This window comes from Peromyscus eremicus, chromosome 8a (genome assembly GCF_949786415.1).
Source record: "Peromyscus eremicus chromosome 8a, PerEre_H2_v1, whole genome shotgun sequence".
Classification (NCBI taxonomy): domain Eukaryota; kingdom Metazoa; phylum Chordata; class Mammalia; order Rodentia; family Cricetidae; genus Peromyscus; species Peromyscus eremicus.
Window position 1 is genome coordinate 35,160,684 of NC_081423.1, and position 117,466 is coordinate 35,278,149.

Here is a 117,466-nt window from a genome sequence, read left to right on the forward strand (position 1 = left end):
AACATTTTAAAATTTTTTATTTTATGTGCATTGGTGTTTTGCCTGCATGTATGTCTGTGTCAGATCTTGGAGTTACAGAGTTGTGAGCTGCCATGTGGGTGCTGGGAATTGAACCCAGGTCCTCTGGAAGAGCAGTCAGTGCTCTTAACCCGTCTCTCCAGCCCCCAAATGAACATTTTTGTATGGTAAAAACTTATCAGCCAGGCCATGGCAGCACATGCCTTTGATCCCAGGACTCGGGAGGCAGAGGCAGGTGCATCTCTGTTGAGTTTGAGGCCAGCCTGGTCTACAGAGTAAGTTCCAGGACAGGCTCCACGGCTACACAGAGAAACCCTGTCTCAGAAAAATCAAAAACCGAAAGAGAATAAATCTGGTGCTGACAAACAGTATCCAGGATAGTCTTTAGCTAAATAGGAGTGCCTCACAGGTATTGCTTATTTACTGTCCAGGTCACTGGAGGGAAAGAATTTGTTTTAGAGCTAAGCAGAAGTATCACACATGGGTCTCACTATGTAGCCCTGAGTGGCCTGGAACTCACTATGTAGACCAGGCTCAAACCCATGATCCTCCCCAGCCTCCTGAGGATATGTGCCACCATGCTCTGCTTAATAGCTTGAACTTTTTTGTAGTAATTTTCATTAGGTGTGCATCTGTGTATATGAGTGCTAGTTTCTGAGGAGGCCGGAAGCTTTGGATCCTCCCAGAGCTGGAGTTACAGCAGCTGGAACTGTCTGAAGTGGGTGCAGAGACAAGATCGGGTTCTTGCAAAAACAGTACACGCTGTTAACCACTGAACCATCTCTTCAGCCCCTCGGAGTGTAACTTCTAAAGGGAAGTACCAGTTCTTATCCATCCCAGCTTTAAACTTTGCTCGTAAGCAGAAGCCATGGTCATTCTGCCACCCAACTTTCCAACAGCGAGGCTCCAGAGCATGTCTCTCGAAGGCTGGTATGGATGACAAGAGACTCAGGCTCACTGCAGTAGCTGTTCCAACTACCAGAGAGACTACACAAGTGGTTCAACAGAATTTACTGGTATATTTTCCATTTTCTATACTATTTGAAGGCATAGGATAGCTTTGTAGTAGCTTTCTACAATACTGTGTTTTAAATCTATCCAGTAAACTAAGATGCAGTACAACTGGTATACAACTGAGGAGGTGAGAAGCAACTCGGCAGGCCCTGGTGCTCAACAGTTCCAGAATAAACAGGTAGGCGCAGCTGCATTAAAAGGTAGTTTGCAAATATTCAAGTCACACCAAGATTCCTTCCAAATATCTGCCTTGCTCAAACCAACGCAACCGGCCATTGCTAACACTGTGGCTCGGCATTTAGTAAATGATGATGGTTTTACTTTCTTCTTAATCAAAAGCCTGTGAAGGTGCTGCCACGCAGCAGAGTAAATCAGCTCTGCTCGTGGTCGAGGTGCCAATTGTGAAGTCACAATAGGTACAGTTTAACATGAGAAACGCACGTTAACAAGTGGCCCAAATACAGAGCTGGACAGAATCAGACCAGTAAGTGGATAATTACTCAACTGAACTAACATAAGTACATTCAAAATAAAAGCCAGAGATCAGAATTGGTTTAGATTCAAATTTGCAGACTTTCTTGATAAACTAGAAGTATGCTCTTCTGCAGTTGGAAATGAAGCTCTCACCTGGCGGAGAGCTAGAGACTTCTCAGTCCCTCCTGCACAGATAAGGAAATAAGTGACAAAGTCTCTTGCACTGAAGTTATGTATTTTAACAGCTTTACATGTAATATTCATATATAAAAAACTTTAAGTGCTTTTCTCCAATTTAAAAATCTAAAGAATTCAAAAATAAGGCATTCAATATTTGAAAAAAGTACAGATTTACAAAATGTGTATATTCTGTCATGAAAACTCCACACCAACATTATACACTTGGAAAAAAATACAAACAGGATATATTACAAATTTATGCAGCAATAACTTAGTTCACACCATGCAATAAAAAGTACATTAATCAAGATACACAAGCTTTTGTAGGTTCTAAACTGAAGGACTTTTTCTTTTTTCTCTGCAGAATCCTTAAAACCCGTGGCACTTAAAACTTGCTAGCCTTTCTACTGGGAGGTAAATTATACACAACAACGATGAAAAGATGAACAGACCAGGTGTCTATTAGGAATCATTCCAGCTTTGCTCAACAATGGCCGAAACTCTCTTCTCATATTCCCGTTTGTTTTCCTGATAAAGCTGTGCTGCTTGGCTATTTGCTGGACTGTTTGGATTCGGTTCATCCAACAGAGACTAGAAGAGAGAAGAAAATGCTTTTCAGTTATGTGTTATACTATTAGGGCTCAGATAAGGACAAAAAAAATTACTCAAAACAACAGAATTATTTGGAAGTTCCTATGTCATCTTTTAGGTCTCAAAACCTTCAGAAATGGCATGAACAGGTTTCTGCTGCTAAAGAACTCCAGCTTCCAAAACAATTCCAAGCTGCCTTGAGACCTCCCATTTCAAGGAAATCAGTCAAGAACAATGTTCATTAGCAAATAAGAACTTCCTTACCAGGAAATAAACAGCTCCATTTGGTTAAACTATAATGCCTGTAAATACCTTAGTAATTGTTATTTTCATATATTTTTTTTTTTTTACTGCTCCTAACATTTTTTTGGTGGTGCTCAGGTCTCCAGCATGCTAGGTGAGTAATTTACTCCTAACCACACCCTAGACCTAAACATTACGGGTTAGGTTACTCAGCCAATCTGTAGGCAGGCTTGCTCCTTTGATAAATAAAACACGTATGTTCAACAGGGAGGGAATGAAATAGTAAAGGTGATCGGAGTGGGAAGGGAAGAGCAGAGAGTAACGAGTAACTTAGGGAACAGCTGCTCTTCTGTGGGGACTAGACCTTTAAATACATGGAACATGGGAACGGGAAGTGGAACGGCAGAGGGCTATGGGGGGAGGAGGACACAACATACAGGGATGGGTGGGACAGATGGACACAGTGAGCAGGACAGACAGGTAGTGGGGAAGCAGGTATGAATAAGGGTCAATAACACAGTATGAAACATCATAATGACGTTCTCTAGAGATGAGCAGAACTAACAGTAGAGTAAAAGACTCACAAAGATGGACATAAATCAAAACATTTTGTGCTATTCTCAAATCAGCACAGCTACTACAACAGTCTCCCAAGACTCACTGGCAAACAGTTCCTGCCCCTCTTTTATACACACACTTTCCTGGATGGGACAAAACAGGCCATGGCTCTTTGACTCGGCATTTCCTAAAGGTGCCTATGGTTTTCTAAGCAATCATCTTTATTTCTCCACAGATACCATGTGAACATGAGTAAGTCTGACCTGTGAGAATGTGTAGCACATGATCAGGGAACAGTTGTGACTGACTAGGCGTGGTAGCACACAGGCCTGTACCTGCAGCACTCGGGAAAGAGGCCGGAGGACCAGAGGTTATAAGTCATCCATGGGTCAGCCTAGGCAACAAGAGATACCACCCTGACCTCCAGAGGAAAGAGGTTGTGGATTAGACCTCAGATGTCAACTAACAAAGTGCAGACGAGTCCAGGGTTCTTGTCTGAGTGCTGCACTAGCTCCTGGATGCTGGCTGGTGGTTTGTTTCCTTGGTTGCCAGACGGCTCTAAGTAACTGGTTATGTCCTACAGAATACAGAGAAGTTGTGATTATTCTGAAGACACTCGTACCTGAATTGAAGTTAAGATGGAAGAGACATCGTATGTGGGACTCCATCGATTCTGCAGGATATCTAAACATATGCTACCATCAGCATACACTGCAAAGACAACAATGAATTAGTTACACCACCAACTCACATCCTAGTTAAGAGAACTTGTCAACACACACACTACCTGACCAAGTCACACATTCTAATCTCTTCCCTTCCGTCTTATGGGGAGACTTGTTCTTAAAAGTCATGTCTGGGGGCTGGAGAGATGGCTCAGAGGTTAAGAGCACTGACTGCTCTTCCAAAGGTCCTGAGTTCAATTCCCAGCAACCACATGGTGGCTCACAACCATCTGTAATGAGATCTGGTGCCCTCTTCTGGCCTTCAGTCATATATGCTGTATATGTAATAAATAAATCTTAAAAAAAAAAAAAAAAAAAAAAAAAAAGTCATGTCTGTCTCACTTCACAGGGAGAGACATTTTCAAGGGAGAGGGAGAGACTTTTTCAAAGCACAACATATATTAATCACTCCACTTCAGGTCCAAGGTTGTAGCTCAGTGGTAGAGTGACTCCCCAGCACCCACACAAAACTACGCCACGCTTAAGTCTCAAACAGAACTCTTAAAAACCCTACTCCTAGAGATTATTCTCAGGATATTATTAAGAATACATAACAGCCAGGCGGTGGTGGCGCACGCCTTTAATCCCAGCACTTGGGAGGCAGAGCCAGGCGGATCTCTGTGAGTTCGAGGCCAGCCTGGACTACCAAGTGAGTTCCAGGAAAGGCGCAAAGCTACACAGAGAAACCCTGTCTCGAAAAACCAAAAAAAAAAAAAAAAAAAAAAAAAAAACATAACAGATTTACTTGTAGGAACAATAAACTCCCTTATGGTCCAAAAAAAAGTGTCTGGCTAAAACACCAGCACAATCCTGCCTGGAGGTGGAGCATTTACACTCATGGACAAAGTCCTGGGTTAGGTTCCCAGCATCCTAAGAATAGTAGATGATGACACATTCAAGGAACACTACTAGTGTAAACATCATAAATGGCATCTATCTGCTGTGTTTGTCATGAAAACAAGGTTTTGTTTGTAGATAGGTTCTCACTAAGTAGCCCTGGCTGGCCTGGAACTCATAGAGACTGGCCTGCCTCTGCCTGAAAAGTCTAAAAATCATACCTAGTAATTCTGTATTTTGTTTTTTAAAAAAGTATATAAATACTCTTACTTTGAGTAAATGAAGTAACAAATATTTGTAAAATTATGTCAAAATATTAGCAGTTAAGACTGTCAGCTGACTTTAACCCATCCCCCAACCCCTGGCCACACACAAGTGGAAGAAAAAGACAGAAATTAACCACCTAGGACACACCTTCTACCTCTTAGGTCAAGGTTACAGGTACTGCCAATGTACGGGACTTCATTCTTTTAGAAGGAAGTCTCACGTAGCCCAGGCCTGCTATGGAGCCTAGGACAGCACTGAGCTTCTGCGCCTCCTGCCTCTCTCTACCACCCAAGTGCTGGAATTATAAGCATGCTCCATTACTCCTGGCAACATTGCCAAACCGAAAAACCCCAGAACCATGATATCCTCCATAGCAACAGGGTTAAGGAGTGTGTGCCTTTCCTCAGGGCTTCATCCTAGGGTTTCTCTTCTTTCCATCCCCATTGTTCATCTCCTGGCAATTGTATCTACCCTCTGGCCTCACCTTGTTCTCTATGTGCTCAGTATTACTAACGGTTAACCTCAGTCCAGATCTTTCGGCCTGAAAGTATAAGTCAGCCACTTCTCATCTGTCCTACATAATCAAATGTCACACCCCCCCAAGGCTCCCCCTCCCAAAGAAGCATTTGATAATTTTAAAGTTTTAAACTAGTTTTGATTTTTTGAGATGCCAAAAGGAAACTTGAATTCAAATGTCCATCCTTTGGTCAACAGGTAAACAGAATATATCTACATAGTAAAACATTATTCAAGCAACGGAGACAAAGTACAGTTATAAGGCTGGGTATGTAGTTCAACCACAACAGACAAACCAAAAGGTTTATGTAGGCAGAAAAGTCAGTAAAGAACCCATTAACACAAAATATCCAGACTGTTGTTATTTCACAAGAGAAAGGGAAATTGGCCATTTTAATGGTTTAACTGTGTCTGTGACTATATCAAAACTGACTTTGAAGCTGCTAAGTAGCTGAGGATGACCCTGAACTCCTTATTGCCTATCCTCTGGCTTGCATGTGTGGTTTTTAAGAGCCAAATTTCAGGTGAAATTTTTGTTCTTTAAGCAAATAGATGTCTATTACTTTTAATTCAGATGTTATTAAAATTACTTTACCTCACACATGGAACCTTGTTGGGACTCTAGCAACAAAACTGTGGCTAACACGGGTACGGAAGTGGTATCTGAAGACAGGCCTTAACTGTAAGAATAAGCTTTACCCAAGGGGAGGGACAAACCCTCCCACACCCTCATCCCATCACTGACAAAACTCTAAGAAGCTGCTACTTACCATTTGGATGAAACATTTTGGATAAAAACCTAACGGTTGGTGGTTTATTTGGATATTCTTCAGAAAATTCTATGACTAGTTTAAAAGTACCTAGGTAGAAAACAAACCAAATTACAGTAAGGACAAACATTACTTTTAAACATCTTCATCAAATAATTCTCAATTCCATATCAGATTTTGCACACCCACACGTTAGCCGGAGAACTCCGGTGTAGCATGTAAAACATCTAACACACTCTGTGTAGACTGTGCACAAGCAATGGTGGCAAGTACTTGGAGGACAAGCACTTTCATGGGCTACTACATAAGTGTGGAAGTGCTAACGGTCCTATCTAGCTAGCTGACTGACTGGGGGTGTGCAGATTTGTGTGTGCAGATGGGCATCGCACCAGGGTGTGTGTGTGGAGGTCAGAGGTCAACTTCATTCTGTAGTTCCTTCCTCCCATCTTTACCAAAGTCTGGGAGTCACTCAGGCTGTCAGAGTTTGTGGGGCAAGCTCCTTTACCCTCTGAGCCATCTCACCAGTCCCAACTGTCATTATTTTTGAAAGTACTGGACCCTAACTACTAAAATTTTAAAAACTCACACTTAAGGAACTAGAAAGTTTTTTACAGCTTAAATGGAGGATGCCAAAACCTGACAAAGGGCAGCTTAGGCCCGGGTGCTGATGGGAAAATAGTTCTGTCTCCTTCATTTGAACATGCTAAAAACAAATTGGACAGTTTATATCTTTACTCATCATAGATTTGGAACACAATCTCCATTTCTTTACTTTTTGTTGTTGCTGTTGGTTGGAAATTTGAGTGGGAAATTTGGCTAAAGATATAAGCCAAACAAACCTAAGTTCTATTTCCTATGTGCACATATAATAGAGGTAACTCAGACAGTTGATGAAGTTAGCCTTAACTACTATCCTGAGGATTAAGCCAAGGACCTCACATGTATCTCAAGCATACACTCTTTGCTGAAAGTTTACATTTTTATTTTTGCAATTATAAAAACAGCTGGACCAAATACAATTTCAAGTGAAAGTATGGGATGGTTAATCTCTAAACTTTTTGGTCTCAGGACCACTTAGCAATATTAATCCCACTATGGGCAAGAAGTGGATTCATGAAACTGAGGTTTAGAGAACACCCATACACTATGATAACTCACCATGGCAACAGACACAAGACCTCCAAGAGCCAGAGAGTATCGAGTGGCAGAACAATTAGAAAACAACTTTGTGGTTCAATTATTACCACTTTCTGATTTCTACAATGTTGGTTTTTCGAGACAGGGCTTCTCTGTGTAACAGCCCTGTCTGTCCTGGAACTCGCTCTGTAAATGCAGACCATGTCGGCCTTGAACTCACAGAGATCCACCTGCCTCTGCCTCCTGAGCGCTGGGATTGAAGGCATATGCCACCACCGTCCAGCTAAAATGTTGTTTTTAAATGCAGCATTTATTAAAATAGTGGCTGCAAAACTCTCTGAGATTTCAACAACTGGCCCTTGTGTTTCTGTATATACTGCCTCCAATAAGACACTGGTGCTATCTACTTGTACTAGAAATTGTCATTTGACAGCTGGGGACATAGTCTGTGGTAGAACACTTGCCTAGTGAGTGGGTACAAGGCCTGGGGTGGGGTGCATGGGAATTGTAACCCCAGCTATTCAGGCAGCTGAGACAAGAGGATCTCAAGTTCTAGGCCAGTGTGAGCAACTCTGCAATACCTTGTCTCAGAGTAGAAAGGGGTTGGAGCAATGTCAGCACGGTGAAGAGCTGGCCTGACACACTTGGGGTCATTCTCCAGCTATCGAAACAGAGTAACTGAGAAAACCCTAGAATTCATAAAAAAGTGACTGAGCCTTACTATATATTTACCTAAATTATAATATACTTAAGAGATGTGCTAAATAACCTACTTAAAGACATGCTAGTGATAGGTACATCATTATTCTTCATTTTACAATTCTCTTTAAAGTTTAGTTTAAAGAAGACAGCTGGGTTCTCTTATCTACACGCAATCTGTTGTTTGACTGAAGTATAGTACATGAAGAAAATCTGGCTTCACACAATATGTAACTGAAAATTTTCATAGCCCTTTTGGATAACTGGACTCGTTTGCTATTGCACAAGATCTGTTTAATTAAAGGTTTGTTGCAACGGAGCATCTACAATCTTATCAATAAACGTTCTGTGCTCAGTTATATTCAACCCTGCTGTACTCTGGATACAGTTCTGTTTTGCTTTTGTCCTCTGACAATGCTAGACTAGACCCAGGGCCATGCCAGGCGCACACTCCACCACCCAGCTACTTCCTGGGCCTGTCAGTCATTCTTCCAAGTAAAGATCTCCATGACAAACCAGCAGCCCACGCTGTAACCGACTCCCAAGTGCACAAGTGCGTTTGTCATGTCCCTTCGTCACACACAACACCAAGGAAGAGACTGAGAGTCCAAATTGAAGGACACTAGCAATTCCAACTGTCGCCAAGACATTTTAACACGCAGAGATGAGAGTCCAAATTGAAGGACACTAGCAATTCCAACTGTCGCCAAGACATTTTAACACGCAGAGAACACAGTGACTGTTAGTATAGTATAGTGTGGGTCAAGGTCTCAACTTGTTTGTAGATGCTCGATTACTTAGGTAGAGACCTAGCTTAGATTACTTCTGTACCTGCAAAGGTCAACAAGCACTGTTATCAAGACGGTCACATGGTCTCCTGAAAGGGGACTCAGACAGCCTGAAGGATTTGTGGATCGAACACAACTGAGAAGTCCTGAGATAGCCAAAAAAAAAAAAAAAATCTGCTATAGTCATTCAGTACCTCCTTGGATTCCTTATACCTATCTAGAAATGTGTGACGACAGTGTGGCATGTGTCTCTAACACATGCATACATGTTTAGTTAAAAAAGAGGATAATCCCAGCATTTAGAAGGCAGAAGCAGGATTTTCTGTGATCCAGGCCAACAGAAAGAGATCCACCTCAAACACAGATCTGGATTATTCTACAGGATTTCTGTCTAAGACTTATGCCCAGATCGGCCTCATTACTCCACAGGTAATATTTTCAAGTACAGTGCCACTTGCTCATTAGGCTCTGAGGTTCTCCCTTGACAGACAGCCCACAGTGGTTATTCTTGTCAAATATGTTAATAGATAAATAGAAGTCACGTGATAATTACAGCAAAGTTGTTTACTTTTTTAAAATCCACTGTAATTAGGAAAAATCTTGCAGCACCTGCTTAAAACCAATTTAATAAACTTAATTGTGATTACAGATTCGAACTATTCTCCCATTTCCCTGGCTCCCGTTAGAGAGACCCAACCTGAGATGCAAACGACTGTGCAGAATGCTCTGGGTGTTACATGCTAAGTAGGGAAGCTACTGGAGCTATGGACTCAGGACCCGGGGAGAGCTTCTTTAGAACACACAAAGCTCTGGGTCTGATTCCTAGCACTGGGGAAAAAAGACAAAAAGAAAAACTTTAATCCAAGACCATTATCATGTAGATAATAAGTAGAAAACTACAATTATCCTCTTGTTATTACCTCAAGAACACCTTCTGCTAGGCTGCCCAAACATAAACTACTCCTAACACAGACCCACTCCTACGAGCAAATCATGCTAGACAGGAAACTGGTGACAGAGGTGTTCAAGCTGATCTGCAAGAAAGGATCCTTGTCAACTACAAATTTTCATTCACTTGCTTAGTGTCCATGGAGTTTATTAAGAGTAAAACCTGACTTCAAATAGGTGTGCTGGTGTTTGAATGTGACTTAAAAGCACCTTTTAATATCATATAGAAAATAGTTAAGAATTACTCACCATCTTCAAAGGGTGTCCCTTCTGGTCTGAAAACAAGAAGATTTCCAATTAAAACAATTTTTTTTACTCTGCCTTTTCTGTCTTCAAGGAGGGAAGGATAAACTGGGAAACTAGAAAAGGGTGTAGTCATCCGGTTACCTGGAAAGCTATACAAACTGTCACTTAGGCCAAAGTACAGTCTTAGCTTTTCAGTGATAGAGCAGAAATGTGATAGAACTTTGAATGTTCAAGTCCGTCCATCCACCCCCACCCCGCCAAGGATAATTTTACTCAACGAAACTGTTTATGATTTTGCTCCAAAAAGAATAATACAGTGCAGCTAGGTCTCTGAGTTCAGGGTCAGCCTGGTCTACAGAATGAATTCCAGGACAATACAAAGAAACCGTCTCAAAAAACCAAAATCCAAAACTTAAAAACAACAACAACACCCAAAACAACAGTATACAAGTGGACATGGTGCCACACACTTGTAATCCCAGATACCAGGAGACTGAAGCAGGAGGATGTCAAGTTTGAGGCCTGCCTGGCATACATGAATAGTGAGTATGAGCCCAGCCTGAGCAACTTGGCAAGACCCTGTCTCAAACTAGAATTTAAAAAAGGGATGGTATAGCATACACAGGAAAAAAAAAAAAAAAAAAAAAAAACGAAAACTGGGTGTCACAGCCCAGGCTGGCTTGACCCTGCAGCAACCCCCCGGCCTCAGACTCCTGAGTGCTAGGATTAATAAGTATGAACCAGTACACCTAACTATTTTTGACTTTCTTGAGACAAGGTCTTGCTAAATAGCCTAGGTTGGCTTTTGTGATCCTTCTGCCTCATCCTTCCAAGGTGTATGATTACAGATGACCGAACCAAGGCCTCGAGGATGCTAGGCAAACACTCCACCAACTGAGCTACATTCCCAGTCTGCCAGGAGGCTTTAAATGTAGACTCTTCTGCCAAGTGGCGGTGGCGGTGCACACCTTTAATCCCAGCACTCGGGAGGCAGAGCCAGGCGGATCTCTGTGAGTTCGAGGCCAGCCTGGTCTACAGAGCGAGATCCAGGACAGGCACCAAAACTACATGGAGAAACCCTGTCTCGAAAAAGCAAAAAGTAGACTCTTCTAAGCTGGTTCAGTGATTGAAACTCTTACAGGAGTTCCCAGCACCCTCATCAGGCAGCACACAACTTTAACTATGGCTTCAGAGCTAACTCCCCACCTGCCTGTATTCCACAGCACCCCCTCTTAACCCGAGGGTTTTGGTTTTGGTTTTTTCGAGACAGGGTTTCTCTGTGTAGCCCTGGCTGGCCTTGAACTCACAGAAATCTGCCTGACTCTACCTCCTGAGTGCAGGGTTTAAAGGCATGAGCCACCACCGCCTGGCCCAAACCCTAGTTATTAACCAATTCCCTAGACTGACTGTAAAATACCACAGCCAGCTGTAGTGGCAAATTCCCACAACCTCATATATCAACAGACACACACAATCAAAAACAAACTTTTAAGTTTTAAATAAAAAAGGATATGCAGGTCTAGCAAGATGGTCCAGCAAGCATAAGTGCTTGCCACACTCTCCCTGGCACCCATGATGGAGGGGAGAAGCGACTTACGGTTGCCATCTTCCCTTTACACTGAGTACTGTAGGTTACAGGCACCTACACTCACTCACAGTCACACGCACAGTCACATACACCCTCACACAAAGAAACAATAATAAACAAGAATTTAAGGAAGTATTAACTATGGTGGTCCTTGCCTGTGATTCCAGCACTGGGGAGGTTGAAGCAAGAGGATCCGAAGTTTGAGGACAATTTGGGAAATTCACGGAGATCTTTTTGCATTTTCGTTTTGTTTTTGTGAGACAGGGCCCCATTAGGCAGCCTGGACCTTATTCTCCAAGTGCTTAATCAAAGGGTTGCACCCCAACCCTTGTCAACAGTCCACCTCAAAATAAAATTTTAAAGGGGCTGAGTGTGGCTTGGCGATGGAACACCTGCCTGCAATGTGGAACAAGCTCCGGCTCCATGCCACCATCACCCCAAGTAAACTACTTCCATTCAGTACACAGACGATTTTTAGCTGAAATTCTTATCACAGCAAAGTTCTCATTATTCTGGTCCCAAGCCTTTTTACAGCTCTGACAGGATGCACACAAGAACTTACTTGCATGGCACATTTTGCATGAGATAATTTATTTCATCTCCTTTATTTAACTTAAAATATTTACTTATTTTTGACTGCTGGGGATCAAACCCAGGGCCATATGCATGGTAGGCAAGCATTCTACCAATCAGCTTCAGTCAAAGCCTCCGAGCTCGAGTTTTTATCAATTACCTGGAGTGGCTGGAAAACCATAGTCCTACTCCCATAATCCCAAGTACTGGAGAGCCTAAAACAGGAGGATCCCTGCAGCCCAGTTCAAAATCACCCTGGGCAACATTTCAACATCCTGGCTCAAGTGAAAGAAAACCAAATAAAACTGTATGTAACAGCAAGGAGCAAATCAATTTTATATAACTGTCCTAGACTCAATAAAATGTTTCAGGGGTTGGGTGTGCAGCTTAGTGGTGCAGCACCAATGAGCAAGCACACATAGGGCCCTGGGTTCAATCCTCAGCTTCTCAAAAGTGGCACACCCCCACCCCTCCCCCCGCCCCGTCCAGGGAGCTTCAGATTCTAGCTCCACCTCTTTCCTCAGTGCTTATATACTTACTTTTCTGAAGGAGTCCCCACACACCTGTCACCCGGTAACTATTTCAACTCACCCAAATATAACTGCATTCCACTGCATGATGTTGTTTTCAGACGGTGCACCACTGACCCCCACAGGTGGGTCCTCCTGCAATCTAGAAATGCAGAGTGGTCATCTTCAGAGTTGAACATAAAGGTTAGTGAGGTCAAATTCTACTGACTATTCTGAGAGAATGACTAGATGGACTGTCTTGTTATTGTTGGAGCTGGAATGAACCACATTAAATCAACCAACCAGGTTAACACACTTAGTAATACTACAAGTGATCTCTAAGTCCAAAGGGCTGAGAGATCATCTCTCTTCAAACAGCAAAATTGAAGATACTGTCACTTGAAGAACTCATGTTTTCAGACTGCACTCTTAACCCATTAAAGGTTTACAATCTCATCAGTAAAAACGACTGCTAGAGAACCAGCAACTTCTCCTGGGCAGTGGTGGCGCAGGCCTTTAAACCCAGCGCTTGGGAGGCAGAGGCAGGTGGACATCTTGTGAGTTGGAGGCCAGCCTGGTCTACAGAGTGAATTCCAGGACAGGCAAGGCTACACAGAAAAACCATCTTGAAAAACAAAAACATAACAAAAGAGAGAACCTCCAACCTTCCTACCTTAATCATGCAAGGCTCACCAGTTCTAACCACAGACACTGCACAATACAAAAACGTAGGAAATCTTTGTACACTGTAAATGACTAAAACTCACATTCAATTTAATCAGAAAGCAAGTTTTACTTTATGCTCTGTGCTTCAGACAGTGGCTTTCCAAAGTGGCCAGAAGCTCCCGCTAGCTTTTCCGCAGCCTCTATTTTAAAAGCCATTCGAAGGCTAGATCTACCTCTCAGACCAGGAGACTTCAGACAGCTTCCAACAGATGCCATCACCAAATTCTTGTAACCTGAAGACCCTTGGAAACCCACCAAAGGCATTGTGTCTTCAACTCAGAAGCAAGTACAGGAATTGCCAAACCGAACAAGCGGTAACAATGGATGTAACTGGGAAGACTTATTTTCATTTCAGTCTCAGAGCTAATCAAATATAGTGACTTCAGGCCTTGGGTGACTTTTGCACCAAAAAAGGGCATCCTTGCCTGTCAGATTAAAACAACAGCAACCAAAAACCTCTCCATTTAACACACAGAAATATGTTATTTCCAGGTGGTAGGGCATTTGGCAATCAGTCCACATAAGAAGTGTACTGTTTGGTCAACATCAAGCATATTAGGCCACTGACAGGGCTGACAGGAACTACTTACTGCTTGTCTCCCCACTTTTTAGTGGCTAAAAGCCGCAACGAATGAATTAAACGATGAAGTTGTCCAGGGCGCAAGACAATGGCTTCCAAAGGCCTCGCACAGGGCTCTATTATGGCTAAGTTAAGAGGTTACTTCCTCAGCGGCAAGTCTAAGTTTTTCTATTACAGATTTGTCTCAATCACGGCAGGTCTGCCCCAGAAAAGAAAACTTAAGAATATCTCAACGCTGGACTTCAGGTACTATGCCTGCACTTGTACGTTTCCAAGGAAATAAAGAACTAGAAGAGGAGGGGAGAGGTCATTTTCTTCCTCCAAGCCCCGCATTTCCTAACAAACCCGTATTTTCCAAAAGGAGGCCCAGGTGGAGTATCAGATTAGCTCCCGGCTGAGGGAAGGCATTTTTCCAGGCTGGGGAGGCTATAGATAGGCCTTTATTCCGCGGCCAGATCTCAGTTCCAGAAGGCACTGGCAGCACGAGTGGCCATCTCCCGGTCCAGGTTTCCCGAGCCAGTTCTCAAGGTCCTTCCAGGTGGGCGGGGGCAGAGTCGGGTTTCGGGGGGATGGGCTAACTACCTCCGGACCTCGCGCAGCAGACCCCACCCTCATCACTGCAGAAAGGCAAGGGACGCGGGACAGGGTTCACCCTAACCCGGCTCCAAAGCGGAGGCGGCGGGGCGCTGTAACAAAGCTGGACGGCGAGGCCCAGCGAGGCCCGAGCCTCAGGCGGAGCTCCCTCGCACCGGCTGGGGAGGGGGACGCCGCAGGGTGCAGAGGCGGGAGAGGCGGCGTCGGCAGCTGGCCTAGGTGGGCCTGGGGACACCTAGGCCCAGCGATGGCCACCTTCCTACTTTTGGTGTGGGGGGGGGGCAGGAGGCAGTATGACCGACCATCTTTACTCAATGGGAGGTACCAGGCAAGGCAGTGGGAGCCGCCGGTGAGCCGGGGCTGCCGCGGATGCCGCAGGCCCACAGTCCGCCTCCTCGGGGTCACCAGGGGGAAGATGTCCCGGATCCCCTCCCTCCCTGCAGTCCCGCGGATTCGGGAAGGGGCCCTCATATTGGACCAAGGCGAGGGCCCTTACCGCTTGAAATCCCGCATGAGCCTCCTACGGGCCGGGGTCGACATGCTCCGCAGCTGCCCCGCGGTCAGTCTGAAAGAAAAGAGTCCCGTTCGGCCCCCCCACCCCCCGGCACAGCGGCCGAATCACTGTGGGTCGCCGCCGCCGCCGCCGCCGCCGAGACTGCACAAACAACCCTGCAATGACGTCTCCCTCCGCCGCCTCCGGATCCCTCCGCCCTCCGCCAGTACCACCGCGGGAGGAGGGGGGAAGGGGCGGGGCGAGCGGGCGCGCGCGCAGCCCCGGCCCGCGCAAGGGGCCGTCTTCCGGGCCGGTTTCCTGCGGGGCGTCGCGGACGGGCCGCTGCCTGCTCACGCCGGACGCGGCCGGCCCCAGGCCGCCGCAGGCCACGCTCTACCTTGCCTCGCCCCCCCCCTCCCTCCCCGCCCCCCACGCCCGTCGCTAGTTTCGGATTCGGCCGGACGGGGAGAGACGGGCGCATCCGGAGCCTGAGATTTCAGGGAAGGGGGGGGGTGACGTCAGGTCACGTGACCGCCAGCGGCGTTGTCAACAATCCACCCCCTGAGGGGGAGGGAGCGAAGCCTCTAGAACCACGTGTCCCTGTGACGCCAGCAGAGCAGGTCACGTGACACAGCGCCGCCTGGCTCTCGGCTTTGGGTCTAACGAGGCAGGTCGTTGAGTTTAAGGGCTTGACACCTCGAGTCATACCTTGTCCTTTTGGTCCCAAGTACAGGGATTTAGCCTAAGGAGACGTTGTGGAAGGAGCCGCTTGCGTTCTAAGTCTTTAAAACGGAACAAACAAACAAAAAAATCTGGATTTAATTCTCTGTTTCAAGGGACTTAGCAACTCTGGGACGTGGGGCAGGTACTGAAAAGGTCGCGTAGACTTGTAATAAACAGCTTTGAATGCTAAGGCGGGCGCCAATGAGGTGGGCTCGCGGGCATTGGGACCAGTAGCCTGTTCCTGCTGGTGGGATTTCTATACTTAGAGTCCATACGGAAATGGGAGTGGAATAAATTGTCCAAGCCTTAAAGACTGCACAGAACTAAGGAAATTGAAACCTGAATTTCCCTGCATTTGAGGCATAATTGTATTTCTAAAGAAATGTGGGGGTGTGATTTTAGAGCATATCAATGGGCTGCTGGTTGTCAAAGAAACCTACAAGATGATTCAGATCGGGGGGAAGGACCGTGCAGACATGAGTGGGAGGTATTTCTTGAGTCTGAGATAACTCTCGATAGGTTTTGGATAGTGGCAAGGACGGTGCAAAAGGACCAGAAGTGCCTGGTCGTTGGGTGGTGATGTGCAGCCGGTCCATAAGCCTAGACCCTGCAGGCTCCTCCTTTTCCGAGTCACAGAATACTCACCCTCAGCTTCTATCTCCAGTTGTGAGGATTTGTTAGTCTGGGGTACTGAACATTTTAGTAGACGCGGAATTCTTAGCTCTAGAAGGAGGAAGGGAATAGGAATCCACCTCTCCACTCCTGCCCATATATATTTCCTTGAAAACAGGAAGGGTTTACGTTTCCCACTGTCCTTATCCATCCTTCTTCAAACTCTGAATTCTCTTGATTTAAAAAGTAACCTCGAGGGGCTGGAGAGATGGCTCAGAGGTTAAGAGCACCGGCTGCTCTTCTAGAGGTTCTGAGTTCAATTCCCAGCAACCACATGGTGGCTCACAACCATCTGTAATGAGATCTGATGCCCTCTTCAGGCGGGCAGGCATACATGCAAGCAGAACACTGTATACATAGTAAGTAAATAAATCTTTAAAAAAAAAAAAAAAGTAACCTCGAGAACCCGATGTCTTGGTGCATTCTGCTAATCCCGCCATTCAGGTAGTGGAAAGGATCAGGAGTTTAAGAGAAGCCTTGGTGACGGTGAAATGGTGGCCATCCTGGGCAGCCTGAGGCAGTCTCATCCTTCCACCCCCCCACCCCCACCCCCTTACCCCTCCTAGCCCCCCACCCCCGGAAAAAAAGTAACCTTGAGGATTGTTAGGTAAGTCTAACTCCCTAGCTGTTGCTGTGCACTCACAATGCGACTAAGTTAAAAGTTAAATAGTGGCTGGAGAGATGGCTCAGTGGTTAGAGCACAGCCTGTTCTTCCAGAGGACCCAGGTTCAATTCCCAGCACCTACATGGCAGCTCACAGCTGTCTGTAAACTCTAGTTCTAGGGGATCTGACAACCTCATGCATACATGCAGGCAATACACCAATGTACATAAATTAAAAATAAAGAAAAAACTAAATAAATATTGAAGAAAAGTTAAATATTCTCACCTTTGAGTTTTTTCCCTCCTTGTTGAGGTATGCCATAGAACCCCAGGGCCTTTAAATTTTTATTAAGCGGAATGGATAGTACACAAGCAACTTCAGCACCAAATAGGCGGTGACAGCAGGATCGTAAATTCCACGCCACCTTGAGCTACATGGAGAGATACTGTCTCTGGAAAAATATAGTGAGATAGACCAACTCCTTAAGTTCCCCAGGCTGGCCTTAACTCCCTCTGAGTAGCTGGCATAGGTAACAAGTGTCTTGCCTTTTTAAAAATTTGCCATCCAGCCATACCAGTCCTAATCTTCCACATGGTTAAGAAGGAAGGCAAACGTGGGGTTATATGCAGTGAAATGCTAAAGAGACTGTGTTGTTGTTTTGTTTTTTCTTTTCTTAAATCTCACTCTGCTGCTTATCTAGTAATTTATAACTTAGAACTGGATGGGATAGTTTGATTTTTCCAAAATGAATTTTTTTTATTTATTTATTTTTTTTGGTTTTTCGAGACAGGGTTTCTCTGTGTAGCTTTGCACCTTTCCTGGAACTCACTTGGTAGTCCAGGCTGGCCTCGAACTCACAGAGATCCGCCTGGCTCTGCCTCCCGAGTGCTGGGATTAAAGGCGTGCGCCACCACCGCCCGGCCCAAAATGAAATATTTTGACATACTCCATGTACTTCTTAAAGCATTAGAGGGCAGAATGTTAACAAAGTCTACATCATTTCTTGATTAGGAGGCTCGCTGGAAACCTACAACCATAGTCTTATAACTTAATTTTTTTTTTTAAACAGGGTATGTGTAGCTCAGGCTGGCCTGGAACTTGCTATGTAGACCAGGCTGGCCTCAATCTCAAAGAGCTCTGTCTGCCTCTTTCCAAAGTACTGGGATTAAAATGGGCATCAGTGACTTTGTAGCTTTGTGAGTTAAGAGATGCCAGGAACTCAGTCTGGTTCATGCTTTGCTCCTTGCAAATATTTAGTTCATAACAAATAGTAAATGAACAGAGCATAGTATTGTAAGACTTAATTATGGCATTTCGTTTTTCAAGACAGTGTTTCTCTATGTAACTGTCCTGGCTGTCCTTGAACTTACTCTGCAGACCAGGCTGGCATTGATCTCAGAGATCCTCTTGCCTGCCTCCTGAGTGCTGGTACTAAAGGTATGCACTGCCACCACCTGGCTGACATTTTTTTGGGGGTGTGTGTGTGGGGGGGAGACCAGGATGGGACGGACCTGAGGACAATGACAGGGACACAAAACAAACCCAAACCAGGTACCCACCCCTCCTTACTCTCATGCTCCAAAATCCAAGCTCTAACAGGATAGACAGGATAGTAGTAAAATGAGATGCATCTAAACTGTTTTTTAAAAAAGCAAACTAGTTTCTCGTTTTTTACATACACTACTCAGCACACTTCTTTGTGCACATTCATTTATTTTTGTGTGTGGGTGAGAGGACAAGTTGGAGGAGTTGGTTCTCTTTCCACCAAGCAGACCCAAGGGATTGGTCTCAAGTCGTCAGGCTTTATAGCCTTTTCCTACTGAGCTATCTTGTTGACCTAGTTACTACTATCACGGTTAAATCGGATCTCTAGAAGTGGAGCCTTTTAAAAATCTCTTCGGGTTATTTAAATGTACATTCCGAAGTGCCTTTGTATATCACTCAGTCCAGTGAATTATTTGCTCTCCTAAAAAGTGTTGCGTTTCACATATATTGAGAAAATTTTTTTTAAAGGACTGCTAGGGCTGGGGGCATGGTGGCACATGCCTCAAAGCAGGCAGATGAACTCTTGGCCAGTCAGGGGACTAGTGAATGCTGAGTTTGTGGCTTACCACTGAGCTATGCCCTCTGCCTAAGAACCATCTTGTCCCTGTTTACAGATCAGTGTTGACTTTGAGGTCGAAATCAGGTGTATGGAATATTAATGTAGCGTTGGCAAACTGTAGTCACACGGGGCTTTTTGGATCAGTTGTCTCTACTGACAACCTCTTTAGGACGGGGCACAAGCAGGTGACCAGCAGTCACCCTGGCGACTAAACGCTCTTCTTTCCCACTGCGCACGAGCCCTTGAGGGCGTTCAATCTGCGACAGAAACCGCCTCCCCCACTCTGCAAACACGCGGGACTCCGGCACGTCCCCTCTCCACGCCCCGTCCCGTCCCCACTTACATCTAGCTTCCGCTTCGTGTCACTTTCCCTTCCGGGTCGGGACCCCAGCGATTTCCAGTCTTGCGTACCGCGGTTCGAACGCCCCCGGCCCCGCCCCTGCCCCGTTGCCAGGGCATCCGGCGGCCCAGAGCCGGCAAGGTCGGCCAGGAGAGGAGGCGTGGTGTCCCGTGGCCGGCTGGGACTTCGTGGAGCCGAGCCGCCGGGACTACAGGATGGGCTGAGGCGGCAGCGGCTCTCAGGACGAGGTTGACAGCGAGAGGCGCGACTCGGGTCGGGGTTGCTGAGACTGGGGGTTTGAGGAGTTGAGGAGAGGGAGGGATGCGTGGGCGTCAGCAGTACCCAGATGTTCCCACGCTTGATGGACCGGAGCCTGGAACAAGGGACCCGTAGTGTTTGTTAGTTTTTTGGTTTTTTTGTTTTGGTTTTTGGTTTTTCAAGACAGGGTTTCTCTGTGTAACCGTCCTGGCTGTCCTAGAACTCACAGAGATCCACCTGACTCTGCCTCCCAAGTGCTGGGATTGAAGGCGTGTGTCACCACTGCCCGGCGCTGGTGGGACTTTTTAAACCTGGCTTTCGTTGTAGTTGCTGTTCTCTGAAAGGGGACCTCATATTCTAAATCCCGTATTCTAAAAGGATTCCTGAATTAAGCGCGAATCAAATCTCCCTTTAATTTCTCAGTCCCCAAATGCCTGATTAATGCGGGACACTGTCCCCTGTGAAAGTTGGACAACCCAAGAGTTCCCGCAAACAGGCTGTGCTATAGCCAGCTCTCCTGGTTTCTGTTCTTATATCTGAAAGTAGGGGGTTATCGACTCTATACATTATCTAGCTTGAAAAATTTAAAGTATGAACTTTTAACATTTTCTTTATTTCTGTGAAGCAGAAGCCAGGCTTGAAAATGGAGATGTATGAAACTCTTGGAAAAGTGGGAGAGGGAAGTTACGGAACGGTCATGAAATGCAAACACAAGGATACTGGACGGATAGTGGCCATTAAGATATTCTATGAGAAACCAGAAAAATCTGTCAACAAAATTGCAACAAGAGAAATAAAGTTTCTAAAGGTTTGTTTCTTTTGCCTTTTATTATATATATATATATTTTTTATTTTTTTATTTTTTTTTCCACTGGTACTCCACTATGAAGCCCAGGCTAGCCTGGAACACTTATTTTTTTCCAGTGCTGAGATTACAGGCTACATGACAACCCTGGGCTTCTTTTGCCCTGATTGTGTAAGTCGAGAGAGAAATTGTTATAGAAGAGTAGAAACAAAATGTGTGAAAGAACATTTCCATTAACAGATATACTAAGACCTGCATAGAGAAATCCTCATTGTCAACAGTTCCTAATTTTTTTAGTGATAAAAGATCTGTGTGCTTGTGTATAACAGAATTATGATAATATTGTGAAGTCACTCAAAACTACTCAAGTTATAATAACTAAAGAGGTCCACTTTGTACAGGGGATTGTGGAAGAAAGTAAGACTAGAAAGAAGTAAAATTTGTTCCTTAATGACTTATAACTAGGCAGGAGGGTATATAAAAGTAATCCTGAATAAGAGTGACTCATGCTGGGCCAGAGAGATGGCTCTGTGGTTAAGAGCACTTACTGCTCTTGTAGAGGGCTCGAGTCAGTTCCCAGGACACACAGCAGGAGGCTCACAACTGCCTGTAATTCCAGCTCTCAGGGATCCTACACCCACTTCTGGCCTCCAGGGATACCTGCAAGTTTGTGTGCATAACCATATACCCACACAGTTTTTTTTTTCAATGATTAATATTAAATTCCACAAATTTCTGTTTGGCAGGGTAGGTTTTTTTGCAGAAAGTATGGTACATTCTTGTCCTTGAAGGATGTGTAGAATTTGGGTAAAGTGGAACTAATGCTGAGTTCCAGGTTAGTGGAACAGCATTAGCTCACAAAGACTAAAACAGACAGAGCAAGAGTGGAAAGGAAAAGTACAGATATTGCCTATGAGTTTTTTGTGTAGAATTAGAAAGAGGTGTGATTAGTGCAGTAAATTGGAAGTAGATTTTTAAAGCGTTTTAGGCTAAGAAGTCAAAACTTGGTTTGGGAGCTTGATTTGTAGTGGTTCAGTTGGTAGAGTGCTGGTTAAGCATGGATGAAGCCCTGGGTTTGATCCCCAGAACCACATAAAACTGAGTGTATGCAATCCTGTCACCATCCTCTGCCATGTATTGAGTTCCAAGCCAGCTTGGGATACATGACAGCCTGTCTCAAAAGCACAAACCTGATTGTAGAGGGAGGTTTTTCCGGTCCTGCCTGGCCTTTCAATCGGACGAATCTCTCCCACTTGCATCCCGCAGCTGCTTGGTCCCAAATAAACACACAGAGGCTTATATTACTTACAAATGTATGGCCTATGGGTCAGGCTTCTTGCTAGCTAGCTCCTATAACTTAACTCAACCCATTTCTATTAGTCTATATGTTGCAACGTGGCTGTGGCATTACCAGTCTGTGGGCAAATTGTTGCTCCTTGGGCAGCGAGCTGGCGTCTCCTCTGACTCCACCCTTCTTTGTCTCATCTTCAGTTGAGTGTACTCCTAACCTTATCCTGCCCTGCCACAGGCCAATGCAGCTTTATTCATCAACCAATCAGAGCAACACATATTCACAGCATACAAAAAGACATCCTGTAGCACCTGATTTTTTAAGAGCTGGAAAGTGAAGGTCGAGTTCATTGTAAAGAATTCCTGTTAAGTATTAATCTCCAGTGCTCTGTAGAATGTATCAGAAGACTGAAATCTAAAAGGGTCTGATGAGAATTTAATTCAGGAGTCCTGCTATGATATCATGAGTCCTCTTTTAGAATCCAGCAGTATAAATGGTATATAGAAAGGAGTCAGACGCCTTTGAAGTTCTGAGAATGCTGCAGTTGGTGTAAGTTGGAAGAGAAAATTGAGAACTCGTTCAGTTTTGGGATGTTGTCTTGGAGATGACTGGAATATTTAACTAGAGACTGTCAGGCTTCTGCAAACAGCGACAGTATCAGGAGAGACCAGGGCACTGCAGGTGTGGTAGACAAAGAACTGAGGAGGTGAAAGGGGTGTGAACATTCCTTGGGGATTGGGTCCAAAACTAGAGGCTGAAAACATTGCCTCCTAATACAGATGTTCTATTTTACTGGAATCTAGGTGCTGTAAGGGTTCTCTCCTTGACAGTGGAGTTCAGATGTTTTATATGTGATGAAGAATACAACTATTCTTGCGCATCTTTATCTGGTATAGAAGAAGCATTTTCTTTCGTTTTGGTTTTCAAAACAGGGTTTCTCTGTGTAGCCTTGGCTGTCCTGAATCTCTCTCTGTAGAACAGGCCAGCCTCAAACTCACAGAGATCCACCTACCTCTGCCTCCCTGGTGCTGGGATTACAGGCATGTATCACCACTGCCCAGCTATTGTGTGTTTTTTAAGACAGGGTCTCACTAGCTGCCCTGAAACTTCCTATGTAGAACAGACTAACCTCTAACTTACAGCGAGAGATCTGCCTACTTCTGCCTCCTGAATGTTGGAATTAAAGGCCTGTGACACCATTACCAAGACACTTTACTCTCACCGACTTAGTTGGGATGTCCCAGCTGCTTTCCCTCTCTCCCTGCCTTTCTTCCTTTAAAACATTTTTGTGGGGGGCAGGGAGCGGGCTTTCAAGACAGGGTTTCACTGTATAACATCCCTGACTGTCCTGATCTCGCTCTGTAGACCAGGCTGACTTTGAACTCACAGAGATCCACTTGCCTCTGCCCTCCCAGTGCTGGGATTAAAGGCGTGCCCACCACTGCACACCATCACTGTGCCCAGCTACAATGGTTTTCAGACTTAAAGATTTTCATTTCATGTCTATGGGTGTTTTGCCTGTGTGTGTTTGTGTTGTGTTGGTGCAGTGCCCACAGGGGACAGAAGAGGGTGTCATACTTCCTGGAACTGGAGTTACAGAGCTGTGAGCCTGAGGGTTCAGGACCAGAGCCCTAGGGGCTGGAGAGTTGACTCAGCAGTTAAGGGTACTTGTTGCTCTTCCAGAGGACCTGGGTTCAATTCCTAGAGCCCACATGGTGGGATTTGATTTTCTTTTGTGACCTCCCTGGGCACCTGCATGCATCTGTGTATAGACATTACATGCAGGTACACTCATACATAAAATAGTAAAATAAATCTAAAAGAACTAGAGTCCTCTGGAAGATCAGCCAGTTCTGTTAATTGCTATTTCATCTCACTGTATAGCTCAGGCTGGTCTCAAACTCCTCCTCATTCTGCTTCAGCCTCTGGAGTCCTGGGGTTACAGGCACATGCCACCACATACCACTTTTCAACTTAACATAATCTAATAGGAGATTTCTTGCATTTGCTAATATTCTTAACCTAAAATGATAACTCAATTTTAACTAAATTTTCATGGTAGACTCTGATTACCAACAGAGCAGTTAGAATATCTGTGGAAAGATTGTCTAGTAATAGAGAAAAATATAATTAAATACTTTTTTTTTTTTTTTTTTTTTGGTTTTTCGAGACAAGGTTTCTCTGTGTAGCTTTGCGCCTTTCCTGAAACTCACTTGGTAGCCCAGGCTGGCCTCGAACTCACAGAGATCCGCCTGGCTCTGCCTCCCGAGTGCTGGGATTAAAGGCGTGTGCCACCACCGCCCGGCATAATTAAATACTTTAAAAAAGAAGTTCCTGCTGTTTTTGTTGGCTCCTTACTGCCTCCTAAAGACTAAGGTCTGGAGAGATGGCTCAGCTGTTAAGAGCACTTCTTTCACAGATGGCTCAGAGCCATCTGTGACTCCAGTTCCAGGGGTGAGCACCAGGCACGCACATGTGTACAGACATGCCTGCAGATCAGACACCTGTACACATAAACAAACCTATCAAAACTATAAATGAAGACCAGACAAAGCCAGTCATGTTCCCTAGCTGGGACGATCTTTTGGTGTCCAAAGCACTTCACCCTTCACTGTCCCTTTGCGGCTGCCAGTGTTCTGTTGCTGCAGCACCGCACCAGGGCATCTGCGGATCAGGGAAGTTGAGAGCAAACAGAGGAAAGGAACCTGGCATTGCCTTTTGGCAAAAATTTCTACCAGTCATGTTTCAAGGATTTTAGTTTCCGTTAGTCACAGGAAAGTGGAAAACCTGACATTGCACCACTAGAATAAAAGCATTTAAAAAAAGTTGTAGTTTGCTAGTGAATCTAATAATGAAAATTCAACTCATTTTTATCCAAATTTAGAAATATTTTTGTTAATTTAAAAAAGCAGTTAAATATTTCAGAGTTGATTGTAGTAAGGACACTAGTAGCTTATTGTGCATAAAATGTTAAGCTTCATTTGTGTCCTACACTGATACATGGTAATTATTTAAAAGCATTTGTTTTGGGTATGTGTTTGTGTGAAGTGCACGTGTACCTGGATGTCAGAGGTCCATGTTGGGTGTCTGCCTCTTACCACTCTCTACCTTATTTTTTGAAACAGAATTTGTCATTGAATGTGAGGCCAACCATTGAGCTAGGAATGGCCAAGCAGTGAGCTGCCCCTCCATCCACCCATCTTCACCTCATTCAGTGCTAGTTACAGGCACTCACTGCTGTGTCTGGCTTATCTGTGGTTGCTGGGGATTGAACTCAGCCATCTTCCCAGCTCCTTAGAACTGTTTTTGACCATGGTTGTTGATAGGAGTACAAAAAGGATTTTTGTTTTCTTTTTAAATGACTTCTCTAATTTTTGTTTGGATGAAATAAAGAGCTCACTGTGTTGCCCAGGCTGGCCTCAGATTTATCTTCCTGTCTCAGCCTCCCAAGTAGCTGAGACAAAGGATGTTTTGTGGTTTAGTAGAATTGTAGAATAGACAATGAATAAAAATACCATAAATATTTGCATATTTATGTCATTTCTGTGGTTATAAATTACTTCACATATTTGAAGTTTTTAAAAACATTTTGATATTCTTTTGATTATCAAATGAATTAATAAATGACCTCTAGAACTTATGGTTTATTCTCTAGCATTTAAGACCAAAATTAGAGAGTATGTTGTGTAAATGTATAGCACATGCTTAAAATGATGTTTGAAATATATGCTTGGGCTGGAGACATGGCTCAATGGTTAAGAGCAATTGTTCTTACAGAAAACCCAGGTTTGCTTCCTAGCACCCACATGGTGGTTCACAGCCATCCTTAACTCCAGTTCCAGGGTATCCGACATCATCCTCCTCTGACCTCTGGGTGCAAGGTATGCACATGGTGCACATATATACATGTAGACCAACACTCATACATACATTTTTAAAAAATGTGAAAATTCATGCTCATTTGAAAACATGAGGACCTTAGGGGCTAGATATCTTCAGCTCAGCCTGTAAGAAGATCTCAAGTTCAGTTTCCAGAAAACAAAACAAAGTGCAAATTGAATATGGTGGCTTATATCTTTAATCTCAGCACCCAGTACTCCAGAAACTGAGACAGAAAGGTTATGAGTTCTGGTCTAGCCTGGGATACTATAGCAAGCCTTTGTCTCTGAAAATCGAAGTAAGAACAACAGCTACAAAAATAACAAGCATGAAACAAGGTCCATTTTATTTTATTGATTGAGTTTTATTTGTTTTGTTTTGAGACTCTGCCTAGCCTGGAACTCCCTATGTAGACATTGAACTCAGGGATTGGCCTGCCTCTGCCTTCCAGGTACTGGGATTAAAGGCTCATGCCATTTATGCCTGGCCCATGAAGTCCTCTTAAATTGTTAAGTACAAACCAAATTAAAAGATAGCAAAAACATTTCTTATTGCATTGTGGTACATTAGTTCTAAATTATTTTAATAAACAATCATGCCAACATGTCTCACCTTTACAGAGAGCAGGAAATCATTTACAGTAATTTGTACACATTAAGAGTGTGACAGATCATTTGAGACATTTCTGTTGAAAGAAAAGAAGTTGAAACTTCCTTCAAATTATATAGGTGTTTGAATGAATTACTGTTTGAAACAGTTTTATTTAAAACTCTGTTTCTTTTGTTAATAGCAATTTCGGCATGAAAACCTGGTCAATCTGATTGAAGTTTTTAGACAAAAAAAGAAAATTCATTTGGTATTTGAATTTATTGACCACACAGTCTTAGATGAGTTACAGCATTACTGTCACGGACTAGAGAGTAAGCGACTGAGAAAGTACCTGTTCCAAATTCTTCGAGCAATTGAGTATCTTCACAATAATAATGTAAGTGCTTCAGAGAGAGCCCAGCTGGGACGGGTGTGACTCACAAGTGCCATTTGAATAGTTCTATTTTTATGAAGCTTGTTAAGATTTTTCTCTGTATAATACTAGTAGACTTTCTGAAAATGAAAAGGGGGAGATTGCCTTTCAGTTTATTTGCAGAACCCCAAAGCTTTTATTTAGTACTTAGTAATTGTAATGACAAGGTAGACTGAGTCTGAGGTACTGTTAGTTTTCCATAAGCTGTGACCAAAACTACTGCGAGGACAACTTAAAGGGAGGACTTACTGTTTTGCCTCATGATTTCAGAGGTTTCAGCTCAATTCTCTTTGAGCATCATGGCTGCAGGGGCATGAGACTGTGCTTGTCTCGTGGTAGACAAGGAACAGAAAGAGAAAGGGTCCCAGACAAGGTATATTCCCTCAAGGGCATGCCCTGGTGACCCACTTCTAGCTAGACACCCTCCTGAAATTTCCCGAGCCACCTCCAACAGCAGCAGCAGCGGGGATATACCCTCCCATGAGCCTTTTCGAAGGGGACACTTCACATCTAGTGAGTGGCAGATGCTAAAAGCAGCGTCAATGAAGAACTTGAGAAATGCCTCAGAATGTTGAAAGTCAGAGGTTTGGGGTCTGGGTGGATATTAGGAAAGAGAATGGCAAGTCAGTGGATGCCTTTAGGAGAAGAAGGCAGAGTAAAGTGTCCATCACTCAGTCTGTAAATATAGATGGATAGATAGATAGATAGATAGATAGATAGAGATATAGAAAAAACCCAGCTCTTCTGATTACTGTTTTAGTACTGACTTCAGTAGTATTTAAGTAGTAATGTAGCACATCAGTTTTTTTTGAGACACAACTTCTATGTAGTCCTGCCTGTCCTGAAACCTGCTGTGTAGACCAGGCTGGCCTTGAACTCACAGAGATCCTCCTGCCTCTGCCTCCTGAATGCTGGGATCAAAGACATATGCCACCAAAGCTCAGCCTAGCTCAGCAGTATTTTTGTGGCACTTTATTTTTTTTTTTCAGATGGCTGTGCTTTCTGGAAAGTACATATAGTCAGGAAATAGCAATAAATTAAATATCTAGGAAAAAGTCATAAAATCCTCAAAAAATAGTTTTGTTTTGTTTTTTGAAACAAGGTTCTCAGTGGGTAGTCCAGGCTAATGCCAAACTCACTATGTATTCCAGCCTAGCCCTAAGTTCTAGGTCTTTCTGCCTTAGACTTTAGCATACAGGGATCATAGTGTGAGCTGCTGGCTTGCATTTCAGAGATCATTTTGTTATGTAGTTGATACTGGTAGAGCTGATTTCTCAGATGGTTTCTACTGCTTCGATTGGCTAATAATGCTGCATATTTCATGGCTTTAAAAAATATTGTGATAGCAATTGGAGTTCACATGGTGATGTCCTTGCTAGCTAGATCTGAGAGGAGGCAGTTATGAGGTCATCAGGAGCATATAGAGCTGGGCCTGTGGTGCACACTTGCACTCATCTGGCCAAGGCAGGAGGATCACTGCAAGTGCAGGCCAGCAGACTCCGTAACAAGACCCTGTCTCATGAAACAGCATGTACAGTCTTAAATCACGCTAACCAATGTTTTCACCACACGTTATCTCTGAAAAACTACATGATTTGTGGAACCCGAGCTAACAGCTTCATAATTCCACACCCTGGAGATTTAATGTTCTTTGTTCCACTTGTTTGTTTTGAGAAAATGTCTCTCACATAGTTCTGACTGTCCTAGAACTCACTCTGCAGACCAGGCTGGCCTCAGACTCACAGACCTGCCAGCCTCTGCTTCCTGAGTGCTGGGACTGAAGGCCAGCACCAGAACACTTGTCAAGACTTAACCTTTTAAGCTTCCCTTTCTTGTTTGTAAAGTAACACGACTTTACCTCACCGACTTTAAAATACCAAATAACCAGCCAGGTGGTGCTCGTGCACGCCTTTAATCCCAGCACTCAGGAGGCAGAGGCAGGTGAATCTCTGAGTTCAAGGCCAGCCTGGTCTACAGAGTAAGTTGCAGGACAGCCAGGACTACACAGAGAAAACCTTGTCTTGAAAAACCCAAAATAAATAAATAAATAAATAAAAATAAAAAATAAAATAATAATAATAATAATAATAAACAAAATAGTCTGTAGCTAGAATGTGCGCACCCCCCTTCACACACACACTCCAGGCAAACTGAAAGTGTAATGCATGGTGTCTCCAGGGAGTGTGGGACAAACAAACAGTAAAAGTTTGAGGATGAGGTAAAGTAAGTTGGATTGAAATGTAGCTAGGAATTCATTAGAGAAGTGTACACAGGTTGCTACTGAAAGATGGAAGTCGACCTGAGTAGGGGACTTAAGACTTGAGTGGCGATAAATCAGGGAGGAGGAGACATGATTGCACAGTTGCCCTGGACAGGGTTTGCTCCAGAGCGCACACACGTGCACACAAAACAAATGAAAATAGATAAACATTTTCAAAGTCACGAGGGACAGTGAAGATGGCCCAGTGGGTAGCAGCACTTGCTGCCAAGGCTGGCACACAACTCCTGATGTCCTCTCACACACTGGCACACATGCATCCTTCCACACACACAGACTCACTGAAAAAGGAGTGTCATGGTGCTCTCCTTTAATCCCAGTGCTCTGGAGGCAGAGGCAGGCGGACCTCAGACTGGTCTGTATAGTTTCAGGACAGCCAGCACTTCAAGTGAGACCCTGTCTCAGAAAACAAAAGAACGTCATAATGAGACCCACTATTTCATACAAGTGCTATATGCTCACAAAAAGGAATAAATGAGTAAGCTGATTTAAAGGCTGTTCAGCAAGTACAGTGTTGGCATCTTGGAAATACATCTACTGAGTTACTGTGTGCTGTTTCCTGATTTTTTTTTTTTGCATGCCCTTAAGTTTTTGTTGAAAACAGGATATTTAAAATAATGTGGCAATTACAGAAACCAGAGTTTTCCATCCCTCTCTGGGCTTAACCCCCCACCCTACACACATCCCTGCTAAGTAGATGTGGCTGGTCTGGAACTCATTATGATGATCAGGTGGCCTCTCATTTGCTGAGATTCTCCTGCCTTTGTGTTTCCAAGTGCTGGCATGATAGGAAGGTGTGAGTCACCAGACCCACTCTGCCTGGGGTTTTTTCAGGTTAATTTTCCTGCACTTTAAAGATCTTTTTAAAAAAAATTTTATTTATATTTTAGGTATGAGTGTACTGCATGTATACCTTTATGCTGGAAGGGGACATCAGATCCTATTACAGATGGTTGTGAAGCACCATATAGGTGCTGGGAATTGAACCCAGGTCCTCTGGAGGAGCACCAGCGCTCTTAACCTCTGAGCCATCTCTCCAGACCCCACTTTAAAGTCCTGAGTCTGCAGTCTTCGTCATGTCTACTCAGTTCAGTGGTCAGCTAATGAGAGGACGGGGTTTTTAAGTTAGCTTGCTTCCTTTTACTTAGTCCCAGTGTCTACTCTCAGCTCCAGGAAGCTGATAACCAGTTTTGTGCTTATAGATAGGCTTTTGCTGAAAATTTCTTATAAATAAAACCACACAGTGAACAGTCTTCACCTTAGTGCAGAGTCCAGAGTCATCTTTGTTGGGACGTGTATTGGTGCTTTGTTCTGTTTAGATGCTGAGTGCTACTCTGCTGTGTGGATACAGCACACACCAGCTGGTGGTCTTTTAGCTTGTTTCTAGCTCAGGCTTTCTGAATAATATTGCCGTCAACAGCTTTGTTTTATTTATTTTGGTGGTGGTGGTGGTTTTAAAGAAACTGCCACTGGGCGGTGTTGGCGCATGTCATACCATCAACACTCAGCGCTCGGGAGGCAGAGGCAGGCAGATCTCTGTGAGTTTGAGGCCAGCCTGGTCCACAAAGAATTCTAAAGAAACTCTGTCTTGAGGGGGAGAAGAAAAGAAAGAAAGAAACTGCCCAGCTGGTTTCCAAAGTGACGGTATCATTTTGGTTTTTTGGTGCTGGAGCTCTGACCCATGGTCTTATGCATGCTGAGCGGGGGCTGTACCCAGCCCTGTGATTGTCACTTTTATTGTAGCTAGTGTAGTAGCTACAATGGCAAAGTATACTGTCTCTATTCACAGATAACATGTTCATTTACATAGAATATTCCCACAACAAAATTTTCTGGATTGTAGGATACAAGATGAACATTCCTATATTTCTAAATCCGTTGTTTTACTTCCTCCTCTCCCCTCCCCTCCCCTGCCCTCCCCTCTCCTTCCCTTCCTTCCTTTTTTTTTTTCCCCCCCCAAGACATGATTTCTCTGTGTAGCCCTGGCTGTCTTGGAACTTGCTCTGTAGACCAGGCTGGCCTCAAACTCAGAGACTCTGCTGCCTCTGCCTCCCAGGTACTGGAATTAAAGATATGTGCCACCACTGCCTGGCTGTTTCTCTATACATTAGCGGCAAATAATCAGAAACTAGAATTTTTAGGGTACAATTATGGCCTGGTAATATCGATTAATTGGTGGAATGCTTGCATGTGCTTGGTTTGATTTCCCCCCCAACACCATATAAAACTTAGTGTGGTGGCACACTCCTGAAATGCTAGCACTTGGGAGGTGGAGACTGGGGAATCAGAAATTCAACGTAACCTTGACTGCATAGTGGATGGAATACCCTGCCTGAAATAAAATAAAATGCCATTTATAACATCAAAATATTATATAACCTAAGAAACACTTGACAAAAGATGTGTGAGATCTGAACATTGAAAAGTAAACCTTGGGATTAGCCTATAGAAATATGTCTGCCGTAAATCAAACAGTGAAGGGGAAGATGAATAGGAATCCGACTTACGCAACTGAAGTAAAACATAGCTCTCTGAACAGGTGAAGATAGGTTTCTTCTGTATCCCAGAATCTAATCAATATTTATATGTATAATTCAGCTATCATTTGGCTTAAAAGGGCTTATTGGGAAATGTTACCATTTTTACTATTTTCTTTTTTTTTTTTTTTTAAAGATTTATTTATTTATTATGTATACAACATTCTGCCTCCATGTATGGCTGCACACCAGGAGAGGGCACCAGATTTCATTATAGATGGTTGTGAGCCATCATGTGGTTGCTGGGAATTGAACTCAGGACCTCCTGAAGAACAGCCAGTGTTCTTAACCTCTGAGCCATCTCTCCAGCCCCCATTTTTACTATTTTCTACAGAGAAAATATTTTACTGTTTAAAATAACCCTGGACTTTTGAATTATAACCTGTTTTTATGTTCAAAAAGAAAAAAGAAAAGTAAACATTGTAGAGAAATACTAAAGATAGTCTAACCAAACGGAAAGAGACAATTTTTAAAGGACTGTCAATGTGACAATGACAGACCAAAGTTTCTAAAGTCCATGAACCACGTTCAAAGTCAACTCAAGATAGACTGAAGACTTAAAGGTGAGGCTAATGCTGAAACAGTTCTGTGACACTATGGGGCAAAGATTCTCTCTCTCTCCCTCCCTCCCTCCCTCTCCCCTCCCTCCCCCTCCCTTTTCTCCTTTCCTTCTCTCCCTTTCTTTCCCCTCACTTCCTCTCTTTCCTCCCCACTTCTTTCTTTCTTTGTGAGATAAACTCAAAGCAAATGTAGTGAAAGCAAAAATAGACAATGAAAGAAGATGAGACCAAGCTGAAAAGCTTGTTTGTAGCGAAGGGAAAAATGTACTGCATGAAGAAACAGCTTCCAGAATGGGAGAAAAATGGGAACCAATAAAGAACTCAAATAACTCAGTGTAAGTAAACAGAATGATTAAAAATGAGCAAAGGAAAGCTGCATTTTGAAGTAGACCAGGTATGTGAAGGTGGACAGGTATATGAAGGTGGACAGGAATATGAAGGTGGACAGGAATATGAAGGTGGACAGGTACATGAAGGTAGACAGGTATATGAAGGTGGACAGGAATATGAAGGTGGACAGGTATATGAAGGTGGACAGGAATATGAAGGTAGATAGGTATGTGAAGGTAGACAGGAATATGAAGGTGGACAGGTACATGAAGGTGGACAGGAATATGAAGGTGGACAGGAATATGAAGGTAGACAGGAATATGAAGGTGGACAGGTATATGAAGGTGGACAGGAATATGAAGGTGGACAGGAATATGAAGGTGGACAGGAATATGAAGGTGGACAGGTATATGAAGGTGGACAGGAATATGAAGGTGGACAGGAATATGAAGGTGGACAGGTATGTGAAGGTAGACAGGTATATGAAGGTGGACAGGAATATGAAGGTGGACAGGAATATGAAGGTGGACAGGAATATGAAGGTGGACAGGTATATGAAGGTGGACAGGAATATGAAGGTAGATAGGTATGTGAAGGTAGACAGGTATATGAAGGTGGACAGGAATATGAAGGTAGATAGGTATGTGAAGGTAGACAGGAATATGAAGGTGGACAGGTACATGAAGGTGGACAGGTACATGAAGGTGGACAGGTACATGAAGGTGGACAGGAATATGAAGGTGGACAGGTACATGAAGGTGGACAGGAATATGAAGGTGGACAGGAATATGAAGGTGGACAGGAATATGAAGGTGGACAGGTACATGAAGGTAGACAGGTACATGAAGGTGGACAGGTACATGAAGGTAGGAATATGAAGAAATGTTCAAAGTCTGTCATTATCAGAGAAATGTAGATTAAAACGATGGAAGTCACTGCCCGAATGGTGATTTCAAAGGCAGAAATTAGACCGTGGAGGAAAGGAAACCTCTGCAGACTGCTGGTGGTAGTGTAAATTACCTGGACATATGGGGAACGGTCTGCAGGGTCCTCAGCAGTTTAAGCTAGAACTGGGTAAGCCCAGCCGTCTCACTACTGGGCGTGTATGCAAACAAAACGAGTTTGTCTGAGATAGCTGCAAGTCTGCATTCCCTGGAGCCTCGTTCACAGGAGGCAGAGAGTGTTGCCGTTAGTCTAAGTGTCCAAGCATAGATGAATGGGCCCAGAAAATACAGCGAAGAAAATTTGATGTACATAGAGTACTGAGACTTGGTGATAGGGCACAAATGCTTACGTGGGTAAGTTGAGGATATTATGTTACATGTAAAATCTAAAAAAGGAGGCTAAGAGAAAGATTTCTGTCAAGGTTACCAAGTTTCAGATAGGAGTAAGTTCAAGAGGTTTTTGTTTTTTTTTTTAAACTATAGTTAGTGGCTATTGTGTTATTAAAATTGCTGAGAGTAGATTTTAAGGTTCTTTTTGCAAAAATGACAAGAGGTAAGAGGTTAGTCAGTCTAATTTAGTTATTCCTTGGTGGGTTTTTTGGTTTTTGCTCTTTTTTTTTTTTTTGAGACAAAGTATCTCTCTTTTAGTTTTGACTATCCTGGAACTCACTATGTAGACCTCTAACTCACAGTGATCCTCCTGTCTCAACCTCCCAAGTGCTAGTATTAAAGGCATGTGCCACCATGCCCAGCTTTGTTGGTATATTTTAATAAAAAATTTAATAAAATGTATGCAATTAATACATATTTATGTCAGTTAAAGCATTTTCTTATTCTTTAAAAAAATGACTAAAAAATGCTGAAACTGAAATGGATCAGTCAGTAGGTGGGAAGGAACACATGGGTTTGTGATCTCCAGAACCAAGTGAGGAAAATGGTCCGTGGGTAGAGACAGAGAGAGCTGAGTATGATCGTGTGCCTGTGATCCTGGAAGACCAGGAGTGGAAAGTCAATACTTGCCTACATAGTGAGTTGAAGGATAGACTGGACTCCATGAGACCCTGTTTTAAAACAAAACAACAGAAAACCAGGGTGGAGGGCAGAAGGAGGGAGAGAGAGAAGAGCATGGTGTTTGAGAAGGGAAAGTGGGAGACAGTCCTACATTTAAGGGACAGAGAAAGGAACTTCTAGGCCAAGAAAAGACTTTTTGGTCCCAGGACTGCAGAATAGAGGAATGTTTGGTAACATCCTCACACTAAGAAATCAGTGAGGTAAAGGGCTAAGAGGTGTCCATCAGTGTGCCAATAGCATTGATGACTTTGTCCAGGGCAGTTGAACACAGCATGGGAAGCAGAGGACGGGTTAGTATACAGTATTCTTGCAGAGGATTGGCTGTGAAGACAGTGGATACCAACTGGGTCAAAGGAAAGTTGAACTTTTTCTCACTCGGTCCCTTTGATCTTAGAGTGTGACTTATGTAACAGGCTTTCTTGACTGCCAGCCCCCAGATCATGACACAGAGACTTACTATTAATTATGAATGCCCGGCCTTAGCTTAGACTTGTGCCACTAGCTCTTATAACTTAATTTAACCTGTTTCTCTTCACCTACATTTTGCCTCAGGGCTTTTTACCTTTTTCTCATTCTTCATGTCCTGCTTTTCCTGCTTTTTCTGTGGCTAGCTGGCGCTAGGTGGCTCCCTCCCTTCTCTCTCTTGTTTTCTCCTTTTCCTTCACAAGCCTAGGTTCCTCCTCCTACTTACTATCTCTGCCCACCAGCCCCACCTATCCCTCTCCTGCCTAGCTATTGGCCGTTAGCTTTTTAATTAGATCAGTCAGGTGCCTTAGGCAGGCAAGGTAAAACAGCAACACATCTTTACATAATTAAATAAATACAGCATTAAAAAATGTAGCACATCTTTACATAGTTAAAGTAATATTCCACAACAGATTTACCTTTCCGTGTCTGTTTTGGCTTCATTCCATTTGGAAGTGATGGATAGAGAATATGTAACATTTTACCTGTGATTAGGAAATGTCTTTGCTGTCTTAGCTGTGAGTTAGACTTTTCTCTGAATAATTTTTGATTCTGTATAAAAGGAAACCCTGTTTTAATATATTAAATTTTCTATTTGTTTTTAGATTATCCATCGAGATATAAAGCCTGAAAATATTTTAGTCTCCCAGTCAGGAATTACTAAACTCTGTGATTTTGGGTTTGCAAGGACACTAGCGGCTCCTGGGGATGTGTACACAGACTATGTGGCCACACGCTGGTACAGAGCTCCGGAACTGGTGTTAAAAGACACCTCTTATGGAAAGTATGTATACTTTGGGGACCCGCCTGGCTTCTCCCAGGTGTGTCATTTTTCCTCTACTCCTGACACTCTGCCATCTGTGTCTGGCTTTGGTCAAGGAAGAGGGATACCTTTGAAGGTACCCGGAAGATGCTGTGGGCACCTGTGCTGACGCTAGAGGGTTTAATGGCTGCAGCAGCTGCTGGAGGCCTGTGCACATGTCCTCACACTGTGTCCAGGCTTGCTCGAGTAGTCTGTGCCACACCTCTGCAGGGCTGTCTCCTCTGTTGATGTTCTGCAGCGGTTAAATGATTTATATTTCATTTATTTATGGGGTAGGGCCCATGGCATGCATGTGGGGGTCAGAGGACAACTTGCAGGATCAGTTCCTCCCAACTATGTGGGTCCCTGGGATCCAGCTCAGGTTTCAGACCCAGTGGCCGGTACCTTTGCCTGCTGAGCCATCTTGACAGCCCCTCCAAAGACTCTCCAATCATTTAGCATAATTCTGTGTTGAAATAGGATCTACCAAGTTTCCTGTTTGATGGAAAAAGTGACGTCTTCCTTATAAAGACTGAAAGTAATTTTTTTTTTTTAATTGTGTTCTAGATGGCTCAAAAAGGAGCACAGTCTCACAATTAGTGAATATTCTACAGTGAAAACTTGTAAATAATACCACTTAAACATTATGTCCCCAACCCCCCACTGGTTTTGAGACAGGGCCTCACTGTGTAGCCTTGGCTAGCCTGGAACTCAATATATAGACCAAGCTGGCCTCAAAACCAGATATCCGCCTGTTTGTGCCTCCCGAGCGCTGAGATTGAGACACGCACCATCACTTGTGGCTGTCCCCCTTTGGGGCTGTATTAGTCAGATAACATAATGGCATATATCAGGACATTTTCTTGCACATACAGTCTGATCATGTTCATCTGCCTTAGTTTCCCTCCCCCTCCCCTTTAGCTTTGATCTGATATAAAATGTGTTTAGACTAGTTATCACACATATTGGTGCCTGACAAAGTAATTTACTCTGTTGTTTGTTTGTTTCGTTTTTTCAGACCAGTGGACATCTGGGCTTTGGGCTGTATGATCATTGAGATGGCCACTGGTAATCCCTACCTTCCTAGCAGTTCAGATTTGGATTTGCTCCACAAGATTGTTTTAAAAGTAGGTAGGTATTACTGAGATACTCTGCTATGTGTCTAAGTAACTGCATCAGTTATCCTTGGTGCCCATGTTTAGGGAGTGAACACTGAGGAAGCGCCTTGTGAGACAGGTGATGGCAGATGGGGTTCCATGCTGGTAAAGAAGGCAGAAAATTGTTTTGACAAATAATGTTTTCTTTGCAGAAACTCAAAGCCCCATGTTAATCGTTGCTGCTAAGAAAAGTAGTAGAGTAGTAGTCTACTTCACTGAGTTAAGTCTCCAGCCCCACCCACTACTACAAGTTTTCTAAAAGTTGTGCTGTTCTAGAACTAAAAATTGGCCTCTGCAAATACTTGCTCTTCTAGACAAGGGCTTTTAATAATAAAGTTGAGTCAGATGCCTTTTAAAAGTATTGGAGATAGAAAAGCAATTATTTGCTAATAAATTATTTTCTTTTTAGTAAGATCTATTTTGTTTTAATTGTGTGTATATGTATGCATCTGTGTGTGGGTATGTGCATATAAGTGCTGGTGCCCAGAGACCAGAGGTGTTGGATCCCCTGGAGCCTGAGTTACAGCAGTCAGCTGTAAGCCACCAGAGGTGGGTTCTGGGAACCAAACTTGGGTCCTATGGAACTGCAGAGTGCTCTTAACCCCTGAGCCATCTCTTCCAGTCCCCTTAAATCATCCTCTTTATCAACAACCACCACAACCCCACAGTAGAAAACCATGTAGCTAAATAATGTGTTCAGTAATATAGTTGATGAAAAGTAAAATTTAAAAGTATACTTGATAAGAGTTTAATTATCTTACAATCTGTTTTAACTACTGTCTTAGATGCTTTTCTTGTTGCTCTGATAAAATATCTGATAAAGCAACTTTAGGGCAATCAGGTTTATTTTGGCTCACAGCCCCAGGTTCTAGTCCATCATGGAGCCGAAGTCACAGCAGGAGCTTGAGGACCTGGTTACATCACACCCACAATCAGGAACAGACAGTAATAAATACATTCATGTTGCTTGGCTCCCTTTCTCCATTTCTACAATCCTGGACCCAGCCAGGGAGTCATCCACAGTAGGAGGTCAATTAATGTAATCAAGATAATTCCCCAGGGCGTCCCCAGAGGCTTCCAGGTTGACAATTTACACTGATCACCATAACTACCTAGACATTTTGGTAGTTAGCTTTGCGCCTGGTATTTCAATCTGAAGGAGCTTGAGGAGCCCCAAGTGTGCGGGGGAAACTCTTCATAAACACATAATTGCAGGATTCTGAGGAAGAAGGTAGTGTGAACAGTCATTAAAGCAGTAAAACCTGGATTAACATTGATTGAGGATGATCTAAGATTAATAACAGTCAGATCGAGCCTTGAAGCATCCACTTTATGTGCCTTTTTAAAGCCCTGTTCTGAGACTGTGTTAGAAGAGAGCTTGGAGGTGATGACATTAACCCTGTCATCTTACAGAGGGAACCAAGCCATAAATGATGAAGAGATTTGCTCCACAGCACATTATTAGTGGTGGTGAAAGGTACCAGAGCCTAGTCTCCATGAGTGTTCACAGTTCTTTGCACTCTGTGGCTGCGGCTGGTCTTCTTCCTTCTACACCAGTGCTTCTCAACTTCGTAATGCTTCGACCCTTGTTCGTCCCCATGTTGTGGTGACCCCCAATGATAACATTATTTCCATTGCTACTTCATAACTGTACTTTTGCTACTGTGATGAATTGAAATGTAAACATCTGTACTTCCTGATAGTCTTAGGCGACTCTTTGGTTCAAGGGATCACAGCCTACAGGTTGAGAACCACTATTCTATACAATACTTTGGTTTCTGAATTACTTTACTGTGTTTTTTGGTTTTTCAAGACAGGGTTTCTCTGTGTAGCTTTGGCACCTTTCCTGGAACTCACTCTGTAGCCCAGGCTGGCCTCAAACTCACAGAAATCCACCTGCCTCTGCCTCCTGAATGCTGGGATTAAAGGTGTGAGCCACCACCACCCGGCTAAAGACTTATTTATTTTATGAATATGAGTGCTCTACCTGCATGTGCAACTTCATGCCAGAAGAGGGCATCAGATTCCACTATAGATGGTTGTGAGCCACCATGTGGGTGCTGGGAATTGAACTCAGGACCTCTGGACATGTGGCCAGTGCTCTTAACCACTGAACTATCTCTCTAGCTCTTTACTGTGTTTTTTTGTTTGTGTAGTTTTTGTTTGCTCTGTAGACCAGGCTGGCCTTGAACTCAAATATCTACCTGCCTCTGCCTCCTGAGTGCTAGGATTAAAAGTTGTATGCTACTAGGCTGGAGAGATGGCTCAGAGGTTAAGAGCACTAGCTACTCTTCCAGAGGCCCTGAGTTCAATTCCTAGCAACTACATGGTGGCTCACAACCATCTATAATGAGATCTGATGCTCTCTTCTGGCCTGCAGGCAGACATGCTGTATACATAATAAATAAATAAATAAATCTTAAAAAAAAAAGTTGTACACTGCCACCACCTGGCTCTATTGTTTTAGCTGTTATGAGTAAGGTTTCAGTCTGTAAGGATGAACACTTGACAGTTAAACCATTAAGATCAAGTAGAGAAACATGTCCAATTTTAAAGTTCTTTTGATGGTAATTATTTATTATGCCTTAAAGTTTGGGGGTAAAAGAGCCATATGGTTTTATGTATTTTGCTGCATGTCAGCAGCTTACTGGAGGAAACTTCAACTTACTTATTTATTTGGGTGACTTAGATTTTCTTTTTTTTTTTTTTCTTTTTTTTTTTTTCTCTCCGAGACAGGGTATCTCTGTGTAGCTTTGCGCCTTTCCTGGAACTCGCTTTGGAGACCCGACTGGCCTCGAACTCACAGAGATCGGCCTGGCTCTGCCTCCCGAGTGCTAGGATTAAAGGCGTGCGCCACCACCGCCCGGCGATTTTCTTTTTTTTTATTAAAAATTTTTCTATTTATGTAACAACCACAGATCCCTCCTCCCACTCCCCGGAAACTTCAATTTTTAAAAGTTAATTTTTTTTTTTAAACAGAGTTGGAAACTGAACCTAGGGCTTACACTTGTTAGACAAACACTCCACTGCAGAGCTGTGTCCCTAACCTAGAACCTCTGTTTTCATAACACATTTAGATATTTTCTCGACTGTAAACTTGGTGCTCTTCTCCACATTCATGACTGAGAGCGAATGGCTTGCGATGCCCACTGAGAGTGAATGGCATGTGATCTCCACCGAGAGCAGTTTCCTGACTCAGACACTTGGTTATCGTTTCAGGCAACCTGACGCCGCACCTGCACAATATCTTTTCCAAGAGTCCCATCTTTGCCGGGGTGGTTCTTCCTCAAGTTCAACACCCAAAGAATGCAAGAAAGAAGTACCCAAAGCTCAACGGATTGCTGGCAGAGATAGTTCATGTATGTTAAGACATTAAGGACGACTAAGAATTTGCAGAAATCATAATAACGTGGAGTCTTGTCTTCTGTTTGGTGTTAGAAATGGAGCACACAGCTGGGCGAACATTCTACCCCTGAGCCACTCTCCCAGCAATAATACAGTTTTAAAATGTTGTTTGAAAGAGATTCCAGAAAGACTCCTAAAGTGATATTAACATGTTACATACTACGTAGAAATTAATAGAGAGAAATTAACATTTAAGATACCGAAGGATAAATTGGGAACATTTAAAGGACTTTCCATGTTTCCCACCACCTTCAGCATCTGGTCTACCAGGCTAGGGCTGTTGTTTGTCCTGTGCTGTCCTAACTTTCTACAGAGGCATCTGTTGGCAGCTGTCATTTGAATGTTGCTGAGCGTACACCAGCACCCAAATTCACAAATTAGAGAAAACAAAAACATTTTAAGAGCTGTGCTGTGCGTGTGTAGTATACATACTTGAGAGTATGAGTGTGTGTGCACACAGGGGCATCTTGTGTGCATATATCTCCAGAAGTCAGAACTTAATGTAGGTGTCTTTCCTTGAAGCTCTCCATGCTTTGTTGTTGTTTAGATAGAATCTCTTTCTAGGGTATAGCTCAGGGATACAGTACTTAACTAACATTCACAAGGTCCTGAGTTCAGTACCCGGCATGGCGGGTAGAGGGAGGGAGACAGGAAGGAGAGAGGGAGATATCCATTTCAGTGAACCTAGAGCTGCTGGCCAATGAACATAATCCACGTATCTCCTCCTCATTAGTGCTGGGTCACAGATCCGTGCAGCCATAGCATCTAAACTCAGGTCCTTAAGTTTACATGGCAGTTTACCAACTGAGCCATCTCCCTAGCCCTTGTTTCTTATTTTAAGTTTTAAATTTGATTTAAACTAAGTAGCATATGAACACAGTACAAAATTCAAATAATATAAGGTGGATTTATTATGAATAGCAAATCTTATTTTATTTCTCTAACCAGCTGGTTTCCTATACCAGGAGGAGTGAAGGTGCTTATTTCTAAATGAGGGTTGTATGACCATTGGTGTAGAATATTAGTTTAAGATGTGTTACATTCATTTATGCTGTGGAATATTTATTTAATGATGCAAAGATGTGTTGCATTCTTTTATGTTGCATTTGTTTAACTTTGTAAAGCTTTACTTTACCTGTCTAAAACACTTGATTGGTCTAATAAAGAGCTGAATGATCAATAGCTAGGCAGGAGAGAGGATAGGTGGGGCTGGCATGCAGAGAGAATAAATAGGAGGGGTGAGAAAAGGAGAAGGAGAGGAGGACACCAGGGGCCAGCCACCCAGCCACCCAGCCAGCCACAGAGTAAGAAAGAAAGAAAGAAAGATATATAGAATAAAGAAAGGTTAAAAATCCCAGAAGCAAAACATAGAAGAAGAAAAACAAGATAATTTAAGTTAGAAAAGCTGTCTAGAAACAAGCCAAGCTAAGGCCCTGCATTCATAAGGAAGAGTAAATCTCTGTGTATTTATTTGGAAACTGGGTGGCAGGCCCCCAAAGAGTAAAACAAACAAACAAACAAACAAACAAACAAAAACCAAAAAACTACAGACTGTAGTAAAGTCCTAGTTTCTAATGTACAGCTCCTTTTTACTTTTATCTTTAGATTTATATGTATGGCTGTTTTGCTTGCATGTGTGTCTGTGCACCACATGTGTGCCTGATAACCACAGGGGCCAGAAGAGGGTGTTGGGTCTCCTGGGATTGGAGTTCAGACAGTATCCACCTGTCTCTGCCTTTTGTAGTGTTCTGATTAAAGACTGCACCATCACCACCTTGCCTGGCTCTTAATCCCTGAGGTGTCTCTCCAGCCCCAATGTGCAGTTCTTAAATGTGGTTTCTGGAATTTCAGAACAAGTAAAGTGAAGTATCTCCTAAAAAGTGGCTCTTGGCTCAGTTGGTAGTTGTTTGCCTTGTAGACGTGGGAACCTGAATTCTGTCCTCCAGAACCTACGTAAAAAGCTGGGGCAGTGGTGTGCACCAGTAATCTCAGGATTGAGAAAGTGGAGAGAGGAGGACCCCCAGGCTTGCTGGCCGGCCTTTCTGGCTGGGTTGGTGAACCTCTGGTTCAGTGAGAGACAGTCTCAAAAAATTAAGGTGGAAAGTGATGAAGGAAGACACCTGACATCAACCTCTGGTCTTCACACTTGTGTACGCAGCTGCACACATGAACACACGCACCACCCAGACATGCACACTCAGTTTCACTTGAGTTTCTCCATGTGACGTGCAGTCTCCCTTCTCCCCAGCGCTTCTAACCCCGTGTGCACTGTGTGCAGCAGAGCTATAGAACTGTTAGTTCATACTGTGCGCTTGGAAGATAGCAGAAGCACCTTTCTGTATTTTCATTCCGGTCCTTCTACGTAAGACCTTAGACAAGGGCCAGCAAGATGGGTCAGCACGTCTAAGTGCTTGTTGTTCGAGCCTGCTAACCCAAGTTTCTTCCCGGAACCCACATAAAGGTGGAAAGACAAAGCCAACTCCACAGTGTTGTCCTCTGACTTCCACACATGTGTTTTGGCATGCCTCCTCCCCAACAATAAATGAAATGAAAAGAAAAGATTTAACATCTACAGGGCGTGGTCTCCTTGAGTGTTCACAGGACAGCAGTGCTGTGGAGTGGACTGTGGAGAAGTGCCGGGAAAGGGCCTTTTCGCAGATGGAGAAAGCATTTTATAAAGCATATGCCTTTCATTCAAATCCTGTGGTCACCGTTTTAAAGAGTGGTTCTCTGTAATGACAGTCTGAGTATTTAGTATGGATCATGTGTACAGCTTCCTTTTCACAACTTGTCCCATGAGTTGCCTTTGGATTTTGGTTGTCTCCTCAGCTGAGGCATTCCCAGGGCAGAGAGACACAGAAGAGCCATTCATTGATTAAAAAAAAACTTTAGTTTATTTATGTTTGTGTTTTGCCTGCCTGTATGTGTGTGCATCGTGTGTGTGTGTGTGTGTGTGTGTGTGTGTGTGTGTGTGTGTGTGTAGTGCCTGCAGAGGCCAGAGAGAGGGGTGGAGCCCCTGGGACTGGAGCTAGAGATGGTTGTTAGCTGCCATTTGAGTGCTGGGAATTGAACCCAGCTCCTGGAGAGTGCTCTGAACTGCTGAGCCATCTCTCCAGCTCCAGAAGAGCTGCATTAACGCTGGGCTTTCGGAGGACTGAGAGTTGCAGTATTCCCTGAGCTTCCTTAGGCCACAAAGGACGCAGCATTAGGAGCCAGCTGATACAGGTTCAAATCCCCATTTGACCAATCACTAATCATGCTTCTAGATCTGGACAATAAAAGTTATTCCCTGTGAACTTCTCCCCCACACAGGGCTGACAGAAGAGCAAAGCTAAATTATTTCTGTTAACCTAATGCAACTTCATGATTTTATTACTGCTTGTGGTAAGAGAGATGCTGGGAATTGAACCCAGAGCCTTGTGTGTGGTGGGCTAGTACACTACCTCTAAACTATACCCTCAGTTCCTAATTTCTGTTAATTATAGCATGAGCAGGCTGATTTTATTTTGGCTAGGATCATATAACTTTTAACCTGTAATAAAAGTTTCACCGGCTGGTTAGATGGCAGCTGGTAGAGGCACTTTAATGCAGGCCTATTGACCTGAATTTAATCCCCAGATCCTACAAGGTCTCAGAAGAGAACCAATAACAGAGTTGTTCTCTGGCCTCCCCATGTGCCTGTGGCATGCACATATAAAATATAACTTTTAAAATAAGTTTCGTGAGAGTAAATTTCTTAGGTAAATAGATTGTCAGAACTTAACTGTTAGAAATCTGCATATTTCAGGCAGATCTCTGTGAATTCGAGGCTAGCCTGGTCTACAAAGTAAGTTTCAGGACAGCTAGGGCTGTTACACAGAGAAACCCTGTCTCCATAAAACAACAACAACAACAAAAAAAGAAAGAAAGAAAGAAAGAAAGAAAGAAAGAAAGAAAGAAAGAAAGAAAGAAAGAAAGAAAGAAAGGCAAGGCAAAGAAACTTGCCCATTCTGTTAGCACTGAATAATGACTTTGTCATGTGTCAAATCAGTTTTTTACCTGTTAAAGACTTAATTTTAGAGCAGAGCCCAAAGCTCATCTTGTATTAAACCTTTTTCTTTTCTAGGCTTGTTTACAAATTGACCCTGCAGAGAGGACATCATCTACTGATCTTTTGCATCATGATTACTTTACTAGAGATGGATTTATTGAGAAGTAAGCATGTGTGCTCTTTCTAGAAGGGGAATCGCTAGGTAGAATAATGTTGCAAACCACAAATATTCAGCTTGACAGAAAGTTAACAGTTACTGCACCAGGTATTGATCAGGTACATGCCAGATCAGGTAGTCTGGCAGGTGACATGGGTGAGAGATTTAATGCAAGTAATTGCAGCTAGCATTCATTACAGGGACACGGGATTGTAGGCAGTGTACCAAGATCCCATTCTACAATTGCAGCCTCATCTCAGATCAGAGGTCATATTTAATACAAGAATTAAGGGTGTGTTTTCTTTTTATGTATGTGTATGTGCACATGTGTGTGGGTGCCTATGGAAGTTTGAAGAACAGTAGATCCCCTGGAGGTGGAGTTACAGGCAGTTATGAGCTGCTGGAGTGTTGGAAAACAAGCTCTATATAAGTCCAGAGATACAAACAACTTCTGTATCACAACCCAAATTGACATTTCATTAAATTCGCATCTCAAAGGGAATCTAATTAAGTCTGTTCTGTAAGTTTGTTTTGGTTTTCTTTTTCGAGACGGTTTCTTTATGTAGCACTGGCTGTCCTGGAACTAGCTTTGTGGATCAGGCTGGCCTGGACCTCACAGAGATCCACCTGCCTTGGGTTGTTGTTGTTGTTTGTTTGTTTTTTGTTTTGTTTTGTTTTGGTTTGGTTTGGTTTTTGAGACAAGATTTCTGTGTAGCCCTGGCTGTCCTGGAACTCTGTTTGGAGACCAGACTGGCCTCCAACTTGGAGATGTGCCTGTATCTGCCTCTAAGTGCTGGGATTAAAGGCGTGTGCCACCACCACCTGGCCTGTTTTGTAAGTTTTATGTGGTAAAGTTCCATAGCAAAATGTCCACAATTATTGTTAGGTAACTATTTACACCATCTTAGGCAAGTATGGTATGATGATGCCTGTCATCCTAGCACCCAGGAAGCTGAGGCAGAAGGATTTTATACGTGGCACCAACTTGGGCTATACAGTGATATCCTGTCACAAAACAAATCAAAGAGTGCCATCTCTTGGTGTCAGTTATATAAAGCATTGTTTATGCTTGAAAAATGCTTCTAGTAAGATAAACCATGTAAGTTAAAAGATGATGAGTAAATACCGCTTGATTCATCAGATTCATACCAGAGCTGAGAGCTAAATTATTACAAGAAGCAAAGGTTAATTCCTTCATAAAGCCAAGAGAGAATTTTAAAGAAAATGAACCTGTCAGAGATGAGGGGAAACCAGTTTTTACCAACACGCTGCTTTATGGAAACACGTCACTTTATGGAAAGGTGAGCTGTGCGTAGCTTTTTGTTTCAGCCTGTGTAGTTATGTCCTAGTTAGGTCTCTCATGACTCAGACTCTCAACTACCTATTTCAGGAAATGGACAAAGACAAAAGGCCCAAGGAGATCAAAGTCCGCGTTATTAAAGTCAAGGGAGGGAAAGGAGATGTCCCAGACCTGAAAAAGATAGAGTGTGACGGGGACCACCGGCAGCAGGGCCCAGCCGATGACACGCACAGCTCGTCTCAGGACAGAAAGCCTGCCGTCACCGAAGTGGCAAACCCTGTCAACCCCGGCATGATCCCTGATGGTGTCAAAGAAGACCCGCATGCTGGAGGCTGCATGATAATGCCTCCCATCAACCTGACAAGCAGCAATCTGATGGCTGCAAGTCTCAACTCCAACCTCTCCCACCCCAGTTCACGGTGAGCTGGAGCAGAGAGGCCCAAGTAAAACAGCTTCCTGTCTGATGGCATTTCAAAGTTACTTCTGTGATGTCAGTGGAGACCGAATTTGAAAAAGATCTGTTGAAATTACCATCATGTAGCAGGGCGTTCACTGAGTAGTTTTGGGGAATGCCATATGAGAAGTTTTTTCTTAGCTATATAGGAATTTAATTTTTTTTTTTGAGACAAATTGCCACAGAGCCCAACTAGCCTAGAACTTGGCTTTGTAACCCAAGCTGGCCTCCTACACATGGTCTGCCAGTCTCAGCCTCTTCAGTGACTGGATTGCAGATGTGTACCGCCACAACCAATTTAGATGTCTAATTGTTCACTGGTATCTTTGGCATAGCTTTAAAGTATTAATTTTATGTTTATATGTGTCCCTGAGTATATTTATGTGTACCACATTCATTCAGGGTCTGTGGAGGCCACAGGGCATCAGATCCCCTGGAGCTATCCCAGTGTAGGTACTGGGAACTGAACCCAGGTTCTCTGCATGGACAATACTCACTCTTAACTGGTGAGCCTGGAATATCTTTTTTTAAAATGATTTAATTTATTTTTATTTTATGTGCATTTGTGTTTTGCCTGCTTGTATGTGTGTATGAGGGCATCAGGTCACCTGGAACTGGAATTACAGACAGCTGTGAGCTACCATGTGGGTGTTGGGAATTGAACCCGGGTCCTCTGGAAGAGCAGCCAGTGTTCTCAACTGCTGAGCCATCTCTCCATCCCTGGAATATCTTTTTAAAAGAAAAATACCTTCCATTTGAAGAGGAAAGGGTGATTTGACTTACGTGTTGGCACCCATGTGCCTTGCTCTGTTATTGCACTTAGTATTGCTATGACAAGAACTGAGACATAGGATACTTTATAAAGAGGAGAGGCTTGCTTGGCTCGGGGGAATGGTGGCTGGAGAGTCCAGCAGCATGGTGTCACCGCTCTGGCAAGGGCTCCTTGGCTGTGTCACAGCATAGCAGAGAGGGAGGCAGGAAACTGACCCCATGTAGGAATGACGTGTGTGCAGACGAGGGAGAGAGGTCAGGGAGATGCCAGGAAGCTTTATAAAGACCTCTTTTGGGAGCAGCCTTCAAGTGTAGGAATGCCTCCTGAGGAGAAAAATCATCAATCCCTCTTGAGATTTAGTCACCTCCTTTGTGAGATCCTCACCACTTACAGGCTCCCCTCCTCTCAACCCTGCCCACTGGGACCAAGCTTCCAGTATGTGGACCACTGGAGGACAAAGCATATTAACTGTAGCACTCAGTACTGCAGGGTAAGCTTTATTTCTGCCTCATAGCAGATTCTCTCAATGGAAAAAGGATGCTCCAAAATTAGTCCTTCACAGCAAATTGCCTTTCAGTATGAAGTGTTTGGGTAGGAAAATTCTCTATCAGGCCAGTTTTAGATTAGCTCCTGTTGTAGATGGAGAGACTGATACTGACCCTGCTTCATTTGGGGACTGGGGATGGACGGTGAAGACACTGGGTCTCTTTGCAAACTCACACCGTGAGGGCATTAACTCAACTAGATTCTCATAGACTGATTCAGGCTACAGGTTGTGAGGCTGAGTGGTCTGTAGGTGTAGACCAGTGGACATGTCTGTGTAGTCCAAAGGTCTATCAGGCCGTAGACTGCACTAATCCAAGGTGTTCTTGAGGTGACCCCCGAGCCACACTACAGTAAGCATGGTTGTAAGCCAGTCTCAGGCAGCAGCTGAGAACTTCAGAGGTTAAATGAGCCAAGTTTAGAGCAGATCCAAGGGAGCAGATGGGCCGCAAGAGTAGCTTCAGGACATATTTTCACCGGCAGTTAGCCATGCATTAGCTGTTCTGTCTCTGGAGTTCTGAGAACTTAAGAACTGACGGTTGCTTTTGGGCACTTAGTGTTCTAACAGCACCATGGTATAAACCCTTTTCTTTTTCACAAGCTACAGTCTGGTTATGTTGCACAGGCTGTCCTTAAGTTAACAACCCTGCACCAGCCACTTAAATGTCAGGGTTATACGTGTTTGCAGCCAGGTCCGTCTATTATAACTTACTTGTTCTTAAAGCTAAAGCAAGGGCAATTCTGGGGCTTCTAGTAACTTCTCCTTTATTTTTAATTCATAGGTTAACTGAAAGAGCAAAAAAGAGACGCACTTCTTCACAAGTCATTGGACAAACTTTGTCTAATAGCAGACAAGAGGACACAGGTCCCACGCAAGTAAGGCAAGATGCTAGTCATTAAAATGTGGACTCTTGGGGCTGGGGAGATGTCTCAGTCAGTAAAGTGCTAGGGGAGCAAGCCTGAGGATCAGAGTTGGATCCATAGCACCCTTGTACAAAGCTGGGCACAGTAGTACAGGCCTGTCACCCTAACCCTGGGGAGTCAGAGAGGAGGAACCTTAGGCCTTTTCTGGCATCCCAGTTTAGCCAAATTAGTGAGCTACAGGTGTAACGAGAAACACTGTCTTCAAAAATAAGGTGAAGAGCTACCCAGAAAGATGCAAGTATACCCTCACACACATGTACACACATATGAACATGTACACACATACAGGGAATGAATAAATTGATTAATAAACATGACCTCTTTAAACATTATCTACCTTTTTTCTCTTAAATTCTCACATTAAAAATCTTCCTTCCAGCCTACCCTTTCTGTCTCCCTTTTTCTCCTTCTTCCTTTTCCTGTGCTGGGACAAGTCCAAGGCTTTGCATGCACTAAATGAGTGTGCACTGAGAATCGCTTCCCCAGCCCCTCTTTTCTTCCTGAAAGTAGACCATGATTTCCCTCATGCTTCTCCTCAGGCTTCATGATTTGGGTTTGTCTCACTATCTTTTTTCAAAAATTTCTTTAAGATTTACTTATTTTATTTTATATGTGAATGCCTACTGGTGCCTGGGGAGACCAGAAGAGGGTATTGGTTCCCCTGGAACTAGAGTTGTGCATGGCTGTGAGCCACATTTGGGTGCTGAGAACTGAGCTCAGGTCCATTGCAAGAGCAACAACTGCTCTTTACCATGGACTCTCCTCCCCAGCCCCGTTTACTAACGTGACTTTGACCTTTCCAAATCACAAGACTTGAGTTTTTCTCTTCCAAAAATATCTTTATGGATTAAAAACACTTGCGAAATAGATGAAGTTTCCTTGCCCTAGAAATGCTAACCATGTCTTTCTTTTTTTGCTTATCATTTCTTTAATAGTATAATCAGTTTATTACATTTAAGGCACAACATTATTTATAATAATATAAAATTGAAAACATCCAAGTGTGGTGGTGCATGCCTTTAATCCCAGCACTCAGAAGGCAGAGGTAAGATGATCTCTTGAGTTCAATGCCAGCCTGGTCTCCAGAGCAAGTTCAGAACAGCCAAGGCTACACAAAGAAACCCTATCTTGAAACACACACACACACACACACACACTCACTCACTCACTCACTCACTCACTCACTCACTCTGTGCTTCTCAAAATCAAGAATAGTAAGGACTAAAAACCTTGCTTGGGAAAATTCCCTGGGAATCTGGTCTTCTTGTATGGAGTGGTGCCCTGTTCTTTTGGTTTGTGTGTTTGTTTTTGCTTCTGTTTTCTTTGAAACAGGCTTTCGCTACGTATCTTAGGCTGGTCTTGAACTAGTGATCCTTCTGCCTGTCTCCCAAGTGCTAGGACTACAAGCATATCTACCAAAACTTGGTTCTGTTCTACTTCTTAATTATTAAGATAATCGCCGGTTTGTGATTCTACAGTTAGTTTCACATGATTTTTTAAAAAATATTTTAGCTTTATTTTATGTGCATTGGTGTGAAGGTGTCAGATCGTCTGAAACAGGAGTTACAGACACTTTTGAGCTGCCATGTGGGTACTGGTAATTGAACCCCGGTTCTCTGGAAGAGCAGCCAATGCTCCTAACCCTTGAGCCATCTCTCCAGCCCCTTTACATGGTTCTTCATGCTAACTGGTACTTGTTTGTCTAGAGCCAAGTGGAGAAAGGCGTATTTAATGATCGAACAAGTCAGAGTGACCAAATGGCAAATGGAAACAAAAGAAAGCTGAATTTTTCCAGATGCGACCGGAAAGAATTCCATTTCCCTGAACTGCCATTCACAATACAGGCAAAGGAAATGAAAGGAACGGAAGGTGGGTACCTGGTGGTGCACAGCTCCACAAAGCTCTGCAGATGACATAGGTAAGGGATGGATGTAAGGTAGCTTACATGTGACCTTTTACAAAGTAGTAAATTGCTTTGAAAAAGCAAATTCCGTTATGAGATTTTTTTCTTTTATAATTAAGGGTCAGACGTTTGTTTTGTTTTGTTTTGTTTTAGACAGGGTCTCACTATGTGTCTCTGCTGTACTGGAACTCACTATGTAAAGTAGGCTGGCCTCAAACTCACAGAGATCCCCCTGCCTCTGCCTCTAGAGTGCTGGGACTAAGGGTGCACCACTGCCTGACTTAATAGAGATAATTTTAAAGAAAGGTAAAGACACCTCCAAAGGGTAAATGTTTTACTAGCTTGAGATGCTGGGGCAGAATTTGAAAAAGGTGAATTTGGTTCAGTGTATAGCCTGTGGTAAAGTACCTTCCCTGGTTGTTTGCCCAAAATTGTTATAGATGCTTTGGGCATGCTGGGATTTGGTAGATTTGATAAATTTAAAATTCATTGTAACCTTAAGATTTAATTTAAGGGCTGATGAGATGGCTTAGCAGGTAAAGGCATTTGATGCTAAGCCTTGGGACCTGAGTTTGATCATGGGAATCACATTGTAGGAGAGGACTGGCTCCACCCCAAAAATCAAATGAGTAAATAAATAGAATGTAATACAAATTAAACAGATATTTATCTTAAAATGAAATGTGTTGATGTGAGCAAATATCCTTTCCTTTCCTGGGAGGACAGAGACCTGGTGAAATGTGGCACAGTAGCGAGGTGTAGAGCGGGTGTCCTGTGAGGCCACTCAGTACAAAGAACAGACATGCCTTTGTGAGATCAAAAACAAAGCATACCATATTTTCCAGCTCACAGCTACTCAGTTCCTTTGCAACTAACTTCAAACGTGGGATGACTGGCTGTTGGGGTACCTATCTGCACTGCTTAAAAGGATAGAATCTAGGTGGGCCGGCAGGGCCAACAAATTACGTTGTTTTCTTCTTTTTCTTCTCTCTCCTTTTTTTTTTATTTTGCAAAAAGTTAAACAGATGAAAGTGCTGAAGAGAGAGTCAAAGAAAACAGATTCACCTAAAATACCAACTTTACTTACTGTGGACCCAAATCAAGAAAAACAAGAGGTAAACATTTTATACTATTTATAGAATGTTATACTCAGTGCTTGGATTTAGTTGCTTTTGCTATTGGAAAGTTTTGTAAAAATTAAAACTTTTATAATCTTGAAACTCTAGAACAGGTCTGTTTTTGTTTTCTTTTATTTGCATGTTTTTTGGCTTTTTGAGGCAGGGTCTCACTATGTAGCTCTGGCTGACTGGAACTCACTCTGTAGACCAGGCTGGCCTCAAACTCACAGAGATCTGCCTGCCTCTGCTTCTCCAGTGCTGGGGTTAAAGGCTTGTAACCCCAGACCCAATTAGTTATGTTCGAAGTGTTAGTTTTTGAAGTAGTAAGCAGCAGCCCTGGTTTGAACTGTTCCTGATTAGAACATGTAGACAGCACCCAGAACAGATGGGAGCTGTGTTATAGTCCTCCTCCAGCCTTGTTCAGGTGACCTGTGCCATGGGACAGGTTGTGGCTGGCTGCTGCCCTAGCTGTGTTTGCCTTTGGCTTCTTCCCTTCTGTTTCCTTCGTGTTTACAGTCTTTGTTCCCTGAATCTTGTCCTGCTTTCACTAATACCTGCTGTCGGCTCCAGCGCCCCCCACCACAACGATTGCTGGATTTTATTTGGAATCTTGTAGTTATCAGCATCCATCTGAATGCTTTCTCTGAAGGGAAGGAGACTGAACTGACAATCACTGAGTCTCAGCATACGTGTGGCCTTGGATTCCCTAGTGAGGTCATCTCCATGCATAATTTATCAATTTTATTATCCCCATTACAAATGAAAGTGACTACATTTTAATTCATGATAAAGATATTCCTGCTTTATTAAAGAAAATTGAGTGAATTAAAACTATGGAGGGCTGGGGAGGGACTGTAGCTCAGTTGGTAGTGTGCTGGCCTAGCATTGACAAGGCCCTGGCTCCACATAAACCAAGTGTGGCAGTATAGCTCTCTCCCCAGCACTTGGGAGGTAGAGGCAGAAGAGTCAGAAGTTCGAGGTCATCTTCAGTGACTTTGAGACTTCATCTCAGAAAAACAAACAAAGGAGCCATATATGCATATTTTTTTCTGAAACCCTATAAGGAGGCATTTTCATTGTGACATTTGAGGTATAGCTTTGTTTGACAGTCCCAGGACTTCTTATGTATGTCCCAATCTACTTTGCAGAACCAGCTCTGTTATTCAAGAGGAAAGCCGATAGTGACCATCTTTTAGTTTGTTATAAGTCACAAGATGCTTTAAGCTTGTGCACTGAAGGATGTCCTCATGTCCTGGAAGCCTGCATAGCGTACCTTTTGCAGATAGGCTAACTAATTGGGTGAATTAGGGCTCCTGGGTTTGAAGAGAGTTGTGATGTTCCACCTGCTATTCCATGGAAGGCCCAGAGACCAAAACCACATATACATGCAGGGAAAGATGAATCAAAACAGTGCTCTTAGGTGTTTCCATAGTGTAGAATTCCTGAAAAGCCAGCCTTGAAAAAAGAGTAACCGAGACCAGTTGCAGTTATTAGAAACACCAGGAGCTGTCAGCGCTGCTCAGAGCTTATCTGCAGAGATGCAGACACAGCTTGAGTTTGTAACTGAGACTCAGGTAGTACTAGTCCGAGCACAGTTTAGTGAGTTAATGTCAGAATTAAGAAGGTTTCTGAGCCAGTGAAGTGATTCAGTGAGTAAAGACACTGCCAAGCCCGAAGACCTGAGGTCCAGCCCCAGAAGTGACATCGTAGAAAAAGAACCAGGTCCCACAAGTCGGCCCCTGACCCTGACATGAACATCATGACACACATTCATGCACACACAGAATAAATGTATGTAAAATTAAAGTACTTTCCTTAGCTGTGCATGGTTTCACATGCCCTTAATCTCCATACTTGAGAGGCAGAGAACACTTGAGAGGCAGAGGCAGGTGGGTCACTATGAGCTCCAAGGACAGCCTGGTCTACGTAGTGAGTTCCAGGCCAGCCAGAGCTTCATAGTGAGACCCTATCTCAAAATCTTTCTTCTAAATTTTCAGTCTGTAGTTTGTTTTATAGTTTGAGAGAATATCAAAACATGGGGTAGCAGCTAGGAGTATAGCTGCTGGTGCTCATCCAGCATGGGCTTGGTCTACAGCACCCCAAACAAACAAAGCCCAGAAGACAGGGAGTAGCAACTCATGTGTTCTAGTCTTGACTCTTCCATTGGCTTGGATTTTTAATTACTTCATCAGATCCAAGCACTTCCTAGACGTGTAGTAAACCCTTTCAGGAGACTTAGCAATCCACTGACATAATGTAGGTGCACACTGAAGGGACTCTGACCAGAAGGACCCGACATGACTGTGAATGGATAGCATGGGCAAGAGAGAGAAAAGAACCCTGTTGGATGGGGAGGGGTTAGGCTTTTGCCACCAGTTTCCCTAGATCCTTATGAAGCAGCCTGTAGCGCAGAGTACAGGTATTTTGTCTCAGCTTGAGTTCCCTTAGCCAGTGACTCACCACTTCCTGTTTGTTTTTAGAAAACAAGAAATGCGCCAGCGAAAGGAGAGTAACCTGTTAGCTATAGAATAGAAAATACAGCCGATGAAAACTCAGGGAATCCCAGACTCATGTGTGGTTAAAACAACCCTTTTTGTTAATGTGTCAGGCACAGAAGTGCTGACTAGCAGTGAAGCCTGGATAGCTGGGTGTAGTATTTTTGCTTTTAAATTTATAATATTGTTCCTGTTTTCTTAACTTGAACATTAAGCTCACAAATGCCTGTTAATAGAACTATGTCTCACATCAAGTCATGTGATTTTATTTAATCATCTATTATTTCTGGCATGTTGATTAGTGCTCATTCCTAGGTTTGGTTGAGAGCTTTATAAGTATATAAGGGAAAGTTACTAAATATATAACATAGAGTCCAATGCAATATGTAATACAGAGTCCCAATGTAAATATGTAATATATAGAGTCCCAATGTAAATATGTAACACAGAGTCCCAATGTAAATATGTAACACACAGTCCCAATGTAAATATATAACACACAGTCCCAATGTAAATATGTAACACACAGTCCCAATGTAAATATGTAACACTGAGAGTCTCCATATAAATATGTAACACAGAGTCCCACTGTAAATATATAACAGAGAGTCCCAATGTAAATATATGTGTCCCCCAATGTAAATATATATGAGTCTCCCAATGTAAATATGTAATACACAGAGTCCCAATGTAAATATGTAATACAGAGTTCCACTGTAAATATGTAATACAGAGTTCCACTGTAAATATGTAATACAGAGTCCCACTGTAAATATGTAATACAGAGTTCCACTGTAAATATGTAATACAGAGTTCCACTGTAAATATGTAATACAGAGTCCCATTGTTAATATGTAATATAGAGAGCCCTAATGTAAATATGTAATACAGAGTGTCCCAGTGTAAATATTTAATACAGAGAGTCCCAATGTAAATATATAACACAGAGAGTCCCACTGTAAGTATATGATACAGAGAGCCCCACTGTAAGTAAATATGTAATACAGAGAGTCCTAATATAAATATGCAATACAGAGAGTCCCAATGTAAACATATAATAGAGTCCCAATGTAAGTGTATAACACAGAGAGTCCCAATGTAAATATGTAATACAGAGAGTCCCAATGTAAATATGTAATAGAGTCCCAATGTAAATATATGATACAAAAAGTCCCAATGTAAATATGTGAGGCAGAGTCCCAATTTCTAGGAGCCAAAGATTCCTAAGCATGAGCAGGTGTTGGGTTCCATACTGAACATACTGGCCAGACACTGAGTCCTGTCCCGTAGTTTGATTGAAAGGATGGGACTTAAACTGAGTAGCTCTTACCATTCAGTAGATCACCTGTAGTGTAACATTAGTACAGTCATGGCTTTGACAGCAAATATTCACATTTCTTATCCCTGGTTCTTACTGGCTTGGTTTTTAATTTTAGGGTGGAGATGGCGATTGTGAGGGGAAGAATTTGAAGAGGAACAGATTTTTTTTTTCCCGATAGTGTTTTGTCTTTTAAGTAATCTTAAAAATCCAAGCTTGACAACTCTTTCTTTGTTATTTACACACAATAGAAGGTAACATAGGCTGCTGTTAAGATAGCCATTCATCCTGTCTGCATCAGCATCGTCTGCTTTTTTGGTTTTGTTAGCAGAATTTTAACCATTTTTCTCTTTCCTCTAAAAACTGTGTTATTTTAATGCTGTGATTTGGAATTATAAAGTCACCTTACCTCTACCTGCTTCCTTCCTTGCCATGATTCCTGAGTGGGTAGCACAGGTCACATGATGTGCCCTGCTCACACTGCTCTCAGCCTGCTGAGAGTCAGACCTCAAAAGCCAGTTGACTCCTGGAAAGCACTGGCCCCTTCAAGTGAATGCTCCGTGAACCTTCTTGTCTGTTGTCTAAGTATTACCGTCACATGATGAAAGACATTCTCTTGGTCAGCAGTGAAGCATTTATAATATAAGTTACATAACATTTAACAGTGATATGATGTTCCAGTGTTAAATTCCTGGAAACAAATCATTGCCTGCATTCTCCCAGTCCCCTAGGCTGATAGTGCCTTCCATTTAGCTGGAAAATTTTCCCTAAAGAAACTATGCACAACCTGGGAAAGGTTTACCTTCTCTCCTGGGCTGTTTTCTGTTGCTGAATAATACAGACTGGGTAGAACATAAAAAAATAGAAATTATTTAGCTCATAGTTCTGGAGGCTAGAAGTCCACTGGCACAGGCTGGCATCTTTTGGCATCTGGGAGGACCTTGTTACAACCAAGAATGGCGGAGGTCATCACGTGGAGAGGCAGAGCAAGCCACTAATACATGGAGGTGCCACTTCATGGCCTCATCCATTCTGAATTACCTTCTGAAGGCCCCAGCTGCCTAAGGCCATTGACGTATTAGCTTGGGCATTACATTTATAACACATTAACTTTGTTTTCCTGTGAGGATGCTGAGAAATGAATTCAGGATGCACAGGTGCAGGGCAAGCTCTCTACCTCTGAGCTAGAATATGGACCTCTTATTGTTTTGTTTTAAGACAGTTTCTTATTAGATACAGCTTCAGCTGACCTAGTACTCTATATGTAATCCAGACTAGCCTCAGACTTGGAGTAATCCTCCTGCTTTAGTCCACTGAATTCTCAGAGTATAGCCATGTTCCACACATGGACTTTTGAAGGATATATTTAAACCAAAGTACTACCAAAATTCTGGATTGTTTTCACCCTGTAAAAATTATAAAATTGTCTTACTTGGTGTTTAGCCAAGCTTCTAATCTAGTTTTCTAGTTACTAATAAATATGAAAAAGAAAAGAAAACACATTTTTGTTTGTTTTTTGAGAGAGTTTCTCCTTTGTAGCCCTGGCTGTCCTGGAACTCACTCTGTAGACCAGGTGGCCTCAAACTCAGAGATCCACCTGCCGATGCCTCCTGAGTGTTGGGATTAAAGGCATACGTCACCACACCCAGCAAGAAAACACAATTTATTTAGTATAACACTGTGCTGTTTTTAATTTAGGAAAATCTTTATTTATTTAGGTTTTTCAGACAGGGTTTCTCTGTGTAGCCCTAGTTGGCCTCAAACTCTCTCTGTAAACCAGGCTGGCCTTGAACTCACAGAGATCCACCTGCCTTTGCTTCTCAAGTTCTGGGATCAGGCATATACCACCACTGCCCACCAGGAAATTCTTTTTAATATATTTTATTAATTCCTTGAGAATTTCATGTATTTTGATCACATTCACTTCCTAATCTTGTTCCTAACTCCGCCCAGGTCCATCCCTACCTTCCTATCCCACTCCCAATTTCATGGCATATACTTATTTTTATTTTTAATTACCTATCAAGTTCAATTTGTGCTGCCTATATATTCCTGGCTGTGGGGTCATCCTCTGGAGTGTGAGCAACCTCCCAGGGACCACACCCTTAAAGAACACTGACTCCCCTCCCCCAGAAGCCGTCAGTCATCCAAAGCTACACAGTTAGGGTAAGGTCTTGTGAGCCGTCTTTCCTTCCATTCTAGAGTGACTGGCTTGATCCTGTGCAGGCGTCCACAGCTGCCGTGAGGTCTTGAGAGAGGGATTCTGACATGTCTAAAAGATAGTGTTTCACTCCAGTCCTCCCTGACCTCTGGCTCCTATAGTCTTCTACCCCTTCTCCCATGATGCTCTCTGGGCCTTGTGAGAAGCCAAGTGACATAGATGTTCCATGTGTAGATGAGCACTCCACTAACACTTATTTTCTGAACTCTGACCAGTTGTGAGTTTCTGTGACGTGAGAGCCACACCAACCTATGGTTATAGAGACACAAATTTAGAGGGCAGTTTGATACTATGTCCATTTAGGAGATTAATAGGAGCACCAACCCTGGGATCTATGAGCTCCCCAGTTGTGGATTCTTAGCACCAGGTATGCATTTCCTCCTGTGCAGGCCTGATGTGCAGTCAGAAAGCAGCTGTTGATCCCCATGACAACATGCCGCTGGTGTACTCATTAGCATCTCTTGCCATGGCCGTCATCACTGTAGTGCACCATAGCCAGATGAGGCTGCTGATGACTTTTTCCCTCAGCAGCCTACCTAATGCCTTCTGTACTGTGATAACTAGCCAGCTGGGAGGAAACTTCCTTGGAAAGTACCAACTTGATTTTTCCATGGCCTGGGACAAGTGTGTGATGTCTTTAGCAAAATAGGGGCTTATCATTAAGTTCTAGTGTGCAACCAAGAACAATGGCGATAGCCTGGTTTTGGGAGTCTTAGAAAAGTTTTGATTCAGGACTGGAGATGTTGTGTAGTTGACTGAGTGCTTGCCTAGCATGCATGAAACCCTGGGTCCATGTGGCACACATGAGGCCCTATCTAAAAAAAACACACCTTGCAGACTGGAGAGATGGCTCAGCCGTTAAAGGTGAGGCTCACAACCAAAAACATGAGTTTGGTTCCCAGCATCCATGGTTGTCTCTCCAGCCACGATAACACACACACACACACACACACACACACACACACACACACACACACGCCCTCACCCCCCCAAAAAGCATTTTGAGGTCTGGAAGATGGCCCAGTGATTAAGAGCATTTGTGGTTCTTGCAGAAGATCTCCGTTTAGTTCCTAGCACCCCCATGTACGGTGGCGCACAACTGCCTGTAACTACAGTTCCAGGAGATCTGACCCCCATTCTGGCCTACATCAGCGCACGGATATATGAGCACACAGAGTCAGTGCATGGACATAGGAGCACACTTTATCAGTGCACCAGACATAGGAGCACACTGTATCAGTGCAGGGACATAGGAGCACACTACATCAGTGCACTGGACATAGGAGCACACTGCATCAGTGCAGGGACATAGGAGCACACTGCATCAGTGCAGGGACATAGGAGCACACTGCATCAGTGCAGGGACATAGGAGGACACTGCATCAGTGCAGGGACATAGGAGCACACTGCATCAGTGCAGGGACATAGGAGCACACTGCATCAGTGCAGGGACATAGGAGCACACTGCATCAGTGCAGGGACATAGGAGGACACTGCATCAGTGCAGGGACATAGGAGCACACTGCATCAGTGCAGGGACATAGGAGAACACTACATCAGTGCAGGGACATAGGAGCACACTGCATCAGTGCAGGGACATAGGAGCACACTGCATCAGTGCAGGGACATAGGAGCACACTGCATCAGTGCAGGGACATAGGAGCACACTGCATCAGTGCAGGGACATAGGAGCACACTGCATCAGTGCAGGGACATAGGAGGACACTGCATCAGTGCACCAGACATAAGAGCACACTGCATCAGTGCAGGGACATAGGAGCACACTGCATCAGTGCAGGGACATAGGAGCACACTGCATCAGTGCAGGGACATAGGAGCACACTACACCAGTGTGTAGGACCATAAAGAGAAGGAAATCTGCCCAAATTCAGAACCACACTGTCGGAAGTGCAAATTAAAGGACCCTAAATGGAAATTGGGCCGTGTTACTAAAACAGTCACAGAACTGTACAGGAAAATAATCAGGAAATCTTAGGTGACACGGGAATTGTGGTTCAAGATGATTAAAAATGAGAAAATCTTTAAAAATTTCAAGAATAAAATTAATTTTTAAAAACAGACTAAAACACAAACACATTAATGCTGTGCTGTGTGATTTCAAGAAAGCACTCTGGTTTATTGGAAGGCAAAGCACGGAAGGAAAATATTCTCTGTTACCAGTCTCCTGACTACCCAGCTTTCTTTTCCTGCAGAGGTAGGAGAGCTGATAAACTGACCGTGGAGACAGGTCCACAGCAGCTGTTCTTTTCTGAAAAAGGAATTCCGAGGTCAGATAACCAGGAGTGTGCATCCGTGACAGGTGACACACTCAGGCCATGCTGACGAGAAAACCAGTCAACAAGCTCTTCAGGCTACGCTTAGGCTTGTCCAATACATTAGTTTTTATTTTAGAATTTTAGAAAGTTGCTGTAGATTAGTTTTCATTTCTTCTCTCTGTGTGTATGTGTGTGTGTATTGTTGTTGTCATTGTCTTTGTTTTGTTTTTGAGACAGACTCTCATGTATGCCTATAGTTTTAATTTCTTACGTGGGCAACCTCTCCGGGGGCAAACTAGCATATCACTGTTCTTAAAAATGTGTTAGTTCAGGAGCGGTGGTGGTGGTGGCGGTGGTGCACACCTTTTATTCTAACACTTGGGAGGCAGAGGCAAGCAGATCATTGTAAGTTCAAGCCCAGCCTGGTCTACATAGTGAGTTCCAGGACAGCCAGGACACAGAGAAACCCTATCTTGAAAAGCAAAACAAAAGAAAAAAAATAGGCTTAGATCACAAAAGAACAAATTTATTTCTCTCTAGCCTTGATGGTCCCCAGACTCCATGTTCAGATTTTCAGCTGTCTGACAGTGCCATTGAAACATGTAAGAGGCAGAGGTCTCTGATCACGTTCCTCATTCCATCAGTGATTTCCACATCTCAGTTGACATCAACTCCGTTCTTTTTGTTGCTCAGGAGAAAAACTATGGAGTAGAATCTCCTCCTCTCCTTCTACCTACCTCCATCCTTTCAGGTCTTTTTTTGAAGTATTTCCAGGGTCTGACCACCTAGCCCTCTATTGTTTTTCATGACATCTCTTGCCCAGGCTTGGTAGAAATCCCCTAAGAGGTCTTCGTGCTTTTATCCTTGTTCAACCTTGAGTTTCATCCCAGTTCACGGCCAGGATGTTCCTAAAAAACCTCGTCAAATGTGTTGCTTTGTCAAAGCTTCCTTTACTTAGAGTAAACCCACAGAGGTTAGGTGACTGTCAGCCTCTGTTGCTTTGGGTCCTGTTTGCTGCTTTCCTCCAGTCTACCCTAACCTACGAAAGGCAGCTGTCCAGTGCCTTTGTGCCTGTGGGTTTCTCTGCTTCGAAACCCCGCCCTGATGGTGTGACCGCAGGGTCTCCTCACCCATCTGTACTTTAGGTATGAGACACCTTGCGGCTTCCAGCTCCATCCCCACTCCCATTTCCTGTTTGATTTTTTATATAGCATTTTCAGTCTGATAAGCTGTTCATGTTGTTTATCTTCCTTCGGGAAGGCATGGATTACTGTTTTATTCACTGTTGTAGTCCCCATGCGTTGAGTAGTGCTTAGAAGACACTGGCATTCAATAACACTTGATTTGTGGTGAACCAGTGTAAGCACCACACATACTAAGTCCCTGAGAAAGCAAAAGTAGCATGCTACCATGTCTTTCTGTGGTTGGTTTGGACAGTGTCTCACTGTGTAGCACAGATTGGTCCTGAATTCCTGGACTCAAGCGCTCCTTCACTTTCTTGTGTAGTTTGGACTACAAGTACATGCTACTGAGCCTGGATGCCATGTGGTAGTATTAACTTCATTTTCTGCATCTCAGAATATCGATCTAGCAGGTCCTTACAGTAGCTGGCAGGTGGACTGCAGAAGCTTCCCTCCCTGAAGATAGTCTCCTCCAGAGGGAGCCCCAGGTCTAGCCTTTTCAGGACTCCTGGTCCCTGTTGGGCTGAATGAGGCTATGGAGATGCATCAGTGCTTTTTGCTCAAGATCCTGTAGCTTTGGGATTGGTTTCCTCAGGTGAAGGATTTCTAATCAAACCAAGCCCTAGAACAACGTACATGCGGTTCAGGCTGTGTTTACACTTGGGTGGCTCCTTTCGGGAATTTCTTCGTGGTTACTAATTATTACGTTGAAATGTGTTATTACCATATTAAAAGCATCTGATGCCTCAAGAAAAACAAGTTTTATTATGGAATCGTTTTGCCATCAATAGTCCTTGGATTGTTGTCCAGTTTGGAAAATCATTTCCTTTCATCTGTCTCTCTTCTGCAAAGAGACCATCTGGCAAGATCAGAATATTCATTGAAACTATACCTATACAATTCTGCAGATCCTTTCATTGAAAACTCTTATTGAACAAATACTCCATTTTTATTAAAAGCCATAAAGAGTGTAACCATCAGAGTCCAGATGAGCATCAGAATGGCAGTGAAAAGATGAATAGCCAGTGCTCAGCACCTTTACCATTTCTTTACATTTTATGTGTGTAGGTGTTTGGTCTGCATGTATGTTTGTGTACCATGTATGTGCCCAGTGCCCACAAAGCTAGAAGAAGGCATCTGATCCCCTAGAACTGGAATCATCAGCCACCATGTGGGTGTTGTGAATTGAATCCCAGATCCTCTGGAAGAGCAGCCAGTGCTTTTAACTGCTAGCCATCTCTCCAGCCCCTTTACCTTCTTCACTGAGGGATTGTGTGTGTGTGTGTGTGTGTGTGTGTGTGTGTGTGTGTGTGTGTGTGTATTGTTGTGTTGCCTCAGATTTTCCAGTTGGAAAAGGGGACAATAGTTTATTTACACACACACACACACACACACACACACACACACTAAGTAAATTAATATAAAAAGAATAGATTTTTTCCTAGAGATAGTATGTTGTTGGTTTTTTAGTATATATGAGTGTTTCACCTGCATGTAAACATGTGCACCATGTGCTGGCTCATGCAGAAGCCAGAAAGGGCCTCAGATCCCCTGGGACCTGAGTTACAGGCAGTTGTGAGCTGCTATGTGAGTGCTGAGAACTGAACCTGGGTCCTCTGGAAATCAGCCAGTGCTCTTAACAATTGAGCCCTATTTCTTGGAGCTGTTGTGAGGATTCTTGAGATATGCTTGATGGACATAAGGCACAGTAGGTTTGCACCCACCAAAGTCAGTTATTTGTAGGGCCTGCAGAATTTCCTTCGAGAAGATGGAGTTTTGATGTCTAAGTGTCAGAGTACATCCTGAGTTCTCTACTTTAGGAATAAATTCAGTCCAGAAGTGCCCTCTGCTCTGTGGCATATTGTCTGAGTAGTTTCATTTGCTTTAGACATGAAGCTGGCATAAGTGATAACATACCCACTGTCTGCTCTGTGTGCATACAATGTTTCATTAAATAGAAGAAGAAACACTGTATTCAGAGGGGGGTTGTTTGGTTGGTTGGTTGATTGGTTAATTTTGTTTTCAGAGTCATATTATGTAACCCAGACAGACTTCAAGTTCCCTGTGTAGCCCAGGCTGGCCTCTAACTCACAGTCTCCTACCTCACCTTCCCGTGTATTTGAGAGCACAGGTTTGAGCTACCATAACCATATGAATTTAGAATTTAAAAAGACAGAGCTAGAGAGGTGGCTCAGAGGTTAGTAGCACTGGTTGTTCTTCCAGAGGTCCTGTGATCAATTCCCAGAACCCACATGGTGGCTCCCAACCATCTGTAACTCCAGTTTCAGGGAATCCAACACTCTCTCCTGTCCTCTGCCAGCACCAGGCATGCAAGTGGTACCCAGGTAAAACACCCATATGCAGGCGGTGGTGGCACACGCCCTAAATCCCAGCACTGGGGAGGCAGAGCCAGGCGGATCTCTGTGAGTTCGAGGCCAGCCTGGTCTACAAAGCGAGTTCCAGGAAAGGTGCAAAGCTACACAGAGAAACCCTGTCTCGAAAAAACAAAAAACAAAAAAACAAAACAAAACAAACAAACAAAAAACACCCGTATGCATAAATAATACAACAATCCAAAGATGCACATGCACACCTCCTAGTGTTCTTGGAAAGAAAGTTAGTGTGAAGACACAATGGCTCTTCAGTGTTGTGCCTCCTACCACAGGGGAGATGTTAGTGCTGTAGTTAGTTTCCATCAAGATCACAGATCATAGTTATTCTTTTTTTGAGTTTACATTGTTTTGCTTTGTTTTTCCTTCAGAATTTTTGTGCATTCATGGAGTTCATTGCTGTTATCTTGTTTGCTTGTTTTACAGGGTCTCACCCTGGCTGGCCTGGACCTCACTTTGTAAACTAAAGTGGCCTGGAACTGACAGACTCCACCTGCCTGTACCTCCAGAGCACTGGGTTAAAGGTGTATGCCACCGCCCCACTCATGGAGTTCTTATGGTGATATTACAAACAGGGATATGATTAGTGGATTGCCACTTAATTTAGGCATCTCCAGGCTTTACAGAGGTTAAGGCTTTTAAAGGAGAATTTCATACTTCAAATGCAAAATTACTGTGCTGCTTCTGTGACCCTGGAAGAAGTGTGGGCCGGTGATGGGTCACATGGTCTCTCAGCAGGCTGGCCTCTGCTGACAGGATTGCCTCCACTTGAGTCTCTGTCCACCAACTCATTCCTGCAAGCACGCTGTGGCAGTGCAGCTGAATCAGTGATCGGGTGCTTGGCTTTTGAAAGCTGTGGGGTAGGCATTCATAGGGTAAGGGCAGAAGTCCTGGCTACCGTCCTTTGCCCACAGTTGTCACAGCAGAAAGGGTGACAGCTGGTGGCCCAGTGGGTATTGCTGTGTGGTACCCACTTCCTTTTAGAAAGAAACAGAGGGTGTAGTGGAGAGGATAGGGCGTGCCCCGCTGCACTAACACCTCAAAGAATAAGATTTGGCCCGCTAAATAAGAGGGCTGGCTCCTGTTTAGCCCGTCAGGAAACCTCACTTTGGGCTCCAGTGACCTCCTAAATCATTCAGTTCAGTGGCTTTCTTCACGTGGCCCCCCGACCTTTGTGTCACCTTTGACACCATGAATCATCTTCCTTTTCTGGAAGCATCCTCATCTTTCTTGTCACATGTCATCACTTTCTTCTCACCTCCAGTGCTTTTCTACTCTTCTGATAATTTCATCTTCCCACCTGTTTCCCTGTCAGCATGTTCTGGAGCACAGGTCTTCAGTTCTTTGTTCCTCCCATTTTCCTGAGAGCTCAGCTCAGTCGCCACTTCCCAGGTACCGAGAGCAGAACCTTGTAGTTCTCACACTCACGTCTCTTTGAAGCCCTAGCTCTGGCTGTAAGCTTGCTAGCATGTCCACTTCATCATCTTGAGGTCCCCACAGTTCCAAACAGGATTGATTTATCCACAAACCAGGGTTTCTGTCTAGCTTTTCTTGTTTTGAAAGTGGAACTGACATGGATTCCTAGAGTATGAAGGGACCTGTCTTAGCTCTTGGTCAGCCTAACTCGGGGAACTTGGATCTGGACACCAAAGCTACCCCCAGCTTCTGTTTTTCTTTGTTTTGTTTTGTCTTATACCCAAGAATAACAAGAAACATGAACAAGAAGTGAGCAGAGGGAACATAGAGTTATTAAGGAAAAGGAGACTGACTCCTGAGAATGAATGGGGGAGGGGTCCAGGAGGGGTCCAGCTATGGACCTGCCTAGTGGTATTCTGTTGTGTGGTCGGAATTGGGTGGAGACTTAGGCGATCTTTTTAAAGATTGGTTGTTTGTGGTTGATCTTTGGATCAGGGGCTGCACCTGTGAGGAGTCTATACACCCTCTGCATGCTCCCTTGGGTCAACCAGAGAGGTGATCATTTGTTACTCATCCATTTAGGGGAATGGTTATGAGTGGTGACCATCTTTTTTGTTTCCAAACTGCTTGACTAGCTCATGGTCCACTGTGGACCCTGCCCTTCCCTTCCCATGGGAGCTGACTTGTGTCTCAGTCCCATGGTTCTCCCTAGCCTGGAACTTGGCATCAACTTGACACTTTTCAGTCTCTGTATGTCTGAAAGTAATTTAGGCACAAGGCCTACTTAATTTATTCTTGCTGTCACATTTTGGCTCTCCCAAATTATAAAGTGTTCCACACTTGAGCATACACACACACACACACACACACACACACACACACACACACACAGTCATCTCTTTTTCCTCTAGATTCTCACTTTCTTAAAATTGTTTTTTTAACTGATTCACATCCTGTTTTGTGACATGAGTTACCTCTTAATTTATGTTTGTCCTCAACCAAACCAGCCTTAAATTGCCTACTTTTAAAATTTGTCTGTGTGAGATAAGCACTACATTATTATGCTTAGTTTTTGTATTAGAGATCTCCAGAGAAGCAGAACAATAGACTAATAGAATATGATAACAAGAGGAGGGTTATTAGATTGACTTATATCATCAGAGGCTGACCAGTTGCACAGTGGTCATCTGCACATTGGAAAGCCAGGGAAAACTGGTGACTCTCAGTCCAGGAAGCTGGAAGCCTCATACATGAGACATGATGTAGCCCTAGTCTGAGGCCCGAAAATCCCGAGGAGCCTCTGGTGCAAGTCTGTACTTAGAGGCTGAAGAATCTAATGTCCATAGGAGACAGTAATGACAAAACCACGTTCACTCTAGAAGGGTGGAGCATGCACTTACCAGCTCCCCATTCCTCCCGGTGTTTGCTCCATCTGATGCCTGCCTGTTGGAGATCCCCCGTGTTCATGGTCATACTTCTCACTCACCATCCTGCACACCAATACCTCTAGAAAGAACTTCACCCCAGCTCTGCTTTCTCAGCCTTCTAGACCTCACTCTGTCAAGTCAGATTGACAGCATACTAGCCATCAGCATTTCCCAAAGAAAGGATAAAATGACAAAGAAATGATACAGAAAATCAAAACAGCAGCATGATTAATTCAGTATGTCAGTAATTTTAAAAAATTATCTAGGGCTGGTGAGATGTCTCAGCTGCCAAGCACTTGCTGCCAAGCCTGACAACCTGAGTTTGATTCCTGGGAGCCATATGGTGAGAGGAGAGAATGGACTCCCATAGTTGTCTGCTGACCTCCACATACATACTGGGGCATACATGTGTGCACACGCGTAAAGAGAGAGGAGAGAGAGAGAGAGAGAGAGAGAGAGAGAGAGAGAGAGAGAGAGAGAGAGAAATGTGCAACTAGCTAAAGTGTAAATATAAAATGTCAGGTATTAATAGATAGCTACTGTCACAATTCATAAATTATTAGGACACAAAAATAGAGAAAACAGCCAGGTGGTGGTGGCACACACCTTTAATCCCAGCACTGGGGAGGCAGAGAGAGGCAGAGCTCTGAATTTGAGTCTAGCTTGGTCTACAGAGTTTCAGGGTAGCCAGGGCTACACAGAGAAATCCTGTCTCAAAAAAACAAACAAACAAAACAAAAGGAAGAGAGAGACAACATTTGTTAAAAGATACAGGGCACATACTGAGGAGAGTAGTGGTTTTGTAACTCTGGTGATATCAGAAAAATTGAGGCCGGAAGGAAACACCCTCTGGATTCAGTAGGTAAGGGCGCTTGCTACCAAGCTTGCTAACTGAGTATGAACTGATGGTGGAAAGAGAACAGACACTGCCAGCTGTCCCCTGACTACACACACACACACACACACACACACACACACACACACACACACTGAATAAATAAGCATGAAAATTATAGAGAAAAAACTGAGTATACATAAGACGGGCACTATGTGATTAAATGCTAAAAAGGTCTGCACCAACCGTCTGCAGTTGGAGCTCAGTGGCAGAGCACATACCCAGCATGCATCAGGCCCTTGGTTGCGTGTCCAACACCACCCAAAAAGGTCTTGAATCTATCAGCTTATTTTCAGAATATGTAAAAGGCACATTTAGTGAGCCCAAGGAGAAGTTTTGAAGTCTGTTATCGAAACATGAGATTCCTTTTTGTTTGTTTGGTTTGAGGGTCTCTTTACATAGCTCTGGCTGTCCTGGAACTCATTATGTAGCCCAGGCTGACCTCAAACAGAGATCTGCCTCTGCCAGAGCAAACATTAAAATGAAACAACAAACCAAACAAAAATGTGGTTGTGGATTTGAGTAATGCAGTGTTTAACTTTGCTATAATGGACATGTAGGAAAATTGTTTATCCAGAAATGAAAAATAACCCATACATAGGAAATTTTAAATATATTTTCTAAATGTGTCAAGAAATAAATAATAATGAGATCAGGAAACAAAAAAAGGACATTAATGAAAGTAGAATCTTGGGGCTGGAGAGATGGCTCAGTGGTTAAGAGCACTGGCTGCTCTTCAAGAGGACCCAGGTTCAATTCCCAACACCCACATGACAGCTCACAGCTGTCTGTAACTCTAGTTCCAGGGGATCTGATTCTGGCATACATACTTGCAGGCAAAACATCAATGTATATAAAATAAAAAGAAATATTTAAAAGAGAAAAAAGAAAGAAAGTCTAATCTCGCCACAGGACAGGAGACCTGGGAGGTCTTTGGTGGCTTAAAACAGGACTAACAAGCCACTGGGCCGAAGGAGCTGCTGTTGAAAGGTAAGCTGGGCATGGTGGCCCGTGCCGTACCCTCAGCACTTGGGAGGCAGAAGCGGCATCAAGTTCAAGGTCGTCCTCAATGCTGTACAGCATGTTTGTGACCAGCGTGGGGTATGTGAGACCCTGCCTCGGATCAGAACCCAGACAAAATGGTGATGGTCAATGATAGTTTGAGGGGATTATTTCAGAGGCATTGTATGACACCCCACACTCTCCAGTTCTCGGGAGTATATATTGATTCTGAAACAAGAGACAACTGAGGTCGAGGCTTCTCAGAGAGATAACATCCCTCCGTTTCCCTTTCACAACCATGTCCTAGCGGAAATGTACGTAGGACTTCACAAGGACCAGAGGAGAGTCAGATTAAAGAGCTGATGCCCTAAACCATTCCCAACCTGACGGAAGAGCAGTCTGTATTACAGATGCCCTGTGACCCCAAAAGGGAGAATATACAGAAAATGCAACAGGTGAACACTGTGGGAGACTTTGGCAAGCAAGTATACAGCCTCAGATAAAATCTAAAAAGCAAGAGAACCAACAATAGAACATGATTCCTGCTAAGGTGCGCGGCTGACAAACAGAGGCATAAAGTGGGAGAGAAGAGAGCTGCCAGCTGAGGTTCTCCATCCAGTGAGGGGTACTTCAAAGATGAGGGGAAGATGACAATTTTTGTCTATATGGACAAAAACAGAGACAACATGTTACCAGCAGTCTAGCCTTAAGGCAAAAGCTTAAGGGAATTCTCTTAATTTTTTTCACTTTTGTTAATGTTTGTTATTTTACTTAAAATTTTAAAAAACTGTGTGTTTGTGTATGTCTGTGTGAATATATGCCACATGCTGGGGGTGCCCATGAGGGCCAGAAGAAGGCACCAGGTCCTCTGGAGCTGGAGTTAGGTGGCTGAGAGTTTCCCAGTGCGGCTTCTGGGGACTTTTAACCACTGAGCCATCTCTCCACCCCCCTAATTTTACATTTGTATGTGTGTGTGTGTGTGTGTGTGTGTGTGTGTGTGTGTGTGCACTCCTTTGAATGTCAGAGGGACAGCTGCAGGAGTTGATTCTGTCCTTCCACTCAGTGGATTCTGTGGATCAAATGCATGCTGTAAGGCTTGGTGGCAAGTTCCTTTCCCTGCTGAGCCATCTTGCCATTCCCTTTAAGGGAATTCTTTAGATCAAAGAAAAATAGTCCCAGATGGGAATAGGAAATTTGGGGAAGAATAAGGAACAAAGGGGGAAAGTGTGGGTAAATATTATGTATGAATAATAGGGTTTTGAGGGTTTAAAAAATGTGTGGAGATGTGGGAGTATAGCTGAGTGGTAGAATGTCTATCCGATGTGCATGAGCCCCTGGATCCAGGCTCCAGCACTGCAAGAATATAAAAATAAAAGCAGAATTACAATGCTTGACCACAGGAAGACCATGAGGAACGGGTAAATACAGCTAATGTGCTCTAAGCTTTCAGAGTGAGCATATTTATACTAAACCCAGACAAAGGCAACAGGAATAAGCACAACTATATTAGTAACCATATGAAATGGATCAAATACTCCAAGTAAATACCAGGATCGTAAATTGTCAGGATAGATAAAACTATCCACCCCTATGCTGCTTCTGAAAATCCTTACATAAAAGACACTGGCATGTTAGAAATGAAAGGTGGAGGAAATCTAGTATCCGACGTAGAGCAAGTAGATCTCAAGGTAAGAGTGAGACACGAGGGATGTGTTCTCATCACAGAGAAGGCACCTGTCAGAAGAATATATGGATTTAAATCCTATTAGTGTTCAGTGACTAGCATGGTTTCAGAACACAAAATGCAGAAATAGAACTGGAAGGAGACGATGGACCAGTCTGCAGTAATAACAGTCAGCACGCTTCTCCCAGATACGTATAAAACAGGCACACAGGAATCAGTAACGACATGCAAGGCAGAAATAGCAGGTGAACAGCCCCTACCGACACAGCAGAGCACTGCACACAAGATTCGAACTGTATTTAACACTTTTAACTGAATGTGGGGAGTTTATCCAAACTGACAATTAAGCAAACTTCACGGAAGTCTTGAAATATTGAGAATATGTCATCTGGCCACACTGGATTAAGATAGAAATTAATAATAACTATAAAAAGTGATTTAGTGCACTTAAAAAAAATTCATGTTAGGCTGGGCGGTGGTGGCGCACGCCTTTAATCCCAGTACTCAGGAGGCAGAGCCAGGCGGATCTCTGGTTGGAGGCCAGCCTGGTCTACAGAGTGAGTTCCAGGACAGGCTCCAAAGCTACACAGAGAAACCCTGGCTCCAAAAACAAACAAACAAACAAACAAACAAACAAACAAACAAACAAAAAACCAAAAAACAAAAAACCCCACATGTTCAAAGAGTAGAAATTAGGAAGTGCTTGCAACTCAGTTGATGAAGATGGGATGGAGATGCACTTTGAGATTTCTTGGAACATTTGCCTGCCATGCACAAGCTTACCTCTTGGCAGCCAGGAAATGGTGAGTGGGGAACCAGCGTCCCAGGATCCTTTTCAAAGGCACCCCCATCAGTTAATTTCATCTGGTCCTACCTAGTGGGAATCCACACCCACTCACTCACCTCCAGCACAATAGGTGAAGACAAAGCCTTTAAGCATCTAGGCCTTTGGGGGTGCTTCCTGAATCCAAAGCAACCAACCAGGGACCTAGGTTTGTACTTTAAGAAGCCAGTCAAAAACAGTAAACTAGCCGGCCGGTGGTGGTGCACACCTTTAATCCCAGCACTCAGGAGGCAGAGCCAGGCAGATCTCTGTGAGTTCGAGGCCAGCCTGGTCTACAGAGCAAGATCCAGGAAAGGCACCAAAACTACACAGAGAAACTCTGTCTCGGAAAAAAAAAAAACAGAAAACAAACAAACAAAAACAGTAAACTAAAACCAAACAAAGAAAACAAGATAAAAATGTTCCTAAATGAAGAAAACACATATTTTTCCAAGAACACTAAGGAGCTTTGTTTCTGTCTTGAGGGAGCAACTGTCTGATACTTCGTCTTGCTTGGTGACAAATTGGCCTGAGGAGTATCTGAGTGGAGGGTCAGCCTGAGGCCAACCTCAGGAGCAGAGGTGAGCCTTACACTCACAAAGGCCTTCTACCTAGAGGCAGCCGTTGAACCACAACAGTGACCCAAAGAAAGCCTGGAGTTTGCTGAGGTGAAGTATGGATAGAAGGAAGCTTGGAGAGACTGAGGTAGCTTGAATTGCGGAGACAGAGCACTAACAAAGGGAGAACCCTGTGGGAAGTAAAGGGAAGCTACGGCAGGTGTGTTTGTGGCAGTCCTACAGAATCTTGACTGGAAGCTTCCTCCTCAGCATTGCCAATCTTCCTTAAAATTGCCCTGCAGTCCAGGTCTCTGCCCCTCCACGTTTCTCTCTCTCAGCCAAACATGTTCTGTAGTGTGGTTCCTCTACCAGCACCATGGCTCCCTTCCCAGTTTTCTTCAGGTATTTCCCCTGGCAGATCTCCCGAATTCCTAATTCTCTCTTTCAATCTATTCCTCAGACTGTGTGGGCCAACACAGTGATGCCAAGAAAAAAAAATGTTAAGCTAGGATCTGAGACTAGCTGGCACACCTTGGGTTGGGCAGAAAGGACAACATTTTGATTTGTCACATGCACCATAAATAGATCCTGGCACAAACTGGAGCTCCACAACCAAGTATTTCATAGTTGATGACCTGAAGGGTGTTCTGTTAGGAATTCTCTGTTGGATGCAATGAGGAGGGCCTGAGGAAGACAGACGGGAAAGGAAGACCACTACAGGGATAGAGTTGACGGCTCACTGAGCTGTGCTGACCCTAGCACAGGGACAGAGACTGAAAGCTCTTTTGAAGATTTATTTGTGTGGGCTCATGCATGCACGGGTCCACGGAAGCCAGAAGACTGTGTCAGACCCCCTGGATCTGGAGTTACAGGTGGTTTTGAGCTGCCCAGCATGGGTGCTAGGAACTGAACTCCGGTCCCCTGCAAAGAGTAGCAAGTGTCCTCAAGTGCCAAGTCATCTTCCCAGCCCCAGACTCAGAGTCCTTAAGGAGTTGAGGCTGGATGTCAAAGCCAGTGGCCTTGATGTCTTAGGAAGTCTCAACAGAAGGATGGATTCAGCTGTGCAGGAGGGGGGTATGTGTAATTGTTATGGTTGCAGGCCTTCGGGGGCTCTGAATGCCCAGCACACCAGTGGAGGGAAAGCCCAGAATGCAGAAACAGAATGGGAAGCCAAGTGTAGTGGTGCATGCCTTTAATCCCAGCACTCGGAGAGGCAGAGGCAAGTGGATCTCTGAGAGTTCCAGGCTGGCCTGGTCTATAAATCGACTTCCAGGGCAGCCAAGACTGTTATACAGAGAAACCACTGTGTCCCACTCCACCACCAAAAAAAAAAAAAAAAAGGAGGAGGAGGAGGAGAAACACAGAATGGGAACATCTGGGTGGATGTGCATAAGGATGCTGGCGCTGGTGTAGCGGCCCTTGGTTCCTGTGGGCTTGTGGAGGTGGCACAGCTTTCCTTTGTAAGAACTAGCTCCTCCACCTTGTTGGGTGCTGCAGATGTGCTTCAGCTGCTGCCCTGATTCATACTGAGATGTCAGTGACTTAGGTTGAATTGTGATGTAGCTCCATTGAACCATCCTGGGCCTGATGAGGAAAGAAAGAGACAACAGAAGAATTAAGTAGCTTGCATGTGGCAGGAGCCAGGGGAACAAGAACGCATGGAATTAATTTTTTAGGGTGTTTAATCAGAGATGAGAATGTACCCCTAGATAAAGACAATTCATTGACTTTGACACATTTTCCCAGAATGTAGGTCATAAGGCAGATCCACCACTGAGGTGACTCTAAGAAGCTTGGGAAAAGATCTCGGCACTCGGGGGAATGGAAAGGCCTGAACTGGCATTTATAAATGGCGGAGGCAGGCATAAAGAGTTGAGTAGGCATGTTAGAATACATGTACTACAAAAGCCAGATGCCCAAACAGAGAACTGTTCCACATGAGGCTACAGAAGGCAGCACCCACTCACCGAGGCCATTAAGGAAGTCCCACCACACAGCAGTGCAAGCCTTGTATGCTGAAAACCATAGCAACAGACACTGATGCTTTCCCAGAGAAGACCAACCAAGTCCTACATGTCAGCCTCCTCTGTCCTGGGAGAACTTGGATTTCATACTCATGGGGACAGTATAGAGCCTGTGTGTAGCTGTGTCTTGACTGCATGTGGATTCTTACCTGGGGTTCGTAGAATAATTAATGCCTGGATATGGAATCCCACACAACCCAGCACTGGACCTCTTCACAGTGAAGGAGGTAGGGAGTGCTCTTGATCATGGTGTTCACTAGTGCTGTCACATAGAGTCCCACCTAAGGCATCCAGCCTTGTGGAATGCGGGGGCCAGCCTTTATACGCCAGAGCAAATCTATGACAAGAATGCGGGGCTATTCTGTGGGCTGTGCATTAAGTCAGAGACTTTTTAGAGTGCTGGGTCCCCAGCAGGCAGGATACTTGAGTCTGGAAATCTCGGAATGGAACCAGAAGTAGTTCCACTGACCATCACTCCCAACATTGGGGTTGACACCCCCAATTTAGAGGGCTTTTTGCTCCCATACCTGTAATCTTGGGCTTTGGAGACTTGGAATTCCTTATCTCCAGAAGGCACGCTGCTGTCAGGTCAGCAAGAGTCCCATTTAAAGTTACAGCTGCCAAGGCGTTCCTTGTATAGGGACCATCAGACAGGAAGAAAGTCACCGTTCTGGTGGACCGAGAGCACGTTGCTGTGGTCAGCCAGATGAGGTGATCAGCTGTGACACAGACAGGACAGAGTGGTGTGTGTGCTGAACCCAAAGTCACCATGTCCATGCCTCTTGCTATTACCGCACACTTCCAGTAACTACCAATGAACGCTTGTGGCAGCCTCCAACTGAGAAGATATACTTGCCAGGAGAGTCGGACCACCTAGAAATGGAGGTTTCCGCACCATCACATTTGCCCTGAAAGCTACGAAGGACACAGCTGAGTCAGTTCCGTGGGTCATGAGAAGGCTGAGGAACTAGTTGCTGGCCTGAGATGGGATGTCACTTTCCTGTGTTCCCCTCAGGAATAGGGTAATGGGAACCATGGACATGCCCCTCTCCACATCTGGAGTAGATGCATTGTGGTGGGTATTTGGAGGCCTCCAAAATGTACCTCTTGGATTCTAGGGGAGAATATTGTTGCCTGATGGTTTTGGCTGCTGCACTCTGCGGTTCATCACTACATTTTCTCCGAGGCCACACTGCCTGTGTTCATCTCTGACTGTGTCTTCCACTTGGCCTGCCTTCCTTCCACAAGGGTTGCCTCTGCCCCTGGCTCCGATCCCACTGTCTTACTGCAATTCTTTTGACAAATGTCTTAGGTCAAGTCCTCTTCTTGCCATATGGCTTTTTGTACACTCAAGTTGACAAACTCTGCCGAGGGTGGAATTTACAAAGCCAACCAAAGAATCAAAGACTATGCTTGCCTTGTATGCATGAGACCCTGAGCTGATATCCTCCAACACCCCAGATCCAAACGGAACTTTCTAGAGTTAAAAATGTAATAGCTTAATACAAAAGAAGAAAGGATGTATCTCCTAAGACTGCGGTAGAAAGCATCCAAATTAAGTAATAAAGATTGAAATGAAATGAAACAAAACTGGGGGGGGAGTGAAGTTGGGACAATATTTAGGTAACATACTCTTGAATTGCAGAAAGAAGAGAAAGGGCAGAAAAAAATGATGGCTGAAATGTTTCCAAATGTGAGGAAAACTGTCCATCTGTCTATCTGGAGAGATTTAAACTGCTAAGAATTAAGAGTATTAAAATGAGCACAAATCACAAGATATGGAGGCACTCATCTGTGACCATGTCACTTTGAATGTGACTGATTTCAGAAACTGTGTGGCGTTGGCCCTCGAGGATACTTGGATGGGTGAAGGGGATATGCCACGCCACAGGAGGTGTGTGGTGAAACACCAGGGCTGACCAGGAGGCCTGGTGCATGAAGGGAAACCAGGCCAGACTGTTTACTATGGCGTCTTGGGAAGTAACAGGAGAGATGGGGTGAGATGTTTTAGGATGGCGGTTTGTCTTAAGACAGGGTCTTGCTATGGCTGACTTGGTACTTGATACACAGCCCAGGTTGGCCTTGAACTCATGAGCCTCCTGTGTCAGCCTCCTGAGTGCTGGGAATACAGATGTGTGCAATTACCTTGGCTAGAATTGGCTGGTTTGAGTCATTTCGGTGGATTTGGGGTGATGCGGCTCTCTTGCATTGTCTCCTGGCTGGTGGGTGTGGTTACAGTGGTAGAGAATGCTCTGAGTGTAAGAGGTTGGAGAAAAGGTGTCTGTGCATAGGCTGTGGGGAGTTGTTTGCCCTGAATGGCAGTTTCAAGTGAGGCCTGCACTCTAGGAATTGCTTCATGCTGGGGCGGGAGTCGGGCAATAGTCCCTTGAGGATAAGGAAGACTCCATCATGTCAAACATCAGAAATACAGAAGATATAGTCTATTGAGAGGCTGTGGTAGAAAACAGCTTCCAAAATGAGAACATCTATCTGCAAATCATATACCTGAGAAGAGACTGGCATCTTCATAGAATATATGAAGAAATCTACAACTCAACATAAGTACTGTGTTAGTTGGTTTTTATTTTGAAGAGGGACCCTCAGTGAGGAGTTTCCTGGATCACTTTGGTCTTGACTGATGATTGACATGGGCAGACCTAACCCATAATGGGTGGCACCACCCCTAAGCCAGCCAGTAAGCTGCCTTCTTCCGTGACTCCTGCACCAGGTTCCTGCCTGGGGCTCCTGCTCTGACTTCCCCCAGTGATAGGCTGTTTTCAAAAAGGATTAGCTGAAATTGACCCTTTCTTTCCCAAGGTGGCTTTTGTTTGTTTGTTTTTTTTTTGTTTTTTCTTATAGTGTTTATCACAGCTCAGAAAGAAAACTCAGACAACTTATCCGATTTTAAAAATGAGCAAAGGACACCGACCCTAGGTGTCCTATCCTTACAACTTCAGTTAGCCTCAATTACTTCAGCAAAAACCCTGTCTGCAAAACCAGTCCACATCTGACAAGAGTGGGAACGGGTGAGTTACAGCTCAGCCCATGCAAATTCCTTTGCTCACTTAACAGACGTTTATTTTCTCATAATTCTGGAGGCTGGGGGACCTATGATCAGTGTCAGCCTGGAAAGGGGCTGGTAAGGGCTCTCCTGGTTGGCAGGTCTGTTCACGGTGTACTCACATGGCCCTTCCTCAGAGCATGCTCAGTCGTGTTCTGTTGTTAATCTACACCTTGAATGATTCTGTGTATGAGTGTGGGTTATGGAAACCCACACTCATTAAGACAGGACTTGAATAGACCTTTCTCTGAGAAAGATGTACAGGTGGGCAGTATCTTCAGTAAGCTCAATATTTTTAGTTCTCAGAGAAACACACATCAAGCCTCAAATTGGGTACAACTTGACCATCCCCTAGGCTAGACAGAATTAGAAGGTCAGTTAATGCAAACACTGGTCAGAGCCTGGAGAAACTGGAATCTTCATACACACTGCAGATGGGTTATAGAGTGATTCGAGTGCTTTGGAAAAAAGTCTGGTCAGTCCTCAACTGCTTGCAGATGTTCTACACCTGTATGTGTCCAGTAAGAAGTGAAAGTATGTGTCTACAAAGAAACATGAGCTAAACTGTGTCATCCCCATGGAATAGAGTAACATTTGCTAACTCATAAAAAGAGTAAAGAGGCCGCAAGATGGCTCAGCAGGTAAAGATGCTTGCTGTCCAAGCCTGGTGACCTGAGTGTGATCCCCAGAGGGAGAGAATCAACTTCATAACTGTCTTCTGATCCCCAAATGCATACCGTGATTCATGCACCACCCCTCCACATCACACGCGTGTTCACACACACACAATAATGATAATAATAGCATTTTAAGGAACTTACTGATACATGCTACAATATGGAATAACCTCAAAAAAAAAAAAGTGAAAGAGAGCCAGGTTTGGTGGTGCACATTTTTAATCCCATCACTCAGGAGGCAGAAGCAGGTGGATCTCTGAGTTCGAGGCCAGATTGGTCTACAGAGTGAGCAGGCAAGGCTGCAGAGTGAGGCCTTGTCTCAGAAAACCGAAAAAAAAAAAAAAGGAAAAAGGAAGAAAAGAAAGAAAGAAAGAAAGAAAGAAAGAAAGAAAGAAAGAAAGAAAGAAAGAGAAAGAAAAGAAAATTACAAGAGCTACTTATTATTACAACTCTGTTCATGTGAAGTGTCCAGTTTAGGGAAATGTAGCAGGGCAGAATACAGGTTATCAGTTGTTTTTGGCTCAATATAAATGTGATGTGTGTGGAAACTGATGTTCCAATCATGTAAATGGTTACAGTAGATATAAATGGTTCGGGAAGGAAAATAATATGATCAAAACAGTATGCAAAAATTTTAAATACATAAATGGTTCAAATACTCCGGCAACAAAACCGAGAATTATCCAGTTGAAAAAGAGTACGATTCACTAGCAGTTAGACTACGAGAAACATGCTTCGGTGTGAAGATGCATTGTAAAGAGAAAGGCAGGGGAAAGTGTGCTGACAGCAGTCATTGGAGAACTGAAGTATCTTATCTGACTGAGTCAAGACCTGGACAAGGAACGCAGCGATAGAGATTCGCCAATGATAAACGATCCATTCTTAACATGCAACTATTTCAAATGCAGATGCACTGTGAAGAGAGCCTGAAGATGCACAGAGCGATGCTGGCAGACGAGTTCATAAACATAACGTAATTCAATCCTTTTGTGTTTGAACCACTGAAGCCATGGCCTCACACATGCTGGAGAAGTGCTCTACTGCACAGTGACAACCTTTTCTTTTGAAATAGAATCTCCAGCCGGGCGGTGGTTGCGGAACGCCTTTAATCCCAGCACTCGGGAGGCAGAGCCAGGTGGATCTCTGTGAGTTCGAGGCCAGCCTGGGCTACAGAGCGAGATCCAGGACAGGCACCAAAACTACACAGAGTAAACCCTGTCTCGAAAAAACCAAAAAAGAAAAAGAAAAAAAAAAGAAGAAAAAGAAAGAAAGAAAGAAATAGAATCTCATTAAGTGCCAAGGCTGCCCTTGAACTCATACCTAGACAGGCTTTGAACTCATGCTCCTGACTCAGCCTCCCAGGTAGCTAGGATTACAGGCCACACCCCTTTCAGCGCCCTTTCAAACAAGCGATAGGAAAGTTAGTGGGGACCCAAGTGATCTGAACAAATCAGCCAGCTTGAATAGCAGGTGCTTCTAGAATAAATACTACACCCCAGATAGCTGAAATACACATTAAAAATTTTTCTTATTTTTATTTATATGCACTTTATGTGTCTGTGTACATGTATATTTGCCTGGAAGTGCCACAGTAGCTGGGAGAGGGCATCAGATCCCTTGGAATTGGACTAACAGGTGATTGCAAGCCAACTAATGTGGGTGCTGGGAATGAAATCCCAGTCTTATTCAGGAATAGCCAGTGCGCTTAACCACGGAGGCATCTCTCCAGCCCCAAGAACTACACTTTTGAAAGTGCAAATAGAACCTTTACTACATGGACCACTGTGCTGGCTAGTTTGTGCCAACTCAATACAGCTAGAGTTGTTTTGGAAGAGGGAACCTCAATTGAGGAATGCCCCACCTGATTGGCCTGTGGGACATTTACTTGATTGGTGGTTGATGTGGTAGGACTAAGCTCACTGTGCATGGGAGAACCTCTGGAAGGCAGGCTAAGAAAGCAGGCTGAGCAAGCCAGGAAGAACAAGGCAGTAAGCAGCACTTCTCTATGGTCTCTGTGTCAGCTCCTGTCTCCAGGTTCCTGCCCTGACTTCCCTCAGTAATGGACTGTTGCCTGGAAGTGTAAACGAAATAAACCTTTGCTCCTTAGGTTGCTTTTGGGCATAGTGTTTTATCACAGCAACAGAAACCCTGAGACAATCCTGTAAGGAAACATAAAGCAAATCTCAGTACATTTCTAAGGATTGCTACCGCACAACTGCTTTTAAAGGAATTAGTGAAATAAAGTGGAAGGGAGAGAGCCAGCCAGATGGCTCAGCAGGTGAAGGCCCTTGTGGCCATCCTGACAATCTGAGTTCAATCCCTGGGACCCACATGGTGGGTTATCCTAGAACACGTCTGAGCGCATAACCACACACGTACAAAATAAATAAATGTCATTTAAAAAAGAAAGTGGGGGGTGCAAAAAGATGGTTCACTGTTTAAGAACACTGGGTGCTCTTCTAGAGGATCCAGTTTCCATACCCAGCTCCCACACAGCATTTTACAGCCCTCCATAAGTTCAGGTCCAGGAAATCCAATGCCCTCTTCTGGATTCTGTGAGCCTCAGGCACACATGTGGTGCACAGATGTGCGTGCAAGCAATGCATCCATACACATAAAAATGAAATAAAAAATACTAAAAGAAGAAAAAGAAAAAGGGGAAGAAAGAGAGGAGAGATTCAGCAGTATGTGGAATGAGGGGATGTAACTGCAGATACCACAGACATGAGGACTTGAAGGTGACCAGGCACTCATGTGGTGCAGACACAATGCAGGCAAAATGTTGCCCACGAAGCATGGTGTTAAAAATGTAAAGGTCACCAGGCAGTGGTGGCGCACGCTTTTAATCCCAGCACCCGGGAAGCAGAGGTAGGCGGATCTCTGTTGAGTTCGAGGCCAGGTTATCTTCCGATCTCCACTTGTGTGCTGTGGCGCGCCCGAACACACACACACACACACACACACACACACACACAAAGTAGTCAACTAAAAATAAATGCCTTAAAAATGTTTCTTAGGCCGGGCAGTGGTGGCGCACGCCTTTAATCCCAGCACTTGGGAGGCAGAGCCAGGCGGATCTCTGTGAGTTCGAGGCCAGCCTGGACTACCAAGTGAGTTCCAGGAAAGGCGCAAAGCTAAACAGAGAAACCCTGTCTCGAAAAAAAAACAAAACAAAACAAAAAAAATGTTTCTTAGGGGACTGGAGAGATGGCTCAGTGGTTAAGAGCACTGACTGCTCTTCCAGAGGTGCTGAGTTCAATTCCCAGCAACCACATGGTGGCTCACAAACACTTGTAATGAGATCTGGTGTCCTCTTCTGGCCTGCAGGGACTCATGCAGGCAGAATACTGTATACATAATTAATTAATAAATAAATAAATCTTTAAAAAAGTATTTCTTAGATCTGGACTGTGGTGTCACACTTCTTTAATCCCAGCACTCGGGAGGCAGAGGCAGGTGGATCTCTGTGAATTCAAGGCCAGCCTGGTCTACAGTTCCAGGACAGCCAGAACTGTTACACGGAGAAACCCTTCTTGAAAAGCTGCCCCCCTCCGCCCCTGCAAAAAAAAAAAAAAATGTTTCTTAGGCCAAGCATGGTGGTGCCTTTAACCTGATCACTTGGGAGACAGAGGCAAGCAGATCTCTGCTCTACATAGTGAGTTGTAGGCCAGCCAGGGCTACATAGAGACCCTCCCCTCCCCACAAAGTTTCTAGATATCATTCCTACATCTTTTTTTAAATTGCCAGTATGAATTTGACCCCATGTGAGAGCATCTACATCTAGCTGACCAGAGGGCCTGGAGCCAAAGTTTCTTTTCTTGTCAAGCAATCTTACCAGCTTCACATCAAGGTTGTGCTGATTTACCAAGGCTAGCTGAGTAGTGGACTGTGTATGGCCAGTCACAAGTATTCACTCCTTCCCCCAAAAAGATTGCATATGCCCGCCTTCCATCATGTGATTAGCAGAGATGCTTCTGGAAGAAGAAATACCCCTGTTCCAGCAGGCTGAGATTTGGCCCAGTGACTTGCTTGGCCAGTGGGAGGTGGATAGATGTGACAAGTTCCTCATCTCAGCAGCAACTGTGAAGGTCATGGCGTCTTTTGCCAACTCCTTGCTCTTTATCCTTTGATGGTGGAACCTGAGAACAGCAAGTCCTAGACTGAGGTTGCTCCTTCAGCTTGGATCCTGAACAAAGAAACCACAGGGCCGAAAGCCATAGTTGCCCTCAGCCCAGAGAAGAGCCGCAGCAGATTCCCAGCTGACATGAGAAAACAGGACTCTCTCTCGTCTTGAGTTACTGCAACTTGAGGGTTATTTGTGTCCACAACACAAAATAGCCAAATTACTGATAAGATTTATTGAGACAAGGTCTCACCATGTATCCCAGGCTGGCCTGGAACTTAGGATCCTCCTGCCTCAGCCTCCCAAGTGCTAACAGTATAGGCATGTGCTACCACACCCAGCTGCAAAGTTCAACTGATACTGAAAATATCCCTTAGGGTTGGGAGTATATCTCAGTGGGAGAGTGCTTGGCTAACATGTCAGAGTCCAAGGTTCAGTTCCCACTACTAAATGAAGCATCCTTTTCTTAAAAAAGAAAAAAATTGTCGGGCAATGGTGGTAAGAGCCTTTAATCTCAGCACTCAGAGGCAGGCAGATCTCTGTGAGTTCGAGGCCAGCCTGGTCTACAGAGGACAGCCAGGGCTGTTGTACAGAGAAACCCTGTCTTGAAGAACCAAATACATAACTCAGACTCTGGGGATCTGGAGAGGAGAGGCAACTCAGCTAGTCAGAGCACACAGTGCTCCTGCAGAGGACAAGACTGTTGGCCAGCGCCTGCACCTGGAGGCTTGTGCTCCTCTGGCCTCCAAGGGCACCTGTATGTGCATGTATACACACAGACACATAATCAAAAGTAAAAATACATCTTTTAAAAACAATTATCTGAAAATTTTGTGTAACTTTGGTTACATCTCTTATTTCCATGATAAAAACCCATCAATTAAATGGAGTTCTCTTGGTGAAAGCTCCCTCCCTATCTCTTCTCCGCTTGTCTCTGCATTCTTTCTTCCCCACCTATTTCTCTCTCCTCTCTCCACCATCCCCTTCCCTCTCCTTCCCTCTCCACCATCCCCTTCCCTCTCCACCATCTCCTTCCCTCTCCACCATCTCCTTCCCTCTCCACCATCCCCTTCCCTCTCCACCATCCCCTTCCCCTCTCCACCATCCCCTTCCCTCTCCTCCCCTCATAAGTCTATGTGCTAATCCTACACAAACTTCTAGAATTCAGTGATACTATGTAATACTTGGGTGTCAACAGCCCCACTGCTAGCACAGCTGTGCTGGTGTGTTGGAGCATCCAGGGGAGTAAGTATCAAGTAGAGAGCAGAAAACTGTGTCTTCACATAGATGAGCTGAATTGGAGAGGACGAGCCTCCGTGTGTGAGAAGCGCAAGTTCAGATGAAAGCCAGTGTTAACACTGGCCTGGTCTGAGGCTACAGCTGTGTGACATAGACTAGTAGTCCTGTGCTGTGATCTAAAATAAATGGCTCAGTGGTTAAGTGCATGCACTCCATGGTCTTCTAGAGGACTCCAGTTTGATTTCCAGCACCCACCTGGTGCCTCACAACCATCCCTAATTACAGTTCCAAGGGATTTGATACAGTCTTCTGGTCTCCATGGACACCAGGTACACATGTGGTACACATACATACATGTAAGTGAAACACCCATACATATAAAATAAAGAAAAAGTATCAGCATAAAATTATTCATAATATTCTGGGTGGTGGCGGTGGCTCACACCGTTAATCCTAGCACTCAGGAGGCAGAGGCTGGTGGATCTCTGAGTTCGAGGCCAGCCTGGTCTACAGATTGAGTTCTAGGACAGTCAAGGCTACACAGAGAAACCCAGTCTCAAGAACAAAACAAATGCCCAGAATATTGTAATTTGTGAGTTTTCTAAGTTCTTTATCACTTTTTGAGTAGTGATTGTCTCTATTGTGTTTGTTTTCTACACCTTGATGTCTGCTCTGCTTTTATTATTTTCTCCTGCTCTATTTTGATTCCCTGCCCCCTCTGTCTTACTCTTATAGCCTAGACCGACCTTAAATTCAGTGTGTAGCCCGGGTTGGCCTTACACTGTTGTCCTTCTAAACACTGAAACCAAAGGTATGCACCATCACACCTGACTGATTTCATTGACTAACAGCTGCTGCTCAGTTCTGTTAATAAGAAACACATTGATGCCATGAATTTGCCCCTAGGAACAACTTTAGCTTCATCAGACAAGGTTTTTGTTTTGGTTTGGTTTTTCGAGACAGGGTTTCTATGTGTAGTTTTGGTGCCTGTCCTGGATCTCGTTCTGTGCACCAGGCTGGCCTTTAACTCATAGATATCCACCTGCCTCTGCCTCCCGAGTGCTGGGATCAAAGGCGTGCGCCACCACCACCCAGCGACAAGGTTTAATATATGTTATTTTCATTATTACTCAGTGAAAATATTTCCTAGTTTCCGCCTCAGTAACTTCTCTGAATCATGTGTTATTTGGAGATTCATTTCCCAATTTTCAGGCATATAGGAACATTTGAAGCTGATATTTATAATTAGAGCATGGTCAGAGACTCTGCTCTGGAGTATTTTTATTCTTTGAAATGTATTTTATTTGGTTTAAGTACAGTGAGTGCTTGAACTTAAACTTGAAAACCTCATGTATTCTGAGTGCAGTACCCATTCGACAAGAGTGGAATTGCCTTCTTCCGGGCTTTATGTCACTTTTGGTCATTTGACATGTGCTTACTCTAACAGTTTTCGGGGCTGTGTGTTAAAAATTCCAAGTATGATTGTGGGCTTCTCTGTTTATTTTAAAACTTTTTTTTACATCTTTAATTTTTATGTTGGGTCTGTGTGCATATGGAGATCAGAGGACAGCTTGTGAGATTTGGTTCTCTCCTTCCACCATGTGGGTCCTGGGGATTGAACTCGGGCCATTAGGCTTGGTGGCAAGCACCTTCCTCCACTGATCCATCTTTCCATCCCTGTTTCTTTTCAAGCTTCATTAAGGCTTTCGTATTAGGTGCATGAAATTGAGATTTGTCTTCTCTCCTTGTGGAACTGCCCCTCTTCATGTGTGTCTTTGATTTACCAAGGCTTAATATAATTTGCATTTCTACTCTTCAGGCACAGTGAAATGGCTTAGAACGTCTTCACCCATTCCTCTCCCTACTCTGATAACAAATCCATTCAAGTTATGTTTTTCTGAAACACCTTTGTGTCTGTGTCCCCGCTTCCTCACCAGCACTGGCTATGGTTTGCTCCTCTGATGGTAGTTGTTGTGAATGGATGAGGGCTCTCACTGTGGTTTGCTCCTCTGATGGTGGTTGTTGTGAATGGGTGAGGGCTCTCACTGTGGTTTGCTCCTCTGATGGTGGTTGTTGTGAATGGGTGAGGGCTCTCACTGTGGTTTGCTCCTCTGATGGTGGTTGTTGTGAATGGGTGAGGGCTCTCACTGTGGTTTGCTCCTCTGATGGTGGTTGTTGTGAATGGGTGAGGGCTCTCACTGTGGTTTTGAAATATGTTCATCTTCCTAACAATCATCGATGTTGTGCAGGTACCATGCCTTGGTGACCACTTACATATCTTTATTTTAACCTTCATTTTTGAAAAAAATGTGGATCTGTGGCCCCAGGGAGAGCATATATCTCTGGAAAGTGATTGAGGGAGACACCCAGTCTGTGTGTGTACATGCACACACATGTGAACAGCACACACAACACACAGACTGTTCTCCTGCTGAACCGATTTGCACCAGGTGTATGTGTATTTGTGTGGTAGGAAAGGACTCCACACAGAATACCAGTACTAGCAAATTAACCAAATTATTGACTGACATGGTCATGCTGAGAAGAAAAAGGCCAATCTTTTTCATTTATTATACTCTAATATATATATATATTGTGTGTGTGTGTGTGTGTGTGTGTGTGTGTGTGTGTGCGCGCACGTGCATGCTCCTGCACATGAGGAGATCAGAGGACAACATTTTATCTTACTTCAAGTGTGCACATGTGTATGTGTTGTGCACATGCCCATGTCACAACATTAATTTGGAGGTCAGAGGACCAGTGGCAGGAGCCAATGCTCTCCTTCCACAATATGGGTCCTGGGGATGGAACACAGTCGTCAGGCTTGGCAGCGCCTTAACCCACCATGCTGTTTAGCTGGCCCAAAAGAGACTAATCTAAGTGAGTTTGGGAAAGAACATTTTGCCTAGATACTGTAAGGCTAAAGACAAAAAGAATATGTGTTACTGTTGCACTCTGGTTTGTAAATTTGTTCCACATCCATATGTGTTAGTTCTGAAATTGCATGTATGTTCTAGGAAAGGGTTGGGCAAATGTATTATGGAATGAAGTCATGTTTTTATTAGATAGAGTGGAAATGTTTTGTGCCAGAAAGCATGAGTAACTAAATAAATTATGCAGGCATATCAAAAGGACACAGAAGCCAACCAGAAGGAGCTCCCAATAGCCAAATATGGGGTACTAAAATAATCAGTTACAAGATTGGAGTAGACTCGCTCCCGCATAACAGTGAGTATCTATGAATCCATTCACAAATGGGTGATTTGTGCAGAGACAATGTTAGAAGGCATCTGTAACTTTATCAAAGTGAGCATGCTTAGAATAGGGTAAACTAAGGGCTAAAGAGATGCCCACTGGTTAAGAACGCTCCCTTCTTGCAGAGGACCTGAGTGTATCTGTGACCCCCTCTTCTGGAGTCTGAGGGCACCATCATGCATATGAGCTTAACAGACATACATGTAAATAAAAATAAAACAGTGTATAACATTGGACAATGTGCAGCAAGGAGAGCAGCATTACAGCATTGATTCCCTGGTGTTCCTGCCAAAAAGTAAGTGACTTGACTCTAAATATGAGAGAGTATCAGGGATAATGATGGTGGCCTATAACACTTGAAAGATCAAGGCCAGGACTATTTTTTTTTGTTTTGCTTTGTTTTTTTTTGGTTTTTTTTGTTTTTTTTTTTGAAACAGCGTTTCTCTGTGTAGCTTTGGCGCCTTTCCTGGAACTCATTCTATAGCCCAGGCTGGCCTCAAACTCACAGAGATCCGCCTGCCTCTGCCTCCTGAGAAGGCAGAGACTATTAAGGAAAGACTGAAGAGAAATCCAGGACTAGGAGTATGACTCAGTGGAATGTTTGCCTGACATGCATGAGGCCTTGGCGTTTGGATGCCCAACACTCCATAAGCCCGGGGTATACACCATAACCCAAGCACTCAGGAGGTAGAGGCAGGAGGATCAGAAGTTCAAGGTCATCCTAGGCCACTTCCAGGCCAGCCTGGGCTACAAAAGACCCTATCCTAAGAGAGGAAGGAAGGGAGGGAAGAAGAGGGGAAGGAGGGAAGGAAAGGCACATTTATATTAATTACTGCAGGAAAAAGTAGTTCAATATCTGTTTCTGGTTAAAAGGAAAAAAACCACTTAAATAGAAATGGAAGGAAAGCTCATGAATCTGAAAAGGGATCTACACTGAAACCCACTGAAATACTGGACATATATCAAGGGATCAGCAAGAAGAGAAGGGTTCCCTGAGCATCCTCCTTCCTTCTTCAACAGGAACTCAATGTCAAAAAGGTGTCAGCATCTCACAGGGCATGTTAATAAAACCCAGCAGTCTGTGTGGGGATCTGGACTATTTTAGAACTCATATAGAACAGCCAAGGACTGAGAGCTGCCAGCACATCATAAAAACCAGAGTAGAAGAACTTGTCTAACTAGACTGAAGACAGTTTTGAAGTTGTAATTAAGACATTGCTGAAGTGATGAAAGGGTGGAAAATGAGCCAGTGTAACTGATGAAGAGAGAACAGGCCCATTCATGCTCAGAAACTTAGCCATTGATAATCCCGATCACCGGGAAGATGCCACACCCTTAAAAGTGGGACTGGACTATGGTAAAAGGACAGAGGAACTGGGCTTTTTCTTCCTTAGAAACACCAAGTATGTATTAAGAATTGTGAATAGAGAAACCTGAAAACTTTAAAATGAAAATCTAGACCACGTGTGTATGTGTGTGTGTGTGTGAAAGAGAGAGAATCTTTGTGTGAGAGAGTGTGCATTTGTGTGTGTGTATGTATGTGTGTGTGAAAGAGAGAGTCTGTGTGTGAGAGTATGCATTTGTGTGTGTATGTATGTGTGTGTATGTATGTATGTGTGTGTGAAAGAGAGAGAGAGAGAGAGAGTGTGTGTGTGTGCGCGCGTGTGTGTGTGTGTGTGTGTGTGTGTGTGTGTGTGTGTGTAGGTCAGAGGGAGAACTTTCAAGAGTGCCCTTCCATGATGGGCTCTAGGTCAAACTCATGCAGTCAATCAGGCTTGCTTAGGGAGTGACTTTACCTGCTGAGTCATTTAACTGGTCTTAAAATACATTGACTGCTTTGAGGTAGATACATATTTCTTAAAAGAGAGGGGGGAAATGATGGGCAAATTGAACCGTTAAATTTTATAGTCATCTGCTGATGGTGGTGGAGCACACCTTTAATCCCAGCACTCAGGAGGCAGAAGCAGGCAGATCTCTGGGGTTCAAGGTCAGTCTGGTCTAAGAAGCAAGTTCCAGGACAGCCAGGGCTACACAGAGGAACCCAATCTCGAAAATTAAATTTAAAAAAAACCAGAAAAACAAACAAACAAAGAACAAAAAAACAGAACCAACCAACCAACCAAACAAACAAAAACCTGTCTCAAAAAAAACCAAAACAAAACAAAAAAAATCAACCAAACAAAAAAAATTTTATGGTTATCTTTGGGCCCAGCTGTTAGAAACACTGGTTGTTCTTGCACAGGACTGGGGTTCAATTCCCTGCATCTGAATGGTAGCTCACAAATGTCTTCCCTCCAGTCCCAGAGGATCCAGCGTTCGCTCCTGGCCTGTTCAGCACCGCAGGAAAGTGGTTCACAGATAAACAATGCCAACCAAACACACCTACACTTCAAAAAAATCCCCAAAAACTTTAAGTATGTGGTTCTTCTTCATTGCAGATCATAAAAAGAATGGAAAAGTCACTACTTGAAACTTAGAGTTAACACATTAATCTTTAGAGTACAGTGAATTCCTAAAATCTCTTTAACAAAACAGCAGAAAAGGGGAGTAGATGGGCTGGGCACGGTGACCATCACCGTACTCAGTGGCAGAGGCAGGCAAATCTCCAAGTTCCAGGCCAGCCTGGACTGCACAGCAAGTTCAGTCTAGGGCTACACAGGAGACCCTTTCTTTAAAAACAAAACACCTCAGATAACGAAAGAAAGGTGAATGGCTAATATCAAGAAAGGACTCTATTAGAAAGCAGAAAAGTAGATATGAAAATTGTGGATTCCGCTTTTCATTCTCATCCACTTGGCAAGGACTAGTCATTGGCACATGGTGCCAGTGAAGGCTGAGACAGGGCAGCTGGAAACAGTGTGCTGCTGGTGGGAGTGGCGTGTGAACCCTCCTCTCTGGAAAACAACCTGGCATCGAATGCTGAAGCCTGCCTGGTCCACCTTAAAGAAAGCCTTGCGCACCAGCTCCCGAAGAGTGTGATGATGTTCCTAGCAGTGTTTATTATAGCAACATCTGTAAACGTTGCGACAGTTCATCAACAAATATATTAATGAATGGTTATTTCTACACAGTGAAAATCAACTGCAATTACAGCTATGCACATGAATAGAGCTTACATTTTTCATAAAAATATAGTTATGAGAAAGAGGAGCTATGTCAAAGTTGAGGATAGCAGAGTATCTCATCAAACATGGTATTTGCCACCAACCCTGACAACCTTAGTTCAATCTCTGGGGCCCATATGGGAGGCATGTCCTCTGACCTTCATATGTGGACTGTGGCATGTGCACACACACACAATAAATAAAATGCAATAAAGGTTTTAAAGTAAAAATAAATCAAAAACAAAAGCAAGTCATATTACGATGTCATGTGTCTAAGTTAAATGCATTTTAACTAAATTTTGTTGAACCAGGGTCTCACTGTGAAGCCCTGACTGGCTGGAACTGGGACTGGGCAGCATCCCTGTGTTTGGGTCTAAGATTACCTGTATATGCACGTGCCTGCAGAAACTTACGTAGGTTGTGTTGTTTGGCATATGTGTTGTCGTCTTATTTTTAATTGTGTATATCTGTGTATGTGCACGGGGATGCTCAGGGTAGACAGAAGAGCGTGTTGGATCCCCTGGAACTGCTGTTACAGGTGGTTGTGAGGCACCCGGTGTGGGGCTTCGAACTGAAACCAGGTCCTCTGCAAGAAGAGTGGTGCTTTTAAGCACCAAACTGTGTGTAGCTTTTTTGTTTTTGTTTTTTTCAAGACAGAGTTTCTCTGTGTAGACCTGGCTGTCCTGGAACTTGCTCTTTAGACCAGGCTGGCATTTTAATAGTGGTATAATGTGGTACATTTGCAACTCTCTCTCTCTCTCTCTCTCTCTCTCTCTCTCTCTCTCTCTCTCTCTCTCTCTCTCTCTCCCTCTCCCTCTCCCCCTCTCCCTCTCCCCCTCTCCCTCTCCCTCTCCCTCTCCCTCTCCCTCTCCTTCTCCCTCTCCCTCTCCCTGTGTGTGTGTGTGTGTGTGTGTGTGTGTGTGTGTGTGTGAGATGGAATATGACAGGATTGTTTGTATCCAGTTTTAATTTATGCATCCAATCCTCCAAGATTTTTTTTTTTTTTTTTTTTGGTTTTTCGAGACAGGGTTTCTCTGTGTAGCTTTGCGCCTTTCCTGGGACTCACTTGGTAGCCCAGGCTGGCCTCGAACTCACAGAGATCCGCCTGGCTCTGCCTCCCGAGTGCTGGGATTAAAGGCGTGCGCCACCACCGCCCGGCAATCCTCCAAGATTTTAAAAACTTTTTACTATGGGTAAATCATACATGCTGAAGAAAATAGAATCTCATAATGACCCATCCCATGTACTTACCACAAAGCTTTTAAGAATGTGTTACTTACATCTGTTCATTCCATGTAGTAATGGATTTCACTGTAACATTCTCATATGTATACATAATGTGTTTCTATCATAGTCACCCCTATTACCCATGCCTGATAATTGCCTCCCTCTTCCCAACTAGACTCCCTTCTATTTCCATGTCTTTGTGTGTGCATGTGTGATCTGGTGAATTTTGTTAGGGTTGTTTATAGGAGCACGTGCACCTTACTAGCGGACACACCACTGAGGAGACGTTTCTTTCCCCATCCACCATTAACGGCACATAACATCCTCAGGAAGCGGAAGGGTAGGGCCCTGTGAACCCTTGCCCCTCCCCTGACAGGTGCTGACAGCTCCAGTCGTGTGCAGCTCTTGTACAGGCAGTCTCACCTACTGTGAGCTCCAGAGTGCAGCAGCCATGGCAGGCCGCAAAGTGCCTTTCTTACATTGTTCCCACCCCTCCTTCCGCAATGCCTCCTTAGCTTTGGAAGTGGTGATATCGATGTCCCATGTATGGCTTACCTAACTCAATCTTCATTTATTCTCCATGCTTTGGACCAGTTATGAGCCTCTGCAGACACTGCTGACTACAGGGAAAGAAAAAAGCGAAGCCCAAAGCTGACAGGAGCATTATCCCGCGGGCATAAACATAGCTATGTAGAAGGCATATTATGTCCACTTAGAAAAAACAACTATTGGCACTTCCCCACTGGGGCCGAAGACCTCCCCAGCTACGGGATCTTGACTGGATTTACAATACCAGGTGTGAATTACTCCTGTGGAGTGAGCCTCAAGTCCAGTCAGAAAGCACTCGATGATCCCGTAACAGACTTACCACTATTGCGCCGTGACCTCATCTTGCCAGGCTACTTAGTAGCTTTACACACAGGGTCCACAGCTGATTAAGACCGTTGGTGACAAGTCTCCCCAGCGGTGTGTATAGCGCCTTCTGCCACTCTAGCCAGCAAAGAGGAAGCTTCCAGCCCATTTCCGTTTAATTTCTCGTAAGTTCTGTGACCAAAGCATGTAGAGTCTTATCATCTAGTTCTGATGGTCAGTCAACAGCACAAGCAAACTTCTGTATTGCTTTGGGGAATCTCAGGGGCCCTCCTGACCAATACCTCAGGGAGGAGCCCACTCCTTCACCATGTAGCCTTAACAACTGTCCACACATGGTCAGTTTTTGTCCCCTTTACTTTTTCAGGCATTTCCTTCTCTCTGTATTATTTTGAGACACATCCTAGGTATCATATAGTTCTTCACTAAATATTTTGAAATGTATCTCTAAAAGTTAAGTGTGTCTTTAAAAACATGTAATTGCTTATCACAACTACAAATTGTTTTAAACCATCAAAACTCTAGTCAGCATTTAAGTTTCCAAGTTTTTCATGTGTCATGTTTGACATTCTGTTGGAATCCAGTGCCTTTTAGTCTTTTTAAGTTGGTCATGGGCAGTCCCGTGAAGCCCTGAGTGAGGTTCCGGTGAACATATCTGAGGCTGAAGATGTCACTGTAAGTACAAAGTAGCTGTTTCATCCCATGGGGTAGGTTGTGATTCCACACTTCACATGGCTTGTGAGAGCCAACAGCCGTTTCCACAGATGCCTGCTTTGTACATCTCTGATGCGATGCATGTCAGATACTGTGGTTTGGTTTTCCTGCTTCGGTCCTGTAAAAAGGCCTCTTAATGTCTGTCTCATTCCCAGCTCATCAGATGTCTCCGTAGTTACTGTATCAAGTAAGACAAACGATACTTGTTTACTAATGATTTACGCTAAACAAATACTGATTTGCACAGGCTTACCATTCTTGCTCTTCCACAAAACTAAGAAGGGTGTGTGTGGGCTGAGAAGACTGAGGTACTGAGCAAATGAGATAACGCACTGAAAGTGAATTGCAGCCCGTGAGTGCTGCGCGGAGGTGTTTTAACAGAACAGGCAGCCTCATCTCTCAGCCGTTTAAATTTGGTAACTGTAAGGAGACTTCCCTCTGTTGACCCATCAGGGGGCTGTTCAGGTTCTCACCTACCATCTGGCTGTTTCCATGGGGCATCCTCTGCCAGGCCATGATACAATCTTGCTAATTTGATCCCACTGTAAGCACTGTGATGTTTTGTGGCAGTTTGATTTTTTTTTTCCTCTTGTTTGAAAAAACAGAAATGAACAGGAAGAGACAAGGCCACTACAGGTACAACTAGAAGCGGTGTCCACAGCAACGTCATACTATTCACAGCAAGGCACCTGGAGTCTCAGCTGAATTCTTGGTCACATGCCATTCTTTACATATTCCACTGCTAAGTATAATAAAATGAAAGCAATCTAAAACCATGGAAAACACATTGTTTGAGGCTGTAGATGTGGCTCAGTTGGTAGAGTGCTTGACTAGCATGCATGAAACCCTGGTATTGACTTGCAGCACCCAATAAATTGGGCATGGTGACCACACCTGTAATTCTAGCTCTGGGCAGGAGAATCAAAGTCACCCTTCGGTACTTAGTTCTAGGCCAGACTGTGCTATTTGAGAGAAAGTGGGGGGGCCGGGGAGACGGGGAGAGGAGAGAGGAGGAGGATGAGCAGAGGAGAGGAGAGGAGAGAGGGAAGAAGGGAAAGGGGAGGGAAGGAGGGAAGGAGGGAAGGAGGGAAGGAGGGAGGGAATGAAGGAAAGCTGGCCATTGTTTGGTACTGTGGTTGGAATGTGAGATGTGTGGTGCTCCCCAGTGAGTCTAGCTTTCTGAGAATGACCCGTCCTTACAAGAGCTCATTGTTTGACTTCCATGTTTTAGAAACAGACGGTGTTCAGAAACATAACTGGCCATAATTAGCTAAAGCCTCCTCTCCCATAGTTTCTTGCAGAGCTAGAAATCTGGAGATGGAGTGAGGCAACCAGGCAGACCCTCCCCCCGGGCCACAGTGGCCAACCAGCCTGGCATGGAGGCAGCAGCAGGAAAAGAGTGGGCAGCTGTGCCCAGCAGGCAAGCTACTTCTTCTCTGCCAGCCCAGGGAAGTCACTTCATGAGATGTCACTTTGATGACATGCACTCAGTTCACACGGTCAAAATATGCTGTCCAGGTGCATCGCTTCCTCTTGTGGTAGGCGTTGTGGGTGTCATCTTCTGGTATTTGGGTGAGGCGGAGCTTGAACAACCTTGCTTGAATTCTTGATGACACTGAGCACCCGGTAGTGACAGGGCATCATTTAATGTAAGGTATAGGACTCCCGCAGCAGGTAGGATTACTGCCATGCTGTAGCTGAAGCCCAACGCAGCCCTTTACCTCATAACTTTGACTGTCTGTAGACAGGATATGGGGGTGTGAGGTGCAGCATAGCTGTGTAGACGACACCGCCTGTTCTCAGTGTCATATATACACCAAGAAAACACATTACAACTGTATCATCAGGCAAGGGAGGCCAGTGGTGATTTTAGCCCTCTGCTGTGTTGTAACTCCAACACTTTGTGTCTTTCTTTGGTGAAAGCTTTGGGAATGGGAAGGTCAGAGTTGATGGTATCCTTTGAACCTGACACCACTATGTTGCTTTCCATTGACAGTTCACGGAGATTTTCTTTGGTCAACTGTAAGTCACTGTTTTGGGGGAATAAACTCTGCCTGATAGGAGAAGAAACAGTCCCTATTTGAAATTTAGCTCTGACTGAGATTGTATCATGAAGAGAATCTCAGGACAACTAAATGTCACAGAGATGACAGTGAGCCACCGCCTCATTCAGCAAACCGGTGAATTGTGCCCAAGTCCTGGTGTCTGTCTGCTAATTAGATCTTCTATAGTTAAGGATCAAAGTTTCCTCAACTTTTTTCTTATAGCATGTAACAAAGGGCAGGGATTCAGTAGTGTGTAGACGGAGTTTTTTGTCGGAATTGTCGGTCGGCTCTGTTCCACCAGTCACTCCAAATAATCACATGGAGACTTCTTATTAATGGGAAAGCTCAGCAGATAGCTTGGGCTTGTTTTTAGCTAGCTCTGATAACTTAAATTAACCTATTTCTGTTAACCTATGTGCTGCCCCGTGGCTCATTTACCTCATCTATGTACTTTCCATGCTGCTGCTTCTGAGTCCAGCTGGCAACTCCTGAGACTCCACCCTTCTTCTTCCCAGCATCCTCCTAGTCTGTCTCTCCTGCCCAATCTCTACCTGCCCACCTACAGACCAATCAGCTCTTTATTAGCCAGTGAGAATAATACACATTTACAGTGTGCAAAGATTGTTCCACAGCAGTTGTGTCTATAAATACTTATAAGGAGGCAGGAAGTAGGCTGAGAAAGGTGTGAAAGAGCCATGAGATTCTGGGGGCTGCAGATGCTGGAAAGGCTCCATCGGGAGTCAGCTGAGCTGAAGCTTGGGCAGCAGGTAGATTTAACACAGGTAATGAGTTATTGTAGGCTGGGTGTGTGAGGATATTGGGCTAAGCATGTACCTACCTGATCCAACTGAACCCTCCTGGCAACTCATTGAGATGTGTGTTATCATTTATCATTATCCCAGGTTAGAGCTGGAGAGATTTGTGTCAGATGAAGTGATTTTTCTCAGAGACACACAGTTGGTGAATGACGCAGGCAGGATTCAATCCAGTCTGACACGAAGGGTAGCTTTTAAATACTGGGCTATCTTGTTCTTTGTTCTAGGAATGAATTCAGTGGTTTACTTCAGTGGGAAAACATGGCTCTGGTGTGAAAGCTTTGCTTGTCAGGAGGCTAGAGTGTGCGGTGGGCAGAGAGCAGTGGGCTCTTCTGTAAGTCAAGGGTGGATCACAGAGAACTTTGGGCACTGTGTTAAGGAAGTGAGAAAATCTTAGAAGGCAGTGGAAGCATTAGATGCCTATTAATGAAGTGGCAGGACCAGACATGTGCGTTAGGAGGACAACTTGGTGTGAAGGGCAGGATAGGAAGCATGAAAACCAGTTAGTGCTCCACTCTACAACTTGAAAACTAGAATTTGGACAGGTGTTGTGGCCCGTTCCTGAAATCCCAGCACTCAGGAGGATTGTCATGAGTTCAAGACCAGCCTGAGTTATGTAACGAATTCCAGAGAAGCCTGGATTAGTGAGACCATGTCTCAAAACAAACAGAAGAAATGGGAATTTGTTCTAGAGAAATTTTTGCACATAGATCTTCAGGTGCTTCATGAACAGACTTATTTAGGGCTCACTCACCAATCCTTGCAAGGAGTATGGGAACATACATACCTGTATCACAACTAAAACCCTTTATGTGCATGATTGTCTTCTTCTATTCCTCATGAATGGCACTGTTATTACATGCCAAATAAGTGCATGTTCCTAGTTCCAAGGAGACAGAAACCAACAAAATTGGACTGTGCAAAGCTCTCACAGACTGCTGCTTCTTACCTGTGTTCTGGATGCACATGTGATGCCCTTGCCCTCTGTGCTGCTCACATTCCTGGGCTGTGTGTGTCACTCTGAGGTAATGTGTGTCACCATGGCATGGTGTCACAAAGGGGATTGCTCACAAAGAGACAGACATTCTAATGTTTTTGTGGTGAGTGTGTCCCCATGACTTCCCAACCAAGTGTAGACGGTAACACACATTGGACTTCCTGAAATCTCATAACCCAGCCTGGGGTCCTAGCAACAGATCTGACATGCCCTTCATTTAAATTAATGCCTATGGGGATTTGGGCAGAGTTGAACACCTCTCATCCCAAAGTGCAAAATTGGGGCATTTGTGGTTTTTAGATGGGGATGATGAACCTGAAAAGTCTATGCAGATTTTGAAAAGCTCTGCAGTCTGAAGCAGTCAGGTTTTGTCCCTAGGGAGAAGGGCTCTCTGACCTGCACCTTACAGCTGTCCCTTCATCAGTGTTTTGCTTGCTAAAATTAAAACAGCTGGATATGATGGAGCTATTAATTTAAGTATAGAAGTGACCAGATTGAAATTTTATATTTTATCCTTTTTTTGTTTGTTTTGATGGGGGGGGTTGTTGTTTTTGCTTTGTTTTTTTGAGACAGGGTTTCTCTATGTATCCCTGACTGTCCTGGAACTCACTCTGTAGACCAGGCTGGCCTCAAACTCAGAGATTTGCCTGTCTCTGCCTCCCAAGGGCTGAGATTAAAGGCATGTGCCATCAATGCCTGGCAAAATTTGATGTTTTAGTGACATATATTAAATATTTACAAATGAGATTCTAATGCATGGGATTTGCTTCAGAATATCCCAGGATGAGTGTCACAGAGGATGCAGAAAAGTAATAATGGCTTTGAGTTTGATGATTATGGAGCCAGATAATGGGGCCTTGCCTGGGGAAATGGAGTCATTATACTATTCACTATATTACATAAATTAGTGAGTAATTATGACCTTTATAGGTGTTTGAAATTATACATGTTACATTTGTTTAATTGTATATGCATATATACATATTATGCATGTTTGAAAATACACATAATTTTTCAATGATCGCTCTTTAGGTAGAGGGCAGGATTAGTTGTGTTTGGATCTCACAGCAGTGCTGTGAGAAAAAGAACTACTGGCGATTGTTTCCAGAGACTCATGTGCCCAGTAACACCTCAGCTTCATGTGTGGCATTCTCTTCGCCCATCAGCCATCTCAGTCAAGCCTGGACTGACCTGGGCTGACTGAGCAGTGTCTAGTTATGTGTGCATTTCTCCTCACCTTCCACTGTCTGCTCAGAGCGCTTTAACTTCGGCTTCTCTTGTTCTTTACAGGGCTTTCTACCTAATCAGCACTCGTCCTATGACCCTGAGTGAATATTATAGTGTCTTGAGGATTAGAAAATGATATATTAAGGATAAGACAAGACATCAAAGAGTATAAGCGAATATTCTCAAAATGGTGATGATCTGGTGCTGGGTTCAGTGTCCAAAACCTCTGAGCTTATTCCAACACTGACAGCACTCCTCTCTGAAACTAGGGGATCACAGCATGTTTAATTCCTGCTAAATAGAAATAATCTAAAGACAGTGTCTTAGTTGGGGTTTCTATCGCCGTGATAAACACCAGGACCAAAAGCAAACTGGGGGAAAGGGTTCATTTCATCTTGCAACTTGTCCATCTTCCAGGAAAGTCAGGGCAGGAACTCAAGGCAGAAACATGGAAGCAGGAACTGATTGCAGAGGTCACGGAAGAGTGCTGCTTACTGGCTTACTCCGCACACCTTGCTTGGCCTGCCTTTTTATACCCCCAGGACCACCAGCCCGGGGGTGGCTCCACCCACAATGGGCTGGGCCTCCCACATTAATTACTGTTGTTCAAATCATAGGTGGTCTTAAAATAAAAATCCCAGAGCCAGATACTGGGGTGAAAACTGAAAGATCAGAGAAGCAGAGCAAGCCACAACCAACCTCACCTCGCCAACTCCTCAGCCGATCCTGTTTCCTCAGACTGAAAGCCTCTGAATTCTCACCAGAAAGGGTCTCAGCTGAACTGCTTTAGTTCCTGTTTCCTCATGCCTTATATATCTTTCTCCGCCCTGCTGTCACTTCCAGGGATTAAAGGCTTCCCAGTACTGGGATTAAAGGTGTCTGCCACCACTGCCTGTCTCTGTTTCCAGTGTGGCCTTGAACTCAGAGATCCAGACAGATTTCTGCCTCATGAATGATAGGATTAAGGGTCTGTGCCACCACTGTCTGGTCTCTATGTCTAATCTAGTGGCTGGCTCTGTCCCCCGATCCCTAGGCAAGTTTATTAGGGTACACAATATATCACTACATTTCCCTTTTTTTTGTCTAAAATAATAAAAGAAGGTTACAACTAATATAAGAAAAACTATATGCAATAAGTACAATAAGTATATATAATATATACAAACAAGAGTTACATTAACAATGTGCAGTCCATAAACATATGACAAATTCAGAGAAAATACTCCATTATTTATCCTATTTTGGTGAGTCCAAAATGTTGTACCTAATTCACTTTCTATCCTAACTTGTATTACCAACCAAAAACTATCTTTATCTTATATTTTACACATCTTTAGTGAGTTTATTTTCTGAATTTGTTAACAAGGAAAACTATAACTACCTAATCTTCAACTCCCTCAGAGACCTGAGAAGGAAATAATATTACCTAAGTAAGCAGCAAGTGCTAACAAGCAACTTCCAAAAAATTGTGAGAAATGACAGAAACAGTTGGCTGCCTGAACAGTCACCCAAGGTTCCTCTGCAACGTTGGGGCATCCATCTTTGGCCTACAGGCCTAGTATATCTGAGAGTCTCATCTGTGAAGCAGGATTTTCTAAAAGGCCTTCCTACCTTGTCTTGGCAAAGTTAGACAGTTCTTTCTTTTGTATCCTGCTTGTCTACTTTGGACAGCATACTGTCAGCAGTCCAGACAAGGGCATTTTCTTGCCCAGTGACCAATTGCCACAAAGAAAGTAAACTCCATATGGAGTTTTTTCGATGCCCATCATCTTCTCTGAAGTATATTGGTGCTGCTAGGAACAGACATGTCTCATTGTCATAAAAAAAAAAGAATCTATGTTATTAAAACATCTTAAATTCCATATTCTGTAGATCTCTGAAGTGTTTGAAGATGAACTGTTTATCAAAATATATTTCTGTTTGACCTTGAAAACATACCTAATATGACTGCAAGTTTGGTTGTAATGACTATTAACTTGCATTTCTTATATCCAAGTTAGTTGGTAATAATAACTTTCAAGGACTAGCAATTTGCATTACATTGTTAAATGAACTGTATAGGTACAATACCTTGAACAAGATTAGAAATATATGTACAGTATTTTCTAACAAAATCAATCTCAAATTTTTATCAATATACATAATTTGTATACAGTATACACAAATCCAATCCAGTGTAAATTATTTAAAACTAGTAGTTGCCTTTTAAAAGTAGATTCAATAATCTACCTTTTTATGTTGTATCTATGTCCTCTTTTTTTCTCTTCAGAGTAGATTCAATAATCTACCCTTTTATCCTATCATTTCTATATTTTTTAGAGTAGATTCAATGATCTACCTCTTATCTATATCCTTGGGAAATTTCCATACCTTAGCCTTACTTTGTTCATGAAACTTGTTAATTAAAAAATGCCCCACAGGCTTGCCTACAGGCCAGTCTGATATGGGCATTTTCTCAATTAAAACTCCCTCTGCCCAAATCACTCTAGTTTGTGTCAAGTTGACATAAAACTAGCTAGCATAGATAGGCATGGGGGCAAACACTGTCATCCCAACACTGGGGAGGCAGAGGCAGGAGGACCAAAAGTTCAAGACCTCATAGTAAGTTCGAGGCCAGGCTGGGCTACACAAGGCTGTGTCCAAAAGCCAAAGAGGGGTGGGATAGTCTGGTCTTGGGTGGAGGAAAAAGGAGCAAGAGGTGATTCAGTTATTTCTACAGTTCTTTGTCCTCTTTTGTCATAAAGTTATAGAAAATACTATAGCTAATGTCATAGCATTATCTTAAACATGATCCAAAGTCCTTCAGCAGACGGGGACTTGACTTGAGGTCATGCCAGTCTCCTCCACAGTACAGGACCACAGCCAACCTCAACCTTGGGGCCTTTCTTAGAGGCTGTGGGGGATCAAGTGATTGCTTTCTAGAATGGCAAATTTTGAGAATTATGATCTCTAGTTTGGGCTTCCAAATAGTGTTTTGGAGGTAATTTGTCTTTCAAGCAAGCTGTTGAATCAACCAAATGAATCACTGTGGGGAGTGAGTGATACTGTGTGCCCTGCCTGGTCCCAGGCTGAAACTGAGCTATGCTGGTGGTAAGGAAGTAGAGGAGGAAACAGAGCTGACTCATCAAGACCTCAGAAGCCTGGTATGTGGAGCTAGGAGTCCCTGGCTGTTGGCAAGGCAACAGCACAAAACTTTCTCATCCAAGGGCTTGACCCCAGGGAGGGGACCTGCTGGTGCTGTGTGGACACTCATCTGTTCACTCTGAGGAGCTCAGGGAACTGTAGGGACATCAGGTGTCCTCTCTGGTGTTCAATTCTCCAGCACATTGGTTTAGAGACTTTGTATGGGACTTCTCAGTATGAATGTAGGTGCCCATGTAGTCTAAAAGGAGGCATTGATCCCCTGGAGCTGAAGTCATAGGCTGCTGTAATTTGCCTGATGTGGGTCCTAGGAACAAAACTCAGGTCCACTGCAAGGAGGGGACCAAGCTATGCTACAGCCACTCCCTTAGAAAGGATAAATGGCACTTGTAATACTAGCACTGGATATGCTGAGAACGGGGACCCTGAGTTCCAGGCCAGCCAGGGCTACAGAGTAAAATCTTATCTCAAAAAGCCAAAATAAATCAATACAAATATCAAATAAGTAACAGCAGCTTTCTTTATGCCTAGATATTTCATCTCTTCCACACACAGTCATTTTAAGAGGGCTTAAATGTGTCTGTACAGTCAATAAGAATTTCTGCTGGATCTCAATCCTGACCCGTTTTAAAAGCTCACCAGATGGCTGAAGCCAAGCCTGTCCTTTGGTGTCCTTGGGTGGAAACCATTCTTATTTGTTTCTGTCACAGATTTTAGCAAGGGGCAAACGTGAGTGGCTCGGGGCCAGGTCTCCACATGTGGCAAAGCCACTTGGAGCTGCTGCTCAGTAGATGTGGTTCCCGTGTTGCCTGTGTCCACACAAGGGAGTGCAGCAGTGGTAGGGGGGCCATGTTTCTCCACCATCTTCAAGACAACATGAGGCAACGCTGGCCCTAAGCCCTTTGCCTCAGCCCAGGGTATCTTGAGCAAGGGGCCAATAAGGAGAAGCCTTCACCTGTAGCCTCCTGAGTATGGACCCTTCCTCAGCCATGTAGAACGACACAGCCAACTCCTGAAAGCTGTCCTTTGACCTCCACGTGCACTGTCGGAATGCCCACACATGTGAGCACACACACACACATATGCACACCGTCTACACACACATGCACACATGATAATAATGATAAGTTAGAAAAAATATAACTAAAAAAAAAAAAAAAAAAAGAGGGAGCCGGGTGGTAGTGGCACACACCTTTAATCCCAGCACTTGGGAGGCAGAGCCAAGCAGATCTCTCTGAGTTCGAGGCCAGCCTGGTCTACAGAGTGAGTTCCAGGACAGGCTCTAAAGCTACACAGAGAAACCCTGTCTTGAAAAACCAGAGCGGGGGTGGGGGGAGGTGTTCCCATGTGAGTCTGATATGGGTCTGATACGCTCCTGGCAGCATTGGTTTGGGAAGAGAAGTTGGAGGCACTAGGGTACCCTTGACTAGGGAAGCAGAGATGACAAATACCATGGATGTGTCCTACATTGGGCTGTTCAGCAGTTGGGCTGATATATGAAATGTACAAATAGAAACATGGGCAGGTCTAGAAAACATATTGTGGGGTGGAAACAAAAAAGAAGACCGAATGAGATATGTAACTTAGTATTGTTCATATAAATGAAAATACATGCCAACCATAGTACACACCTGACATGGACACGTATAAGCCAGGAAACATCAAGTGTATTAGAATGATTACTTGAAATAGAAGGCCAGAGAAAAGAATGGGGCAAATACATGCATGCCCCATTTGTGTATATGTAAATGCATGCATATGCACATACTACTACATACATACACAGATTCATGCATCCACACATACTAATGTAATGTGTGCATGCATGCAGACATACTAATACACAAAACGAGAGGAGCCTTGTATGGACTAATTACAGTATAATGTGCTATGAACTGATACAATGTGATGAATGCTCTCTAGCTGAGGTTTAATGAGTTAGAAAAACGTTAAATGTCAAAAGAAAATAAAACTGAAGTGCCCAGACCGTGCCCTTTGAGGCTTTCCTCACCTGGATGTTAACTCCTGTCTTTATCGGTGTCATCATAGTGTTTTGATAATCTCACTGACAGAAATTTGTGTTTTGTTTTGTTTTTCAAGACAGGGTTTCTCTGTGCAGCCCTGGCTGTCCTGGAACTCACTCTGTAGACCAGGCTAGCCTCGGACTCACAGAGACCTTCCTCTGCCTCCTGAGTGCCGGGATTCAAGCACGCACCACCACTGCAGGCTTCATTGAGAGAATTTTAGCTTCTGTGGGAGTGTTTTGGTACTTGCCTGCCCTTGTCAGATGTGAGGTGTATGATGCTATTCTGCTCTATCAAATGCTTAGAAATTGGGCTGCAGAGACATCTCAGTGGTTAAGAGCATGTACTGCTCTTGCAGAGGACCTGAGCTGGGCAGTTCACAGCAGCCTAGAACTCTAGTTTCAGATGATCTGATACCTTGCCTTCTTCTGGACTCTGAGGGACCTACATTCACACATGCACAGCCTGCCCCCCACATTCACATAATTAAAAATGCATCTTTTTAATGCATGGAAATTTATTTTTTAAATTATGTAACTTATTTGTGTGTATAGGTATTTTGTCTACATGTATGTATGTGTACCACACGCATACCTGGTGCCTGCAGAGGCCAGATGGATACCCTGGGACTAAAATTATAGACAGTTATGAGCCACCATGTGGTGCTGAAAATCTGACCCAGGTCCTCTGGCAGAGCAGCCATTATGGCTTAACCATTAAGCCATCTCTCAGCTCCTAGGAGATTACTTTCTATTAGCTTCCTGACACCCAGAAGAAGATTGTAAGTACTTACTCTTGTGTTTATCCCAAATACAAAAGCTATGCTAACAATTAATGAGGCCTGAAAAAAATTAGTAAGGGAAAGGAAAGAAAATCCTCAATTATGTTTGGCTTGGTTTCCTAGAAATTCTATGTCCATATTTTGTGTCTAGCTAAGCCTGACAGCAGATGGGTCACGTCTGGGTCCCTGGACATTAGGACATGTTGTCTCAACTTTTGAGACAGTGCTATAGCATGCAGGACCAATACAGCAATAACAAGTGTGAGACCTATAAGCTAGAAGTGCATACCATTTAAAAACAGTATTTGAGGGATGGAGAGATAGCTCAGAGGCTAAAAGCACTTGTTGCTCTTGTGGAGGACCTGAGTTCAGTTCTCAGCACCCACACTGGATAGCTTACAACCTCCTGTAACTTTAGTTCTCAAGTATTTGATGGTCTCTTCTGGTTTCTGGGCACACACACTCATGCACAAGCACACACATATAATTTAAAACAATATTTAAGTAATACTACTTCAAGTTTTATGGTTAACTAGCGGGTCTAGCTTAAGGCACAAAAGACCTAATATGCTCCATCACCCCATGTTCCATAGTTGCCCAGTGTCAGGAAGACACATGCCTCTGACCTGCCATCCTGTGGTGTCTAACATGAAGTGGGGAGTACCCTTGTTCCTCCTGGAGATGGGGACACAGTTGGTACCGAGTTTCAGCTCAGTCAGCCCTCAGTTGTCCAGGGTGCAGTGTGCACAGCTGTGGGATATACCTGACTTCCTCTTCTCTCCTCCCCCAGGGTTCTTCCGTTTACAGCATCTTTCCTGGTTGGTGCAAGAGAGGCAACTTCAACTGGCCATCCTGACCTCCCACTTGACCATCCCCGACGCTCTGCTGGGGTCTTGCTACTCTAAAGGTAGAGTCTGACCCGTCCCACTGGAGAGGGCTCAGGACTTTTACCCGCTAGAGCACAGCAAGACTGACACTAAGCTCTGAGATGTGGTCGCAGAGAACGATACAGCCTCTGGCTTGTTGGCTGGAATACTTTGATCCCCATAAAATATAACAAAACAAAACAGAAAGTCTGACTCTCTTGAATCCACCCTGCTGTCAGAAAACTAAGCCATAAAGAAAGGCCGTGTCAGGGCTCTGGCTGCAGCCCTGGTTCGAGGGTCATCAGACCTTCAGGTGTTGCTAGATCTCAGCTGTGACATCATTGCAGATTCCAAATCTTCCCAGAGGAGGCCCCAAATAAGCATGGAACAGAGAGAAGCCACCCCCACAGTGCCGCCTTTGAATTCCTGCCCATAGACTCCAGTGTGTGCGATAAACTGGTGGTTACTTTATAGTGCTAGACTGGAGTAATCTGCTAACTAGCCATCCAAGTAAAAGACCTGTTGTCTTCAGTCCTACCAGAAAGTGGACGATAAGAAAGAGCAACTAGCCAAGCACAGTGGCTCATACCTGGGACCCCAGGACTCAGGAGGCTGAGGCAAGAAGTTCATTCATGAGTTTGGGGCCAGCTTGGCCTACAGAGTAAGACAACTTCAAAAAGGAAAAAACAAACAAGATACAAATAAGCAAAGGCAAGGGTGGAGGATGCTATTACAAATTAAAACTTTGAAAATTATAGACTAGTTGGGCAGTGGTGACACACACCTTTAATCCTAGTACTTGGGAGGCAGAGGCAGGTGGATCTCTGTGAGTTCTAGGACAGCCAGGGCTGTCACACAAAGAAACCCTGTCTCAAAAGAAACAAAAACAAAACCCCAAAAAAATTACAAACTAAAAGTAGCTAAAACCATAAACAAAGACTGGATCCTGCTCTCTGCTTCGCCTTAGCGATGAGCTCCATCCACAAATGCAAGAGGTATTAGTATGTTTTCACTTTAGTTAGTTAGTGTTGCGATGTGAGGTTAGGGGTCTCCTTCCACCGAGTAAGTCCCTGGGCTTGGCAGCAAGTGTCCCCAAGCTAAGCCATCTTGTGGGCCTGGTTTTTTTAGTTTTGTTTTTGTTTTTGTTTTATTTGCGTTTGTTTGAGACAAGGTCTCAAGTAACCCAATCTGGTCTGGGATTTGTTGTGTATAACAGAGGATGAATGGCTTTGAACTCCCTAATCTTCCTACCTCTACCTGCAAAGTGCTGTAGTTACAAGTTACAGATCTACCCCACTCCAGCTGCTCAAAAGGCATTGCTTTGCTCTGAGTCAGACCACACTATTGCAGGAAGTCAGTAAAGAACAAGAAACACCAGATGAGTTTGACCTCTGACCCTAGATGACACTAATACATCATTGTTTTTTCAACCTCAATACAGTAATTGTTGAAAAAAGTCTGTGTTTCCTCCAGGTACATATAAAGTGTATAAAGGTGACAAGGACTCTATTTGCTTTAAAATGGAAATGTGGGGGGAGTGGTTGGGTATGGATGGAATGAGATTGACAGATGTTGATAGTCACTTAAACCAGACAGTAGCTAATAGAGTTGCTCTCATTGTCATCTGTACTTCTGGACACACTTGAAACTTCTCATAAGAGAATGTTAAAAAGAGCGAGTGAGCCGGGTGGTGGTGGCGCACGCCTTTAATCCCAGCACTCGGGAGGCAGAGCCAGGCGGATCTCTGTGAGTTCGAGGCCATCCTGGGCTACCAAGTGAGTTCCAGGAAAAGGCGCAAAGCTACACAGAGAAACCCTGTCTCCAAAAAAAAAAAAAAAAAAAAAAGAGCGAGTGAGAGGACTCACATTTTGTTTCTTCCAGACCTGGGTTTGTGCTAACTGGTGCCAGGCTTAGATAGATCTGAGCATGCCCTTTCTGGGTGCCTGAGTCTTCTGGAGACCCCTACCCAAGTATGGCAGGTTTCTCACACAGAAGCAGACTAGTAGAGAATAACTTGTTCTTGGGTAGTGCTCCGACACTCCTCAACTTAGCATCATGTTTTTGGTGGCTAGGAATCTCCTGGGGACAGACCTGTCTTCCTTGACAGTGCCTTCTGAGTGCCAAGGACACAGGGGACATCGGCAAATTCTTGCATTTGACTAAGAAATCCAAACTGAGCATGGTGGCTCCTGCCTGTAAATCCCAGGCCTGGGGTGGTAGAGGCAGGAGGATCAGGAATTCAAGGCCAGCCTTAGCTACAGGAGATACTTTCCGGAAGGAGGGGTAGCTGTCAGTTCAGGGTTAGTCCCCCAGTTTCTTTTGAATGTTAAGTAGTGTTTAGTTTTCAGTCTTGAAATACATCTGTCAGCAGAAAGATAGACAGATGGGCTGCGTGTTGCTATGCAGAAGCTGCGCTTTGGAAGGTTCTTTTGCTGGTGGATCCTCTCTCCCCTAAAGAAAGCTATTAACTCACGCTGCAGCCTGCAGTTCTTGCTCGGTTTTGGCTATGTCACCAAGCCCAAAATAGAAAGTTCTTTTACTGCAGGGCATAGCAGCAGGTTTAAATTTATCAATTCAAGAACAAAGGGTAGCATTATGCTGGCTTTCCTAGCATAGTGAGTAGGGAGAGAGAATGCCTGTTTCATTAGGAGTGATCTGACACTGGCAGGGGCTGGGACCAGGAGACAATCTTCCACTGTGGTAAGCTGGGCACGTTTCCCACCCTGGCTCCCTCACAGCCTCCTTCCAACACGGTCGTCACTCCTCTCAGCACGTGGGAAAGCAGCTGAGCCATTGGGAACTGCGTCCCAGAAATCACTGCCCTTATCAGACTGGAGACAATTCTCAGAACCCAAAACCTGTTCCCAGCTTCAAGAGGCTCAGGACCTGGCCACAGAGCCAGGAGAGGTCACCTTTTGTCCGTGAAATGGTCAAAGTGGCTTAAATGATCCTGTCATTAGGAAGAATGTGGGAAGGTGCACATTCTGTTCCTGGAGGAGGAGCAAACTGCTCTCTCCGTCTGGAGAGTGGCCTGACAGCGTGGCTCTCGGGCCATAGAAGTATGAACACTGAGAATGAGTATCCAGAGGGTCTGGTCTGTGGCTGGTGCAAGTGAAGGAGATGTTGATGACATCACAGATGTGCTGTGCAGAAGAGCAAAGCCTTGGAGATGGTGTTTGCCATCCATGGGAGAGTGAGAGGATGATGAGCCATGGGACATTTATGCCTCTGTATCCATCAGCGTGAATAACCCACAGCAATGTGCAGTGATATAGTTGGATGTTAGTCAGTTAATATGAAACACAGAAAACGTCCTAAACAATTACATACATGATACCCTATTTGTAAAAAAATTATACTTTAGGAATACATATAGAAACAATGAAACAACATAAAAAGAAAAGCAAGGAAATGAACATAGATCAAGATGGTGCCCTTGGGTGGGGAGGAGAGGGAGATGGCAGGCTATGGTTAGATACTGGTTACTGATTACATTATTAAATTAATAAATTTGTTGCCTAAACCAATAAGATCGAACCATCCATTGGTCAACTATGAGAATGTGTCATGAGCCAGGAATTATGATGCAATTCTGCATACCTAATATTAGCAAAGCAACAGCAGAGTAGAGATGGGCCACTCCTAGGCATCTTTCTTGAAGAAAGAGAACCAGAGACACAAGCTTATGAACAAGGACATTTACCACAGCACTGTATACAGAAATGAAAATAGGAAACAATTTAAGGGCCAAGATCATGCATTATGAATTGTATGAATATCAACATATTAGAAAACCAGAAGTAACCAGGCGGTGGAGGCGCACACCCTTATTCTCAGCACTCGGGAGGCAGAGCCAGGTGGATCTCTGTGAGTTCAAGGCCAGCCTGGTCTACAGAGCGAGATCCAGGAGAGGCTCCAAAGATATAGAGAAACCCTGTCTCAAAAAACCAAAAAAAAGAAAAAAAGAAAAAGAAAACCAGATAGTAACTGAAAATGTGATTTTCACATGGTAACTAAGTACATGAGGCAGTGTTCGTGATCCATAAATGAATAAAGCAGGTTACACAGTACGAACTCAGCTTTCAATTCCTCTGAGTATATAGACACACACAAGCTGGGAAGGTGGCCACAGTGGCTCATACCTGTCATCCCAGCATTTGAGAGGCTGAGATAGGATAATTACCGGTTTGAGACCAGCCTGGTCTATATAGAAAGACCCCACCTTAAAACAAACAAAACCCCCCAAAAAAACCAGAAAGACACAACTGTATGTGGATGTGTGTGGTATGAAAGTGTGTGATGTGGATGTGTGTGGTATGAATGTGTGTGATGTGGATGTGTGTGTGTGTGTGTGTGTGTGTGAATGTGTGTGATGTGGATGTGTGTGGTGTGAATGTGTGTGATGTGGATGTTGTGTTTTTTGGAGACTCTGTCTCAGAATAATGTTAAGAACAGCTCAGATAGATGACATGCAAGCTACAGGCTAAGAGCTTCACATGGGCTTTTTAAAAATTTTTGTGTTTTATTGTATGTATATGTGTTTCTGTGTGTGGGTATGTGCAAGTGCCCTCAGTGTCCAGATCTTTAGGAGCTGGAGTTACAGGCAATTGTAAGCTGTCTGGTGTGGGTGCTGGAAATTAAACTTGAGTCTTCTGAAAAAGTAGTGCATGCTTTTCACCACCGAGCCACCTCTCCAGCTTAGGCTATTTGTTTATTCATTTGTTTGTTTGTTTGGGACAAAGTCTCACTATGTAACTTGGGCTGTCCTGGGACTCACTATGTAGACCAGGCTGGCTTCAAACTCACAGAGATCTGCTTGCCTCTGCCTCCCCAATGGTTGGATTAAAGGCAAGCATCATCACGCCCAGTCAGGCCGTTTATTTAAAGAGTAAACTAACCCTATGAGGATGGTGCTGCAGAGGAAGTGCTGAGGTTTGGGAATTAAATAAGCTGCAGAGCTGGGTGGTGGTAGCACTTGCCTTTAGTCCCAGCACTTGGGAGGCAGAGCCAGGCGATCTCTGTGAGTTCGAGGCCAGCCTGGTCTACAGAGCGAGATCCAAGATATGCACCAAAATTACACAGAGAAACTCTGTCTCGGGAAAACACACACACACACACACACACACACACACACACACACACACACACACCAGAGATCATAAAAAAAAAAAAAAAGATGCCTTGAACATGGCTTCCAGGGGCTGTTGAGAGTATGGGTCTGCTAGGAATCAGTCTGTGGCAGAGAGTGTGGTCTCTGTGAAAACACCTGAGAACTGAGCAGCCTTATGGGGAACCTGAAGCCCACACAGAGATCCCTGGGGTGTCTGAGCCAGCGTACACGGGAGGGGGCTAACCGGCAAACACAGGGAGAACAGACATGAGGGGTCAGGACCCCCATCCCTCTGGGAGGTTCTGATGAACCCTTGACGAAAGGACTAACTCAGTCATTAGAGGGCTAAGATGTCTTATTCATGGCTTGACCAGCTGACTCCAACCGTTGAAGGATTGGCTTCCAGAGTCTTCAGTAGAGAGGAGGAGGGTGGTGCCACCATGAGACAGAGTCAAGGGCATGGCCGCGGTCTTTTCTCATCTCTCATGCTTTAAATATAAGCTCTGATGTGATCAAAGCCCCAGAGATAAAATGCCTTTCTCAGACTAAGCAGGCAGGATCTGGTGTCCAATCTGGACAAGACAGTGGAAAACAGACTCAAGGGGGAAAAAATCTCTTGGCCTCGGCACTTGCACACAGGGGTTGAAGAATTTGACACCTTAACATTGTAAACAAACGTAGACATGATTTCCTGTGTTCTCTCCAAGCACTGAGAATAGACTAGATATGATTTAAAAGGAATGGTTTTCAACAGTTCTTCTCTTCTCAGCTAGAGAATTCCGGGCTCTCCTTCAAGATGGAGCTCATGCATCAGCTTCTGCAGAAAGACTTTCCCAATGTCACCAAGCAATGTCCTGTCTTTTGGGGACATGATTAATAAATGATCTGTCTGCTTGTTGGACTGCCTGCCTCCCTGCTGGGACCCAAGCTCAGTGGACTGTGTGGTAGTTCCATGTCTTAGCACTGTGCTCAGTAGACTGTGTGGTAGTTCCATGTCTTAGCACTGTGCTCAGTGGACTGTTTGGAAGTTCCGTGTCTTAGCACTGTGCTCAGTGGACTGTGTAGTAGTTCCGTGTCTTAGCACTGTGATAAAATACCTGATAGAAGCAGTCCAAGGGAAGAAAGATTCATCTGGGCTCATGGGTTCAGAGAGGTACATCTCTAAGGTGGGGAAGGCATGTGGCTGGGCAGCAGCAGCTGAAACCAAGGTCTGGGCTGTTACTGCCTAAGGCCTGCCCCTTGAGAGCTATACTAGCCTGGCTTACCTTCTAAGGGTCCTAAAGTCTCCCCGAATAGTGCCAAGAGCTAGGGAACAAGCACTGAGATGGTGGCATGGTGGCACATGCCTACTATCCCAGTTCTTTGGGAAACAACACAACAATCTCAAGAGACTGTGGGGCACATCTCAGACTTAAATCATAGTGTTCTGCCACAGCCCCACAAAGGGTTCTGGCCATCTCTTGATGCCAAGTGCATTTAGTTCAAGCCGAATATTCCACATAGTGTAATGTCCCACCACTGTTCAGAAATCCCAAGTTTCTTCTGAGACTCAAGGCAATCTCTCACCTGTGAGACCTCGCAGAATACAAAAGTAAGTACTTCCAACACACAGTGGCACAGAGTGACATTCCCAGCCCCAGAGGGAAGAACAGGAATGCAGCACCGTGCCACAGCAAATCAAGACCCAAAGTGAGCCAGCAAGCAAGTCCTGCGGCTTCATGGCGATGTGGTGGCATCACATGAGCTCCTAAGGCTGAGTTGTCCCTGCCCCAGTGATACCATCTGGGATGAAGTGTTCAAAGCCATGAACCTATGGCGGACATTTCTCATTTAGACCACCACAGCGGTGGGCTAGGAAGCAGAGAAGGTTGGAAGCAGATTCTGAGTTAGAATCTTCAAAGGCCTGTCTCTAGTAAGTTACTTCTACCAGCCGGACCCACCTCCTAAAGGTCCCACCACCTGCCAAAACAGCACCCCAGCCAGGAAAGAAGTACTTAAACAAGAGCCTGTTAGGGACATTTTGAATTCAAGCTGTGACAGGCTATGCATTGTGCCTTTGAATTTTCCTTCCTCTCCCCCTATCTTCCTATCACCTTTCACCCACTGTATTCCTGTGCCTGTCATGGTGGCACACACCTGTAGTCCCAGGATTCAGGAGGCTGAAAGACAGGAATCACAAGTTTGAGTCCAGCCTGGGCTATAGAGCAAGTCTGAGGCTAGTCTGGGCAAACATAATGGGACATTGTCTCAAAATGGTCTGGGCTGATTTTTGGAACTGAGAGCTGTAGAGGTTTGGGGATCTTTGTCTTCTAGAATCCCCAGAGCTAGGAACCATATTCCTTTTGGAAATCAGGTACTTGAGAGACTCATAATTGTGAAGATGAAGGTCCTTTTTACAGAAAGAAAAAAAAAAAATGTCGATGCAAAAGAAAATGCCAGCTGGGAGAACACTATATAGAGACTAGCACACAAATGTGTATCTAAAACTGGGCAAGTGTGAGTCACACACGCTGGCTGAGTTGATGACAGTATCCAAGTTGTAGCATTGTATTATAACACTGCAAGATGTTGGTGCTGGGAGATGGTGATCTCTTCATGTTATTTTTAACAGCTGCATGTAAATCTAAAATTTCTCAGGGCTGGAGAGATGGCTCAGCAGTTAAGAGCACTGGTTGCTCTTCTAGAGGATACAAGTTCAATTCCCAGCACCCACATGGCAACTCAACTGTCTGTAGCTCCAGTTCCAGGGGATCTGATGCCCTCACACAAACATATATGCAGACAAAACACCAATGCACGTAAAATAAATAGATAGATAGATAGATAGATAGATAGATAGATAGATAGATAGATAAATCATTAAAATCTCTCAACAAAAATGTCTATTAAACAACAAGCCAGGCAGTGGTGGCGCACACCTTTAATCCCAGCACTCGGGATGCAGAGGTAGGTAGGTGGATTTCTTTGCGTTCAGGCCAGCCTGGTCTACAGAGCATGTTTCAGGACAGCCAAGGCTACACATTGAAACTCTGTCTTGAAAAACCAAAAACCAAACCCAACCAAAACAAACAAAAAACATCACCAACAAAATTCAACCAGGTGTAGTGTTGCATGCCTGTAATCCCAACTCTTGGGAGGTTAAGACAGGAGGATCAGGAGTTCAAGTTCTTTCTTGGCTACATAGTGAGTTCAGGGCCAGTTTGGGCTACATGAGACTCCAAGGAAAGAAAGAAAGAAAGAAAAGAAATAAAGGAAAAGAAGACTAAATTGCAAACAACCCCTGGGGGTGGAGAGACTATCTCTACATGAATTAAAGAACTGAGAATTTGCCGGGCGGCGGTTGTGCATGCCTTTAATCCCATCACTCAGGAGGCAGAGTCAGGCAGATCTCTGTGAGTTCCAGGCCAGCCTGGTCTACAGAGCGAGATCCAGGACAGGCACCAAAACTACACAGAGAAACCCTGTCTAAAAACCAAAAACCACAAACAAACAACAAACAAAAGTAAACAAAAACAAAAATAAATGCTGTCTCTTCTTAGTGTTAGTGATGGACAGAGGCTCGTGGCCTTTTGTCTGTTCCCCCAAAGATGAGGCAGATATTTAGCATGCTTCCTCTGAGAACTGACCATCAGCTTGTAGACACCAAGTCACCCATCACTTTTGTCTGCACACATTATCTGTTCCTTCTTTTGTTTTGGGACTCAACTCCATTGTCATCCCCCAGAATCAGAATTTAGGGATGAACACAGAAAGATCAGTGACTCAGTAGATAAAGGCCATTGAGCCTGGACCGGAATTCCACCCCGGGGTTCCTCATGGGGGAATGAGAGAACCAACTCCTGCAAGTTGCCCTTTCACTAACGCCAACAATTTAAATTTAAATAATGAATATGTAGTAATCAAGGGGCCATCTTGCCTGCTGGCTCCCCAGTCAACTTCAGGTAGCTATATGGACCTGTGAGTGATAGAGCATTTGCCTGGCATGGGAGAGGCACTGGGTTTGATGCCCGGCACCACAGAAAGGAAGAAAAAAGCATACGAGAGAGAAAGGGTGGAGGAGAGGATAGAAGGGAGGAGAAGAGGAGAAAAGGGGCATAAAGAAAACAAAAACGATGAGGAAGAGAGACAAAGTCAGCAAGAAGTTCAAACTGACTGTGGACAGCTAGGCCTCACATAGACACAGGGAGCATTCTAGAGCAAAGGCTGAGGGGGGAAACATGGCGGGCAAGAACAGCTTGGGTGGCGGGGGCTGGGCTTGGGGGTAAGGAGCCCAAGAAGTGGGGACAGAGCCTGCCAGAGGGAAGGCAGGAGGAGGAAAGACAAGTTGGAATTCTCTCTCCCTCCCTCCCTCCCTCCCTCCTTCCCCTTTGGTTTTTCAAGACAGGGTTTCTCTGTGTAGCCCTGACTGTCCTGGAGCTCATGTAGATCCACCTGCCTCTGCCTCCCAAGTGCTGGGACTAATGGCGTGTGCCATGACCGCCCAGCAACAAATTGGAATCTTGGGATGCCTGGTGAGGAGGCAAATGAGAAGGCCATAAGAGAGCTGGGATTCCTTTCCATCAGGAAGTGGGGGCCGTAAATAATGGCACAGTGCAATAGTTAGCTGGCCTCCTGGCTGTGAGGTTTTGCGTCTTCCTTTGTATTTTACTTTTCATCTGTGTGTGTATTTGCACATTCCACGGCGCATGTGCTCAGAGGATAGCCCTCAGGAAATCAGTGCTCTCTTTTCACCCTGTGGATCCCAGGAACAAACTCAGGTCATCAGGCTTGGTGGCAAGTACCTTACTTCACCCACGGAGCCATCTCTCTGGCCCCTAGCTATGAGTTCTTTGAACCTGTGACTCTCTGAAGATATGCCCTGTCTACTCAGATATCCTGGGTGTTCTCTTTTCACTGTCAGAGAGGTAATATGTACTCATTACAGAAGAATCAAGTAAGCACAGGTTAAAAAAAAAATCCCACTCAACTGTTACCACCTCCTGTATTTGGAAAAGATGCTTCGTACAAATGGCCGTCGTTTTTTTGTCTGTTGGCTTTGAGTCAGGGTCCCATTATACAGCCCAGGTTGGCCTCAAGCTCAGGATCCCACTGCCTCAGCCTCCTGAGTGCTTGGTGTACAGGTATGTCCCACCACACCCAGATATACCTATTGTTTCCTAAGGTACTTTTTACACTATAAATAGTCACCTGTGTCAATAAATAGACTTGTGACAGGACTCCTGGGAACTGCAGGGCTAGTGGCAGTGTTCCTGAGGCTTGGCCTGCCTTCTGGAAGGTGAACTTTGCCTTTCTTTTCCTGTGCTGTTTCCCTGTGTAACTGAGAACTGCCTGGACGTCATGGGCATCAGGCAGCGACGTGATCCTCTCTCTGCCTTTAGTCAAGTGACAGGAGTTGGGAGGAAGGTCAGTAGTGTTTCTGTGACAAAGTTCCTGGCCACAAAACTTTGGCCACATCTATAAAACTCAGTGTAGGTGAAAAGGCATGTTTTTTTTCTGAAGACTTCAAAAAGGAATAGATAGATATCTCCGGTAGCCTTGGGTATGTGGAGTGCAGAAGGATTGTGGGTAGGCAGGCCCAGTTGGCCAGGGCATCCTAGGCCTTCTTCCCTGAGCAGGGCCAGTAAGATGCTGGCTGGGGCTTCTGAGGCCTAGGAGACGTAGGTGCAAAGAACATGTTCTCCTTTTTAGGTCTGGTGATCTTTTTAGACACAGAATTTGGAGCTAAGAGGAACATGAGCCTGACAAATGTATTAATTCTCGGATTTATTTCTAAGTAACTGTCTCTGTACAACAGGTCTCCTGGTGACGAGGGAATTGTTCTATTTCTACCTCTTTCCTTGCTTGAATTTCCTCTCCCACCTCCACTTCCTGCTATGATTTGATTATACATGGTGTTTTTTTTATATACCTGAGGGGTTCTAATGGGTAATGGGCATGTTTAAAATCGGATTTACAATAGAAATGATATAAAACAGTTATTAGCTATGTATTCTGTGCTGCTCAGTGCTATACCTTTATAATCTCGTTTAACCCTCAGAATAGACTTACTTGGCTATTACAGTTATCCTTACTCTATAGCTAAGGAAGCCGGGACTTAGACTCTCTAGATGACACTGGGTACAGTGGCTGTGCCTCTAATCCCAGCCCTCGGAGGCAGAGGCAGGCAGAGCTCTGTGAGTTCTAGGCCAGCCTGGTGAGTTCCTGATGAAAGAAGGCAAGAAAATGAGAAAAGGAAGGAAGATAGGGAGAGAAAGGGGAGGGAGTGTGCCCCCCCCCCCGACTTGGCATCTGCAAAACAGGGATTTGAACCCAGTTCCATTGACTCTAGAGCTGATCCTTCCATTCCTCCACTTTCTGTGTCAGTGGGTTAAGTTGGGGAAGAAGCACCAACAACAAACTAAAATGGGGTTTGGGGATTTAGCTCAGTGGTAGAACGCTTGCTTAGCAAGCGCAAGGCCCTGGGTTTGGTCCTCAGCTCCGGGGGTGGGGGGGAGAAAGAAACTAAAATGTAGCTGGATAATGCTGGTGAAGTATATCTCATTCCTTCTCCACGCTTAATGTCAGTTTAATATCTTGGCTAAGAGTGTCTATTATACAGCTATTTGCTCAAGGTTATCTGCCTCCTACCCCGCCCCCATCGTCAGATGATTTTTATTTCTAGCTATGTTCAAACATCCTGGGCAACACAGACTCACTGTACACTGGATTTGTCATCTAACCTATGATCAAAGTCGTCTTCATGATTTTTTTGTTTTGTTTCTGTTTTGTCCAGAAGTTAAAAAGATCATTCTTTTTCTTTTTACATTATCTTTTGGCTTTCAAGACAGGGTCTTGCACTGCAACCCCACTTGCCTTGGATTCATTGTATAGCCCAGGCTGTCCTTGAAATGAAGGAAATCCTCCTGCCTCATCCTCCTTAGTGCTGATATTACAAGCATGAGAAATCACTCCCAGCTGTTTTAAATTTTTTGTTCCAAGTATTCATCAGCTCTCAGATTGAGTCATTCGGGTCAAATTAGTTGAGACCAGATTAATCAAACCCAACTTTCAGCTCCCTTGATTATTCTGAGGCTCCACAGAGTATGAAAGCATTGTTTCCACTGAGAGAAAAGGCACCCCGATTCGCATGGTTCCGTATTGTTTATGATCTGGTATGCCTTATTCCACTGCCTGAATACTAATAAGAGCTTCCTAGAAGGCATTCCTCAATAAGTTAAGTCACAGCATCTAATTATTTGGCAGGATGTTTTAAGTACATATAATTATATCTTCCCTCCATTTTGTGAGGGTGGTGAGCCAAGTAACCTGCATCAAGAGAAAATAATAACACATCAGCGCTACCGGCAAGGAGTGCCTCGCTAGTACTTTGGAAGAACCCTCATTATATAACCTTAGCATAGATAGTGGGCGTTTAGTACTTTTCAATCTGCCAAACTAACATCATCACTGTCTACAGGTGAAAAAATGCAGGCAGAGGGATGCCTGCTGATTCTCTTTTGTATTTCAGGAGCTGTATGACTCTGGCTGAGACCTTGGCAGTATGACGTTCTCAAGCCTGACCATTACCTTGGAGAAATCCCTTCTGTTTTGTGTGTTCCTGCCTGCTTCCTACTCTTCAAGACAGGCCCAGTCCTCACAGGGGTCCAGGGCAAAGGTGAAGAGTAAGACAAGCAACGCAGTGAACAGAGCTCTGTAACTATGGGCACCAGCCATCATTTCTCTGTTCATCTCCCAGTCTTAACTCTTCTACCTCCGTCTGCTATCTGGGGTTGTTCACTGCAAACCAGTCAGAATTTGAGCTGAAATGACCTTTTCCCCACTCTGGCAGAACAAGTGTGTAAGAAAGCTTCTAGAAGAGTAGATCTCAGGCACTTTCTTCGGGCACACTAGAGGGAGGTACCTAGGAAAAGCAGAATTGGTCAAGCCAGTTCACCTGGCCAAGCAGGTTATCCTTGATAAAGGAGGATTTTCAGCCATGCCATTTGTGGATGGGGCCACTGAGGCCCTCTCTTAGCTTGTGGGTCAGGGTGATGCCCTCCGAGCTGCATCTTGCCCAGCATGATCAGGTTTGACTGCTCCTCACAGTAGAGCTTAGAAGATCAGCTCTTGCCTTCCCCTTCATGGTTAACCATCCTTTGACTTCTGTATCTCTTAAGCTCTGGGGAGAGCAGTGTATAACTTGTGTCCATTCCATCCATTTTCGCTGGTACTGTTGGGAAAACTCAAGCTCCCCTAGGGCAGCAGCCCTTGTTTGTCTGCATGACCCCTCTATCCTCTAGGCATGGGATCTGGTAAATAGTTGGCGCTCTGCGGAGCCAAGTATCTCTGTAAGTGCAGGGGCAGTACAATGTGAAAACGTTTCGCAAACCCCAAAGAGATTCAATAACCAGGTCAAGGGCCGATCCTTGAGTATCAGCTTCCTTTCCTGTAGCTCCTTCTCCCAGCACCAGAACACAGCCAGGACCGATATGTTCACGTTCTACCGGCTTGTCCTCTAGAAAGTAGGCCAGGATCATTTCCAGTGGGCGCGAGACTTGGAGAAAAGTGCACACCGGAGCAAAGGCCCCAGGAGAGGAAGCTAGGCTCCGGACGAGGCCAGGATCGATGGCCTGGCCTCGGCCTCGCCATCGCGCTGGGACAGGTGTCTGCTGGGGATGTCAGCTGAGCGAGTGACACACCTCAAGCAGGTACACCTTCCTCCGCCTACGAATGACCTAATTACAGCAGCCTGCAACGCCCAGAGGTGGGGAAGGTCACTCCAGGCAGCCTGCCACTAGGCGTCGGTTCTTGTCCTCAAAGATGTGGGACTCTCATGCGGTTCCCAGGGCTGCCGGACTACGCGCCTTAGTGTTGTGACTGTTGTTTCAGTGATCAGGCTGCCAGGCTCAAGACCACATCTGAAAGGTGTCATCCCGCAGCCTTCCAGAGAGACCAGGTCACGGATAGCCAGCCCTCGCCTA

At 44.2% G+C, this 117,466-nt stretch overlaps 2 protein-coding genes across 24 annotated transcripts; one reads left to right on the forward strand and one right to left on the reverse strand.

The window, feature by feature from the left end:
• Positions 1–1,930: 1,930 nt before the first annotated feature.
• On the reverse strand, positions 1,931–17,511 carry Ube2b (ubiquitin conjugating enzyme E2 B). 10 transcript variants are annotated; one of them, XM_059270520.1, is made up of 10 exons: positions 16,867–16,903; positions 16,443–16,520; positions 15,783–15,856; positions 15,078–15,146; positions 12,764–12,844; positions 10,015–10,040; positions 7,912–8,019; positions 6,194–6,283; positions 3,701–3,789; positions 1,931–2,277 (listed from the first exon to the last, which is right to left on the reverse strand). In XM_059270520.1, the coding sequence occupies exons 4-10, from the start codon at positions 15,119–15,121 to the stop codon at positions 2,149–2,151; spliced, it is 567 nt and encodes a 188-aa protein (XP_059126503.1). In that variant the 5' UTR covers positions 15,122–15,146; positions 15,783–15,856; positions 16,443–16,520; positions 16,867–16,903; the 3' UTR covers positions 1,931–2,148. The 10 variants fall into 10 exon arrangements, with proteins under 10 accessions (XP_059126503.1, XP_059126504.1, XP_059126506.1 ...); XM_059270521.1 differs by lacking the exon at positions 15,783–15,856 and having other exon boundaries at positions 16,867–16,886; XM_059270523.1 differs by lacking the exons at positions 15,783–15,856; positions 16,443–16,520; positions 16,867–16,903 and adding an exon at positions 17,359–17,511.
• On the forward strand, positions 15,765–103,603 carry Cdkl3 (cyclin dependent kinase like 3). 14 transcript variants are annotated; one of them, XM_059270508.1, is made up of 14 exons: positions 15,765–15,939; positions 20,401–20,583; positions 26,541–26,735; positions 35,562–35,740; positions 36,777–36,889; positions 40,135–40,274; positions 44,426–44,514; positions 45,649–45,808; positions 45,898–46,226; positions 48,359–48,452; positions 50,207–50,369; positions 51,421–51,518; positions 71,139–71,230; positions 103,321–103,603. In XM_059270508.1, the coding sequence occupies exons 2-13, from the start codon at positions 20,419–20,421 to the stop codon at positions 71,208–71,210; spliced, it is 1,797 nt and encodes a 598-aa protein (XP_059126491.1). In that variant the 5' UTR covers positions 15,765–15,939; positions 20,401–20,418; the 3' UTR covers positions 71,211–71,230; positions 103,321–103,603. The 14 variants fall into 14 exon arrangements, with proteins under 14 accessions (XP_059126491.1, XP_059126489.1, XP_059126490.1 ...); XM_059270506.1 differs by having other exon boundaries at positions 20,404–20,583; XM_059270507.1 differs by lacking the exon at positions 15,765–15,939 and adding an exon at positions 19,535–19,790.
• The last annotated feature ends 13,863 nt before the right edge of the window (positions 103,604–117,466 follow it).

What these genes read in the sequence shown, in the direction of transcription:
- Ube2b (XM_059270518.1), bottom strand. Translation starts at nt 16,909, where the DNA reads ATGGCGGGATTAGCAGAATGCACCAAGACATCGGGTTCTCGAG. An exon ending in ACTGGAGATAGAAGCTGAGG is followed by an intron (nt 12,845 to 16,442) that starts GTGAGTATTCTG and finishes CTGCATTTCTAG; the next exon opens with ATTGCAGGAGGACCCACCTG. An exon ending in CCATCTTAACTTCAATTCAG is followed by an intron (nt 2,278 to 3,700) that starts GTACGAGTGTCT and finishes TCTCTCTTCTAG; the next exon opens with TCTCTGTTGGATGAACCGAA.
- Cdkl3 (XM_059270508.1), top strand. Translation starts at nt 20,419, where the DNA reads ATGGAGATGTATGAAACTCTTGGAAAAGTGGGAGAGGGAAGTTACGGA. An exon ending in CAAGATTGTTTTAAAAGTAG is followed by an intron (nt 36,890 to 40,134) that starts GTAGGTATTACT and finishes TTATCGTTTCAG; the next exon opens with GCAACCTGACGCCGCACCTG. An exon ending in AGGACACAGGTCCCACGCAA is followed by an intron (nt 48,453 to 50,206) that starts GTAAGGCAAGAT and finishes TTGTTTGTCTAG; the next exon opens with AGCCAAGTGGAGAAAGGCGT.